The 144179-nt window shown below is 37.0% G+C and overlaps 7 protein-coding genes and 2 long non-coding RNA genes across 10 annotated transcripts; 4 read left to right on the forward strand and 5 right to left on the reverse strand.

Annotated features, from left to right (window-relative positions):
* Window positions 1–24388: 24388 nt before the first annotated feature.
* LOC130464112 (F-box/kelch-repeat protein At3g23880-like) lies at window positions 24389–25914 on the forward strand. The gene has a single exon (XM_056833518.1). It carries the CDS (start codon window positions 24498–24500, stop codon window positions 25707–25709), a length of 1212 nt encoding a protein of 403 aa, XP_056689496.1. The 5' UTR covers window positions 24389–24497; the 3' UTR covers window positions 25710–25914.
* A 184-nt stretch (window positions 25915–26098) lies between these two features.
* On the reverse strand, window positions 26099–29560 carry LOC130462614 (uncharacterized). The gene is made up of 3 exons (XM_056831288.1): window positions 29189–29560; window positions 27504–27702; window positions 26099–27197 (listed from the first exon to the last, which is right to left on the reverse strand). Exons 1-3 carry the CDS (start codon window positions 29451–29453, stop codon window positions 26153–26155), a joined length of 1509 nt encoding a protein of 502 aa, XP_056687266.1. The 5' UTR covers window positions 29454–29560; the 3' UTR covers window positions 26099–26152.
* Window positions 29561–54994: 25434 nt separating this feature from the next.
* Window positions 54995–61843, reverse strand: LOC130464332 (uncharacterized). 2 transcript variants are annotated; one of them, XR_008924707.1, is made up of 8 exons: window positions 61765–61814; window positions 61504–61679; window positions 59890–60088; window positions 59570–59794; window positions 58647–58837; window positions 58161–58412; window positions 58013–58072; window positions 54995–55245 (listed from the first exon to the last, which is right to left on the reverse strand). It is a non-coding gene; the product is annotated as an uncharacterized lncRNA (long non-coding RNA). The 2 variants fall into 2 exon arrangements; XR_008924706.1 differs by having other exon boundaries at window positions 61504–61843.
* A 10525-nt stretch (window positions 61844–72368) lies between these two features.
* Window positions 72369–73464, forward strand: LOC110799129 (uncharacterized). Its single transcript, XR_002536323.2, has 2 exons — window positions 72369–72770; window positions 73130–73464. It is a non-coding gene; the product is annotated as an uncharacterized lncRNA (long non-coding RNA).
* A 28904-nt stretch (window positions 73465–102368) lies between these two features.
* Window positions 102369–105101, forward strand: LOC110799126 (F-box/kelch-repeat protein At3g06240-like). Its single transcript, XM_022004328.2, has 2 exons — window positions 102369–102504; window positions 103506–105101. Exon 2 carries the CDS (start codon window positions 103510–103512, stop codon window positions 104800–104802), a length of 1293 nt encoding a protein of 430 aa, XP_021860020.2. The 5' UTR covers window positions 102369–102504; window positions 103506–103509; the 3' UTR covers window positions 104803–105101.
* A 112-nt stretch (window positions 105102–105213) lies between these two features.
* On the reverse strand, window positions 105214–110219 carry LOC110799125 (internal alternative NAD(P)H-ubiquinone oxidoreductase A1, mitochondrial-like). The gene is made up of 9 exons (XM_022004327.2): window positions 110004–110219; window positions 107452–108126; window positions 107139–107352; window positions 106582–106742; window positions 106420–106485; window positions 106159–106322; window positions 105939–106053; window positions 105658–105837; window positions 105214–105537 (listed from the first exon to the last, which is right to left on the reverse strand). Exons 2-9 carry the CDS (start codon window positions 108034–108036, stop codon window positions 105379–105381), a joined length of 1644 nt encoding a protein of 547 aa, XP_021860019.1. The 5' UTR covers window positions 108037–108126; window positions 110004–110219; the 3' UTR covers window positions 105214–105378.
* Window positions 110220–117023: 6804 nt separating this feature from the next.
* On the reverse strand, window positions 117024–120369 carry LOC110799124 (endonuclease 1). The gene is made up of 9 exons (XM_022004326.2): window positions 120235–120369; window positions 118788–118968; window positions 118593–118700; window positions 118457–118512; window positions 118264–118347; window positions 117883–117978; window positions 117688–117752; window positions 117532–117605; window positions 117024–117415 (listed from the first exon to the last, which is right to left on the reverse strand). The coding sequence occupies exons 1-9, from the start codon at window positions 120343–120345 to the stop codon at window positions 117291–117293; spliced, it is 900 nt and encodes a 299-aa protein (XP_021860018.1). The 5' UTR covers window positions 120346–120369; the 3' UTR covers window positions 117024–117290.
* Window positions 120370–120450: 81 nt separating this feature from the next.
* Window positions 120451–126534, reverse strand: LOC110799123 (endonuclease 4). The gene is made up of 10 exons (XM_022004325.2): window positions 126267–126534; window positions 126016–126143; window positions 125416–125596; window positions 125096–125206; window positions 124969–125024; window positions 123287–123370; window positions 122833–122925; window positions 122336–122403; window positions 122017–122090; window positions 120451–121063 (listed from the first exon to the last, which is right to left on the reverse strand). Exons 2-10 carry the CDS (start codon window positions 126130–126132, stop codon window positions 120915–120917), a joined length of 933 nt encoding a protein of 310 aa, XP_021860017.1. The 5' UTR covers window positions 126133–126143; window positions 126267–126534; the 3' UTR covers window positions 120451–120914.
* Window positions 126535–127598: 1064 nt separating this feature from the next.
* LOC110799127 (uncharacterized) lies at window positions 127599–129451 on the forward strand. The gene is made up of 2 exons (XM_056833100.1): window positions 127599–128746; window positions 129037–129451. The coding sequence occupies exons 1-2, from the start codon at window positions 127648–127650 to the stop codon at window positions 129069–129071; spliced, it is 1134 nt and encodes a 377-aa protein (XP_056689078.1). The 5' UTR covers window positions 127599–127647; the 3' UTR covers window positions 129072–129451.
* Window positions 129452–144179: the final 14728 nt, after the last annotated feature.

Consider the following 144179-nt stretch of genomic DNA (forward strand, 5'->3'; position numbering starts at 1 on the left):
AGTAGTAGATGTGTTAATTATATTCTTAGAAGTTACTACTAACAAGAAGGGACCCAAATCATGTTGGGTTCCCTTGACTAAGAAATTGGTACAGGAACAAGCAAAGGTGCACACTAATCTGTCAAAGACTTGACGTACCAGTTCTTTTCCTAGTTCCTGTGAGTTTAAGTTCAACATTGAGGAACTCTCTAGATCATTGATGACCCACGAGCTATACTTAGGAACTCACGAGGGTGCGACATTTTTTATGGCACGTTACATCAGCACTCTGCATAGGAACAAGGGTCAAAATCCGAAGAAGAACTTCCGGGTAAAGGAACACCTCAAGATTCTCAACTATATTTAAGGGAAAATTATGACTTTGATTTGAATATGAGGTATGTTTCTTTTCAGCAGTCTATTATTTATTTTAATATCAAACCTAAGCCAATTAATGTTCCTTTATTTAATAACTAGACTATATGAATGCTTAAGTGAGGGGGAACAATGCATGGCACTAGTTGTTCCTAGTGATTCATTAGCAATATATTTTATTCTCTCACTAAAAGGCTTATTAATAAAGTAGGGAAATCTTATATAAGTTTGAAATTCGTTGAATTTTCTTTGAATTTCCCTTAAGACTCATTGAATTGTGTATTATACATGTAGAGTTCATATGAATAGTCGTCCTTATAAAATTGGCACTACAATTTTTCTATGTCTTGTACGTAGTCATGAGCTGGAATTGAATTAAGGACTCACTGATGTCTTTGTAATATTACCCTTAGTTTCTAAACTGCTTACGCGTTAATAAAAAGGAAAAAGAAGCAAAAAGTGAAGTTCCATTTCCTTATGGAACAAAACAAGGTTTTTTCATTCGATCCATGTGCACTCTTAAGAATGTCCAAATCCTGTAATGTATGATAATTTCTTTCTTCCATGATATCCACCAATTAAACTCTTGTTCCTCACAAAAATGTTTCCTACACTTTTCCTACCGTATCTCTACAACATATTAGAGATCCAAAATCAATTAATATCACACATTGATTTACTTTTCTTTTCAAAAACATTCTCAAAAATTCATCACTGTATAAAAATCCTATACTAAATATTCCTCCTTTGTCACTTACATGATGTAGCAATTGTTGAGGGGGAACTAATGAGGAAGGTGATTAATAGAGATGTCATGTATAATTTTGAAAGGAAAAATTAAAGGAGATGAAAAAAAGGGAGGCAGAAGAAAAATGAAAAAAAAAAAAAAAAAAGAGGGGAACAAAAGGAGAGCTATGTGAAGGAAGAAATAGAAGGGATAAGAAGTTCCTACAAGCAGTTAAGTTTCCAAGTTGAAAAACAAATGAAGGTTTAAGTATCTCAAAGAATTATCTTTCAAAAATATGAAGTTCTTTAATGATTCACAAGGGAACTTAAACCATAAACGTAAGTTCCTACAAAAATAGAATCAAGGAACTATGAAAAAAATCTTCAAAGAAAATATACGAAGAAAATGAAACTGTTTACTGCTAAAGAAGAATAGAAGAAGAAAGAGAAGGAACAACGATGTATTTTATGAGGAGGAACTTCAGTTGAAATTTCGAGAAAAAAGGAGGCATGTTTGAGAAACAAGTGACAAAGGAATAAATCTATTCATCCCATTAGCCTGCCTATCTCTTCATAAATTTTTCCTCCAATTATCTATTTCTTTTGGAACTCATTGGACATTTGACTTATTTTTAATGTGTTTCACTTTGGTGAAAATGAGATTATACTTGTTGACAACTACACTTGAGCTTCTTTGACTAATTTATTGATGTATGCGCGAGGATGGATAATATTACTAGATTGACGTTTGTGAAGAAAATAATGCCCTTGGTCCAAGTATGCATTCTAAGATAAGTCTAATAAATGCGGTTCAGTATTAATTAACAAGTTAATAATTCAGTGAGATCAAGTGAGCTGAATGCCTAGCTAGAGGCCGCTTCAGTTCAAGTGGAATTAATGATATTAATCCACAGCTTACTCTTGACTGAACCCGTAGGGTCACACAAATAGTACGTAAACGGATCAAGTATTTAATGGCATTAAATACTCCATCTATGAATATTCGGAATCGACGGATCTTGGTTTCAGTGGGAGCTGAGATCGTCACAGGCAAGAAATGAATACTCCGGAAACGATGATATTGCCGGAAACGGAAATATGGATCGTATCGGAAATATAAATATTATCCAAGTCGTAGATGTTGCCGGAAACGGAAACATGGTACGTATCGGAAAATATTATCGGAAATGGAAATATTGCCAGAATCGGAAATATTGCCGGAAACGGAAATATTGTCAGAATCGGAAATATTATCGGAATCGGAAAATAATTCCGGAAACGGAAATATTAAATATTTGTTCGAAACGGAAATTAATTCCGGAATCGGAAATGTTAAATATTGTTCGTATCGGAAATGAATTCCGGAAACGGAAATTTAATCGGAAGCGTATCGTACGAATAAGCATCGGACGAGGCCTGCCGGACGAGGGCCCAGCACGAAGCCAGGCCATCGCCCAGCAAGCCAAGCGCGCCACACGAACAGCCAAGGCCACGCCAGGCCCAGCGCAAGGCCAGGCCCAGCATGCCGTGGCAGCGCGCACAGCGCGCGCAGCGCGCGCAGGTGCTTGCGTGGGCTTGTAGCTCGCGTAGGCCTCGCTGCGTGGGCTGCTGCTCGCACGCACGCGCATGGGCGGCCCATCGTGGCTATCGTGTGTGTGTGCGTAAGTGTTTGTGTTCATGCACGATTCCTAAAACGTGCAGAGTTCGGTTAATGATTAAATTCCTAATTCTATTTGATAAATTAATTAATTAGAGTTCTTGTAGGATTCTAAATTTAATTAATTCGTATCCTAATAGGATTCCAATTCTCTTTCCATACCCCTATAAATATGTGGCCTGGGCTCACAATTTATAACGAGTTTTCAAGTATTCAAAAGTGAGTTTTGAGAGAAAAATTCAGTCACACATCTTGCTCAAAAGTGCCGAAAATTCTAGTACCTTAAGGGCGATTCTAGTTGGTCAATCTTAAGGCGGATCCGGACGTGCTGTGGACTATCTACGGAGGGACGACACTTGGAGTCCTAAAGACTTGTTCTTGCTCGGTTCGGGCGCAGCTAGGGAGGGCACGCAACAAAGAGTATGCATCTAAATTATGCTATATGATTATGTGTAAATAATATGTATTCCTGGGTTAATGGTTGTTTCCTCATGATTTATGTAATATCATATGTATCATAACCTAATAGTTTGAGCAAATTAATTTTTTTTCTTTTGCCTTGTGTTTGACCATAAACTATAAGTTCTTGGTGGTGCGGTGTCATAATAAGTTTGGAAGATTGTTTATAAATCCTTGAAACGAAGTACACTTTTTGATAATGTCAAAGGGGGAAGAGAAAAGGCAAAGATACTTATTTCTTACTTTTATAAGATGATTATAATTTATTTACATTTTATTCTCTACTAAATAATGATCTTGCTACTAAGTTCCTGTTAGTTTTTATTATTACTTTGCCTTGGTTTGTCATCACCAAAAAGGGGGAAATTGTTGAGTCGATATGGTTTTGATGATGACAAACTAAAGTAATCAACTAACGTGGTTTTCAAGTTGTATATGTGCAAGGATCATTAATGTATAGTTGTGCCCAAGTCATCAATAATAAAGCTTACTGGAAGTTGATGATTGTGAGATGCTTATAACAAAGAAGCATAAAATCCAGAGCTGGAATTGCAAAGTAGTTCCTAAGGATGAACTCTAAAGAAGTTGTGAGTTATAAAGTTCATGCGGAAGAACTGAAACTCCAGATGAGCTAGAGGAATCCCGAAAGAGAAGCAGTTGTTCCTAAGGAGTACTTGTTCCTGAGGAGCACTTGTTCTTGAGGAGCAACCAACATGCGGAGCACTTGTTCTTGAGGAACAACCAACATGCGGAGCAGCATGAAATATGAAGACAAGAAACAAGAGTTTATTTTCTAGGATTCATGTGAGTATGTGGAAACGTGAAAGGTAATGGAACAAGGTATCAAAAGGAACTCGTGGAACTCATGTCAGTGGAACTCGTGTCTAGGAACTTGGTCTTCATCCTAAATATAACGTTAGTATGCATTAATCTAATTGTTAGTGAGTTTAGAATATAAACATGATTTAGGATAGTTTATTTAAGAGTTTTAATTTGATTAAAAGTCTTTAATAAATAGGTAATTGACTAAATCTAGGAATCTTAATAAGTTAAATATGTCATATATTTTGGAATTCATTAATTCACTTATTATAGTCCTATTAACTTGGGTATCTTGGAATTAATTAATTAATTAGAGTCCTATTAATTTGGGTATCCTAGGTAGTCAAATATTAATTTACGTTCATTAGTAGATTAATTAGGTAGGTTCCTATTAACTTGGGAATCCTATGAATCAGTTAATAAATCACGTTTAATATAACAGACATATTAGTTATTGATTTTAGGATCATGCCTAGAAATTAGGATGCATTACTTGGTATTGGCTTGTTCCCCAAGGATAATCACATTATACTCCACGTTCATATATCACGTTCAACAGTTAGTGGGTTAGTGGTTGTGCTTGTTTCCCAAGTAAAGAATCATGGAGTAGTGGCCAAGGCATTCTTGAGTGCTATAAAAATATGCATCATCATTCATTCTAAAGTGTCTGACTCTAGCAGTCTTTCCAGTATGCCTGGTTTAAGTGGAAAAATATTTTAAAAGAAATATGTTTTGTTTTCCACGTTCTTGAGTCAGTCTATTAGTTCCAAGTTCCTATGGGTTCCTTGTTCCTCATTGTTCTTTCATGTGATACATACTAGAGGGATACTAATCAATTATCAATCATTTATATATATTGATAGTTGGTCAAGGATTGAGTGAGCTCTTGTAAAGGGGCATTGGTCAAGGGTTTGAGTGAATTCTTGTATCAAGTTTTGGGCAGGAACTTGAGTGACTTCCTGATGTGTATGGGGTAGGAACTTGAGTGAGTTCCTGTTGTATTTGGGAAGGCTTTGAGTGAAGTCTATAAGAGAGAAACATGTAGGCTTTGAGTGGAGCAAAAGAGTCAAGAGAGACTTCTAGGGAAGTCAGTGAGAGCGTAGTTGTTTGAGGAACAACTATTGGGAACTTGAGTTCGTAGAGGAACTCAAGTAATGCTCTAGTTCCTTATAGGTTTGTAAATGAGTTGTTGCCCTATAGTGAAAAGAGTCTGAGTTGAAATCCCTAGTGGGTTGAGGTTTTCTTTCTAGTTGGGCCTAGAAAGTTTCCTCGTAAAACCTCTCTTGCATTGGTTTCTCTACTTGCTTTAAGTTCCTTTATAATTCCGCAAAAATTGGCTAGCAAGATCCACATTACAATTCACCCCCCCTCTTGTAGTGTTCCATCCGAATAACATCTATTACTATATACTAAAAGAGACACCAGGAATGACACGTGTCATTTCCTGGTACGATTTTTTCCCGCCAAAATGTTTTTTTAATTTTTTTTACTTTAAAATAAATAAATTACATTATGTTTTTTTAGGAACTAAGAGAAAAATATATTTAATTACCATAGATGTGTATTGCATAATATATTATTGGAGGAAAGCTAAATCAATATTATTTTTTCCTTTATGGTATAATTTTATTTATGTATTATTATAACTTTTTAATCTGATAAGAAATATAAAAAATATTGATAAATGAACTTATAATGTTAGTCTACTATTAATAATATAATACATGGTAACTGGTAAGTAAGAATGTTAATTAAAATAATAATACATGGTAAGTAGACTAACATATAAGTTTATTTATCAAGACTTTACTCAATTCAAAATATGTTGTATTTGGCTAACTCGGTTATGCTCGGGTCTTTTCGAAAATTAGTCTTGAGTCATTCGGGTTTGGTTAACGTTGTTAGATCGTTCTACATACAAGTAAACGACTATAATTTTTAACTTTGTATAGTAATATGCAAATTTAGTTCATTTGAATATATTTTTTACACAACTTTGAATTTATACTTTTTCATATATCCTTTTTATTTTCATGTTTTCCTAATATCACAAGTCTTTTAATTACTATTAAAATAATAAATTATTTTAGTAGTAGCCGTGCGTTGCACGGGCCCTAAACTAGTAAACAATATTAAGAAGTTTGCTTTACCATTAACCAAAACTATAAGGGTCAACATGAATAACACAACTACCTTCCAACTTCGTAACCCGATTAGAGGGTCTGGAATTAGGGTATAAACCACAACTCGCCATCAAAACTCCAAAACCTAACACAAAAATATTGGGCGGGAGTACCTTAAAATCTTCAATCGTCCCTGTGATTAGTTAATGACTTCTTGGTCCACAATTAAATAAAAGTAAAGATAAGTAAAGATGTAGTTAGTTATAAAAGAATTGGTAGTTAGGGATAAGCCAGATAGGTTCCATCGTTATTTGTTGGTCCGATGTTTTGATTAACTAACTTTTCGTGCTAACCACATACTAGATCATGGAGCACCAATCAACATATTTTCTTAATCTTATTTTAAATAGTTCGTTGGCATGCTTAATTAATTAATGATTCCCATATTAGTTTTCAGACTATAAATAATGTATGACAAAAATATGGTCGAATAAATCAAAGTTTAAGCTTGAAGCTAGAAAACTAGTAGATAAAGTTTTGATAGATAGCGTCCAACATCTATGGCCCCTTTCTTTCTTTCTTGCATTAAACCAATTTTCAAGTTTATGTTATTGGTTCAATGCAAGAAAGAGAGCATGGGGTTTCTTATAGAGTTTTTGGAAGCTATCTCTCAAGATTTAGCTACTAGTTTCACCAGCATGCCGTGGCAGCGCGCACAGCGCGCGCAGCGCGCGCAGGTGCTTGCGTGGGCTTGTAGCTCGCGTAGGCCTCGCTGCGTGGGCTGCTGCTCGCACGCACGCGCATGGGCGGCCATCGTGGCTGCCGTGTGTGTGTGCGTAAGTGTTTGTGTTCATGCACGATTCCTAAAACGTGCAGAGTTCGGTTAATGATTAAATTCCTAATTCTATTTGATAAATTAATTAATTAGAGTTCTTGTAGGATTCTAAATTTAATTAATTCGTATCCTAATAGGATTCCAATTCTCTTTCCATACCCCTATAAATATGTGGCCTGGGCTCACAATTTATAACGAGTTTTCAAGTATTCAAAAGTGAGTTTTGAGAGAAAAATTCAGTCACACATCTTGCTCAAAAGTGCCGAAAATTCTAGTACCTTAAGGGCGATTCTAGTTGGTCAATCTTAAGGCGGATCCGGACGTGCTGTGGACTATCTACGGAGGGACGACACTTGGAGTCCTAAAGACTTGTTCTTGCTCGGTTCGGGCGCAGCTAGGGAGGGCACGCAACAAAGAGTATGCATCTAAATTATGCTATATGATTATGTGTAAATAATATGTATTCCTGGGTTAATGGTTGTTTCCGCATGATTTATGTAATATCATATGTATCATAACCTAATAGTTTGAGCAAATTAATTTTTTTGGATTTTAATTTTGAATATTGTAATTATAATAAATGTTATTTATTCTAATTATTTTACTAAAATTAAAATCATGAATTAATTTAAATAATGACTGAAATTAAATTAAACTTTTTGGATTCAATTATAAATTTATATGAGCTTTAAATTTTAATTAAATTTGTATGTTTCCGGTTAGACTAGAAATACATTTTTATGTTTAAAATTAGTAAAGCATATGAATTTATTGGTTTAAGTGGGAGCGCTTTTTAGTCATAAACTCTTGATTAGGTCTACAAATCCTTAAGGTTAAAACAACTTGATTAGAATTAATAAGGACTGAATAATTGGTAGATTATTGGTGCCCTTGATTAATTGCTGCAAATATTTACGTGATGCATAATGTGTTTTACTAACCAGCTATGTGGGCCATTCATGATAATGAATGGGTGAATGGTATATATGTTGTATATGTACTGTTTTGCAGGTTATGAAGTGACTAGTATGGCCCAAATAGGATAGAAAATATGGTCTGCGTACCATTAATTTGAATGTAATTGGTCTAAAGTACCAAAGTTATTTTTCAATTCAAATATGGTCTGCGAACCATCAAATAGTTGTAATTAGTTATAGCTTATCCTATTTGAAGAAAATGGTGCCTCCCACGGAGATTTTCAAGACGGACTTTGAAGTCAAAGCTTCAAGATGAAGTCGGGCCATACTAGATCACATTTAATCTTATGCATGTTTTAAGTTATTTATTGCTTTTAAATATGTCTTAAAATGCATGAGATCAAAAGCTTGATTATGTTGCATGATTAAGGATTTTAGTTCACTTAAAATCTAACCAACATAGTAAGAGCCTTAAGTTCCAAACTTAAAAATTGAGTTAAAAGGTGCCATGCCAAAATATACACTTGCTTGGATATCCTTTACATCAATCTAGTAATAGTTTTCGCTCAGCGAGGTGTTACTTATTGGTCCTAAAGGGGCAAGGTACACAAACAATTGTGAGTACATGTTAGTTTTGGTGAAACTCAACGATATAAGTAAGGAGTCCTTTTATGTCGTGGCAAAATCGATAGGTTTACCTAATAAGTTCTTAGACGTACCTATCAACCAAGAATAGTTTCTAGACTATTAGCAAAAGGCTTTTGCTTACCTAAGATGTTCTAGGATTAAGTCGACAAACTGTGCTTAGTTCTTCAATGATTTTAGGATCTTGGAATCATTTTATTCACACCTGCCGGAACACATAACTTGAATAAAATGCTTAATAAACATTGAATTATGCATGTATGCTAGAATTTAAGTTTATTAAGAGAAACTGTGAATGGTTATTTATTTGTTTATTCTTTTCAATTGTAGTTTTTAATATGGCAAACAACAATTCATTCAACATTCGATCAATTCTCGAAAAGGAGAAGTTGAACGGGAAAAACTTCCTTGACTGGCAAAGGAACTTGCAAATAGTTCTTATGCAGGAAGAAAAGGAGTATGTCCTAGATGAGGCGATGCCCGAAGCTGCAGGCGACGGGGTCACTCAGGCAGCCCTCAATCGTTGGATTGATGCCAACAAGGATGTGAAATGTCTAATGCTCGCCACCATGAGTGCGGATCTGCAGAAAACGTTCATCAACTCAGATGCTTTCACAATCATCAGTGAGTTGAAGAATATGTTTCAAGATCTGGCTCGAGTCGAAAGATTCGAGACTCATAGGCAAATTCTTGAGACCAAGCTTAAGAAAGGCGAGCCCGTAAGTCCACATGTTCACAAAATGATTGGACTCATTGAGAATATGAGTCGGCTGGATCAGCAATTTTCTCAGGAAATGGCTATAGACACCATCCTCCATTATCTTCATAGCGGGTATGATCAGTTCAAACTGAACTACAGTATGAATAGTCTGGACAAAACGCTCACTGAGCTTCACGGTATGCTGAAGACCGCTGAAAAGACGCTCAAAAGTGATAAGCAGGATGTGCTTATGGTGCGTGGGGGCAAGTTCAAGAAATCTGGAAAGAAGAGGAATGCTAAGAAAGGTGGCAACAAGGCCAGCCCAACTAAGCAAACTGGCGCCAAATCTGTAAAGAAGAAGGTCAGTCAACCCACTTCTGAATCCGAATGCTTCTACTGCAAGAAGAAGGGGCATTGGAAGAAAGATTGCTTGAAGCTAAAGGAAGATCAGAAGAACGGAACAGTCGTTCCATCTTCAGGTATTTTCGTTATAGAATGTATACTTGCTAATTCAACTTCTTGGGTATTAGATACAGGTTGTGGCTCACACTTATGTTCCAATCCACAGGGACTAAGAAGAAGTAGAAAGTTAAGCAAGGGTGAAGTCGACCTACGAGTGGGAAATGGAGCACGGATTGCTGCATTAGCTGTAGGAACTTACTATTTGTCGTTGCCCTCCGGGCTAGTTTTGGAACTGGAAGAATGTTTCCATGTTCCAAGTCTTACTAAAAACATCATTTCAGTTTCTTGCTTAGATGCTAAGGGATTTTCCTTTTTAATAAAAGACAATAGTTGTTCGTTTTATTTTAAAGAGATGTTTTATGGATCTGCTAGATTAGTCAATGGACTTTATTTATTAGATCACGACAAACAAGTATATAACATAAATACCAAAAAGGCCAAAAAGGATGATTCAGATCTCACCTATCTGTGGCATTGTCGATTAGGCCATATAAACTTGAAACGCTTAGAAAGACTTCAAAAGGAAGGAATTCTAGAACCATTTGACTTAGAGGATTATGGTAAATGCGAATCATGTTTACTTGGCAAAATGACAAAGCAGCCTATCTCTAAAGTTGGAGAAAGAGCAAATGAACTATTGGGTTTAATCCATACAGATGTATGTGGACCAATGAGTACAAATGCTAGAGGTGGTTTCAGCTACTTTATCACTTTCACTGATGACTTCAGTAGGTATGGTTATGTCTACCTAATGAAGCATAAGTCTGAATCCTTTGACAAATTCAAGGAATTTCAGAGTGAAGTAGAGAATCAATTAGGCAAGAAGATTAAGGCACTGCGGTCTGATAGAGGCGGTGAATATCTGAGCTATGAATTTGATGACCATCTGAAAGAATGTGGAATTCTATCAGAATTGACTCCTCCTGGAACACCACAATGGAACGGTGTGTCGGAACGGAGGAACAGAACCTTGCTAGACATGGTCAGGTCAATGATGGGTCAGGCCGAACTTCCATTAGAATTTTGGGGACATGCACTAAATACAGCTGCACTCACTATAAATAGAGCTCCGTCTAAAGCTGTCGAAAAGACTCCATACGAATTATGGTTTGGAAAGCCTCCAAATGTGTCTTTTCTTAAGATTTGGGGATGTGAAGTATACGTCAAACGATTAATTTCAGACAAACTTCATCCAAAATCTGACAAATGTATCCTTGTGGGCTATCCAAAGGAAACAAAGGGGTATTACTTCTACAATACATCTGAGAACAAGGTGTTTGTTGCTCGAGATGGTGTCTTTTTGGAGAAAGATCACATTTCCAAAATGACAAGTGGGAGAAAAGTAGACCTCGAAGAAATTCGAGTCGAACAACAAACTCTAGAGAATGCTCAAGATGACATTCAGGATGAAACTCAGAGATCTTTAGAAGAATCTGGTGAGAATCATGGTAGATCTAGAAATGTTACCCCGCGTAGATCGCAAAGATATAGATCTCAACCGGAAAGGTACTTGGGTATTTTGACGAACGAGAGCTATGACGTTCTATTACTTGAAAGTGATGAACCTGCGACTTACAAACAAGCTATGACGAGCCCTAGCTCCAAGCAATGGCAAGAAGCCATGCAATCTGAATTGGACTCCATGTCTGAAAACCAAGTATGGGATTTGGTCGATTTGCCAGATGGCTATCAAGCCATTGGAAGCAAATGGGTTTTCAAACTGAAAAAGGACAAGGATGGGAAACTTGAAGTTTTCAAAGCTAGATTGGTTGCAAAAGGTTACAGGCAAGTCCACGGTGTGGATTACGATGAAACTTTTTCACCAGTTGCAATGCTAAAGTCTATTCGGATAATGTTAGCAATCGCTGCATATTACGATTACGAAATATGGCAGATGGATGTCAAAACTGCTTTCTTAAACGGCGTTTTAACAGAAACTGTGTTTATGACACGGCCTGAAGGTTTTGAGGATCCAAAGAATGCTAAAAAGGTATGCAAGCTAAAGAAATCAATCTACGGATTGAAGCAGGCATCCAGGAGCTGGAATATACGTTTTGATGAAGCAGTCAGTAACTTTGGTTTCATCAAGAACGCGGACGAATCTTGTGTATACAAGAAGGTCAGTGGGAGCAAAATTGCTTTCCTAGTATTATATGTCGACGACATATTACTTATCGGAAATGACATTCCTATGTTGAACTCTGTCAAGATTTGGCTTGGGAAATGTTTTTCGATGAAGGATCTAGGAGAAGCACAGTACATATTGGGCATCAAGATTTACAGAGATAGATCTAAAAGGATGATTGGACTTAGTCAAAGCACTTATATCAATAAGGTGCTTGATAGGTTCAAGATGGCGGACTCCAAGCGAGGCTACCTACCCATGTCTTATGGAATGACTCTAAGCAAGACTCAGTGCCCAAAAACACTTGATGAGCGTAGACGAATGAATGGGATTCCATATGCATCATTGATTGGTTCAATAATGTATGCTATGATATGTACACGCCCGGATGTTGCGTACGCACTCAGTGCTACGAGCAGATACCAGTCAGACCCAGGAGAGGCGCATTGGACTGCTGCCAAGAACATTCTGAAGTACCTGAAAAGGCACAAAGATGACTTCGTGGTCTATGGTGGAGATGATGAATTAATTGTTAAAGGCTATACGGACGCAAGTTTCCAAACCGACAAAGATGATTTCAGATCACAGTCTGGGTTTGTCTTCTGCCTCAACGGAGGAGCAGTAAGCTGGAAAAGTACTAAGCAAAGCACCATTGCGGATTCTACAACTGAAGCGGAGTACATTGTTGCACATGAAGCAGCAAAGGAAGCTCTATGGCTAAGGAAGTTCATAGGTGAACTTGGTGTAGTCCCCTCCATTAAAGGACCAATAGCCCTGTATTGTGACAATAACGGAGCTATTGCACAGGCAAAAGAGCCTAGACACCACCAGAGAGTCAAGCATGTACTTCGTAGATTTCACCTTCTACGAGAGTTCGTTGAAAGAAAAGAAGTCGAGATAAGCAAAATTGGAACTGATGACAACATATCAGATCCATTAACTAAACCTCTGCCGCAAGCGAAGCACAACTCGCACACTGCAGCTATATGGGAATCAAGCATATTGGAGAATGGCTTTGATGTCTCTGTTTAATGTTTTAAAGTTTTAGAGTTTAAATCTTTGTAAAACATTATTGGTTAATCATTCACAATAAATGAAAAGAATTCATTTTTCCATTTAATTTGTGGTTTATTAAATGATGAGTCCCTTCAACTTGACGATATATTCAAGATAGACTGTCAGGACCAGTCCTATGACTAAGAAATGTCTATCAAGTGAACTTGAATGTCAAAGGTTGAAAATGGTCCCTAATCGGAGTTTTCTATAAAAATTGGACGCATAGAAAACGTTAGACGATTAGAATGCAAGATGACTAGTAGTTCTGTTTCTTGAACTATGTGGACATGGCAATGTCATAATCATTTGCATAGATACTTACTTTGAGAAGATTAGTATCGGACAAGACCTATGAAACTTTACTGTAAGAGATGAAGATCTGTCATAAGTAAATTTCATTAAATTATTAGACACTAAATCCTCAATACCTGAGTGATTTGAGATTACTTGTTTGAGAACTGGTTACTTTGACGTTGACCAACCGTCGCACCGTAAAAGGAGGCTATAAAGGCAACGCTCAGGTAATCACCTATCAAACGAAGTCAAATCTCAAGATCGCAAGATTGGGATTGTCCTCCCATAAATCGGGATGAGATGCTTAAAAGTTGTACAAGGCCACTCGGAGAGCTAGAAACTGTGAAATGCATGGCCGTGCTCGGATGAATCATAGGCTATGATTATCTGTTTATTTGATCAGTTGAACTCTGAAACCGAGGAACACCTCTGGACATAATAAGGATGACAACTCTTACCTTATGTTCAAGAGCAAGCATCGAGCGACAAAGGAATTAGGAAATGCACACTTGTCCCTAAGGACAAGTGGGAGACTGAAGGAAATAATGCCCTTGGTCCAAGTATGCATTCTAAGATAAGTCTAATAAATGCGGTTCAGTATTAATTAACAAGTTAATAATTCAGTGAGATCAAGTGAGCTGAATGCCTAGCTAGAGGCCGCTTCAGTTCAAGTGGAATTAATGATATTAATCCACAGCTTACTCTTGACTGAACCCGTAGGGTCACACAAATAGTACGTAAAAGGATCAAGTATTTAATGGCATTAAATACTCCATCTATGAATATTCGGAATCGACGGATCTTGGTTTCTGTGGGACCTGAGATCGTCACAGGCAAGAAATGAATACTCCGGAAACGATGATATTGCCGGAAACGGAAATATGGATCGTATCGGAAATATAAATATTATCCAAGTCGTAGATGTTGCCGGAAACGGAAACATGGTACGTATCGAAAAATATTATCGGAAATGGAAATATTGCCAGAATCGGAAATATTGCCGGAAACGGAAATATTGTCAGAATCGGAAATATTATCGGAATCGGAAAATAATTCCGGAAACGGAAATATTAAATATTTGTTCGAAACGGAAATTAATTCCGGAATCGGAAATGTTAAATATTGTTCGTATCAGAAATGAATTCCGGAATCGGAAATTTAATCGGAAGCGTATCGTACGAATAAGCATCGGACGAGGCCTGCCGGACGAGGGCCCAGCACGAAGCCAGGCCATCGCCCAGCAAGCCAAGCGCGCCACACGAACAGCCAAGGCCATGCCAGGCCCAGCGCAAGGCCAGGCCCAGCATGCCGTGGCAGCGCGCACAGCGCGCGCAGCGCACGCAGGTGCTTGCGTGGGCTTGTAGCTCGCGTAGGCCTCGCTGCGTGGGCTGCTGCTCGCACGCACGCGCATGGGCGGCCCATCGTGGCTGCCGTGTGTGTGTGCGTAAGTGTTTGTGTTCATGCACGATTCCTAAAACGTGCAGAGTTCGGTTAATGATTAAATTCCTAATTCTATTTGATAAATTAATTAATTAGAGTTCTTGTAGGATTCTAAATTTAATTAATTCGTATCCTAATAGGATTCCAATTCTCTTTCCATACCCCTATAAATATGTGGCCTGGGCTCATAATTTATAACGAGTTTTCAAGTATTCAAAAGTGAGTTTTGAGAGAAAAATTCAGTCACACATCTTGCTCAAAAGTGCCGAAAATTCTAGTACCTTAAGGGCGATTCTAGTTGGTCAATCTTAAGGCGGATCCGGACGTGCTGTGGACTATCTACGGAGGGACGACACTTGGAGTCCTAAAGACTTGTTCTTGCTCGGTTCGGGCGCAGCTAGGGAGGGCACGCAACAAAGAGTATGCATCTAAATTATGCTATATGATTATGTGTAAATAATATGTATTCCTGGGTTAATGGTTGTTTCCGCATGATTTATGTAATATCATATGTATCATAACCTAATAGTTTGAGCAAATTAATTTTTTTTCTTTTGCCTTGTGTTTGACCATAAACTATAAGTTCTTGGTGGTGCGGTGTCATAATAAGTTTGGAAGATTGTTTATAAATCCTTGAAACGAAGTACACTTTTTGATAATGTCAAAGGGGGAAGAGAAAAGGCAAAGATACTTATTTCTTACTTTTATAAGATGATTATAATTTATTTACATTTTATTCTCTACTAAATAATGATCTTGCTACTAAGTTCCTGTTAGTTTTTATTGTTACTTTGCCTTGGTTTGTCATCACCAAAAAGGGGGAAATTGTTGAGTCGATATGGTTTTGATGATGACAAACTAAAGTAATCAACTAACGTGGTTTTCAAGTTGTATATGTGCAAGGATCATTAATGTATAGTTGTGCCCAAGTCATCAATAATAAAGCTTACTGGAAGTTGATGATTGTGAGATGCTTATAACAAAGAAGCATAAAATCCAGAGCTGGAATTGCAAAGTAGTTCCTAAGGATGAACTCTAAAGAAGTTGTGAGTTATAAAGTTCATGCGGAAGAACTGAAACTCCAGATGAGCTAGAGGAATCCCGAAAGAGAAGCAGTTGTTCCTAAGGAGTACTTGTTCCTGAGGAGCACTTGTTCTTGAGGAGCAACCAACATGCGGAGCACTTGTTCTTGAGGAACAACCAACATGCGGAGCAGCATGAAATATGAAGACAAGAAACAAGAGTTTATTTTCTAGGATTCATGTGAGTATGTGGAAACGTGAAAGGTAATGGAACAAGGTATCAAAAGGAACTCGTGGAACTCATGTCAGTGGAACTCGTGTCTAGGAACTTGGTCTTCATCCTAAATATAACGTTAGTATGCATTAATCTAATTGTTAGTGAGTTTAGAATATAAACATGATTTAGGATAGTTTATTTAAGAGTTTTAATTTGATTAAAAGTCTTTAATAAATAGGTAATTGACTAAATCTAGGAATCTTAATAAGTTAAATATGTCATATATTTTGGAATTCATTAATTCACTTATTATAGTCCTATTAACTTGGGTATCTTGGAATTAATTAATTAATTAGAGTCCTATTAATTTGGGTATCCTAGGTAGTCAAATATTAATTTACGTTCATTAGTAGATTAATTAGGTAGGTTCCTATTAACTTGGGAATCCTATGAATCAGTTAATAAATCACGTTTAATATAACAGACATATTAGTTATTGATTTTAGGATCATGCCTAGAAATTAGGATGCATTACTTGGTATTGGCTTGTTCCCCAAGGATAATCACATTATACTCCACGTTCATATATCACGTTCAACAGTTAGTGGGTTAGTGGTTGTGCTTGTTTCCCAAGTAAAGAATCATGGAGTAGTGGCCAAGGCATTCTTGAGTGCTATAAAAATATGCATCATCATTCATTCTAAAGTGTCTGACTCTAGCAGTCTTTCCAGTATGCCTGGTTTAAGTGGAAAAATATTTTAAAAGAAATATGTTTTGTTTTCCACGTTCTTGAGTCAGTCTATTAGTTCCAAGTTCCTATGGGTTCCTTGTTCCTCATTGTTCTTTCATGTGATACATACTAGAGGGATACTAATCAATTATCAATCATTTATATATATTGATAGTTGGTCAAGGGTTGAGTGAGCTCTTGTAAAGGGGCATTGGTCAAGGGTTTGAGTGAATTCTTGTATCAAGTTTTGGGCAGGAACTTGAATGACTTCCTGATGTGTATGGGGTAGGAACTTGAGTGAGTTCCTGTTGTATTTGGGAAGGCTTTGAGTGAAGTCTATAAGAGAGAAACATGTAGGCTTTGAGTGGAGCAAAAGAGTCAAGAGAGACTTCTAGGGAAGTCAGTGAGAGCGTAGTTGTTTGAGGAACAACTATTGGGAACTTGAGTTCGTAGAGGAACTCAAGTAATGCTCTAGTTCCTTATAGGTTTGTAAATGAGTTGTTGCCCTATAGTGAAAAGAGTCTGAGTTGAAATCCCTAGTGGGTTGAGGTTTTCTTTCTAGTTGGGCCTAGAAAGTTTCCTCGTAAAACCTCTCTTGCATTGGTTTCTCTACTTGCTTTAAGTTCCTTTATAATTCCGCAAAAATTGGCTAGCAAGATCCACATTACAATTCACCCCCCCCCCCCCCCCCCCCTCTTGTAGTGTTCCATCCGAATAACATCTATTACTATATACTAAAAGAGACACCAGGAATGACACGTGTCATTTCCTGGTACGATTTTTTCCCGCCAAAATGTTTTTTAATTTTTTTTACTTTAAAATAAATAAATTACATTATGTTTTTTTAGGAACTAAGAGAAAAATATATTTAATTACCATAGATGTGTATTGCATAATATATTATTGGAGGAAAGCTAAATCAATATTATTTTTTCCTTTATGGTATAATTTTATTTATGTATTATTATAACTTTTTAATCTGATAAGAAATATAAAAAATATTGATAAATGAACTTATAATGTTAGTCTACTATTAATAATATAATACATGGTAACTGGTAAGTAAGAATGTTAATTAAAATAATAATACATGGTAAGTAGACTAACATATAAGTTTATTTATCAAGACTTTACTCAATTCAAAATATGTTGTATTTGGCTAACTCGGTTATGCTCGGGTCTTTTCGAAAATTAGTCTTGAGTCATTCGGGTTTGGTTAACGTTGTTAGATCGTTCTACATACAAGTAAACGACTATAATTTTTAACTTTGTATAGTAATATGCAAATTTAGTTCATTTGAATATATTTTTTACACAACTTTGAATTTATACTTTTTCATATATCCTTTTTATTTTCATGTTTTCCTAATATCACAAGTCTTTTAATTACTATTAAAATAATAAATTATTTTAGTAGTAGCCGTGCGTTGCACGGGCCCTAAACTAGTAAACAATATTAAGAAGTTTGCTTTACCATTAACCAAAAGTATAAGGGTCAACATGAATAACACAACTACCTTCCAACTTCGTAACCCGATTAGAGGGTCTGGAATTAGGGTATAAACCACAACTCGCCATCAAAACTCCAAAACCTAACACAAAAATATTGGGCGGGAGTACCTTAAAATCTTCAATCGTCCCTGTGATTAGTTAATGACTTCTTGGTCCACAATTAAATAAAAGTAAAGATAAGTAAAGATGTAGTTAGTTATAAAAGAATTGGTAGTTAGGGATAAGCCAGATAGGTTCCATCGTTATTTGTTGGTCCGATGTTTTGATTAACTAACTTTTCGTGCTAACCACATACTAGATCATGGAGCACCAATCAACATATTTTCTTAATCTTATTTTAAATAGTTCGTTGGCATGCTTAATTAATTAATGATTCCCATATTAGTTTTCAGACTATAAATAATGTATGACAAAAATATGGTCGAATAAATCAAAGTTTAAGCTTGAAGCTAGAAAACTAGTAGATAAAGTTTTGATAGATAGCGTCCAACATCTATGGCCCCTTTCTTTCTTTCTTGCATTAAACCAATTTTCAAGTTTATGTTATTGGTTCAATGCAAGAAAGAGAGCATGGGGTTTCTTATAGAGTTTTTGGAAGCTATCTCTCAAGATTTAGCTACTAGTTTCACCGGCTCTTTTTGTCTCTAACAATTTCGTGTATAATTTTCATTTTTTGCGCAACTAGGTGAATTTATAATTGGTGATAGGTGAAGTAGACTACCAATGTTAGTCAGTAATCTTCCTCTTTGACCAAAGGTAAGGAAGTTAAGATGGATTTTCCGAATTTCCTTTATGACCTGTTTGGATCCTTGCATTTCATTTGAAATTCTGAAATTGGGCCAAATGACTTGTTTGGCTAATCCAAGAATTTGGATTTGCATTTGGCCCAATTCCAAGTCTTCCAAAAATAGACCTAAGGTCCAGAATTTGAAATGCAAAGTAAAAGCACGTCATTTCAATTTCACACTTTTGTTATCTCTCTCTTTTTGCCTTAATGTCTGGTTATTTTTCTCTCTACCCCTTTCTCTCTCCTCACTTCCATTGCTAACCACCTTAGCAACCTCTCTCCTCCTCTCAATCTCCTTCAATTATATCTCCTCTTCATCCCTCATTCTCTCTCCTTCTTTCCACGTTGTCGATCCCCTTCCCTCGCAGCCTCTTCGCCACCTTGTAGCCACTTTGTTGTTGCCCACAGCCGCCGCTGTCGACGACGACTGTCTATAGATATTCTTCGCGAAATTTCTGTCCACCTCAAGACGATTCACGGGGCACCTTGGCAAGATGACTATAAAGCAAGGAGATTCGAAGATTTCGGGTTTTGTTTTCCCAATTTGATTTTTTTAGGGTTTTATTTCAGTCAATTGTTGATTAATAAAATGATTCCATGAATTAGCCTATTTGATTTTTGTTAATAGATCAGAATTTGGAATTTTTTTTTTTAGGGTTTAATTTGCGCGGATGCAAATTTGGGGTTTTATAGATTTCTGAAATAAGTTGTGTTTTCAGATTCTTGTGTAGAGGTACTAATACAATTGTTTTATTTGTTAATTGTGTTGTGTACTAGAATATTGATTCTTTCCCTTGATTTCTTCAATATTTAATTTATGTATGCAAGTTTTTTGGTACATAATTTGAGTAAAAATGCCGACAATGATGATGATGGGGGTGGTGGCCGCCGTTGGTGTTGATGATGATGGTGGTGGTCGCCGTTGGTGTTGATGATGGTGGTGGTGTTGGCCGCCGCTAACCTGTTAACGACGACGATGGTGATGTTTGTAGTGGCGGACCTAGCTTTCGTTTATACCTTATTATTATAGTACTAGCTAGAACTGAAATTTGGAATTTGGAATTTCAATAATTACCAAACATCATACTAGAATTTGAAATTCTAGATTTGAAATTATCATCTTTACCAAACAAAGAATTTGAATTTGATTTTCATCATTTGAATTCCATAATTTAAATTCAGTTATTTGAAATGAATTACTTCTTCCAAACGCAACCTTAGAAACTAGAAGGTCTAGTTCTCAAAACAATGGTCGGCTGTGTATAGAGTAAAGGGCTTCATTGTTCAACTTTTACTTAATTCTTATGCTTGGTTGTTAATTTGTTTTCAATCTGATCTTAAAAACTAGCGTACTCTCTCCGTCCCTACAAGATTGCTCCATAGAACAAACTTCAATTTATTCATATTTGGGTGTAAAATGTGCACATGGTTTGATAAAGTGTACGCTTGAGGAGAGAAAGGGAGTAGGAAATGTTACTAAGGTGATGTTTGGTTACGTTGACATAAAAAACCATGAGAAATATGACTTCCTAGGAAGTGGAAGATTGTAGGATTATTTAGTTGACAAAAATATGGGAAGTCACACTTCCTAGGAAGTTTCACGTCCTACAAAATAGAGGAAGTTGCTTACTTAGGTTCCCCTAAGTAAGTAAAGAGACCCGGTCCTAACATTTTGAGGGCATTAGGCTAAACAAGAGACTATGACCCCTTTCAAAATGTACTTTTTATATTTTTAAAATGGTATATAAATTAAATAAATGCCTCGTTAAAGAAAAACAGTTGATGCATTAGTTAGATAATATTGTTTCACCAAATGAAAAACTATACATCAAAATTTTCTTCTACTCCACTATATTGTCAAGATCAAATCAACAACAACTTAATATATCTCCTCCTAAACTCCAAAAGCGAGTTCTAAATTAGCTCTTGCAATATATTAATAAAAGAACTCAATTTTATTTTATTTTACTAAGAAAATAATTCACTTCATTACTCATATAAGAAACTCTGTAATCCATAAGTGCATAAAGGTTTAATTATTATATAGTGGAGGGAGAAGTATTCGTTTGATAATCCATTAGTTTTATCTTCATTAGATGTTGGAAATTCAAAATTTTAGACTACACTACTCATACTCATACTCTTATAATTTCAAAATAATAAAACATAAACATGGAAACAACAAGCAATTATTAGTTTTACCAAAAATATGTATATACGACTACTAAAAGATTAACCATATTTCAAGTTAATAAACACTTAATAACAAGGAATAAAAATCTGGAAATAACAATTAAAAAAAATCAAGTAACAATTTTTAAAAAATCAGCCAAAAAGAAGGGAAGCAAGAACGGACTTGCGTTTCCGCTGCAAACATAGATTTCCCAATGGCTTCACTGCACCAAATTTGTTTCATGATATATCATGGCGCGCGCTATTTACTCTAGTACTATTGCAGTACTGCACACTTAGTTTGGGCCCCCTCCGTCCTGGGTCCCAGGTAGACCTGGTTATTGGACAGGGTAGTCCAATGGATATAGGGTTAGGGTCAAGTTAATAGGGATTTTATTGGGCAGGGCTCTTATTGGACAGGACCTTTATTGGACATGGTCATTATAGGGTCAAACTTATACTACAATTATTTTGAAAATTAAAATATTAATGATACAAAAAATTACGTGTATAGCTTCGTATTTACTTGTACTTGCACATGGCTCTTTTGTTTTTCATTTTTCAATGCTCGTTTATTGACCCGCCCACTAATGACCCGCTATTGACCCGCGACCCGCTTTTGACCCGCCCGTTATCGACCCGCTAAAAATGACCCTTTCAATACCCGACCCTCTTTTGACCCGCACCGACCCTGACCCGCCCCGCCCGATAACCAGGTCTAGTCCCAGGTGGTTGTACCTCCCGCCTATACTCAGGGTCGGGCTGCTAATGAAACTTCCCATGGAAATTTACTTCCTATGTTTAACCAAACAATATCACCCACTTCCTATGAAAAAAATTTACTATTCTTATAAGAAGTTCTACTTCCTACGATCCCAAAAAAGAAAACATGGGACTATTTCGTAGGGACATAGGGAGTAACATGCAACTAACGATGATAATACGTAGGATCTGTTCTAGCGAGACCCAGGCCCGGTTATTTTAAGGTAGATCCAAATCCATTGGGTATGGTGGGTCTAGGACTCTAGGATCCAAAATGGGTCAAAATTGGTTCTTAGCGTGTTTTCCAAATTACCGCACATTTTTCTTATACAATGATGTTGTTTTAATCAAACAATTTATTAGAAAATTTGTTACATTTGTTTAGAAAAAAACGTATTAGCTTTATATTACAATAGAAAATCAAAGTTTCTAGTAATATTACGTAAACGTCACGTTAAATAAATTTTAAATTGTTTACTATCATAAAAACACGTACAATAATGTTTAGCACACACGATTGAAGGATATTAGAATTTTAAAATTTATTAATATGAGTCGGATTTGGATCGGATATGTGCCTCATATTTTTAGACCCAAACCCGCCTCATTGAAGGTAGGTTTAGATCTGGCCCAAAGGCAAAACCACTAAGTCTGAATTTTGTAGACCTAGACCTTTAAAAATCGATTGAGTCTAACCGGATTCGTATTTGATCATATAAAGACTTTTTTTGTAAATAAAATTTCGTATAACTTTCTATTAACGAATTGATTTTTACCATGAAAAAAACGAATATGAATATGTAATAAAGAAAGATAAAATACTTAAAGGACGACATATAAGAATTGCTGAAAATAATTAACAAGAATGTCCCATGCTTCTTTGGTGGTGGTGGCTCGACGTATAAGAGGAACAACAGAGGGGTCAAGAGTACCAATTAAGGCACCAAATAGCAACTTGTCTTGACGAACCCATGTTTTGTAGGCCGTATTTGTAAGCCCGTTTTTAAATTCCGGGGGAGCTTGGTGGGACCCATCTACAAATTTGTAGAGATCATAGCCAATAAGAGTGGCCTCAAGTTGTAGTTTCCATGGAAGAATACTTGTTTTGTTGGAGTAACTAAGTTTGTGATTGCTTGCAAGGTTAACAATCACAAAAGGCTTGTGTGGTTCAAGATCATTAGGAAGGGTGCTATTACCAGCCATCTTTATTAATTAATTCTCGACAAGTGTTTATGTACGTAAAATATGATTCAACCTTTTTTTTTGTGCTTTTTCTAATTGATGGCAAACTATATATATACCGTACAGAAGAGAAGTAATTAAGGTAAACTACAATTATTAGGAAATTATTATCCTAAACAATGTCAACTTTACATAACGTAACTTTCCTTGTCGTAATAGGTTATGAAGGGTGCACAAATTCTTATTTACAAGGGTTGTACAATAAATATTGTACACCAGAGTAAAAGTTAACTCAACATGCTTAAAAGTTAAGCTTATATATGTAAAAGTTATCTATTTTTTAGTGATTTTTTTTTTCATTTTAATAAAATTTATTTCTTCAAAATCATTAATAATGTGTAAAATTAATCATTTAAATGTTTATCTTCAACATTCTTTTACTAATATAGAAGTTAATCAAACTAGGTTAAAGTTACAAAAAAATGAGTAAAAGTTATCTTGGTGTACAATAAATTTATTGTACACCTTATGCGCACAAGACCTTGTTTACGCATTAACAGAATGATTAAGATTAAACCTGCTCCTATACCATGTTTAGGATGTTGATTTATCCGTTTCTGAAAGTATATTGTAGAGAGATCTAGGAAATCAGTTAGGGCACAATAATATCCTAAAAAAAGATAGATATTATGTACACAAATAAAGATCGAGTTAAAATAATATCCTAAAAATAATAATATTATGTACACAAATAAACAGATATTTTTTTTTTTTTTTAAGGAACGATAAAAATTAATATGAGTAAAAGAGAATATGAACGAGATATTCATATTATTTTCGATGGTTATACTAATATGAAAGCTGAAGCAAAATTAGTCTGGGCATAAGTTACAGCAAATAAATCTATTACATTTATTCTAAAAAGATCATTTTGTATATAACGGAAGTAGTAGTAGTAAATATTTTAATTAGAGGATGCCGAAATTAGTATAAAATACAATGGAAAAAATATTATAAAACGGACTAAAATACAAAGTGTAAAATCATTTATAACGAAGGTAGTAGTAAATATTTTAGGGGATGAAGGCATGAAGCGACTGAAATAAGGAAACCGACTCACACTAAAAGTCTACAATCTTGTATGTATAAATCAAATAAATATAGAAAATAATTTTGAGTAAACTTGTACGTAGTAAGTATTTATGTTATACTTTGGGTAGAATTCTATCTTTTAGGAAGTTGAATTAGGTTAGCAACGTTGAGATAGCCAAGTTGGTCTAAGACTCTAAGGTGCTAAATTATCCCTGAACCGTTTTTGTTGTACCTCTTAAACGTATACACTGGTACTTTCAGTAATACTTGCTTGTATAAATATAATCTCAAATCTTTACCCTAATATTTACATAAACCTTTAATTACGTTACAATTCTTAAAACCCCAACAAAAAATATTTACATAAACCCTTACGTTACAATTCTTAAAACCCCAACAAAAAAATATGGTGGTCGTTGAGGAGAAGAGGGAAAGATCGAAGTTTGCAGAAAATTATGATCATATTGATGGGTGCTTACCCCGAGAGCTAACACTCGAAATCTTGTTTCGACTGCCAACAAAATCATTGGTAAGGTTTAAATTGGTATGCAAAATATGGAATTCTCTAATCTCAAACCCTAATTTCATCAAGTCCTACACACTAAACTCAAACAATCAGCCTGTAACCTTGCTCTATGATGATTATTTTAATCTGCGTAAGTCTTTATCTCTTGGTAAACGGGACAATTTAAACTTAAACAACAACCCTACGGTGTTAGAAATAAACCCTTCCTTCTTCCCCGACACTATAGCAAATCTATGTCACCTAATTGGATCATGCGATGGTCTTGTATGCACGTACTCTGAACACACAAAACTTATTTACCTTTGTAACCCCCTCACCAAAGAAACCAAGGAAATTTCACTCCCACATCTTAAAACCCAACCATATAACCGCAACGACATTAAAAGTATGTCATGGTTTGGCTCCGTTCCTTCTATCAATGACTATAAGATATTGTTAGTATATGGAAATTCAATGCCAAACCTAAGAATCCATGCATACTCGATGAGGGATGAAATGTGGAGAGAGTTAGATACTAGTGCTTTTAATCGTCTTGATATTACTACAATATACATAAATTGGGGAAAGAATATGGTTCTAATCAATGAGACATTGCATATTTGTTTGGACATTAATAGTCAAAACCAGTTTATGGCTAAATTTGATTTAGTCCAAGAAATTTTAGAGTTGATTCCGATTATTTTGAAAGATGATGATAATGATTATCTTGGTGGAGATTTCGTTGATATTTTTCAAGACGGAAGTATTTGCATTTGTGAATTTCGCTTTTGTTCACGGGAAGAGATGAATATTAATCTTTGTAAGTGGATGGATGTTTGGAAGTTAGAGCAATATGGTAAGTGGGATTCTTGGAACAAATTGTTTTCCTTCGACATGGGTGTATTTGATTTCCGTATAGGTATCACATCTTATGGAAAATTAATTTTGAAAAGAGGAACTTCTCGTAATCGTGTTGTTGAGTTTGAGCTTGTGTTAGTCGACATGACTCAAAATCCAACCAATCAAATACAACTCGGAGGAGTAGATGGTATCGTTTACGTTTTGGAATATGTGGAAACTCTAGTTTCTCCTTTTTCTTTGCCTACCGATTAAATCTCACAACTTCAATAATAAAGTGATTAGATTTGCACAAAATTGTTCAATGTTTTTTTCTTTTTTGTAAGTAAAGATTTTTAAATTCGATATTGTGATTTACACATTCGATCATCATAATGTATCATTTGTATAGTTTTCTGTGATGGATGGATGAATGTAGTCGTTTGATCAATATATGGTGGATCTAGCCTAAAATATCCTCCAAAATATACAGATTAGTCGTCGTTTGTTCAACGAATGAAGTTTCATTATCAATGTTTACTGTGTTATTATCAATGTATAGTTGTTCTTGTAAAATCATTATATCCTAAATTATGAAAAGTTGAGAGACCTATGTAATAAATTGATCGAAGGATGGTTCATCAACTAACAAAAAGGTAGCGGTATTAATTTCTCAGCACATCATATCTAAAAGATGCACCCGATGTATTGTGCACTCTCTAACGATATAAACTACGTCCCAAAAATTGCAGCTCGCGCGTAAGGGTATTAACATAAATAAAAGGATATAAATCTAACACTATATTTTGTCGAAAATATTCACATGCATGACTCAAAGATGTGATTTGCTCCATGTAAGATTGTACGAGACAATATGAAAATATATTCTTGATATTACCTCCATATTGATATTCTCTCCAATTATAGCAGAATTCGACATGATTTTGAATACGACCCAAAGCCATAGTAATCTCCTTGAGATCAGCAAACAACTCTCTAGGGTTTCCAAATTGTGATCCAATCCATGAAACAGCAAGATTGGAATCAGTTTCAACATCAAGTACCACATTATTTCTGTTGCAATACTCTGATCTCTCAAACATCAGTATTGCATATTTGACAGCAAGTAATGCAGCAACATTGACATCCAAATAAGGCATGTAATAAGACAATGGCCCACAAAACATAGCTCGAACTGAATGGTTTTCGTCTACTAAGACCCCTGCATATCCTGCTGCCCTCGGATGATGTCTAACTTCTGCTTTGACGATGAATTTTAGCCGGGGGTAGAGTCTTCCTGTAGACTTGTCAAAAATTGACCCGACCCCTGACCTGAAAATATTAGGTCTTGAACAAAATTTTGTGACCTGTAATCCAATTTTATCCGAATCCGACCCGACCGAACTGTTTGACAGGTCTATCTTCCTGCAACCTGGCTGGTTGGAATGGCTTGAGAAATGGTTGTTGAAGTACTCGTAGATTTTGAGTGGCGGCGCAAGAGTGAACTTGAATGTACAACTGTCTCTCCAATCGAAAGGTTCATCGATTGTTGAACCATGTCCTCTCTTGTTCTCATAGAAAGGGTAGTCCCTGATATTGAAAGGAACACTGTCCTTTAGGAGTAAGGAGTTTTTGAGTGCAAGTTCTTTGAGATTCCAACAAGAGTAGGGAGACTTGGTTTTATGAGTAACATGAATTTCGCCGTTTTGTCGGAGTAAACACCTAGCATTACTGAAGAAGTCATGGACAAGACCCTGATGCATACTGCAGACATGAAAGGTGCCATTAACGAATATTCATAAAACATAACTTCATCAGTTTAGTTTAGTTAATTTCAGTTCAGTTCAGTCCAGTTCAACTCTAAAAAACAGGGTCATTAGTTCCCCCTAAAAACATAGGTGCATTCCCCTAGTTAAGCGCGAACAACTCTCTTACAATTCATCAAGTAATCCAATCCATAACTTCAAAGTTGTAACATCCAATCCAATCAAATGACAACTAAATTTAAAAATATGAAAAAGGAAAGACAGAATTAGTTTAGGATAGAATAAAGAAAACAGGTGGTCATACTTGATCATAGCAGGATTGTCTTCAGTTCCATAGAAGCCAGCATGGGGAAAGTTATAGACAAAGAAATCGAACTGTCTCCATTTGAGTAAGGGATGATCTTTCATCTTTCGCGCATCCACTTCATGTACAACGGTAGCTCCCATTGCTCTTAACTGTGATAAATTTAATCCTGCTTTCTTATATGTAGTTATCAAAGAATCTGTTTCCAGTTTCAACAGTGTGTATTATAGCATTAGTAACAGCCTCGAATTTCAATACAATGTTCAATGTTGCATTGCCATTTTGTGAATAAGTAGCGCATTGCTCTTCGCTGTTTATGACTTTATTCTATTGGTTTCAAAAGACCATAAGGAATCCAGGCAAGGGATTACAAAATGTTGTTACAACTCCTCTAATCCAACTATTTGATTTGTCGTGCTTTTCTTAAAAATAGAATCTTTATTCTTTAACCATGATTATTGATGTTCAGTTGATTATTCTCCTGAAAATAGACCTAAAAGCCTAGGAAAATATTTTGAGTTATGTATTGTATCATTGATCATTGTATATACAACAAGTTTATTCACCAATAGACAACTTCGAAAAGGGCAAAAACTAAGAATATGTTTGGTATAAACTTAGGAAATGAAATAAATAAGAAGTGGAAAGGGTAGTGTTAACTATTACCATTATTATTGGTTTGGTATAACTTTGGAAAGTAATCACTTGTAATAAATTGGGGATTGAAAAGGGTGACCACTTGTTACCATAGGGTTGGGAGAAATAACAAATGGTAGTAATGGTAACCGTTAAAGAAATGGATTGTGTTATCACTTATCTCATACCAGCTAATGGAAATAGTTAATTGATTCCATTACCGTCACTTAAAAAACTATATACCAAACATATTCTAAAAAAATGGAAGATTTGTGCTCTACAACCTTAATCATTGTGGCAAATTGCATAGATGATCTACGAAGTATAATGGCTCTTCCGTGGCAGAATACCATTATTCTATTCATAAAAAACCAAAATGCTTAAACTTTGTAAAAGTTTGTAAAAATTCTACCTCAAACTTTTATTTCAAGATTGCTCCCTTTGTAAAATTGTTCCTTAAATTTTTTATTTTTATCTGTTCCATAAAGATCTTCCCATTTTCAGTTTTCATCAGTTCCACGAAATATTTCTTACTTATTGGGAGAATCCGTTTCATTACCCCTCAATTCCTCAAATCAACATCATATATCCACTCCCATTTTCACTCCCATCAAATTAAAAAAAAAAAAAAAAAAAACCTTCTTCAATTGAAATTGAAATTAAAATAAAACATGTCAATGACATAAATAGTTCAGATTTGTAGCACAATTTCCTCAATTAAAATACTTATTCTAGGCAATAATTTGAATTATACATTTCAACTGTCCAATTTTCCCTTAACTAAATAAATAAAAAATATATTGTACTACATGCAAAAGTTAGAAAGATCAAAACTTTGAACAAAAAATCCCATTTTATGAGCAAAATCAACACTTTCATAATTCACTAACCAAATAAAACTACACAAAATAATCTATTGCAGTAAAAAGTCAAAAGTTTTTTGGATCAAATTTTCCAGAAATTTAACAAAATTCAATAAATTTCCACAAATTTAACAAAATTCAAATGATTGAAAAAAAAAGAGAGAGAGAGAGAGTAAAGAGACTAACCATAAGAATCAATAGAAGTTGAAAAAAGATTAGAAGCAGAACCAAAAGCCATAGCCAAAGACAGTGAGAATGAGAAATTTCCGTCACCCACTATTAATATTTCATGACTAGATGAATAATGCTTCAACCACTTCTCTGTTTTTACCCTATTATATTCTTCCATTATAAAATTTCGATTTCCATAGTAATTTTGATTATTATTATTATTATTATTATTTGAATATAACATTGAAGGTTGAAGATGAAAAGACTCCATTTTTTTCATGAAATTATGGGGAAAAGAAAAGAAGGAGAGGGTTTCCAATTTTCAAATTTCGCTTGTAAAATTATTTTTGAAGAAAGAAAATTATTTACCCGTTTTATGTTTTTAATATTTTAGTCAGTAAGAGGTTTTCTGAATCTATACTAGGTATACCATTAAAATGGTATACTAAGGTCAAAATAGTAACTTCAGTCGGTATATTAAGGGCTAAATGGTAGAGTAAATAGATCTGCAGGTCCCTAAACTTTGCCAAAAGGAGCAGTTAGGTCCCTCAAGTTTCAAAAGGAGTATTTAGGTCCCTGCGTTTGGATGGAATCCGCTGCTTTTTGTTTTCCGTCACTAACGTCCGTTAAAATGCATTTAAATTAAAAGGAAACTAAATAAAAGGCACTAAACGACAAAAAAACAGTTACATTTACCATTTACCAATAATTAAATAAATGGAAATTCATTTCAGTTAGCTTTTTACAAAAATATAGCCGTTGAGGCTCTCAAAAAACAGAGTATTTAACATTCCATGGCAAATAAAACACTTAAAAATTTTGTAGAACGTGAATTATGAATTTTGTTACAATTTACAATTAGACGTTGCACTTACCGATATGTCCAATATTTCATGCTCCTGAATCTAATTTATTTATCAAGTTTAGATGTGTGTTCAAGCCCGTCTAATTAATTAAATAAATGAACATAAACGAGCTTGTTCACGAGCTTGTAACATGAACGAGCATGTTTGTGTTCAGATCATGTCCAAACTGATTTGTTTAATGAGCCTCATTTTGTGTTCTATCTCGTCTCAAAGCTAAGCTCGCTCATCAAAGTATTATTTAACGAAATTCAATTAATGGTCATACTCGTTAGATAAGAGGACGTAAAAGAGCTTCGTCCGAGTAAGGTAATGAACCTTAATACGGAGTATGTGCTCAAACTAGGCACATATACGGAGTATGTATCCACTGTTCTGGAAATTTAAACATTTGTATTAGATACAAGTTGCATTTCAGACGCACTATATTTAATTTGGTCTTCCTTGGTCTACTAACTACTCCTAAGTATTTAATGAGGAGCATTGGGATGTGAGAAACATCTTATCTTCCATTGGTCTTCCTTGACTATATAAACACAAGGGGGTTGGCTTAAAGCATTACAACAAGACTATATTTAATTTGGTCTTCCTTGGTCTACTAACTACTCCTAAGTATTTAATGAGGAGCATTGAGATGTGAGAAACAGCTTATCTTCCATTGGTCTTCCTTGACTATATAAACACAAGGGGGTTGGCTTAAAGCATTACAACAATATTCATCTCTTATATCTTGGTTTGTATTCAATACTCCATATATATTTCTTCTTCTACTCAACAACCCAGTTTTTTTTCCTTTCAATTCATCACAACACAATGAATATCTTCTTAACCATAGAAGATTTCGTATACAAATATCACCCCCCATATCAGAAAATAAAAATTAGTCATAAAAAAAACACGACCGTAGTTTCTCTGTCTAAGTAGCCTTCCAATGTCATGCTTCCATGACCCCTTGTTGAGTCATTCTCAAAGGGGTTGTGAATGTTGGAGAATCCTGAAAAGCAGATCATCGAATGGTGAGGAAATCATTTTTCGATGAAGTGAAGCTTGGGTTCGACAAAGGCGTGTTGTGAAGGGATCCACCTCGTGGGGCCTCACCTCGAGAGTTCTAGATCATGGCCATCAAACCAAGGCTTCAAGTGAAGGAAATAATGCCCTTGGTCCAAGTATGCATTCTATGTTAAGTCTAATAAATGCGGTTCAGTATTAATTAACAAGTTAATAATTCAGTGAGATCAAGTGAGCTGAATGCCTAGCTAGAGGCCGCTTCAGTTCAAGTGGAATTAATGATATTAATCCACAGCTTACTCTTGACTGAACCCGTAGGGTCACACAAATAGTACGTAAACGGATCAAGTATTTAATAGCATTAAATACTCCATCTATGAATATTCGGAACCGACGGATCTTGGTTTCAGTGGGAGCTAAGATCGTCACAGGCAAGGAATGAATACTCCGGAAACGATGATATTGCCGGAAACGGAAATATGGATCGTATCGGAAATATAAATATTATCCAAGTCGTAGATGTTGCCGGAAACGGAAACATGGTACGTGTCGGAAAATATTATCGGAAATGGAAATATTGCCAGAATCGGAAATATTGCCGGAAACGGAAATATTGTCAGAATCGGAAATATTACCGGAATCGGAAAATAATTCCGGAAACGGAAATATTAAATATTTGTTCGAAACGGAAATTAATTCCGGAATCGGAAATATTAAATATTGTTCGTATCGGAAATGAATTCCGGAATCGGAAAATTTAATCGGAAGCGCATCGTACGAATAAGCATCGGACGAGGCCTGCCGGACGAGGCCCAGCACGAAGCCAGGCCATCGCCCAGCAAGCCAAGCGCGCCGCACAAACAGCCACGCCAGGCCCAGCGCAAGGCCAGGCCCAGCAGGCTGCGCGCAGCGCGCAGCGCGCACAGCGCGCACAGCACGCGCAGCGCGCAGCGCGAGCGGGCGCTGAGTGGGCTGCTGCTCGCGCGCACGCATGAGACCCATCGTGGCTGCCGTGCGTATGTGTGCAAGTGTTTGTGTTCGTGCACGTTTCCTAAAACATGCAGAGTTCGGTTAATGATTAAATTCCTAATTCTATTTGATAAATTAATTAAATTAGAGTTCTTGTAGGATTCTAGGTTTGATTAATTTGTATCTGAATAGGATTTCGATTCCCTTTCCATACCGCTATAAATATGAGGCTAGGGCTCACAATTTATAACACAAGTTTAAAAGTATTCAAAGTGAGTTTTTGAGAGAAAAATCCAGTCACACATTTGCCTATAAAGTGCCGAAAATAATAGTACCTTAATGGCGATTCTAGTTGGTCAATCTTAAGGCGGATCCGGATGTGCTGTGGACTATCTACGGAGGGACGACACTTGGAGTCCTAAAGACTTGTTCTTGTTCGGTTCGGGCGCAGCTAGGGAAGGCACGCAACAAAGAGTATGCATCTAATCTATGCTAAATGATTATGTGTAAATAATATGTTTTCCTGGGTTTATGGTTTTTCCGCATGATTTATGAATTGTCATATGTATCATAACCTAACAGTGGTATCACGAGCCCCTTATTATTTTCATAATCTAAATTGCATGAACATGGTTAAATATTACAAATTTGCAAGAATTAAAAGGGGTGATTAATTTTCGTAATTGTTAATTAATTGCAAATTGCGTTTATTTAATTATACGTACGCAGTTTTTCGGCAGTTTCTTCGTTACTCATCCGAATTGAGTGATTTTTGTGACAATTCCGCATGTAAAAGGCATTCTAAAATTTTGACAAAAATAATATTTTTCTGCCGAACCCAGAATTCTCAAATTCGAAGCCTAACTATGACTTTTCGAAGGTTTTAGTTTTTCGAATGCAAAATTTCGTAAATTTAAGATGTTAAATTAAATATTTGCGATTCTTGTTGATAAATCTTGAATTTTTGATTGACCTACTGCATATGTTTAACAAGTTTAAATGCCTAGTCTTGTTAATTATGCAATCTAATTTGTAATTATGATTAATTTGTTGAAAATTAGAATAATTTAGAATTAATTTGATTTTCATAATTAATTGTAATTTAATTAGAAACCTATGATTAAAAACCACCATAAAAATTGTAAATTTACGATAAATTTTAAATTTTTATGACCTAGACTTGAATCCATAACAATCGGAAATCAATTGGATAATAAATTTTCGATTTTTTCGCCCTAAAATTATGAAATTAATATTATTTATTAATTTGTCATTAATTTTAAATATAAATTTTAAATTTTTATGCGATTCGTTCATATAACTTGCACGCACGAAGCAATGGACGCTTCGTGTTACCCTTAAGGGGTGTTGTATAATGCGGGCATGCGACGACGAGCAAGGGAGCTCGTCGCCCATGCGGCACGAATGCAATGAGCAAGGGCGTAGTGCACGAGCACAAGGCAGCAGCCCTGCCTTGTGTCGTGTGCCACGACCAATGGACGAATGGGCATGGGCGTAGGGCGAGCCAAGGCAGTCGCGTGTGGGCAGCAAGCGAGCTGCGCCACAACGCGCGCTGCCTCGCACAAGAGCGCGCAGCCTCGCGCGCAGCGAGCGCAAGCTCGCGTGCCACGAGCGCTGCGCCCAGCATTGCTCGCGCGCACAGCGAGCGATGTCGCCCGCCCAGCGAGCGATGTCGCGCGCCCAGCGAGCGATGGCTCGCGCGCCCAGCGAGCGATGTCGCGCGCCCAGCGAGCGATGTCGCGCGCCCAGCGAGCGATGTCGCGCGCGCACTGCGAGCGATAGCCCGCGTGCGATGAGCGCTGGCGCGCGCAGCGAGCACCAATGCGTGCGGAGGCTTGCGATAGGGATGCAGCAGCTATGCGACGAGCGCATGGGCTGCGCGCACATGGCCAGCAATGGCTGTGTGCGTGCGGCCCATGGGCGTGCAACGCGTAGGGTGTTTGCGTTACGATTAGATCGTTCTGAATGTTTAATTTGAAAATTTCAGTTCACGTAATTTTAATTAATTTTAAAATTAATAATTTAAATTATTTTCTTGGATTTTAATTTTGAATATTATAATTATAATAAATGTTATTTATTCTAATTATTTTACTAAAATTAAAATCATGAATTAATTTAAATGCGACTGAAATTAAATTAAACTTTTTGGATTCAATTATAAATTTATATGAGCTTTAAATTTTAATTAAATTTGTATGTTTCCGGTTAGACTAGAAATACATTTTTATGTTTAAAATTGGTAAAGCATATGAATTTATTGGTTTAAGTGGGAGCGCTTTTTAGTCATAAACTCTTGATTAGGTCTACAAATCCTTAAGGTTAAAACAACTTGATTAGAATTAATAAGGACTGAATAATTGGTAGATTATTGGTGCCCTTGATTAATTGCTGCAAATGTTTACGTGATGCATAATGTGTTTTACTAACCAGCTATGTGGGCCATTCATGATAATGAATGGGTGAATGGTATATATTGTATATGTACTGTTTTGCAGGTTATGAAGTGACTAGTATGGCCCAAATAGGATAGAAAATATGGTCTACGTACCATTAATTTGAATGTAATTGGTCTAAAGTACCAAAGTTATTTTTCAATTCAAATATGGTCTGCGAACCATCAAATAGTTGTAATTAGTTATAGCTTATCCTATTTGAAGAAAATGGTGCCTCCCACGGAGATTTTCAAGACGGACTTTGAAGTCAAAGCTTCAAGATGAAGTCGGGCCATACTAGATCACAAATATCTTATGCATGTTTTAAGTTATTTATTGCTTTTAAATATGTCTTAAAATGCATGAGATCAAAAGCTTGATTATGTTGCATGATTAAGGATTTTAGTTCACTTAAAATCTAACCAACATAGTAAGAGCCTTAAGTTCCAAACTTAAAAATTGAGTTAAAAGGTGCCATGCCAAAATATACACTTGCTTGGATATCCTTTACATCAATCTAGTAATAGTTTTCGCTCAGCGAGGTGTTACTTATTGGTCCTAAAGGGGCAAGGTACACAAATAATTGTGAGTACATGTTAGTTTTGGTGAAACTCAACGATATAAGTAAGGAGTCCTTTTATGTCGTGGCAAATTCGATAGGTTTACCTAATAAGTTCTTAGACGTACCTATCAACCAAGAATAGTTTCTAGACTATTAGCAAAAGGCTTTTGCTTACCTAAGATATTCTAGGATTAAGTCGACAAACTGTGCTTAGTTCTTCAATGATTTTAGGATCTTGGAATCATTTTATTCACACCTGCCGGAACACATAATTCGAATAAAATGCTAATGACTTGCTTAGATTGCATGATTGCTTTCATTTTCAAGTTATTACTCATGATAAATGTTTAGACTTTGCATGCTTCAATGAATGTTTTAATTATTGTTTATAATTAAATATCTTGCACTGCAATAAATCCTTTTAGAAAGGTAACAGTAAATTTCCTCGATTGGTAGTGAATCCAAGAACGATTCACGGAAATGAGAGAAAGTGAGCAATTTAAAGTGTACGTTTCTTATAGCGACTTTTATGGTTGTTTTCGAATATCAAAATCGAATGGCAAACCAATTGGTGCTTGTGAATTCAAAATACAATGTAGTTTTGAGATCGTAAAGCATTGAGTTTAAACGCTCAGCCTTACCAATGGTTAACAACCTAATATCGTTGTCCATTTAATTCTCGAATGAGTCTAGTCCCTAGACATTCGAATAGATCGATGCTTAGAGAACTTTAGAAGCTTCTGGTAAGATCATCTAGTTGAAACAAAATATTCAACATAAATTAAAATGGTAAAGAACCTTGTTGGTGACATTGGACATGTCTAACAAAGTATAAAAGTCAACACTAAAGAATTCAATTCTTAAGACTATAAGAAAGGGTACAAGAAATAGGAAAACGAGGAACAAATGAAAGGAATTTACGATTCCGTTTCTACCTATAAGTTTATGTTTAAAGAGAAGTGACCTAGCAATCAAACTTCCTTGGTATCATATACCGCTTGAGGTTCTTACTTCGGTAATAACTCAAACAATGGAAGCTAGGATACACTAATGACCTACAAGTGGGAAATGAAGCATGGCATTGCTACATTAATTGTAGGGTCATCTAGTTTGTTTTAAGTCCTTTCAAAGGCTGGAACTTAATGGCTACTTTGTTCCATAATCAGCATACCTAAATTTCTGTTTCAAACACAGAAAGACTCACATTCAGAAGAACAAAAACAATGTTTGTTTGTTTATTTGAATGAAATGGTCAATTACAGGTTGAGTCAATATGCTTGATTAAAACAAACAACTCTTTAAAGAACTTTACTAAGGTTCAAATCAAACCCTTGATTTGAGTTCCACTAATCTTTGGCATTGTTGCTTAGACCATATCAATAAGTTAAACTTCAAAAGCTCTATTTTGATGGACTTTTGAAAGTTCATTGATTTCTAGATCAATTTAAGACGACTAGTCTTACTTGTTGAAAGTAACAAAAGATATGAACTATTGTTAGAACGCCTAGACAATAGAGTTCAAAGCTAAAGAAAGATTTTATGACTTTATTATTTCACATGGATTTGAGTGAATATAGGTTTATTTACTCAAATGTGATATAAGTTGAATCTGTTTGGCTAGTTCAAAGATTCAGAAGTATAAAATCCACTTGGCAAGAAATCATAAAGATCTAGGTTAGATCATGTTGATGATTACTTCAGACCAAATATGATCATCAATGATTGTGTGTTGTAATTTCACAATCTAGGTCCATAAGATATGGCATATCTAAGTTGGAATGATCGAAGTCGATTAGTACTTGATTCGATCAATGATGAATCATAAAGACTTTTCCTATAATTTCTAAAACAAAATGCTCAACTACCACCAAACTAAACCAAATTCGTCAAAGCTTTTGAAAAGTAATTTCAGAATAACTTTTAATAAAATATCTAGAGAGTTGCAAAACTCAGTGGGAGCTTAGTGTTTGTCATTCGACAAACTAAGGCCCAAGTCTAGATATATGTTTCATTGTGATTTATTCTAATGAGACACAAGGGTATTGTTTCTACCACGAATTTTTGAGAACATAATGTTTGTTTGCTCGGAATAATGTCCTTTTAGAGATTCGTTTCCAAAATGACAAGTGGGAGAAAATAGACCTCGAAAGTCTTCGAGGCGAACAACAAACATAAACGGAAATTCCGGAGGCTTTTCGAAGTGCTTCAGAAAATCCGAACTTATTCTTTAAGGACTTTAGAAGTGGCTTTAAAAAATAGACATCTCTTAGAAGACTTTACAAGTGCTTCAAGGAGAACAGAATATTCAAAGGACTTTAAGTGGCTATTGATATTCTAATGTTTGATGTTCTATACCCAAGTAGGCATAGAGTTCAAGTCACTGGAACTATGAGATTCTTCTATTAGATAGTGAAGAAACATGGAGTTCAGGTCACTGAAACTATGCAATTCTTCTATTAGATAGTAAAGAAACCTACAACTTGCAGTCAAACTAAAAGAAGTGACTTGTAAGAAAGCTATGACGAAACCCAGATTCCCTAAAATGGTTAGAGGCCATATATAGACTATATGTTTAATTGGTTAAAGGCCATAAAACATACTCAATGTTTTGATGACAAAATTGAAATTTTGTTGATTTGCAAGAATAGGTTCACACCTATTGGTTGCAAGTTTGTTTTAAGGATAAAAACCATCAAACATGGAATTGTGTTCACACACAAAGCTAGATTAGTTGCTAAAGGTTACAAGCAAATTCATGGTGTGAATTGTGTTGAAACCTCATGCATAATCGTAATGCTCAAGTCTATAATTCAAGCAATGATTGCATATTGGTACATATAGCAATTGGATGACAAAACGTATTCCTCAATCAAATGTTGGAAGAAACTATGTACATGGTATGTCATAGGATTTGTGGATCCAAATAAATGCTTGAAAGAGAAAGCTAGTTTATAAAATCTAAGTACAGATTTAAAGCAAGCAATTGGGAATTAGAAATGTATTTTAGTGAAGCTAATAAGTATTTTAGTTTCATAAAATATACATGATTCTTATAGATATATAAGAAGTTTAGTGGGAGTACATAAAAACTTATTTGGTCCTATGTGTATCACACACATATCTCTCTATTGTGAAACAACATTCAAATGCTAATGACTTAGATTTGAAATTATTCATCAATGATGGACCATGGCGAAACTTAGTACATACTGGATATTAAGATCTATTTACAAAGATCTTATGATATTGTTTTGGATTAAGTAATGGCATTTACTAAATCAAACACGAAAGACTCCATTGGAGATATTCGACCCATATGAATAAATCTAAGTAAAGGATGTTGAACTATGTATAAGCATTTACTAAGTTAAACATCAAAGAATCTAAGTAAGATTCTTAAACCTATATTATATGTCAAAGAATTTAGCTGGATTTAGTATCTACTGAAACTAGATGAGCTAAAGTTACATGAATAGAATTCAATTGGGAATTATTCTGCAAAAGAACTTATCATGTATGATATAATATGAGGATCGCCAAAAACATATTGTATGACTTTAGCCATGACGAACATATACCAATCTCTATTGATCTAAGTAAAGATCAACTAGTTTGAGATCAAGAATACTTATGGTACTTGAAAAGGTACATAGGAATAGTTCTTGAATTCAAGGAAATAAAGATATGCTAAATATTGATGCTACACGCATAAACACTGGCAAAGGATCAAGCAAGACCCTTTGGAGTTAACCATTGATAAGGACGAGCTATAGAGCATCGTGTTTTGAAATGGCAACATGGATTGGAGACCATGAGTTGTTGCGTGGGAAATTAAAATAATAATTTCTATGTTCTAAGATATAGTTGGAGAGTCTTCCACATATCTATGAACTGCTTGGATAGGTAAAACCAAACAAAGCATCACTAGCAACCTATACAGTTGAAGTAAAAGTAATTATTGCCTAAGAAGCAATAAAACAGGGTTGTTTAAAGAGTTCTTCACTGAACTTGGGAAGATCACCTATCTGCTGGCTTGATGGTTCTTCATTGAAAAATGCGTAGAACCACTCTTGAAGCAAGAAAAAGGTCTGCTAACTTGATGGTTCTTCATTGAGAAATGCGTAGAACCACCATTGTAGCGAGAAAGACTAGATCACAAAATAAACATACTCAAAAGATCTTATCATCTATCTCGAAGAACATTCGATGAAAAGGATATTAAGATTGGCAAAGCATGATAACTAAACCTATGCAACAAGTGAGAAGCAACACTTACATTGTAGCACTGGAAATCAAGCATAGCTTTGAAATTCCATGAACTGTTTTAGAAGATGGGTTTGAGGCCCATGGTTGTAAAACATTGGGGTTGAACATTTATCATATATGAAATGTATTTTCATATTCCATTTAATCTTGGTTTAGTATTAAATGATGAGTCCCTTCAATTTGACGATATATTCAAGATAGACTGTCAGGACCAGTCCTGTGACTAAGAAATGTCTATCAAGTGAACTTGAATGTCAAAGGTTGAAAATGGTCCCTAGTCGGAGTTTTCTATAAAATCGGACGCATAGAAAACGTTAGACGACTAGAATGCAAGATGACTAGTAGTTCTGTTTCTTGAACTATGTGGACATGGCAATGTCATAATCATTTGCATAGATACTTACTTTGGGAAGACTAGTATCGGACAAGACCTATGAAACTTTACTGTAAGAGATGAAAATCTGTCATGAGTAAATTTCATTAAATTATTAGACACTAAATCCTCAATACCTGAGTGATTTGAGATTACTTGTTTGAGAACTGGTTGCTTTGACGTTGACCAACCGTCGCACCGTAAAAGGAGGCTATAAAGGCAACGCTCAGGTAATCACCTATCAAACGAACACTACAAGAAAAGAGTACATATTTAGACGGAATAATTGCGACAGTGTGACAAAGGGTCGCAGGAGCTTTGGGGCCGCGAATATTAATTTGCAAATTACGACGCTTTAGAGAGCCGAAATATATTACGACGGTCTAAAGCGTCGCTACTAGCAAAAAAAAAAAACACGTGGAACCCACATGTTTTTAAGCCCGCAAAACCAATTATACATTCAGGCAAAACAAAATCCCGCCTAATTCTCCTAAAATTTTCGATGAATCGCGCTTTACACTCACTCCATCTCCCACGTTTCCCTCAACCTCCTCATCGATCTACCTCCAAAACCTAACCTCCATCTATCAGATTTCCTGATGAATCCGTCTTCACTCCTCCTCACCTTCAGCACCATTAATGAATTCCAATCAAATCTCTCAATCCTCCCAGTTCATCCCACTTTTATCTCACTTCATTTTATATATTCATGGAAAATCCCAATTGAATCACAATTCGGCCAACAAATTCAAGTTAAATTCATTGTTTCCTCTGGTTTTTTTTTATTGGAGAGCATCCTCTGATTTTTTATTTGCTGCTTCCTTGGTGTATGGGATGCATTTTCTCTAGTAACTCGATCTTCCAGGTTAGGTTCTTTTGTAACTTTTGTTGCAGAAATTGTATGCTTTATTGTTAATTTGAGAGTTTCTTGATTGTTTAAATTATACTAGCTCCCTGATTAGATGAAGTTTATATTTCCCCATTGCTTGTTCTTTTCTACGCTTCTCTGCGGTAATTCTCTAGCTTCTCACTTCCTCGGCTAATTACCCCATCTAATTCAAGTATTGTGTTTCTATGTTAGGGTTTTAGATGAATTTGGAGTTCTTTTTCCTATTGATTTGCGAGTCAATTCGATTTTAGGGTTTAAAATAAATAATTATTTTGGAGTTCTAATTATTGTTTAAATATCATAGACCATTTTGAAATTTGTTAATTGAGTTGTATTTGTTGCAATTTGGGGAATTATGAAATTAGAGTTGTTTTCCAATTTTTTGTGAGGTTTGGAGAATTATGCTCGACATTTGTTTTGATAGTAGGGATGTATGTCTTTTTTTGGAGTTATTTTCTTTTAGTTTCTCCTTTTCTTTGCATCAGTTTTTTCTAGAATGAAATATCAATAATGTATCTCAGACTTTCAGTAGATGTCCTGAAGATATGCATATCATCCTTTTATCGTCCTTACAATTTATTTTTTATGTTATGGGTGCATACAAAGCTGAATTAGGTGAAATTTTATCTTACTATCTTGACGCGTGATTTGATAGGTATGGCTGAATTGTCATTTTGTAATTTCATTTTACCTGTTAATGTTGAAGGGTTTTCTTTGCACTCTTAGCAAAGGGAATGGAGCCTTTAGAAGTTAGAGGGAGGAATCTATACTCCATATCAATTGGGTTTTGGAGACTATTAAAGAGCATTTGACTATCTCAGAGTATGATATATTGATATGGAATAAATGGCTCTTTTGGAGCTTAGTATCCGCCATCATAGTCTTTATGTTAAGATTCTTAAGACATTAGGTATCTTTTGAGTACTTTGACCTTAATGGAGTTATAAATGCTGAACAAAACAATATGCTAGGGTACTGCACTTCTCTGTCAATTGGATTTATAAATGTATACGAGGGTACTGCACTTCTCCGTCAATTGGATTTAATGTTGGTATTTGATGTTAGGTTATGATACATATGACATTACATAGATCATGCGGAAACAACCATTAACCCAGGACAACATATTATTTACACATAATCATATAGCATAATTTAGATGCATACTCTTTGTTGCGTGCCCTCCCTAGCTGCGCCCGAACCGAACAAGAACAAGTCTTTTAGGACTCCAAGTGTCGTCCCTCCGTAGATAGTCCACAGCACGTCCGGATCCGCCTTAAGATTGACCAACTAGAATCGCCCTTAAGGTACTAGAAAATTTCGGCACTTTATGAGCAAGATGTGTTTTAATTTTCTCTCAAAAAACTCACTTTTGAATACTTTGAAACTTGTGTATAAATTATGACCCCTAGGCCTTTATTTATAGAGTTATGGAAAAGGAATCGTAATCCTAGTAGGATACGAATTAATTGAAATTAGAATCCTACATGAATTCTATTTAATTAATTTATCCAATTAGGAATAGAAATTTAATCATACACTGACTCTTGCAGATTCAGGAATCACGCATGAGCACAAACTCACACACACACGGCAGCCACAAGGGCTGCCCATGCGCGTGCGAGCAGCAGCCCACGCAGCACGGCCCACGCATCCGTGGCCCTTGGCGCGCGCTGGGCCTGCCTTGCGGTAGGCCTGGGCGCTGCCTTGGCTGGGCTTGTGGCGCGCATGCTTGCTGGGCGATGGCCCCAGCTTCGTGCTGGGCCTTCGTCCGGCAAGCCTCGTCCGATGCCAATTCGTACGATACGCTTCCGATTAAATTTCCATTTCCGGAATCTATTTCCGATTACGAACAATATTTAATATTTCCGATTCCGGAATTAATTTCCGTTTCGAACAAATATTTAATATTTCCGTTTCCGGAATTATTTTCCGATTCCGGTAATATTTCCGATTCTGACAATATTTCCGTTTCCGGCAATATTTCCGATTCTGGTAATATTTCCATTTCCAATAATATTTTCCGATACGTACCATGTTTCCGTTTCCGGCAACATCTACGACTTGGATAATATTCATATTTCCGATACGATCCATATTTCCGTTTCCGGCAATATCATCGTTTCCGGAGTATTCATTTCTTGCCTGTGACGATCTTAGCTCCCACTGAAACCAAGATCCGTCGGTTCCGAATATTCATAGATGGAGTATTTAATGCCATTAAATACTTGATCCGTTTACGTACTATTTGTGTGACCCTACGGGTTCAGTCAAGAGTAAGCTGTGGATTAATATCATTAATTCCACTTGAACTGAAGCGGCCTCTAGCTAGGCATTCAGCTCACTTGATCTCACTGAATTATTAACTTGTTAATTAATACTGAACCGCATTTATTAGACTTAACATAGAATGCATACTTGGACCAAGGGCATTATTTCCTTCAGTCTCCCACTTGTCCTTAGGGACAAGTGTGCATTTCCTAATTCCTTTGTCGCTCGATGCTTGCTCTTGAACATAAGGTAAGAGTTGTCATCCTTATTATGTCCAGAGGTGTTCCTCGGTTTCAGAGTTCAACTGATCAAATAAACAGATAATCATAGCCTATGATTCATCCGAGCACGGCCATGCATTTCACAGTTTCTAGCTCTCCGAGTGGCCTTGTACAACTTTTAAGCATCTCATCCCGATTTATGGGAGGACAATCCCAATCTTGCGATCTTGAGATTAGACTTCGTTTGATAGGTGATTACCTGAGCGTTGCCTTTATAGCCTCCTTTTACGGTGCGACGGTTGGTCAACGTCAAAGCAACCAGTTCTCAAACAAGTAATCTCAAATCACTGAGGTATTGAGGATTTAGTGTCTAATAATTTAATGAAATTTACTTATGACAGACTTTCATCTCTTACAGTAAAGTTTCATAGGTCTTGTCCGATACTAGTCTTCCCAAAGTAAGTATCTATGCAAATGATTATGACATTGCCATGTCCAAATAGTTCAAGAAACAGAACTACTAGTCATCTTGCATTCTAATCGTCTAACGTTTTCTATGCGTCCAATTTTATAGAAAACTCCGATTAGGGACCATTTTCAACCTTTGACATTCAAGTTCACTTGATAGACATTTCTTAGTCACAGGACTGGTCCTGACAGTCTATCTTGAATATATCGTCAAGTTGAAGGGACTCATCATTTAATAAACCACAAATTAAATGGAAAAAATGAATTCCTTTCATTTATTGTGAATGATTAACCAATAATGTTTTACAAAGATTTAAACTCTAAAACTTTAAAACATTAAACAGAGACATCAAAGCCATTCTCCAATATGCTTGATTCCCATAGCTGCAGTGTGCGAGTTGTGCTTCGCTTGCGGCAGAGGTTTAGTTAATGGATCTGATATGTTGTCATCAGTTCCAATTTTGCTTATCTCGACTTCTTTTCTTTCAACGAACTCTCGTAGAAGGTGAAATCTACGAAGTACATGCTTGACTCTCTGGTGGTGTCTAGGCTCTTTTGCCTGTGCAATAGCTCCGTTATTATCACAATACAGGGCTATTGGTCCTTTAATGGAGGGGACTACACCAAGTTCTCCTATGAACTTCCTTAGCCATATAGCTTCCTTTGCTGCTTCATGTGCAGCAATGTACTCCGCTTCAGTTGTAGAATCCGCAATGGTGCTTTGCTTAGCACTTTTCCAGCTTACTGCTCCTCCGTTGAGGCAGAAGACAAACCCAGACTGTGATCTGAAATCATCTTTGTCGGTTTGGAAACTTGCGTCCGTATAGCCTTTAACAATTAATTCATCATCTCCACCATAGACCAGGAAGTCATCTTTGTGCCTTTTCAGGTACTTCAGAATGTTCTTGGCAGCAGTCCAATGCGCCTCTCCTGGGTCTGACTGGTATCTGCTCGTAGCACTGAGTGCGTACGCAACATCCGGGCGTGTACATATCATAGCATACATTATTGAACCAATCAATGATGCATATGGAATCCCATTCATTCGTCTACGCTCATCAAGTGTTTTTGGGCACTGAGTCTTGCTTAGAGTCATTCCATGAGACATGGGTAGGTAGCCTCGCTTGGAGTCCGCCATCTTGAACCTATCAAGCACCTTATTGATATAAGTGCTTTGACTAAGTCCAATCATCTTTTTAGATCTATCTCTGTAAATCTTGATGCCCAATATGTACTGTGCTTCTCCTAGATCCTTCATCGAAAAACATTTCCCAAGCCAAATCTTGACAGAGTTCAACATAGGAATGTCATTTCCGATAAGCAATATGTCGTCGACATATAATACTAGGAAAGCAATTTTGCTCCCACTGACCTTCTTGTATACACAAGATTCGTCTGCGTTCTTGATGAAACCAAAGTCACTGACTGCTTCATCAAAACGTATATTCCAGCTCCTGGATGCCTGCTTCAATCCGTAGATTGACTTCTTTAGCTTGCATACCTTTTTAGCATTCTTTGGATCCTCAAAACCTTCAGGCTGTGTCATAAACACAGTTTCTGTTAAAACGCCGTTTAAGAAAGCAGTTTTGACATCCATCTGCCATATTTCGTAATCGTAATATGCAGCGATTGCTAACATTATTCGAATAGACTTTAGCATTGCAACTGGTGAAAAGGTTTCATCGTAATCCACACCGTGGACTTGCCTGTAACCTTTTGCAACCAATCTAGCTTTGAAAACTTCAAGTTTCCCATCCTTGTCCTTTTTCAGTTTGAAAACCCATTTGCTTCCAATGGCTTGGTAGCCATCTGGCAAATCGACCAAATCCCATACTTGGTTTTCAGACATGGAGTCTAATTCAGATTGCATGGCTTCTTGCCATTGCTTGGAGCTAGGGCTCGTCATAGCTTGCTTGTAAGTCGCAGGTTCATCACTTTCAAGTAATAGAACGTCATAGCTCTCGTTCGTCAAAATACCCAAGTACCTTTCCGGTTGAGATCTATATCTTTGCGATCTACGCGGGGTAACATTTCTAGATTGACCATGATTCTCACCAGATTCTTCTAAAGATCTCTGAGTTTCATCCTGAATGTCATCTTGAGCATTCTCTAGAGTTTGTTGTTCGACTCGAATTTCTTCGAGGTCTACTTTTCTCCCACTTGTCATTTTGGAAATATGATCCTTCTCCAAAAAGACACCATCTCGAGCAACAAACACTTTGTTCTCAGATGTATTGTAGAAGTAATACCCCTTTGTTTCCTTTGGATAGCCCACAAGGATACATTTGTCAGATTTTGGATGAAGTTTGTCTGAAATTAATCGTTTGACGTATACTTCACATCCCCAAATCTTAAGAAAAGACACATTTGGAGGCTTTCCAAACCATAATTCGTATGGAGTCTTTTCGACAGCTTTAGACGGAGCTCTATTTATAGTGAGTGCAGCTGTATTTAGTGCATGTCCCCAAAATTCTAATGGAAGTTCGGCCTGACCCATCATTGACCTGACCATGTCTAGCAAGGTTCTGTTCCTCCGTTCTGACACACCGTTCCATTGTGGTGTTCCAGGAGGAGTCAATTCTGATAGAATTCCACATTCTTTCAGATGGTCATCAAATTCATAGCTCAGATATTCACCGCCTCTATCAGACCGCAGTGCCTTAATCTTCTTGCCTAATTGATTCTCTACTTCACTCTGAAATTCCTTGAATTTGTCAAAGGATTCAGACTTATGCTTCATTAGGTAGACATAACCATACCTACTGAAGTCATCAGTGAAAGTGATAAAGTAGCTGAAACCACCTCTAGCATTTGTACTCATTGGTCCACATACATCTGTATGGATTAAACCCAATAGTTCATTTGCTCTTTCTCCAACTTTAGAGAAAGGTTGCTTTGTCATTTTGCCAAGTAAACATGATTCGCATTTACCATAATCCTCTAAGTCAAATGGTTCTAGAATTCCTTCCCTTTGAAGTCTTTCTAAGCGTTTCAAGTTTATATGGCCTAATCGACAATGCCACAGATAGGTGAGATCTGAATCATCCTTTTTGGCCTTTTTGGTATTTATGTTATATACTTGTTTGTCGTGATCTAATAAATAAAGTCCATTGACTAATCTAGCAGATCCATAAAACATCTCTTTAAAATAAAACGAACAACTATTGTCTTTTATTATAAAGGAAAATCCCTTAGCATCTAAGCAAGAAACTGAAATGATGTTTTTAGTAAGACTTGGAACATGGAAACATTCTTCCAGTTCCAAAACTAGCCCGGAGGGCAACGACAAATAGTAAGTTCCTACGGCTAATGCAGCAATCCGTGCTCCATTTCCCACTCGTAGGTCGACTTCACCCTTGCTTAACTTTCTACTTCTTCTTAGTCCCTGTGGATTGGAACATAAGTGTGAGCCACAACCTGTATCTAATACCCAAGAAGTTGAATTAGCAAGTATACAGTCTATAACGAAAATACCTGAAGATGGAACGACTGTTCCGTTCTTCTGATCTTCCTTTAGCTTCAAGCAATCTCTCTTCCAATGCCCCTTCTTCTTGCAGTAGAAGCATTCGGATTCAGAAGTGGGTTGACTGACCTTCCTCTTTGCAGATTTGGCGCCAGTTTGCTTAGTTGGGCTGGCCTTGTTGCCACCTTTCTTAGCATTCCTCTTCTTTCCAGATTTCTTGAACTTGCCCCCACGCACCATAAGCACATCCTGCTTATCACTTTTGAGCGTCTTTTCAGCGGTCTTCAGCATACCGTGAAGCTCAGTGAGCGTTTTGTCCAGACTATTCATACTGTAGTTCAGTTTGAACTGATCATACCCGCTATGAAGAGAATGGAGGATGGTGTCTATAGCCATTTCCTGAGAAAATTGCTGATCCAGCCGACTCATATTCTCAATGAGTCCAATCATTTTGAGAACATGTGGACTTACGGGCTCGCCTTTCTTAAGCTTGGTCTCAAGAATTTGCCTATGAGTCTCGAATCTTTCGACTCGAGCCAGATCTTGGAACATGTTCTTCAACTCACTGATGATTGTGAAAGCATCTGAGTTGATGAACGTTTTCTGCAGATCTGCACTCATGGTGGCGAGCATTAGACATTTCACATCCTTGTTGGCATCAATCCAACGATTGAGGGCAGCCTGAGTGACCCCGTCGCCAGGAGCTTCGGGCATCGCCTCATCTAGGACATACTCCTTTTCTTCCTGCATAAGAACTATTTGCAAGTTCCTTTGCCAGTCTAGGAAGTTTTTCCCGTTCAACTTCTCCTTTTCGAGAATTGATCGAATGTTGAATGAATTGTTGTTTGCCATATTAAAAACTACAATTGAAAAGAATAAACAAATAAATAACCATTCACAGTTTCTCTTAATAAACTTAAATTCTAGCATACATGCATAATTCAATGTTTATTAAGCATTTTATTCAAGTTATGTGTTCCGGCAGGTGTGAATAAAATGATTCCAAGATCCTAAAATCATTGAAGAACTAAGCACAGTTTGTCGACTTAATCCTAGAACATCTTAGGTAAGCAAAAGCCTTTTGCTAATAGTCTAGAAACTATTCTTGGTTGATAGGTACGTCTAAGAACTTATTAGGTAAACCTATCGAATTTGCCACGACATAAAAGGACTCCTTACTTATATCGTTGAGTTTCACCAAAACTAACATGTACTCACAATTATTTGTGTACCTTGCCCCTTTAGGACCAATAAGTAACACCTCGCTGAGCGAAAACTATTACTAGATTGATGTAAAGGATATCCAAGCAAGTGTATATTTTGGCATGGCACCTTTTAACTCAATTTTTAAGTTTGGAACTTAAGGCTCTTACTATGTTGGTTAGATTTTAAGTGAACTAAAATCCTTAATCATGCAACATAATCAAGCTTTTGATCTCATGCATTTTAAGACATATTTAAAGCAATAAATAACTTAAAACATGCATAAGATATTTGTGATCTAGTATGGCCCGACTTCATCTTGAAGCTTTGACTTCAAAGTCCGTCTTGAAAATCTCCGTGGGAGGCACCATTTTCTTCAAATAGGATAAGCTATAACTAATTACAACTATTTGATGGTACGCAGACCATATTTGAATTGAAAAATAACTTTGGTGCTTTAGACCAATTACATTCAAATTAATGGTACGCAGACCATATTTTCTATCCTATTTGGGCCATACTAGTCACTTCATAACCTGCAAAACAGTACATATACAATATATACCATTCACCCATTCATTATCATGAATGGCCCACATAGCTGGTTAGTAAAACACATTATGCATCACGTAAACATTTGCAGCAATTAATCAAGGGCACCAATAATCTACCAATTATTCAGTCCTTATTAATTCTAATCGAGTTGTTTTAACCTTAAGGATTTGTAGACCTAATCAAGAGTTTATGACTAAAAAGCGCTCCCACTTAAACCAATAAATTCATATGCTTTACCAATTTTAAACATAAAAATGTATTTCTAGTCTAACCGGAAACATACAAATTTAATTAAAATTTAAAGCTCATATAAATTTATAATTGAATCCAAAAATTTAATTTAATTTCAGTCGCATTTAAATTAATTCATGATTTTAATTTTAGTAAAATAATTAGAATAAATTCCATTTATTATAATTATAATATTCAAAATTAAAATCCAAGAAATTAATTCAAATTATTAATTTTAAAATTAATTAAAATTACGTGAACTGAAATTTTCAAATTAAACATTCAAAACGATCTAATCGTAACGCAAACACCCTACGCGTTGCACGCCCATGGGCCGTACGCACACAGCCATTGCTGGCCATGTGCGCGCAGCCCATGCGCTCGTCGCATAGCTGCTGCTGTCCTATCGCAAGCCTCCGCACAGCGCCCCATCGCACGCGAGCTATCGCTCGCAGTGCGCGCGCGCGAGATCGCTCGCAGTGCGCGCGCGCGAGATCGCTCGCTGGGCGCGCTGGCTCGCTCGCTGTGCGCGCGAGCCATCGCTCGCTGGGGCGCGACATCGCTCGCTGGGCGGGCGACATCGCGCGCTGTGCGCGCGAGCCATCGCTCGCTGGGGCGCGACATCGCTCGCTGGTCGAGCGACATCGCGCGCTGTGCGCGCGAGTAGTGCTGGGCGCAGCGCTCGTGGCACGCGAGCTTGCGCTCGCTGCGCGCGAGGCTGCGCGCACTTGTGCGATGCAGCGCGCGTTGTGGCGCAGCTCGCTTGCTGCCCACACGCGACTGCCTTGGCTCGCCCCTCGCCCATGCCCATTCGTTCATTGCTCGTGGCACACGACACAAGGCAGGGCTGCTGCCTTGTGCTCGTGCACTACGCCCTTGCTCATTGCATTCGTGCCGCACGGGCGACGAGCTCCCTTGCTCGTCGTCGCATGCCCGCATTATACAACACCCCTTAAGGGTAACACGAAGCGTCCATTGCTTCGTGCGTGCAAGTTATTTGAACGAATCGCATAAAAATTTAAAATTTATATTTAAAATTATTGACAAATTAATAAATAATATTAATTTCATAATTTTAGGGCGAAATATCGAAAATTTATTATCCAATTGATTTCCGATTGGTATGGATTCAAGTCTAGGTCATAAAAATTTAAAATTTATCGTAAATTTACAATTTTTATGGTGGTTTTTAATCATAGGTTTCTAATTAAATTACAATTAATTATGAAAATCAAATTAATTCTAAATTATTCTAATTTTCAACAAATTAATCATAATTACAAATTAGATTGCATAATTAACAAGACTAGGCATTCAAACTTGTTAAACATATGCAGTAGGTCAATCAAAAATTCAAGATTTATCAACAAGAATCGCAAATATTTAATTTAACATCTTAAATTTACGAAATTTTGCATTCGAAAAACTAAAACCTTCGAAAAGTCATAGTTAGGCTTCGAATTTGAGAATTCTGGGTTCGGCAGAAAAATATTATTTTTGTCAAAATTTTAGAATGCCTTTTACATGCGGAATTGACACAAAAATCACTCAATTCGGATGAGTAATGAAGAAACTGCCGAAAAACTGCGTACGTATAATTAAATAAACGCAATTTGCAATTAATTAACAATTACGAAAATTAATCACCCCTTTTAATTCTTGCAAATTTGTAATATTTAACCATGTTAATGCAATTTAGATTATGAAAATAATAAGGGGCTCGTGATACCACTGTTAGGTTATGATACATATGACATTACATAGATCATGCGGAAACAACCATTAACCCAGGACAACATATTATTTACACATAATCATATAGCATAATTTAGATGCATACTCTTTGTTGCGTGCCCTCCCTAGCTGCGCCCGAACCGAACAAGAACAAGTCTTTTAGGACTCCAAGTGTCGTCCCTCCGTAGATAGTCCACAGCACGTCCGGATCCGCCTTAAGATTGACCAACTAGAATCGCCCTTAAGGTACTAGAAAATTTCGGCACTTTATGAGCAAGATGTGTTTTAATTTTCTCTCAAAAAACTCACTTTTGAATACTTTGAAACTTGTGTATAAATTATGACCCCTAGGCCTTTATTTATAGAGTTATGGAAAAGGAATCGTAATCCTAGTAGGATACGAATTAATTGAAATTAGAATCCTACATGAATTCTATTTAATTAATTTATCCAATTAGGAATAGAAATTTAATCATACACTGATTCTTGCAGATTCAGGAATCACGCATGAGCACAAACTCACACACACACGGCAGCCACAAGGGCTGCCCATGCGCGTGCGAGCAGCAGCCCACGCAGCACGGCCCACGCATCCGTGGCCCTTGGCGCGCGCTGGGCCTGCCTTGCGGTAGGCCTGGGCGCTGCCTTGGCTGGGCTTGTGGCGCGCATGCTTGCTGGGCGATGGCCCCAGCTTCGTGCTGGGCCTTCGTCCGGCAAGCCTCGTCCGATGCCAATTCGTACGATACGCTTCCGATTAAATTTCCATTTCCGGAATCTATTTCCGATTACGAACAATATTTAATATTTCCGATTCCGGAATTAATTTCCGTTTCGAACAAATATTTAATATTTCCGTTTCCGGAATTATTTTCCGATTCCGGTAATATTTCCGATTCTAACAATATTTCCGTTTCCGGCAATATTTCCGATTCTGGTAATATTTCCATTTCCAATAATATTTTCCGATACGTACCATGTTTCCGTTTCCGGCAACATCTACGACTTGGATAATATTCATATTTCCGATACGATCCATATTTCCGTTTCCGGCAATATCATCGTTTCCGGAGTATTCATTTCTTGCCTGTGACGATCTTAGCTCCCACTGAAACCAAGATCCGTCGGTTCCGAATATTCATAGATGGAGTATTTAATGCCATTAAATACTTGATCCGTTTACGTACTATTTGTGTGACCCTACGGGTTCAGTCAAGAGTAAGCTGTGGATTAATATCATTAATTCCACTTGAACTGAAGCGGCCTCTAGCTAGGCATTCAGCTCACTTGATCTCACTGAATTATTAACTTGTTAATTAATACTGAACCGCATTTATTAGACTTAACATAGAATGCATACTTGGACCAAGGGCATTATTTCCTTCATTTGATCACTCTAACTAATGAGAATTATCTTAGAAACATCATCATAGGGTCAACAGTTGTAAGCTCGTCAATTTTTTCAGAAATCCAATTGTTGGTACTTCCAGGAGTTTTGGTATTAAAAAGAATTAAGATAAGTTTAAACAAAGTTATTATCACATCACCGAATGAACATATATTGTAAATTCTTGTACAAGACGGTTTGATCGTGAGTGTTCGAAATCTTGTATACCCCTCAGAATATTCATTAATGCAGGTGAGTTAGTTATGGTATTAGAAACATATTATTCAAAGTATGATTTACTGTTCTAGCATTTTGTCCTAATTCCTTTGAAAATCTGAAATTGATGACTAAATGGTTTCCAATTTCATAAATAAAGAGCAAAGGAGAGAGAGTAGAATATGACAATAATAATACGAAGTGTCTGATTTTTTCCAGTTTGATTGGGTCTTATTTTTTTCCAGTTTGATTGTGTCTGATATTTTCTAGTTTGATTGAGTATGATTTTTTCCCATGTTATGAAAAAAGAAAATATGAGAAATTGAAATGGTTGTTTCAGTGCAGTGGCTAACTTCCAGCTGCATTGGTGTTTCTCTCTTTTGCTTTATTGAATTTTCTTGGTTGAACACATTAATGGAAGGATGATACATACAGTGATATTAGGTAGCTTGTCCAGTGAAATTGTATGTGCATGTAGCAGTGTAGCACTATTGTGTTTTAGTTGATAATGGACTCACGTTCTATATATTTTTGTGCTACTAAGGATTCAGTATATGACATCTAGATTTGTGACCAATTTGTAGTAGTTTCCCTCATGGGAGGTAGAATGAATGGGTTCAATTGCCAAATAAGTAAATGGAAATAGCAGTCCTCCGAAGTCAGAATTTCCAATCAAAAAACAGTATAAATTAGAAGGAAGGAAAGGTGAATATAAATATATCCATTGGAAAATGTTTACAATCAAAGTGTTTGATAACTGATGTATAATTCTGTAGGTAGCTATTCAACCTACGAGGGCTACAACTATAACAGCTTGAAGGAACCTCCTAAAAAATGCACCATGTAACATTTTCTTCCTAAAAAGTAAACTTACATTCCCTAATAGTATATGCTACAAAAGAGAAACCGAAGTTACCAAGTAATACAAGGTAAAAAACTGTACAAGTACAAAATATAGTCTGCTTTCTAAAATTGGAACTCTATTCCTACATTATAGGTCTTTATCAACAACTCTTGGAAAAATAGAATATAAAAGAACTAAATGATATTGGATGAAGAGTAGGGCAAGATATATTCCTATATGAAAATCCGTTCTGACTGAGGTGTATATATCTGATTTCTCTGTCTAATTTTTCAACCTTCAAACAAAAAGCTTCAGATTAACAAAGGGGCCTAAAGAAAATAAATTTTATACACATAACAAACATATATTTTCATAGGTTGTCAAATGGACATGTGTATGTATGAAGTAGTAACAACTTATAAAGCATAAATCTGAAATACCTTATATTTCTTACAATAACAATCAATTAGAAACGCTAAACAAACCCCCTCCCGCCCTCAAAATAAAGTAAGAGGAAAGAAACATTATATCACATTAACGATGAAGCCGAATTGCTACTTCCAGTTGTTTGGTTATTGTTTACTGGATGAAGTTTTGGGGAGTGTGTGCCAGGTGGTGATTAGATTTTACTCAGTATCAAGTATCAACAGTTGTCTTTTCTGTTTCTTTTGGGAAATAATTGGAGCTTCACATATTTTTTTGGTTAAAATACTTCACCCTTGTGGGTCTTCTACTCTATGACTCTATGACTTGTATATTCTAGAATCTAGACCACTCATGAGCTAACTGCCAATTAGAGCCAGGATGAATTTCTTTTTCTCAACCAGATTTGTACTTTACTTCAATATATAATGAGTTTTCTGTCTGGTGAGATACTGGGATATATAGGACCAATTTATATAGAAAAGTTTTACTGCACCTGTTATAGTGTCTAGGATGTACTCGTACAATTAAGTTACTTCTTGAAGTATGGATTCTGGAACATGTTAAGAGCTTCTTGTAGACCTTTTTTTGTTAGCCAGAAGGCAGAAGCTAATGTAGTACTTTAACATGATGTAATTCATGGGTGCATTCTTTCATTAACTGTCATGTATGTTATTTAAAAATTACACTATCTTGCAATCAGAGTAGATAAGTGTGGAGTGGAGCAAAGCGACCAATGATTAGAGAATTTTAATACGGGTAAACAGTACTGATCAGAGCTGCATCGGCTATGCAATAGTGTATCATTACCTGAAAATGTGGCATATCTAATTTACATATTAAAATGCTTTTTTGTAGATTATTGATGATTCTTGTGGCAATGGTGAAAACCAGGCGAGACATGAGACTTTGACACTATTGCCAAAACCAAGGTAATTTCACATGGAGTTAACTACGTTTCATGCTTTATCACTAGTAGAAAAAACCCTTATTGCAGCGGGCTTTTAGACCCCTGTTGCAGCGTACATCGTATGCTGCAACTGGGGGGCCTGCAACAAGTCTGAACTTGTTGCAGCGTACAAGTTCGCTGCAAAAAGTGATTTGTTGCAGCGGGCTTTTAGATGTACGCTGCAACAAGTGCCAAAAAATTGGCAAAAATTTGGACTTGTTGCAACGTACATATATATGTACGCTGCAAAAGACTCAACTTTTTGCAGCGTACATTTATTTGTACGCTGCAACAAGTCTGAATTTTTGCGAAATTTTTTTCCCTTGTTGCAGCGTACAATATATATGTACGCTGCAACAAAGCACTTTTGGCGGGAAAATTCTAATTTTGTTTAGGGATACCTAGAGTGCCTTGCACCAAATATAGAAACCTGTCAAAACAATAATAGAATAACGCAACCTGTATAACAAATATAAAAACAACAACTGGAGTTTTGTATACTATATATCCCAAAACCAAATTAAGTGCACATATTACATTTAAATATATGTTCCAATTTCAACATAAACATACATTTTAATATAAAATTTATTCTATAACAACTAAACCAACTCGATCAAGCGCGCTAAAGCCAATAATAAATACTTGCTGGTAAAAAACTTGGCCCATTGCTCACGAACCACATCAAATTCCTCGCATAAGGCGCAATCCTCGGAGTGTAGACCTTTACAAAAACAGAAATTTAAATTAAACATTAGATTAAATACAAATTAAATATCACATTTTAACATTCAAGAAACTAATGACAATGTCCTAATAGTCTAAAATGAGTCCTTAGGTTCTTTAGTTCAAAGTTAGGAGCGAAAATGTCATTTTAGCCTAAATATGACCTATAATGACCCAATGAGCCTATAGGTGCATAAATAGATTGGAACGAGTCTTAGATCGTTAAAATTATGCATATTAAACATGTAATAAATTTTAAATGAGTCCTTAGGTTCTTTATTTTAAAGTTGGGAGCGAAAATGCCTTATTTTAGCCTAGATATGACCTATAACGATCAAACAAGCATTAAATGGGTATAAGTAGATTAGAATAAGTCCTAGAAACTCAAAACTAAGCTTATTAATCATATAATAATTTAAAAATGAGTCCTTAGGTTCTTAAGTTCAAAGTTGGGAGCGAAAATATCATTTTAGCCTAAATATGACCTAAAACGACACAATGAGCCTTAAATGGGCATAAATGGATTGGAATGAGTCCTAGAAAGTTAAAACTAGAATATAAAACATTTAGTAGGTTTAAAATGAGTCCTTAGGTTCTTTAGTTCATAGTTGGGAGCGAAAATGTCATTTTAGCCTAAATATGACCTACAACGACCTAATGAGCCTTAAAGGTGCATAAATAGATTGGAACGAGTCTTATAAAGTTAAAATTATGCATATTAAACATGTATTAAGTTTAAAATGAGTGCTTAGGTTCTTTATTTTAAAGTTAGGAGCGAAAATGCCTCATTTTAGCCTGAATATGACCTATAACTATCAAACAAGCATTAAATGTGCATAAATAGATTAGAATAAGTCTTAGAAACTTAAAACTAAGCATATTAATCATATAATAAGTTTAAAATGAGTCATTAGGTTCTTAAGTTCAAAGTTGGGAGCGAAAATGGCACTTTAGCCTAAATATGACCTACAACGACCTAATGAGCCTTAAAGGTGCATAAATAGATTGGAACGAGTCTTATAAAGTTAAAATTATGCATATTAAACATGTATTAAGTTTAAAATGAGTGCTTAGGTTCTTTATTTTAAAGTTGGGAGCGAAAATGCCTCATTTTAGCCTAAATATGACCTATAACGATAAAACAAACATTAAATGTGCATAAATAGATTAAAATAAGTCTTAGAAACTTAAAACTAAGCATATTTATCATATAATAAGTTTAAAATGAGTCATTAGGTTCTTAAGTTCAAAGTTGGGAGCGAAAATGTCATTTTAGCCTAAATATGATCTATAACGACACAATGAGCCTTAAATGTGCATAAATGGATTGGAATGAGTCCTAGAAAGTTAAAAATAAGCATATAAAACATTTAGTAAGTTTAAAATGAGTCCTTAGGTTCTTTGGTTCATAGTTGGGAGCGAAAATGTCATTTTAGCCTAAATATGTCCTATAACGACCAAACAAGCCTTAAATGTGTATAAGTAGTTAGAATAAGTCTTAGAAACTTAAAACTAAGCATATTAAACATGTAATAAGTTTAAAATAAGTCCTTAGGTTCTTTATTTTAAAGTTGGGAGCGAAAATACCTTATTTTATCCTAAATATGACCTACAACGATAAAACAAGCATTAAATGTGCATAAATAGATTATAATAAGTCTAAGAAACTTAAAACTAAGCATATTTATCATATAATAAGTTTAAAATGAGCTATTAGGTTCTTAAGTTCAAAGTTGGGAGCGAAAATGTCATTTTAGCCTGGGGTTGGATAATTTTAAACACATACTAATTCCAAAATATGCTAAACCAAATAGATTGGATTAAGTCTTGGAAAGTTGAAACTAATCATATGAATCATGTATTTAAGTTTGACATGAGTTTTTAGGTTCGTTAGTTCAAAGTTGGGAACGAAAGTGACATTTTAGCCTATATATGACCTATAACGGCAAAAGAAGTCTCGAATGTGCAGAGATAGATTGGAACGAGTGTTGGAAATTTAAAACTAATCATATTAATCATGTAATAAGTTTGAAATGAATCCTTAGGTTATCTAGTTATGAATTGGGAGCGAAAATGACTTATTTTAGCCTAACTATGACCTATAACGACCAAAGTCTCAAATGTGCATACATAGATTAGAATGAGTTTTATAAAGTTAATACTATGCATATTAATCATGTAATAAGAATAAAATGAGTCATTAGGTTCGTTAGTTCAAAGTTGGGAGCGAAAAATGTCATTTTAGCCTAATTATGACCTATAATGGCCAAACAAGTCTCAAATGTGCATAAATAGATTGGATTGAGTCTTGGAAAGTTAAAGCTAATCATATAAATCATATAGTAAGTTTGAAATGAGTTCTTAGGTTCATTAGTTCAAAGTTGGGAGCGAAAATGTCATTTTAGCCTAAATATGACCTATATAGCCAAACAAGTCTCAAATGTACATAAATAGATTGGATTGAGTCTTGGAAAGTTACAACTAATCATATGCCTATTTCCACCCAAATCCAAGAACAACCTATGCCTATTTCCAAAAAAGAAAAAGGGAGGGAAAGAAAAAGAAAGATAATACAAGAGCATGTTAAAGACCAAAAAATAAAAACAAGTAGAAACTTAGCCGATTTTCATATTAGCTTTATGACTTATTTTTTCCCCACATGGAATCCTTCTTCAGCTAATTCCATTAATTAATTAAATGAGAAAACAAATTAAATAATTAACCAACACCAAAGTACATGCAAGAAACAAAATTAGATGTCTTACTTTTTTCCTCAACCGGCTTTTCCTTGCTGCCTCACGGTTCTGAGCAAGCCTTCGTAGAGTCTATAATAATAAATCTTTAAAGATGTTACAAAAATGAAGCTACAAGATGTCAAATAGCATGAAAAGAGAAGAGTGAACAACTTCTAACCTTATGATCAGTCTACTTCGATCTCTCACTCGAATGATAATGACATTGCTTCTGCCCCCACCGTCTCTGAGCTTCCATCGTCACGAAATACAACCAGGCCTTTATTGAGTTTGTCGTCCCAAGATTCAAGTTCAGCCTCTCTCCAAATGCTAGCTCCATTCCCTGAAACTGCCAAAATGCTAGCTCCTACAAATGGCTGCCCCCAACTAGGTGACACATACTTCTTCAGGGAAGACAGGGACATTAGTGTTCCTGTAGCAGATAACAATACAATATTTAGGTAAGATAACAGCTGGAATTACCAAAATGGCCTGCAATATATATATATGGGGATTTTGAACTACATATTGGAAATCTACAAGTAAAGAATCTGGAAACAGATGCAGAGATTGTACTTTTATATCACAAAAGAAGATTAGTACGTAAACCTGGAAAATCTAGATTGGTCAAATAGACAAAACATAACTCCTGATGATAAGATTCTACCTTCAATTCAAGCTCTCTGTCCATCTCTCTGTGCCTACTCAAAGAACTAGAGCATTCATTGAACTATTTTAACATATCAGCCAATTTCATCGAAAAATCATCCTCGATGTCTGCACTTCTCCTACGCTGGTCCAGCAGACTGTCCTTTTATAGGCCTGTAGCTTGTCATTTGGTGAAGACCTTCCCATCACCTGTAACACATAGTTACTGCTGTCAGTCGATGTTACTTTTTAACTACATACAAACTAGCTCAACTACGAAAAACAGAGTTCGTGCACTTGCATCAGAATACGGGTCCATCATATTCAGCATCTTTCATAGTACATCATATTTTTTATCTTCTGCCTGAGCCTTTCCTGACCACCCTTCCAAGAACTAAACTATGCAATCAGATCATAATAATGGGTTATTCCATACTTGACAGGTAGCTAGTAATAGAAATTACAGATCATCATTAAGTAATCATCCACCAGAGTGCCGAACTTTAAGCACGAATGTGGACAAAGAACAAACATAGAACTTTGTAGCACCAATTCTCTACCAAGAACCGAATAATTGTCTGTAACGACAACATTCTACTAAAAGTTCATTCCCATATTAATCATAAATGACAAACAAAACGCAATATAATACAAGCATATTTATAAATAAACAGAAAAGCAACCTCTCTACTAGTCCAAACTCCAGAAAGACAAGAAAACACCCATCTATCTAGGCCTGACCGACAATGACATCTATATTGGGTATCTATAGTTCTTGACGAAGGAGAAAGAAGTCCAAACATGCATATCAATTGAAGAAACACAACAAAGTCTAACTCAACCACAAAGGATTCAGATTCTCAAATCAATTAAGAGTCTACTTAGCATAATAAAAATCAAACAAAGATCTCAGAAATAACAGCCAAATCAGAGAAACTCCACCTGCTCAACTGCAAGAACAATCAACAGAAGAAGAGTTGCAATGATACTCAACTGCAGGTCCCTCTTGTTCTACCAACTCTTCTGTGATCGACTCCGGAAATAGGCCTGAAGGCACTGCCGCTGTTGACACGTTGGCTCTTGGAACTAATAGTACAGAGGATTGCTTATGTTGTAACTGATAAAACTTTTCAATTAAAGAGTCTATTTGCTCTGCCTTGTCAACATCTGTATTTGGATCGGCATCATCATTAGGCTCATTCTGAGGAAAAGGGTGTTAGTTAATCAAACCCCAATGATCTATAAACTCCATAATTTCTTACCTTGCATCTATATCCCCAATAAACAGCTCCGACAGATCTTTCAGTTCAATGTTTGTGCTTGGATTGGCATGAAACCTCTTCATAATCCAAGTCCGTATCTCCTTGTAGACATCCGGAGTCCGATTTTCCACCTTCCCATTGAAAAAGGAACACAATGTTTGTTTCTCAATTGAATGAATATTTTCCCAGGAAAAACAACCTTGAAAGGAACAAACAATTATTGTATCAATAAATGGAATTCCTAATATATACATTTGGAGTCTATAAACAGAGAAGCTTCAGCTCAAAATCTTAACAGACCATTCCCATTTCCAAATCTAAGATTTCTTAAGAGGTTTCTACGTTAAGATAAAAACCATTGCCAAAACATTCCAAATATTTACCCAAATTTTCAAGGCACATAATACAAGGTACGAGATTCAAAAACAAGATGCTACCTGTTTTTTACGAGAAAAGTTATACTCTGATCCATAGATAAAACATTAGCCTATTTTGGAAATTTTACAAGATGCAATTAACAGAGAAAATGCAGACGAAAGAAACGTGGTGAAAGATAATAGAGGTAGAGGAAGAAGCTAAAGGTACTCCATAATAGTGATAACACTCCCCCCCCCCCCCCCCCCCAAGTCAATATCCTACTATCATGGTAGTACAATCCCTACAGCAGAGCTACGATGATAGTAGCCGCGGAATGCTACAATTGTATCAGATGCTGGCCACACTGTATATCACAGTATTTTCCAGGCCACGTTTTGATGCATGATGTAAAGGCGTCCCTCCACTACGAGAACTACGACCTAGATGCATTATCAGCAAAAAAGAAAAAAAAGAAAATCAGTTGAACATGCAGGCATTTTGTTAAACAAAATAGGCATGCAACTTCATATTGCAAAGATACTCGGTGTAGAACATTCAACCATTACAGAGGACCATTCTAAACAATTCAAATACAAGAATGAAACAGAGAAACAAACAGTTCACAATTCCATACTGTAAAATTCATGCACATCATTTCTCACTATAAAGCTTGATGAAGTACAAGAATTTAAAGCAACTAAGCAAGCATACACAGATGGCAATATACCTCAGTGGTTCGGTACCTCACCATTCTTCATATCACATAGTAGTACACACCAACATCTAACAGATATTTCACTACTTAGAGCACACTATTGGCCGGTGTCTCAGTTCCTATCCAAACAGTTCGAACTCAAGACGGTCTAATAACTCAATTAATTCTTACACACTAACAGGAAACTAACCAGCTATATATCGTGCCAGTAAGAATAGAAACAGATACATAAACAAAACACAAATAAAGCAGAACCATAGTAAAAGCATATACTAAATAGAAAATCATCAAAGTGATATAGTAATTCATAGGGTACCAAATATTATCCACTTTAGGGTTGACATTCAAAATCGGAAAAAAAATCGGAAAAAAATAAAACCCTAACAATCAAAATCGGAAAAAATGTATCAATTAACACAAAAAATAAGAATAATTTATATAATCAAACCCTAAAAATACGAAATTAGGGGAAAAATCAAGAATTGACTGAAAGCAAACCCTAAAAATACGAAATTAGGGGGAGATGAGGCGAGAACACAGACCCATCGGCGAAGACAGCGACGCAGGGCCGAGCAACGCCTGAGTTGCTGAGTTCGACGGCTGAGTTCGACGGCGGCTGAGTTCGAAGGCTGAGGTCGAAGGCCAGATGCTTGGAGAGAAGGAGTCGAGCAAATTTTCACAAAAACCAAGACGAATTGTCACCCAATTTCAACAATTACTTGCAAAAAACCCAAAAAAACCACGAATTAGAGAGAGAAAGAGAGCAGATGAAGAAGAAGAAGAATGAGGAGGTGAGAGAGTACGCAGGGAAAGCTGAGGGAAGAAGAGGGAGTACTGAGCGTGGAAATGGTCCTTAGGTTTGAGATGAAATGTTTTTCTTAATTAGCTTTGCAGCGAAATTTTTTTATTGCAGGGGGCTTTTATTTGTACGCTGCAAAATAAATGGGCTATTGCAGGGGGCTTTTACTTTGTACGCTGCAAAAAACTCTCTTGCTGCGGGCAATTAATTTGTACGCTGCAACAACCCTTTATAAAGTTTGACCCGCGTTGACCTACTGGTTGTTGAAGCGTATTATTACATGTACGCTGCAACAAGGGGGTTGCAACAGGGGTTTTTTCTACTAGTGTATAGATAAACTGATAGTTGAAATAGGCTTTATAATTGCCTATTATTTATGGATGATGGTGAGTTTAGAAGGTAGATGCTTAGATTTAGTATTATCATAATAAGGTATTATGCTGTTAGCCGAAACACTAGTTGGTGATAGGTCTAGGTTGTTAGCCTGTTTCAAAGTTTGTCAAGCAAGAAATGATGGGTTCCGGAACAACAAAATCCCTTGTGCAGAGATTTCCATATACAGTTCGTATACGTTGGTATGGCTGTCATTTACAACTACAATAATTTCATACACACTCACGGACTCACGGTATCCATCAACTTACTAACACTGGGAAATTTTAATATGGCGAGTTACTATTTTCAAACCAAATGAGAATTTCTAGCTTATGTGGACCCAACTTAGCTGCTTTGTATATAAAAACCAATCTCTCCCCTCCAGCACAATAATCGATCCTAGATTCTAGCTCAAAACTGGTCAGAACATAACTGATCTAAACAGATGTGGTCAGAACAGAACTAACTGATCAGAACAGAACTGATCTGATCAGTTTAGAACTGATCCAAACAGAACTGGTTAGAACAGAACTGATCTTATCCGAAATAATCATAACTGGTCAGATCAGTTCTGTTCTGATCAGTTCTTTTATATACTCCTGTAAAAAAGGAAGGAAAGATTTCATTCAAAATTAATATGTAGGAAAAAGCAAAATTTTATATCAGTTGGGCACAAGAAAGATGCTAAATGGCATAGAAACTAAAAGTTGTATGAGTTTTGATTAAAATCAATGTGTTATGAACTAATAAACCACTGTCCATTTTCATACTTGTGGAGGTATAACAAGTCTGCATTACACCACAAGAAAATGGTGTTTAATTTGCAGGTTTGATTTTCAACTTTGTTTTCTACAAATTTTTAATATTTTTCAATTCAATTGACTTTTTTTTATATTATTATTTAGGGCTAATTGTTAGTTTCCTTTGTTTTTTTTATTATAATTGATCTGGGATTTATTTGTATGTATTTTATGTCCTATGTTGATGTGAGAAATGCAGCCTTTTTTCTTCAATTAGGGACCTTACTCATCCTTCCTCTACCCCTTTTAGGATTATCATTCCATATGTTTTTTGGTACCATTCATAGTAGCCCTCTTTTGGCTTTTATTGTTCTCTGTGCTGTCAAATTGATTCTCGGTACCGCCAAGGTAATTTAGTGGTGGTGATGATTGATAGAGAAGAATGCACTTCTGTTTTTCAAAAGTGCTAGAAATTGGCATCAATATTGGTTGCTATCCTTGGATGGTGAAAAGGTTAGCTCAAGTTTGCTTAACTTATCAAAATTTGATTTACATGATTGTAGCTCCAACATTGGCAATTTTTTTTGGAATCAAATTGGTTGTGGGAGAAAATACATACTAATTGATGTTGTGGATGGATTTTCGTGGATGTGGATATTTTGGAGATAGTTAGGGTTGATATGCTAGATGGTTGTTGTCATTGTTGTTGAGATTTGATGTTATGAATACGGTTTTAGAACCATGTGCTCTCACCTCATTTCCACACTTTTGGACTTCAATCGTCTCAGTTAATTTGACAATTATTGCAGGCTCCACCAAGAGGATCGTCATTTATAGGAAGAGCTAGCTTTGCTGGACTAGAGAAGGTTGTTGATGTCTTGGATACACTTGGAAGTGGAATGATAAACTTGAGTCATAGTGGATTTCTGACAGGCAGGTTGGCCAAGGGAAACAAAATATCAATATTGGCATTTGAAGTAGCAAACACTATCACACGTAGGAGTGAATCTCATGCAATCTCTCTCCAAGGAAAATGTCAACTTCATAAAGGAGGAGGTTATTACCTCAGAAGGGGTTCAGTACTTGGTTTCTTCAGACACTAAGGTGTTGCTAAGTTTGGTTGCTTCAGACAAAAGGTTGTTATAGGGAACTATTTACAGGAAATTCACTTTTCAACGTCTTTGTTCGTTATTACAAATCTAACTTAGATTGTTTGATCTAGGGAGAAACTTGACGTCTTTTGCAAAGAAGTGATCAGATTTAGCGACCGTTGTAAAGACCCACAATGGCATAACTTGGATCGGTTTTTTCAAAAGTAAGGTAGATTCTTTTTATTTTGTATTTTACTGAACCTGTGTAGTTGTTTTCTAAATGAAATTTTATCCTCCTTGGAACTGGCTGTACTATTTCAGTTTGGATTCGGAAAATGCGGTATACAAACCTCTAAGAGAACAGGTAGAAGCCAAAATGCAAGATTTGACGACTTTAGCTCATAATACCTCTGTAAGTGGATATAATTTTGATCTTCTCTTTTTCTATCTTTAGAAGCCAAAATGTTTTTTTGGTACCATTCATAGTAGCCCTATTTTGGCTTTTATTGTTCTCTGTGCTATCAAGTCGATTCTCGGTAACGCCAAGGTAATTTAGTGGTGGTGATGATTGATAGAGAAGAATTTTTATTCAGTTTTGAGCCACAAGGTTTTATTTCAATGATTGTCAACCTTCATTTGATTTCATATGGTGCGTATACTTAATTGCTTTTCTTTTCATTGTGTTTCGTGCATGTTTAAGTTATATCTCCAACATTTTAGTTGATCACCAGTTTCTTCTAGCTTTGGCAAGACAGCTGGTTGATCCAGTTTTAGTGACCTCAAATTCTCTCCAGCCTTCTCTAAATCACCTTCACATGTCATTATTGCTCTTCCTACATCTTGCTTTGGGCATTTGAACTTTATTCCCAATCTGCATTCTGAGAAATCTCTTTAGATATATCAATCTTCAGATTGCTCCCCTTGTCAATATTTTTATCTTTGCTTGTCAGCATCTTCACCTCCTTTGAAGAGCCGTGCAACTGTTTCTTCCATTTGACCTTCATTTAGAATAAGATCCATAGTTATGATTTCCCTATTGATTTTTCTTTGACTCTAGGTAGATAAATTTTCAAATTTAGTTAATAAGCAGAGGGTCCCATCGTGCACTAATTTTTTTCTAAGATATTTTGATGTTAGTTAGTTACGTCATTGTGAAATTTATGGGATGCAAATGAAAAAATCGGATGAAAACGAAAATTAATCTATAGATGATCTTTGATTCAGCTTGAGAATTATGAGTGCTCCTGACTATCTAACTTAAACTTATCTAAATTACTAAAAAAAAGACATGCACAACTATGCCAAAAATTGACTACAGGAGACTAGGAGATACTGGAACAAACTCCAATAGCTTGTGATCTATTCTGGTTGCTAACTCAAGAAGGTAGATTTGGGTAAGAATTTCATCAAAGGGCTTGTTTACTGGCTCTTCTTAATCATGGCAGGGATATTTGTAAGAATTTCATCAAATGGATGTTGTTTATCTTTTCTCTGTCATCTTTCCTTATATATCTTTCGGCAACAAGGATGGTTTGGCTACAGTCGTGTTATCCTTTTGTTGACTTGTGATTTCTTTTTCGTAGATGTCCTATAACTGCTTGAAAGTTATACTGCACATTCCCCATTTTATCTCAGTTTTCTTAACAATGTAAGTTCTTTATTTCATTTAATAGTGAATTGAAGAACATGACTCCATTTATCCCTATTATCCAAGCAAAATTATTTTCAAGAAAGTGTTTTTTTGTATGCTTATAACCTTTCCAATTACCATGTTTCGGGTTGTTCCTTATACTTGCACAAAGTTGTTTATTGGAGGTATCTCCCCCCATGCTTCTTCGTCTTTTTTGTTTATTTTGATTCCCAGGCCACCTTTCTTTTCTGAAATTGTTTGCATGCAATTGTTTAACCAAATTTTTATTTAATAATCTTTAAATCCCAATCCTTGTTTAGCTTCATTTCGATCTTCTCAATAAAAAACGTGAATCGTACCATGCATACATTGCTTTTAGTTCCCTCTTCTTTTCATAATAGGATTGTTTGCTAACTAATCAGGTTTCAAACAATTTCTTTCTCTGTGCTAGGACTCTTATGATACAAATGAAATTGTATTACGAGCTTGTTGAAGACAAGAGTGTTCTTCTACTTGTTTTTTCTAATTGGTTAATTTGCATTGTCTAGTTATAGTTATCCATCACCATGTACTTGGAAAATCAAGAGGGTATGGAATTGTCTTGAAGTTTACATCCGAAGATGGTGTTGCATCATATCAAATAGATGGAAGGCCAGGTTAGTTTCAAGAGGCTCACATCCTTATCGCATCAACTTTTCATATATGGAAACTGATCATCATGAACCCGAAGCTATCACTTGAACATGTCTTTTATTCTAGAAAACATGTACTGGATGGGAGGAATAAACTCAAACTTGTCTTTTACTTACCGTGGGAATTATAAAGGCTATTGATTGGTGTTTATTTGGTGTAGTGTGAAGTCTATTAGTTCCATCTTGGTTTGGGTATCTTAGTTGATTTGGGTATCTTGTCCTTTACTTACTGTGGGAATTATAAAGTCAAGACTAAAAAACATCTGAAGGAAAATAAACATAATTTAATGAATACTATATCAAAGGAAAAAAGAAAGTTCCTAAGGTCTTAATCTAAATCTATAACCGACAAGAGGATATAAACTCGAAAGATTAAGAATCTACAGCTTTGATAACATGAGAAGTAGCTGAAAGCCCAAAACAGATACACACAAGAAGTCCAGAATCGAAAATGCAATCGTGTATTCTCCAATTCGATTAAGGAACTGAAGATTGCAGAAAAAGAATAGAAAATAAAAATGTGTTTAAACTGCTGGAAATTATGTTGAAATTGATTTCTAAAAATCCCATTATAATAGAAGCAGGGCAGCTGTCGCAGAAACTGCTGTGAGAGAAATAATTTCTAGCCATCTAGCTATCTACTTGTTGCTGTTCTAGGTGCCTAATTTTCATACCCTTGCCCACTGTACATCAGTGTTTTCCTCATATCCTTGCACACTAAAAAAGGTCAAACCAATGCAGATGCACACATAACATGGCCATTATCGTACGTGTGTAAAAACTATGCATCTAGGCTGTAGGTGATTAGGTGCAATAGTATTAAAATTTTCTTCCAATATCAATGGATCTCCAATGTTTGTCCAATTTTATGAATACCGTCAATCTAAATCAACCAAATGCACTAAAAAAAATTATGCCAGAACATGCAGGTGTAAACAAGATGGTTAAGCAAGACGCAGCAGAGGTTTAATGTATCACAAACTAAACAACAAAAATAAAACAATCCATTCGAAATGAACTTGATCAGAAAAGGCAGGGTGAGACAAGAATAATTAAGATGTCCAACAGATGGTAAACTCTACAGCCTACTGTCATATTTGCAAGTCTTAATTTAGGGTGCTTGTTTCCAATGATTAGAGAATTTTAATATGGGTCAACAGTACTGATCAAAGTTTCATCGGCTATGGAATAATGTATCATTACCTGAAATGTTGCATATCTAATTTACATATTAAAATGGACAAAGCATTTACTGGATGTAAGATCTTTAGAGAGTGTGCTGTTGAGAAAATGAAAATTGTCACTAGTGCAAAAGGGTCTAATTTTGTTGGTCGACATTCAAGTGCTTACTAAGAATTTAGCTCTATATGGTATAAAATGTCAGAAAATAATGATAAAAAGAAATATTTTGCAATATGAATAAAACTGTAAAATCGTTATTAATAATCCCAAGTTCCTCCCATTTCGTAGAGGAACCAGGGGAATATGGTGGTAGTGGACAGGGAAGAATGGGAGAGGAAGTGATGTAGATTCTAAAACTTTCTAAACTATGCCACACTTGCATCTTTTATGCTTTTTGATAGGTGTATCACATGATATAACTCCTACTTTTGTTTTGAATTTTTACTTCTGTACTTGTAGTATCACCAAAAACTTGTAGAAGTCAGAACAATACAGACTGGTGGCACTGTTCCATGTATCGTTAGCATCTGACACAAATGTTTTCCATCTTGGCTTGGTAATTAATTTTCTTGCTACTAGATAAGGATTACTGTCAATTTTCCCTTAATGGGGGACTATTTTGGGAAGGGGCAATTAATAGTTGGTATTATTTTAAGAAGACCACTTGTCGTTCGGATTACTGTTATTTTTCCCTTGATTTTAAAATATGTTCATCATGCTTTGTATATATATTTGACATATTAAATTTTCTTTGCAGATAATTGATGATTCAAGGTAATGGTAAAATGTAGATCAAGAGATCAACAAGTTATCTTGAAGCTAAGCTAGCATAAAGATAGGTTTACTTGGTAATTAGTTTGTTCGTAGCCAGGAAGTTGTTTTTATTTAGTTTTGGATTATCTTGAAGAAAACATGATAATGCTAGTTAGAAAGTTATTTTTGTTTTAAAATATCTCTTTTATTTTAGTTTGACTAGACTTTGCGAATTAATTTAATGTATAGATGATTTTTATCACTTTTTCTAAATGAACTACGTTATCGCTAAGTATATATGAATCATAGCATGACGTTTATATATATTGCTTTAAGATAATGTACGTAGTAAGTTAACACTTGTATTTGATTATGATTATCTATGGTCGATATATATTTTTATAAATAATTCATGATTTTAGATTAATTGATGTGTATATATATATATGAAAAAAATATGATGCAAATTGTGACACTCCAAAGTGTCCAAATTATTATGTATATATGAAAAATAATATGATGCAAATTGTGACGCTCCAAATGGTCTAAATTATTTTGGAGGGAATGAGGAGAATTCGCACGAAAGTAAACATATAGCGACTCTAATAAGAGTCTATATATTTCGAGTGTCTAAAGCGTCTCTATATGGTTTATAGTGGCGGAGAAATGTGTCTAAAAGCGTGCAAATAGTGACGCTTTTTACAGTCTAAATATTGCGACTATCTATAGAGTCCCTATATCCCAAATAGCGGCGGTGAAATACATCGATATTTTGCAAATTGTGACGCTCTAAAGCGTCGGTAAATAGCGGCAATGAAAATAGCGACCCTCTCCCAAAGCGTCGCTATGTGAAATAGCGACACTCTTTACCGTCGCAATTTGTCCCAAAAAGCGTCACAATGTGCCGCGTTTTTTTGTAGTGGAAGTCTAATCTCAAGATCGCAAGATTGGGATTGTCCTCCCATAAATCGGGATGAGATGCTTAAAAGTTGTACAAGGCCACTCGGAGAGCTAGAAACTGTGAAATGCATGGCCGTGCTCGGATGAATCATAGGCTATGATTATCTGTTTATTTGATCAGTTGAACTCTGAAACCGAGGAACACCTCTGGACATAATAAGGATGACAACTCTTACCTTATGTTCAAGAGCAAGCATCGAGCGACAAAGGAATTAGGAAATGCACACTTGTCCCTAAGGACAAGTGGGAGACTGAAGGAAATAATGCCCTTGGTCCAAGTATGCATTCTATGTTAAGTCTAATAAATGCGGTTCAGTATTAATTAACAAGTTAATAATTCAGTGAGATCAAGTGAGCTGAATGCCTAGCTAGAAGCCGCTTCAGTTCAAGTGGAATTAATGATATTAATCCACAGCTTACTCTTGACTGAACCCGTAGGGTCACACAAATAGTACGTAAACGGATCAAGTATTTAATAGCATTAAATACTCCATCTATGAATATTCGGAACCGACGGATCTTGGTTTCAGTGGGAGCTAAGATCGTCAAAGGCAAGGAATGAATACTCCGGAAACGATGATATTGCCGGAAACGGAAATATGGATCGTATCGGAAATATAAATATTATCCAAGTCGTAGATGTTGCCGGAAACGGAAACATGGTACGTGTCGGAAAATATTATCGGAAATGGAAATATTGCCAGAATCGGAAATATTGCCGGAAACGGAAATATTGTCAGAATCGGAAATATTACCGGAATCGGAAAATAATTCCGGAAACGGAAATATTAAATATTTGTTCGAAACGGAAATTAATTCCGGAATCGGAAATATTAAATATTGTTCGTATCGGAAATGAATTCCGGAATCGGAAAATTTAATCGGAAGCGCATCGTACGAATAAGCATCGGACGAGGCCTGCCGGACGAGGCCCAGCACGAAGCCAGGCCATCGCCCAGCAAGCCAAGCGCGCCGCACAAACAGCCACGCCAGGCCCAGCGCAAGGCCAGGCCCAGCAGGCTGCGCGCAGCGCGCAGCGCGCGCGGGCGCTGAGTGGGCTGCTGCTCGCGCGCACGCATGAGGCCCATCGTGGCTGCCGTGCGTATGTGTGCAAGTGTTTGTGTTCGTGCACGTTTCCTAAAACATGCAGAGTTCGGTTAATGATTAAATTCCTAATTCTATTTGATAAATTAATTAAATTAGAGTTCTTGTAGGATTCTAGGTTTGATTAATTTGTATCTGAATAGGATTTCGATTCCCTTTCCATACCGCTATAAATATGAGGCTAGGGCTCACAATTTATAACACAAGTTTAAAAGTATTCAAAGTGAGTTTTTGAGAGAAAAATTCAGTCACACATTTGCCTATAAAGTGCCGAAAATAATAGTACCTTAAGGGCGATTCTAGTTGGTCAATCTTAAGGCGGATCCGGACGTGCTGTGGACTATCTACGGAGGGACGACACTTGGAGTCCTAAAGACTTGTTCTTGTTCGGTTCGGGCGCAGCTAGGGAAGGCACGCAACAAAGAGTATGCATCTAATCTATGCTAAATGATTATGTGTAAATAATATGTTTTCCTGGGTTTATGGTTTTTCCGCATGATTTATGAATTGTCATATGTATCATAACCTAACATCAAGCAGTACATGAAACGAATGGATGGCATGTGAACAGAAGGTACGCGAGGCAGTTGGTCTGTATCCCAAAATGTCTGTATCCCGGGCCGAACAAACGTGAGTCGGATCAAATTGTGCATAAATGGTATCCGTTACTCGGTTGGTCTTATGTTATGGTTCAAGTGTATTACCCTTTTGAGGATTGGGTTGGCAACGGGTATTTACTAGCCTTGTACAGTGGGGAAGGACCATTGTCATGTAACTAGATTATCCTTTATTAATATATGTTGTGATTTTGTGTTTAATAAGTTAAGTGTAAGAACTATTTGTAATCACATCGACACTTGATTTTTAACTACTTAGATATCTCATAGGATTTTGCCTTGGGATATTTGATGTATACTAGACTTCTAGTCATATTAATGAATTAGGACTCGATCATATTGTAATCCCTATATCATTGTTCAATGGAATACACTGCCATCTTCCACCAAATGATCAATCTATTTGTTTGGGGGGATTAGATCTCAGTTTTTTCTTTCTCAGAATTAATCAAGATCAAATATTTTAGCATCTCTTTTAATATATTTTGTTAATTTTTATTGTAGATGTATAGGGTTAAATTGCTCTGTTATGATGAAATGTGTAGGGTGAAAAAGCAAATGAAAAGGCTAAGGAACTTGAAAAAGCTAAGTCAAAATCAAAAGAAGCTATTTTAAATCATTTATACACATGTAAATTAATTTCCCTTTATTTAAAATCAGTTTTATTATTATTTAATTGAACTTAACGGAAAATGTAACGGTGTTAATAAAAATAGCTTATTCCATCCATTTTGAGGGACCTAAATGCTCCTTTTGAAACTTGAGGGACTTAACTGCTCCTTTTGGCAAAGTTAAGGGACCTCCAGACCTATTTACTCCTAAATGGTAAGTTCAAGTAAAAAATTGAGTCTGGCCCACGAAAAATAACATTTATCTTTGACTTGTGAGTACCAAACTATGTTGTTTGGAACCAAATAAAACTGAAACCACGTTACCAAACTATGTTGTTTGGTATCGCATGAGAAAATACAACTACTTTTCTTGTATCAAATTATGTGGTTTGGTACTAAATAAAAATGCAGAATATTAGTATACCATTTCAATGATATACCCAGTATAGATTAAGAGTTCTCATGTCAGTTGGGCCAATAAGTGAAGTTTGTTACTTCGAAAGTTGGAATATTGATTTCGTGTCCAAAAGTTTCAGGTTTGTGTTGTCTTCTCAGTTATTAGTATTCAGCTTTTTATCTTGGTTACTTGACTCTGACTGATAGTTTTGGCTTCTTACGTTGTAGGCCCATTTACAACGCCACTCCCCATTACTTGTGAGTTGTGAGGCTGTCAATTGGGTCAACTGACCAATTTCGAATCTTTTATAAACGGTTTGAGTATTGGTCAATGTTTTTATTCGGGTTGCTTCTAGGGCTGTGCAAAAAATCCGGAAAATCGAAACCGAACCCGAAAATCGAAAAAACCGAATCGAAAAAGCGGGTAATCGAATCGAAATAATAGGGTCAGGGTCAGATATTTTGTCTTTAAAAAAAAGCCGAACCGAACATGCGGGTAACCGAACCGACCGAAATTATAAAATTTAATTTAAAAAAAATAAAAAATAAACTTTTATCCATTTATTCCAATCAATTTTTATTTACAGTATTGAAAATTTTAAATTTCCCCCTTAAATTTTCCCCCTCAATTTTCACATACTACTCCAGCCCAATAGGCCCAACCATCCAATACTCCAATAGGCAATAGCAAAGTAAAATTAGGGTTTTACTCTAGGCTTCCAACTTTCAGTTTCACTTTTCACCTTCAACATTTCAACTTCCTCAAAACATTGAAAGAGAAAGAGAGACCCTAAGCGAGTAAGCGCCGTTCTGAGCATTCTCCAATCTCCACCTCCGGCGACTTCATCCATCATGTTTGGTAAGTTATTTGATTGTTTGAATTTTGTTTCATTTTTACTTATATCTCAATTGTTTCATATTTATGAATTCCAAGATAGAAATCAATCGTGATGAATCACGAGCTAGTTTCTTCCAATTTTAGTCCCACCTCTAAGCTTTTAGTCCCTCGTAATCTTTAAAATCACTTCATCTTCAATACCGTAATCATCCAGTACTCTCATCAAACCAACTTCCTTTTTTTCTTTTTTTAATATTTAGCAATGTCTGATGTACTTGTAAAAACAAGGAAATTGCTTTCATTTGTTTTATTTATGTCGTTTTCATCTGCAAAAGTTCAATCCATTACTTTCTAAATTTAATTATGCACTCATGTCTCAGGTCATGGAGGAACGCATGTCGACCCCTTCCACTGGAAGCCCCTCGCCGAACTTTGAAGGATATTAATTAACAAGACTCCTAATGTTGGAAAATGGAGGTTACTCAGGCTGATGTATGGTTGTATGCACTATTGCACTCTTGCAGATTGTATGGAATTTTGTTTTAAATGTTAAATGTTGGATATTTTTATGTTATGAAATTTGTGAACCTGATAATGGCTGATAATGGTTGTATGCACTCTTGCAGATTGTATGGAATTTTATTTGGCGATTTGCTAAGCTGATGTATGGCAGATTCTATAAATACGCTGAATATTCATTGAATTTGTTATTTTATACTACGTAAATTAGATATTAATTTAAACTATTACCCGACCGAACCGACCGAAAAAAACCCGATACCCGAAAAAGCGGGTACCGATAGTTATGGATACGATTTAGGGTCGGCATTCTTATAACCCGAAATAAATTCATAACGGGTAACCGAACCCGGTTTTGCACACCCCTAGTTGCTTCATAACGGTTTTGATAATTTTGAATTCGGTTGGCGTCGGTACATATATTGTTTTGGGTTTGAGTTGGTTCCAGTTCAGGGTCAGTCTCGGGTTCGATTTGAACTAGTTCGGTTAAAACTGTTTTGTACCTGTTTGATTTAGATTGGGTTGAGTTTGATTTCGGGTGTATACCAGTTCAGTTGCAATTTTGATCGATTTACTGTGGGTACATGTCATGCCCAGATCTGGTTAGTTTCGAAATCGGGTCAAGTTTTGACATGTAAGTTTCGGGTTCAAGTCAACGTACCTTAGGTTCGGGTCAATTGTGGATTGAGTTTGCAATTCAAGTTTAGATCGAGTTAGGCTTGCATTCTTGAGTTTCAATGGATTGAGCGATTATTAAGTTCGCGATGAAATTCATACTCCCTTCCCCCCGTCTCTTAATACTCGCCTTGGTTTGACCGGCACAGAGTTTTAGGCAATTTAATTGACTTATTAATTTATTAGGTGATACTCCCTCCGTCTCTTTATGTTCTTTACGTTTTCCTTGTTGGGTGTTTCAAAATGTTCTTTACATTTCATTTTATATTAGCACATAAATGCCTTAATATTCTATCAAACTCTGTGTCCACTAATTATTTTAACCAATTAAATTCATTGAGTAATTTAATCTCTCACACTTTTCCATTGGGACATTAAATCTTTCTCATATTCCCAATATCAGAATTTTGATAAAAAGAAAACGTAATTTGTGTTGTTTAAATAAAAAAATAGAGGAATCTCAACACACATTAATTAAGCGTTAAAACGCGTGAAAAACATCAAACGTAAAGAACAAAAAGAAACGGAGGGAGTAGTTGATAGTGGAATATATTTTTTAATATAGTTAGTGGAAAATGCGTCAAATAAAGGGTGGTGAGAGGGTGGGGGTTGAATTTTTAATGTTGTTTTTAGAAAGTAGAAATATATGTGGTTCCATGGTTAAGAGATAAATGATATAATATTAGTAAATTGATGACATTTATAGAAACGCGTGCGAATATTAAAGGACGACTGTATAAGGAAAATTAGGCGAGTATTAAGGAATGGAGGGAGTATCATTTTATTATTCTAAGACTTCATACCAAATATAAAAAATTTAGACTTCTATTATTTTGTATCCAAATTATTTAATATACAACGAATATAGAATTACTCCTCATACATCGAATCAAATTTACATAATTAATAATTCAATTTGGTCTACTTAAGTTATATTAATAACAAGTAAATTGAATCAAGATCATGTTAAATCTGGGATGTTTTTATCTCAGATGGCTTTCGGTGTACGGTATTTTTGGATATCGGATATACATAACCGGGTCATATTGAAAACAACTGGATTGAATTTGAATACTGGGTGATGTCGGTCGAGTTTTATCGGGCCAGTTAGTTACGATTCTCCTAGGGTTGCTAGCGATTTTGGTTCTGATCTTGAATTCACGAGTTAAATCAGATTTTGTGTCAACATCAGATTGGTTAGGTCAATTTTGAGGTCTCTATAACTCGAATATATTTGGTCCCAAAGTCGGTTGGTTTCGAACCGTTTCTTGGATCGGGTCACTTTTTCACAACCCTACTTTAGATGGGATCAGAGCGAAGAGTTTTAAAAATTTCTGAACAAATATTAGATACGTAACCTAGAAGGGAGTAAGAACAAAAACAAAACGAATTTTCTCTCTCAATGAATTTTCTCTCTAAGAATAACCTAAGTTAGCAATTTCGTATTTAACTTGGTTCTCTTCCGATGGAAGGGGATCCACCTCCTACAAATGGTCACTCTGATGACATGATGGTGGATAATGAAAGACGTATCCTAGGATCTGAAGCTAATATGGAAACACACAGAAGACACCAAACTTTTAGGGATGCGGTTCAATCGTCATCTCAGTGGTTTGAGGAGGCAAGAAAAATAGTAGCTACTTCCATTGAATGGAATGACGAGGATCCAGTGGAATATAATGATGTTGCTGCTGTAAAATTTAGCAAAGAGACACTCACTAGATTGAGGACTCCATGGAATCTGACCCTTATGGGTAAGTGTTTAGGAATTAATGTTAGACTTTCTTTTATGACTCAAAGAGTTAGAGTTATGTGGAGGCCAAAAGGAACATTGGAAACTATAGATTTGGGACAGAATATATTTCTATTCAGATTTTCTCTTCAAGATGATTACGAGCGAGCTTTCTTTGGAGGTCCATGGTTCATTTTGGATCATTACTTGATGATCACGAAATGGAAGCCTAATTTCAGACCTTGAGTTAATCCGTTTGAAAAAATGACGGTATGGATACGATTTCCAGAATTACCTGTGGAGTACTACGATAAAGAAGCTCTTTTTGAGATAGCCAAGGTGGCCGGAAGTCCGGTGAGGGTGGATTATGTGACGGACCGGTTGACAAGGGCCCGCTATGTGTTTGCATTGAAATTGATCTTCGAAAACCTTTGGTGACAAGTGTAAGAGTTGGTGGTAATAGTCAAAAAATTATTTATGAAAATATAAAAACTTTATGCTTTACTTGTGGAAACGTTAGTCATAATAAAGACAAGTGTTGTAGGGGAATACAGTTAAACATAATAACATGTGCGGAAACAATCCCCAAAGCCAGAAAACATGTATAAAACACAGATTAAGCAAACTTACATTCGAAACGTAATTTCCCTAGTAATCTGTCAACGAACACGAACTTAGAACTCCACTTGTCGTTCCTCTACTTGGTTCACCGACACGTTTAGATCCGTCTTGATAATCGTAGCTTAGACAATCACTCAAGAGTTTGTGCTTTTGGGAAGAACACATCCATGGAGGCTGAGAGAGAATTAGGGTTTCTCTTTCTTCCTTAGGGTTTGATGTGTATAATCTGATTAGGGTGTGTTAGAAAAGTGTACTGCGGTTATTAGAATAACCTAGTAGTCATAATAAGCAAACCAACCAACTTGGTGGGCAAGCCAACCAAGTTGGCCGGCCAAGCCCACACGCAAAGGAAGCAGCAGGCGCGCACAGCTGGGCCGTGGGCCGCGTGCCGCTGCTGCCCTTACTCCTTTGGTCCGTGCGCGCTACACAGCCAAGGCCTTTGGGCCAGCGCTGCAATGCCATGCACGCTGCGCCCATGGGCCTTGCGCTTGTGCGCTCCGTCTCGTGGGTTGCTTTTGTATTGTGATTAAATTATCCTTCGACAATTTATTTATCGTTTCGTACTTGACGATCCAATATCGTACGATATGTTTATTCGTCTCGCCTAGCTTACGAATATACGCAATACGATATACGATTTCACGATCCAATGTTTAATCGTATAATTATGTTTTCCGAACTAATTTCCCGAAAAGCCATTAAATGAATTTCTAATTCATTTAATCCGGTGATTTGTTACATGCCAATGGTGTGACCTTGTAGGTTCAGTCAAGAGTAAGTTGTGAGCTTAATATAGATTAGAACTCACTGATCGGAAGCATTGCTCCAGCTAGTGTGAGGGGGTCGAAAAAGCGCGAGGCTAATGCGTGACCTGTCCCTCGTGGGTGTGACGATTCTTTTTATTCAATCAAGTGTAATTGGATTTCCTGTGAGTATACACCCAATTGACTAGTAATATAGGAGTCGCCATTCAGTTTTTAACAACAATGAGAAAAACTGACAAAACCCGGTTATCGTGGCATAAAGGGAGTGCAATTATGTTTGACCACGACGGCCGTAGGTTCCCTTGTGATCCCTGGTGTGGGGATCTCTCAATATACACCCGCAAGGTAGAGATTGAGGGTTCGGGGGACTGTAACTACCGAGAGGAGTAATTCGCTCGTCGGTAACTCCAGAGGCAGGATATCCTTACTAGCTCAGCATAAATAATTGAAGGGACATGCGTTAACTATTAAACTAATCTGAATTGATTTTAGCAATATGCAGCATATAATACTAATTCGATCGTGATTATCTGATTTAAATAGCATTAAGGGACCTAGCATGATAATCCGATTTCCCAAAAATATTATATTTATTAGGCGTGATAGAACAATCAGATTAGGTTAGTTTAACAGTTCATAAAAAGGGCGAGGAAAGCAGTTAAATCATCGAAAAGGGACACATTACGACGCACCCTTGAGAGGTGCGTCACGGTTCTCAGAAAACTAACCACTTTGACTTTGCTATTTCTCCTTTTTATTTAACGAATCTCGATTATGGGACAGGATACGTTCTGTTCGATTTATGGATCGATTGCGACAGAACGCGTGAACAGTTTCGCAGCGAGAGGCTTAGGCTAAGGGGTTTAGAGTCAATACTCAAAATATATTATGTGTTGTTGTGTGTTGTTTCACGTCGAAACTAGGGGCCTATTTATAGGGAAGAGTTCGTGGAAAGATAGAATTGCAGAGTTCTAATCCACAAAGAATTAGGAAAATAGACGTACCCAGGTATTTTCAGCGCCCAGGCCTGGGCGCCGAAGATTTCGGCGCCTAGAGCCGGGCGTTGAAAATAGGATCTGGGCAGTTTTTGTTTAGTCAGATTCGGATTCTAAAATCCGTAGAGTTTGAGATTAATTTGAGTCTTTTAGCGCGTATCAATTTGTGACGGAATGCGTCTGGGCCCGTTACGAACTCTAGGCTCGTTAGGATTTTAATTAATACGTAACTCTTATTTCCGAATCCTATTAGGAATAGGATTCTCGCAGTTTTCTATCTCATTTAGGATTTATGTTGGAATGCAACGCCTAATTCTGACAGGTTTCTATATTTTATGATTTGCCACTTTTAGAAGCTACCTTTTACGGCGGTTACTATTTTTAGCAGGTTTCCATAAATAGCAAGTTTCGGGTGAAATGAAATGGGGAATCGAGATTCGTTTATTTTATAGGAGATGCGTTGTCAAGTGGAGTTTTTATGCTTTCATCATCGAACCTTTCCCTTGCGGGAATGGGGACAAAAGTAGGTGTCTACAGCTAGCTGTTCCGATCACTTGATCTCACTGAATTAATTGTTCGCAATTAATCTGAACCTTGGTATTAGACTAAATGCACCTTGGTTGAAGGACATATTTCCTTCAAGTGTGATAGTCAACTTCTTTCTCAAAAGAATGGTGATAGTCATATAGAAAGTTCTATTTCGGAAGCTCAAGGTGTCAATAATATGGTTGTGGACACATGTAACCAAGGTATGCTCACTAACCCAAATAATGGATGTAACAATGTTTTGTCTAATGCAGGTATAAGTGAAATGGTTGCAAATAGAGATAATACTGAGACACGGAACAATAACAATATTGAAGGTAATATCTCAATAGACGGTAATTTTGAGACACGAAACAATAACAATATCGAAGGTATTATCTCAATAGACGATGATATTTATGGTCCATGGACTGTTGTTACTGATAAAAGATATTCTAAACCGAGGATGGATAATATAAAAAATAAGTTTAACAAACAACATAATACTAATGCTAATATTAATTCCTATAAGAGAGTTATTCACTCTACCCAGAATACCCCCCTAGTTCTAGCAGACTAATGGGAGATAGGAATAGCAAACATCAGTCTGATTTAAATTCTAATGACTTACGTACCCAGAGTTATAGTGTTTTAGTTAGTAATGAGTCCCAAGATGTCAATGATGATGGAAATATTTTGGAAGGGGATACAAGTAATGTCCGTTCTTCTTCCCCTCAACCCTCGAGCCACGTGTTGGCTTCTTCTCAAGAAGTGGCATTGGAAAATGTTGTTGCTCCCTCTTTGTCCAATGAGAGCCCGCATGCATCCTTTATTACCAAACCTCCCTCTCTTCCTTCTTCACTTTTCATTTGCAATTCTGAACTTTCTCTCTCCTCTTCTTCTCTTCCTTCTGCTCTAAATTCTTCCAATAAAGCAGAAGAAATCAACTCCTCTGGTGACAATTCAAGCTTCACTCCAGTTGTCTCCAACTCAATCAACACATGCAATCTCATCACAAGTCAACCCAACCCCTATCTCCACTTATCGGAGGCGTCTAAACCCGGCGGTACCTCCTTACCACCGCCGCTCTCCGACAAGGAAAGAGATGGGGACATAGTTATCGGCGCCAATGCCCAATACTCTGAATCTTTTCTCGATAGGCAGCTCCACTTTGCACTCCAAAGCCAACCAGGCCAGCATCACCGACGGAGCTGCAGGGAGTTCTTCTTCTCTTAGATTCTCTTCACCGGAGGGAGGAGGAAATCGTCCGTTGTTCACCCCAGATAAGGTTTCAGATAGATCAGAGGGTGTTCCAAACTCCCCTGGTTATCCCAAAAGTAATTCCGATGTTTCACTTGCTCTTAGAAAGCCACGAACTAGATATGGGTCGAGAGGATTGTCTTATGGTAATGTTCATCATGAGAAGTCTGGTAGTGGGCATGCAAGTTCAGGCGAGGTACAGTCAACTACCATTGAGACCGATGGAGGTCCACACTCTAGTCACTCCGATAAGACTAGAGGATATAGGGTCGATGGGGATGTTCGAGCAATGGAAGGATTGGGAGGAATTCTTCCTCCCTCAGGGCCCAAACCCTAATGCTGAAAGGTTGGTGAATAACCTTCGTCCTCTCCCGTGTTTAAATATGAAAATTGTCACGTGGAATGTCCGAGGCGCTGCTAGAGATGATTTTATTCCTTATGCTCGTCATATGGTTGATTCTAAGAAACCAATGGTTTTCATCTTTATGGAAACAAAGGCGGATGATTTGCGTGGTAGGTACGTCATGATTCAATTAGGGTTTAATGAGTTCAAGGTGGTTCGGCCTAATTCTCGTTGTGGGGGAATTTGGGTCTTCTGGAAATCCTCTGTAAGTCTGGTTACTTTCTCAACTGGGGAGTATTTCTTTCATGCTCTTTTTCATTTTAATTATATAGGCAAGAAACCTTTAGTAACTGGCATGCATGCCCTGAGCTCTGTTGCTCAAAGACACCAGATGTGGAGAGATATTCAGTCAGATCTTCCTCCTTCAACTACTCCTTGGTTGATTGGAGGTGATCTAAATGAAGTAACATCTCAATCTGAGAAAAGTGGTGGTAGGTCCTTCAGACCATCTCAATGTAATGATTTTAATAACTTTCGTATGCGGTGGCTTTAGTTGATCTAGGATTTTCAGGAAATCCCTATACTTGGGATAATATGAGGGAATGTATGGCTGCCATTAGAGAAAGATTTGATAGGGCTCTTGTTAATCCGCCCTGGATAAATGAATTCCCTCAAACTAAGGTACTCCACTTACCTAGGATCTTTTCTGATCATTCTCCAATTGTTATTTCTATTGATAATTCGTATATGCATGGCTTGTTTCCTTTTAGATGCAAAGAGGTGTGGTTGAACATCCTGATTTTGAGAATTTTTTTTTAGCAGTTGGAAACCCCCTAATGATGATTTTTTAGATGGTCGTGATAATTTCCTTAATAAGGTTTCTAATTGGAATCATAATGTGTTTGAGAATTTGAATAAACAAAAAAGAAGATTGATAGCTAGAATTGATGGTATTCAAATTGCTTTAGCCAGGAAACATTCAGCCTTTCTAATTCAATTAGAGAAAACTCTTCAATTGGAATTAAATGACATTTTTAGAAAAGAAAGAATTATTTGGGCTCAGAAAGCGGGAATTAATTGGAGACGCTTTAGTGACTATAATACTAAGTACTTCCATTTGATTGCTAAGGTTAAACGATCTAGAGGTAAAGTTTTAGCGTTAAAGGACGCTACTGATGATAGTTGGATTTTAGACCAAAATCAGCTTAAGAAGGTGGCCACCGAACACTTTTCCAAGATCTTTAGTACTACTCACGTGTCTAGCTCTAAAATTAATAGTTTTACTCCTGCCAATACTATTGATGATAGGGATAAAACGAATCTGATGAGAGATCCTGATATAATGGAAATTAAAAATAGCCTTTCCCAAATGGATTCTATGCAATGTCCGGTTCCGGATGGTATTCAAACAATCTTTTATAAGCGTTATTGGGAGAGTTTGAAGGATACTATCTGTAGCTTCGTGAAGAAGTGTTTTAAAAATTGCGAGATTCCCCAAAACATTAATAAGTCTTACATTTCCCTTATCCCTAAGACGGATGCCCCAACTTATATCTCGGACTTCAGACCTATAGGTCTTTGTAATTCGATTTATAAGTTGATTACAAAAATCATTGTTACTAGAATTACTCAAATCTTGGGCAATTTAATTATTCCTTTTCAGTCAAGTTTTGTGCCAAATAGGGGTATAGAGGAGAACATTATTATAGTTAAGGAAGTGGCACATTTCTTTCATAAAGCTAATAAAAAGAAGAACGTTATGGCTTTGAAGTTTGATTTAACGAAAGCTTTTGATAGTCTTGAGTGGAGTTTTATTAGAGAAACTTTAATAGGATTTAACTTCCTTGAAGATTTAATCAAATTAATCACGAGTTGTATTTCTGGCCCTTTAATCGACGTTCTTTGGAATGGGGAGTTAACTACTGATTTTCGACCTTCAAGAGGAATTCGTCAAGGTGACCCTTTATCGTCTTACATTTTTGTTCTCGGTCTTGAAAGACTTTCTTTAATGATTGAAAATCAGCTTGGGATTAAAAAGTGGGTCCCCTTGCGTCTTTCTAAAAACATCTCTTTGTCCCATATTTTCTACGCTGACGATGTTTTTTTATTTGGCCCTGCTACTAATGATAATTTACATGCCATTATGGATGTAGTTAATACTTTTGGTGATGCCTCTGGTCTGCGCATAAATCTTAGTAAGTCAATCCTTATCTTCCCCCTAAAATGAATCACTTATTAAGAACTGAGATTGCTGGTCTGTATAATCTCAGGTCCACTAATTCGTTTGGAAAATATTTGGGGGTTAATATTAGTGCAAATAGACTCAAACTTAGTAATTATTCCGATCTTTTGCAAAATACTATGGACAAGATTAAAGGATGGCAAGAAAAACTTTTAAATATGGCTGGTAGATGTACTATGATTAAATCGGTCCTTAATTCTTATCCAGTTTATGCCATGCAAACTAGCCTTATTCCAACTAGTGTTTTGGATTATCTGGAGAAAAGTTGTAGGAAGTTCCTCTGGAATAAGGTAGATAGAACAAGGTATGTTCCTAGAACTTCTTGGAACAATATCACTAAACCTATGAATGCAGGAGGCTTGGGTATTAGAAATTTTAAAAATTGGAATGTTGCTTTTCTGGCAAAGCTAGGGTGGACTATGCTTACCAATCCAGAGAAACTTTGGGTAAAAATTATGAATGATAAATACCTAAGGAATGCAGCTTTTTTTGACGTTGAGCCAAAACCCTACAATTCTCCTTTGTGGAAAGATACTCTAAAAGGTAGGGTTTTGCTTTTAAAAGGCCTTATATAGGGATAGGAATGGTCAATCAACCTCTTTATGGTACCATCATTGGGTTGGTGAGGGTCCAATTTATAAACTAATTAGTCATGAAGTTCCTAACTCTAAGGCTCATTGGTTCGTGAGTCATATTATTAAACATGGCAAGTGGTGCCTTGATGATATTGATCATATTATTACTCCTGATTTGAAGAGGCAGATTTAGCTACTCTAATCTCTCAATCCTCTGACATGGAGGATTTTATTAGGTGGACCCCATCTAAAGAAGGGTCCTTTACTAATAAATCTGCTTATCATCTTCTTTCTACCTCTTTAAATAATCCTTCTGCAATAGGCATAAATTTCAACAATGAGTTTCCTTGGAAAACGTTTTGGAAATTAAAATCACCATTCAAATATAAAATGCTTATGTGGAATTGTATCCATGAGATCTTACCTGTGGCTCAAAACTTAAATATTTGTGTTCCTCAAATTTCAGCTGTTTGTTGTAGGTGACAAGGGGATCAAGAATCTCACATCCATCTGTTTCGAGATTGCCCTGCCTCTGCAGTCCTTTGGAATTATATATATTCCAAAGGATGACCCTTCCTGTTAATTTTAATTATAATAATTTTCAAAACACAGATTGGAAAGGGTGGATTAATTATAATATGACTTTATCAAATGATTGGAAGTTGTTGTTTGTGATAGCCTCCTGGCATATTTGGAAACACAGGAATTGTTAGGTTATGATACATATGACAATTCATAAATCATGCGGAAAAACCATAAACCCAGGAATACATATTATTTACACATAATCATTTAGCATAGAATAGATGCATACTCTTTGTTGCGTGCCTTCCCTAGCTGCGCCCGAACCGAACAAGAACAAGTCTTTAGGACTCCAAGTGTCGTCCCTCCGTAGATAGTCCACAGCACGTCCGGATCCGCCTTAAGATTGACCAACTAGAATCGCCCTTAAGGTACTAGAAAATTTCGGCAATTTGAGCAAGATGTGTGTTTGAATTTTCTCTCAAAAACTCACTTTGAATATTTTGAAACTTGTGTTATAAATTGTGAGCCCTAGCCTCATATTTATAGCGGTATGGAAAGGGAATCGAAATCCTATTCAGATACAAATTAATCAAACCTAGAATCCTACAAGAACTCTAATTTTAATTAATTTATCAATTAGGTTAGGAATTTAATCATTAACCGAACTCTGCATGTTTTAGGAAACGTGCACGAACACAAACACTTGCACACACACGCACGACAACCACGATGGGCCTCATGCGTGCGCGCGAGCAGCGGCCCACTCAGCGCCCGCCCACTCAGCGCCCGCGCGCGCTGCGCGCTGCGCGCGCTGCGCGCGCTGTGCGCGCTGTGCGCTGCGCGTGCTGTGCGCGCTGCGCGCTGCGCGCAGCCTGCTGGGCCTGGCCTTGCTGTTTGTGCGGCGCGCTTGGCTTGCTGGGCGATGGCCTGGCTTCGTGCTGGGCCTCGTCCGGCAGGCCTCGTCCGATGCTTATTCGTACGATGCGCTTCCGATTAAATTTTCCGATTCCGGAATTTATTTCCGATACGAACAATATTTAATATTTCCGATTCCGGAATTAATTTCCGTTTCGAACAAATATTTAATATTTCCGTTTCCGGAATTATTTTCCGATTCCGGTAATATTTCCGATTCTGACAATATTTCCGTTTCCGGCAATATTTCCGATTCTGGCAATATTTCCATTTCCGATAATATTTTCCGATACGTACCATGTTTCCGTTTCCGGCAACATCTACGACTTGGATAATATTTATATTTCCGATACGATCCATATTTCCGTTTCCGGCAATATCATCGTTTCCGGAGTATTCATTTCTTGCCTGTGACGATCTTAGCTCCCACTGAAACCAAGATCCGTCGGTTCCGAATATTCATAGATAGAGTATCTAATGCCATTAGATACTTGATCCGTTTACGTACTATTTGTGTGACCCTACGGGTTCAGTCAAGAGTAAGCTGTGGATTAATATCATTAATTCCACTTGAACTGAAGCGGCCTCTAGCTAGGCATTCAGCTCACTTGATCTCACTGAATTATTAACTTGTCAATTAATACTGAACCGCATTTATTAGACTTAACATAGAATGCATACTTGGACCAAGGGCATTATTTCCTTCAGTCTCCCACTTGTCCTTAGGGACAAGTGTGTATTTCCTAATTCCTTTGTCGCTCGATGCTTGCTCTTGAACATAAGGTAAGAGTTGTCATCCTTATTATGTCCAGAGGTGTTCCTCGGTTTCAGAGTTCAACTGATCAAATAAACAGATAATCATAGCCTATGATTCATCCGAGCACGGCCATGCATTTCACAGTTTCTAGCTCTCCGAGTGGCCTTGTACAACTTTTAAGCATCTCATCCCGATTTATGGGAGGACAATCCCAATCTTGCGATCTTGAGATTAGACTTCGTTTGATAGGTGATTACCTGAGCGTTGCCTTTATAGCCTCCTTTTACGGTGCGACGGTTGGTCAACGTCAAAGCAACCAGTTCTCAAACAAGTAATCTCAAATCACTCAGGTATTGAGGATTTAGTGTCTAATAATTTAATGAAATTTACTTATGACAGACTTTCATCTCTTACAGTAAAGTTTCATAGGTCTTGTCCGATACTAGTCTTCCCAAAGTAAGTATCTACGCAAATGATTATGACATTGCCATGTCCACATAGTTCAAGAAACAGAACTACTAGTCATCTTGCATTCTAATCGTCTAACGTTTTCTATGCGTCCAATTTTATAGAAAACTCCGATTAGGGACCATTTTCAACCTTTGACTTTCAAGTTCACTTGATAGACATTTCTTAGTCACAGGACTGGTCCTGACAGTCTATCTTGAATATATCGTCAAGTTGAAGGGACTCATCATTTAATAAACCACAAATTAAATGGAAAAATGAATTCCTTTCATTTATTGTGAATGATTAACCAATAATGTTTTACAAAGATTTAAACTCTAAAACTTTAAAACATTAAACAGAGACATCAAAGCCATTCTCCAATATGCTTGATTCCCATAGCTGCAGTGTGCGAGTTGTGCTTCGCTTGCGGCAGAGGTTTAGTTAATGGATCTGATATGTTGTCATCAGTTCCAATTTTGCTTATCTCGACTTCTTTTCTTTCAACGAACTCTCGTAGAAGGTGAAATCTACGAAGTACATGCTTGACTCTCTGGTGGTGTCTAGGCTCTTTTGCCTGTGCAATAGCTCCGTTATTATCACAATACAGGGCTATTGGTCCTTTAATGGAGGGGACTACACCAAGTTCTCCTATGAACTTCCTTAGCCATATAGCTTCCTTTGCTGCTTCATGTGCAGCAATGTACTCCGCTTCAGTTGTAGAATCCGCAATGGTGCTTTGCTTAGCACTTTTCCAGCTTACTGCTCCTCCGTTGAGGCAGAAGACAAACCCAGACTGTGATCTGAAATCATCTTTGTCGGTTTGGAAACTTGCGTCCGTATAGCCTTTAACAATTAATTCATCATCTCCACCATAGACCAGGAAGTCATCTTTGTGCCTTTTCAGGTACTTCAGAATGTTCTTGGCAGCAGTCCAATGCGCCTCTCCTGGGTCTGACTGGTATCTGCTCGTAGCACTGAGTGCGTACGCAACATCCGGGCGTGTACATATCATAGCATACATTATTGAACCAATCAATGATGCATATGGAATCCCATTCATTCGTCTACGCTCATCAAGTGTTTTTGGGCACTGAGTCTTGCTTAGAGTCATTCCATGAGACATGGGTAGGTAGCCTCGCTTGGAGTCCGCCATCTTGAACCTATCAAGCACCTTATTGATATAAGTGCTTTGACTAAGTCCAATCATCCTTTTAGATCTATCTCTGTAAATCTTGATGCCCAATATGTACTGTGCTTCTCCTAGATCCTTCATCGAAAAACATTTCCCAAGCCAAATCTTGACAGAGTTCAACATAGGAATGTCATTTCCGATAAGCAATATGTCGTCGACATATAATACTAGGAAAGCAATTTTGCTCCCACTGACCTTCTTGTATACACAAGATTCGTCCGCGTTCTTGATGAAACCAAAGTCACTGACTGCTTCATCAAAACGTATATTCCAGCTCCTGGATGCCTGCTTCAATCCGTAGATTGATTTCTTTAGCTTGCATACCTTTTTAGCATTCTTTGGATCCTCAAAACCTTCAGGCTGTGTCATAAACACAGTTTCTGTTAAAAACGCCGTTTAAGAAAGCAGTTTTGACATCCATCTGCCATATTTCGTAATCGTAATATGCAGCGATTGCTAATATTATTCGAATAGACTTTAGCATTGCAACTGGTGAAAAGGTTTCATCGTAATCCACACCGTGGACTTGCCTGTAACCTTTTGCAACCAATCTAGCTTTGAAAACTTCAAGTTTCCCATCCTTGTCCTTTTTCAGTTTGAAAACCCATTTGCTTCCAATGGCTTGGTAGCCATCTGGCAAATCGACCAAATCCCATACTTGGTTTTCAGACATGGAGTCTAATTCAGATTGCATGGTTTCTTGCCATTGCTTGGAGCTAGGGCTCGTCATAGCTTGCTTGTAAGTCGCAGGTTCATCACTTTCAAGTAATAGAACGTCATAGCTCTCGTTCGTCAAAATACCCAAGTACCTTTCCGGTTGAGATCTATATCTTTGCGATCTACGCGGGGTAACATTTCTAGATTGACCATGATTCTCACCAGATTCTTCTAAAGATCTCTGAGTTTCATCTTGAATGTCATCTTGAGCATTCTCTAGAGTTTGTTGTTCGACTCGAATTTCTTCGAGGTCTACTTTTCTCCCACTTGTCATTTTGGAAATGTGATCCTTCTCCAAAAAGACACCATCTCGAGCAACAAACACTTTGTTCTCAGATGTATTGTAGAAGTAATACCCCTTTGTTTCCTTTGGATAGCCCACAAGGATACATTTGTCAGATTTTGGATGAAGTTTGTCTGAAATTAATCGTTTGACGTATACTTCACATCCCCAAATCTTAAGAAAAGACACATTTGGAGGCTTTCCAAACCATAATTCGTATGGAGTCTTTTCGACAGCTTTAGACGGAGCTCTATTTATAGTGAGTGCAGCTGTATTTAGTGCATGTCCCCAAAATTCTAATGGAAGTTCGGCCTGACCCATCATTGACCTGACCATGTCTAGCAAGGTTCTGTTCCTCCGTTCTGACACACCGTTCCATTGTGGTGTTCCAGGAGGAGTCAATTCTGATAGAATTCCACATTCTTTCAGATGGTCATCAAATTCATAGCTCAGATATTCACCGCCTCTATCAGACCGCAGTGCCTTGATCTTCTTGCCTAATTGATTCTCTACTTCACTCTGAAATTCCTTGAATTTGTCAAAGGATTCAGACTTATGCTTCATTAGGTAGACATAACCATACCTACTGAAGTCATCAGTGAAAGTGATAAAGTAGCTGAAACCACCTCTAGCATTTGTACTCATTGGTCCACATACATCTGTATGGATTAAACCCAATAGTTCATTTGCTCTTTCTCCAACTTTAGAGAAAGGTTGCTTTGTCATTTTGCCAAGTAAACATGATTCGCATTTACCATAATCCTCTAAGTCAAATGGTTCTAGAATTCCTTCCCTTTGAAGTCTTTCTAAGCGTTTCAAGTTTATATGGCCTAATCGACAATGCCACAGATAGGTGAGATCTGAATCATCCTTTTTGGCCTTTTTGGTATTTATGTTATATACTTGTTTGTCGTGATCTAATAAATAAAGTCCATTGACTAATCTAGCAGATCCATAAAACATCTCTTTAAAATAAAACGAACAACTATTGTCTTTTATTATAAAGGAAAATCCCTTAGCATCTAAGCAAGAAACTGAAATGATGTTTTTAGTAAGACTTGGAACATGGAAACATTCTTCCAGTTCCAAAACTAGCCCGGAGGGCAACGACAAATAGTAAGTTCCTACAGCTAATGCAGCAATCCGTGCTCCATTTCCCACTCGTAGGTCGACTTCACCCTTGCTTAACTTTCTACTTCTTCTTAGTCCCTGTGGATTGGAACATAAGTGTGAGCCACAACCTGTATCTAATACCCAAGAAGTTGAATTAGCAAGTATACAGTCTATAACGAAAATACCTGAAGATGGAACGACTGTTCCGTTCTTCTGATCTTCCTTTAGCTTCAAGCAATCTCTCTTCCAATGCCCCTTCTTCTTGCAGTAGAAGCATTCGGATTCAGAAGTGGGTTGACTGACCTTCCTCTTTGCAGATTTGGCGCCAGTTTGCTTAGTTGGGCTGGCCTTGTTGCCACCTTTCTTAGCATTCCTCTTCTTTCCAGATTTCTTGAACTTGCCCCCACGCACCATAAGTACATCCTGCTTATCACTTTTGAGCGTCTTTTCAGCGGTCTTCAGCATACCGTGAAGCTCAGTGAGCGTTTTGTCCAGACTATTCATACTGTAGTTCAGTTTGAACTGATCATACCCGCTATGAAGAGAATGGAGGATGGTGTCTATAGCCATTTCCTGAGAAAATTGCTGATCCAGCCGACTCATATTCTCAATGAGTCCAATCATTTTGAGAACATGTGGACTTACGGGCTCGCCTTTCTTAAGCTTGGTCTCAAGAATTTGCCTATGAGTCTCGAATCTTTCGACTCGAGCCAGATCTTGGAACATGTTCTTCAACTCACTGATGATTGTGAAAGCATCTGAGTTGATGAACGTTTTCTGCAGATCCACACTCATGGTGGCGAGCATTAGACATTTCACATCCTTGTTGGCATCAATCCAACGATTGAGGGCTGCCTGAGTGACCCCGTCGCCTGCAGCTTCGGGCATCGCCTCATCTAGGACATACTCCTTTTCTTCCTGCATAAGAACTATTTGCAAGTTCCTTTGCCAGTCAAGGAAGTTTTTCCCGTTCAACTTCTCCTTTTCGAGAATTGATCGAATGTTGAATGAATTGTTGTTTGCCATATTAAAAACTACAATTGAAAAGAATAAACAAATAAATAACCATTCACAGTTTCTCTTAATAAACTTAAATTCTAGCATACATGCATAATTCAATGTTTATTAAGCATTTTATTCAAATTATGTGTTCCGGCAGGTGTGAATAAAATGATTCCAAGATCCTAAAATCATTGAAGAACTAAGCACAGTTTGTCGACTTAATCCTAGAACATCTTAGGTAAGCAAAAGCCTTTTGCTAATAGTCTAGAAACTATTCTTGGTTGATAGGTACGTCTAAGAACTTATTAGGTAAACCTATCGAATTTGCCACGACATAAAAGGACTCCTTACTTATATCGTTGAGTTTCACCAAAACTAACATGTACTCACAATTATTTGTGTACCTTGCCCCTTTAGGACCAATAAGTAACACCTCGCTGAGCGAAAACTATTACTAGATTGATGTAAAGGATATCCAAGCAAGTGTATATTTTGGCATGGCACCTTTTAACTCAATTTTTAAGTTTGGAACTTAAGGCTCTTACTATGTTGGTTAGATTTTAAGTGAACTAAAATCCTTAATCATGCAACATAATCAAGCTTTTGATCTCATGCATTTTAAGACATATTTAAAACAATAAATAACTTAAAACATGCATAAGATATTTGTGATCTAGTATGGCCCGACTTCATCTTGAAGCTTTGACTTCAAAGTCCGTCTTGAAAATCTCCGTGGGAGGCACCATTTTCTTCAAATAGGATAAGCTATAACTAATTACAACTATTTGATGGTTCGCAGACCATATTTGAATTGAAAAATAACTTTGGTACTTTAGACCAATTACATTCAAATTAATGGTACGCAGACCATATTTTCTATCCTATTTGGGCCATACTAGTCACTTCATAACCTGCAAAACAGTACATATACAATATATACCATTCACCCATTCATTATCATGAATGGCCCACATAGCTGGTTAGTAAAACACATTATGCATCACGTAAACATTTGCAGCAATTAATCAAGGGCACCAATAATCTACCAATTATTCAGTCCTTATTAATTCTAATCAAGTTGTTTTAACCTTAAGGATTTGTAGACCTAATCAAGAGTTTATGACTAAAAAGCGCTCCCACTTAAACCAATAAATTCATATGCTTTACCAATTTTAAACATAAAAATGTATTTCTAGTCCAACCGGAAACATACAAATTTAATTAAAATTTAAAGCTCATATCAATTTATAATTGAATCCAAAAATTTAATTTAATTTCAGTCGTATTTAAATTAATTCATGATTTTAATTTTAGTAAAATAATTAGAATAAATAACATTTATTATAATTATAATATTCAAAATTAAAATCCAAGAAAACAATTCAAATTATTAATTTTAAAATTAATTAAAATTACGTGAACTGAAATTTTCAAATTAAACATTCAAAACGATCTAATCGTAACGCAAACACCCTACGCGTTGCACGCCCATGGGCCGTACGCACACAGCCATTGCTGGCCATGTGCGCGCAGCCCATGCGCTCGTCGCATAGCTGCTGCTTCCTTATCGCAAGCCTCCGCACGCATTGGTGCTCGCTGCGCGCGCCAGCGCTCATCGCACGCGAGCTATCGCTCGCAGTGCGCGCGCGCGACATCGCTCGCTGGGCGCGCGACATCGCTCGCTGGGCGCAGGACATCGCTCGCTGGGCGCGCGACATCGCTCGCTGTGCGCGCGAGCCATCGCTCGCTGGGGCGCGACATCGCTCGTTGTGCGCGCGAGTAATGCTGGGCGCAGCGCTCGTGGCACGCGAGCTTGCGCTCGCTGCGCGCGAGGCTGCGCGCTCTTGTGCGAGGCAGCGCGCGTTGTGGCGCAGCTCGCTTGCTGCCCACACGCGACTGCCTTGGCTCGCTCTTCGCCCATGCCCATTCGTTCATTGCTCGTGGCACACGACACAAGGCAGGGCTGCTGCCTTGTGCTCGTGCACTACGCCCTTGCTCATTGCATTCGTGCCGCACGGGCGACGAGCTCCCTTGCTCGTCGTCGCATGCCCGCATTATACAACACCCCTTAAGGGTAACACGAAGCGTCCATTGCTTTGTGCGTGCAAGTTATATGAACGAATCGCATAAAAATTTAAAATTTATATTTAAAATTAATGACAAATTAATAAATAATATTAATTTCATAATTTTAGGGCGAAAAATCGAAAATTTATTATCCAATTGATTTCCGATTGATATGGATTCAAGTCTAGGTCATAAAAATTTAAAATTTATCGTAAATTTATAATTTTTATGGTGGTTTTTAATCATAGGTTTCTAATTAAATTACAATTAATTATGAAAATCAAATTAATTCTAAATTATTCTAATTTTCAACAAATTAATCATAATTACAAATTAGATTGCATAATTAACAAGACTAGGCATTCAAACTTGTTAAACAAATGCAGTAGGTCAATCAAAAATTCAAGATTTATCAACAAGAATCGCAAATATTTAATTTAACATCTTAAATTTACGAAATTTTGCATTCGAAAAACTAAAACCTTCGAAAAGTCATAGTTAGGCTTCGAATTTGAGAATTCTGGGTTCGGCATTGACACAAAAATCTAGAATGCCTTTTACATGCGGAATTGACACAAAAATCACTCAATTCGGATGAGTAACGAAGAACCTGCCGAAAAACTGCGTACGTATAATTAAATAAACGCAATTTGCAATTAATTAACAATTACGAAAATTAATCACCCCTTTTAATTCTTGCAAATTTGTAATATTTAACCATGTTCATGCAATTTAGATTATGAAAATAATAAGGGGCTCGTGATACCACTGTTAGGTTATGATACATATGACAATTCATAAATCATGCGGAAAAACCATAAACCCAGGAATACATATTATTTACACATAATCATTTAGCATAGAATAGATGCATACTCTTTGTTGCGTGCCTTCCCTAGCTGCGCCCGAACCGAACAAGAACAAGTCTTTAGGACTCCAAGTGTCGTCCCTCCGTAGATAGTCCACAGCACGTCCGGATCCGCCTTAAGATTGACCAACTAGAATCGCCCTTAAGGTACTAGAAAATTTCGGCAATTTGAGCAAGATGTGTGTTTGAATTTTCTCTCAAAAACTCACTTTGAATATTTTGAAACTTGTGTTATAAATTGTGAGCCCTAGCCTCATATTTATAGCGGTATGGAAAGGGAATCGAAATCCTATTCAGATACAAATTAATCAAACCTAGAATCCTACAAGAACTCTAATTTTAATTAATTTATCAATTAGAATTAGGAATTTAATCATTAACCGAACTCTGCATGTTTTAGGAAACGTGCACGAACACAAACACTTGCACACACACGCACGACAGCCACGATGGGCCTCATGCGTGCGCGCGAGCAGCGGCCCACTCAGCGCCCGCGCGCGCTGCGCGCTGCGCGCGCTGTGCGCGCTGTGCGCTGCGCGTGCTGTGCGCGCTGTGCGCGCTGCGCGCTGCGCGCAGCCTGCTGGGCCTGGCCTTGCTGTTTGTGCGGCGCGCTTGGCTTGCTGGGCGATGGACTGGCTTCGTGCTGGGCCTCGTCCGGCAGGCCTCGTCCGATGCTTATTCGTACGATGCGCTTCCGATTAAATTTTCCGATTCCGGAATTTATTTCCGATACGAACAATATTTAATATTTCCGATTCCGGAATTAATTTCCGTTTCGAACAAATATTTAATATTTCCGTTTCCGGAATTATTTTCCGATTCCGGTAATATTTCCGATTCTGACAATATTTCCGTTTCCGGCAATATTTCCGATTCTGGCAATATTTCCATTTCCGATAATATTTTCCGATACGTACCATGTTTCCGTTTCCGGCAACATCTACGACTTGGATAATATTTATATTTCCGATACGATCCATATTTCCGTTTCCGGCAATATCATCGTTTCCGGAGTATTCATTTCTTGCCTGTGACGATCTTAGCTCCCACTGAAACCAAGATCCGTCGGTTCCGAATATTCATAGATAGAGTATCTAATGCCATTAGATACTTGATCCGTTTAAGTACTATTTGTGTGACCCTACGGGTTCAGTCAAGAGTAAGCTGTGGATTAATATCATTAATTCCACTTGAACTGAAGCGGCCTCTAGCTAGGCATTCAGCTCACTTGATCTCACTGAATTATTAACTTGTCAATTAATACTGAACCGCATTTATTAGACTTAACATAGAATGCATACTTGGACCAAGGGCATTATTTCCTTCAGGAATAAATCAGTTTTTGATTTGAAAATGATTAATGCTTTCTCCTTGTATAACAGTTTTTTTGTGGATTGGCAAACAACTTCTTTTGTTTTCCAGGGTAAAGGAAAAGAAAAAAATCCTATCCAATATGTGCCTACACCCGCTTGGATTGCCGCTGTTGCAGGGTTTATGAAGCTGAACACTGATGGGGCATGGAAAGGTATTGATCTGGCTGCAGGAGGGGGAGTCATTAGAAAGGATGATGGTGATTGGTATATGGGCTTTTCAAGCAAGTTCAATGCTAAGACTCCTTTGGCAGCAGAACTTTTGGCTCTGAGGGAGGGTTTATCCATGGTAAAAGCGTTTAAGATTAAAAAACTGGAGGTTGAGACAGATGCAGATTCTTTGATCTTCATGCTTGATACTTCGGGAGTGAATCCCTATCCTCATCATGAGCTAACTGCAGTCATTGGAGATGTGAAGAACCCTCTCAAAGGAGATTGGGAACTAGTGTTTAGGCACATTCCAAGGTTTAAAAATGTGGTGGCACATTGTTTGGTTGCAATTGCAATGGAGATGGCGGTTGGTCATGTGACTCACTTTGATCCTCCTCCACGAGTCAGGGTGGACTATGAGAAGGACAAGGCTTCAGTTGCAAGGCATGCTAGTGGTTCGACTTCATCGGCTCCAATCCAAGTGTAATTCCGTGGAATACAGTTCGTGCTTCATTTTCTTATTATGCCTAATTAGAGGTGGTATATATTTTGCTAGTAATATGATAGTAAGGTTGCTTCAGATATGTATTATAATAGGGTGTGCTATATTTTGGAACTTTGTTAGTTTTTGGTGGGCTAAGTTCCCTACTACTTCTGCTAGGTTGGTTTGAAAGTGGTTGTTTAATATAGCTGTATTTGGGTATGTAATAGACTTTAACTAATCAACTAGTGTGTAGCCCGGGCGATGCCCCAGTTGCTACATTCAATACTTAAAATTTTAGATTTTTCTTGAGCTCAATATTTGACCAAAATACATGTATTTTATAAAGTGAAAACATCCATGAAGTTCGTCAATTACAAAGACACACTACGTCATTTATCATGCTAAGTTAATTAGATTATTTTACCATTTGTATAATTTGTTTTCTAGTGAAACTAAGTACTTCAAATTATTAAACACCAAATTATATATATATATATATATATATATATATATATATATATATATATATATATATATATATATATATATATATATATATATATATATATATATATATATAGGTTTAGGCTCACGTGAGAAGTGTGCTTATCGTGAGAAGGGTGAGAAGTAATCGTATCCGTTGATTTAACTTAATGGATGGTCGGGATTATACCAGATTGTAAAAAAAAAAAATTCCCCACTTGATGTTTATTTTTTTCCTCTTCCCGCGTCATCCAAGTATCCAACCCAAAGTTCAACATATTCTTTTTCTCTCTCCTCCTTTCTTTCCCCTCCCATCATCCCTGTCAACTTGCTTCCATGGAGGAAAAAAATGGCGCCCCTCTCATCTTTCAGATTCTATATATCGTCATCTTCTAGTTGATTTTACCAGCAATCACTTCTCCAATCTATTTCGTAATTGGTCTACTTCATCAGTATCTAAAAGAAAACTTCGCACTGCAATAATCTTATTAAAAAAGTTGAGGAACGAGTAATCCAATCCCTCTTTCTTTTGTCAGTTAAGTTTCTTACTACTCCAATTCCCCAATTAAGTTTTTTTTTTTTTTTTTTGACATAGGCTTAAATTTGCATAAATGAAAAAGTTTACAAACTAAACAAAGTATTAGGGTCTTTATAGACCATTACACAAACTACAGAACAAACAAAATGCATAAACTTAAAAGCCAAGAGGGTAGTCGGCTCTTCTCGTGGCGTTCCTTGATTGTTGAAGTCTTGTTTACACCACCAACAAGGTGTTTTTGTGCCAAGACCAGTTGTGGTTGAGATTTCTTCGTAGGGCAGAGACAGAGACCAGCAGCTTAAACAGTTAACGCTAGGTGACTTCCTAATTAATATGTAGAACTTGGGAGACAAAGAAAGAAGTGGAAGAGAAGCAATGACACGGGCAATTTGGTGAAACCTTGTGAATATCACACAAGTATTTAGAGTCAATGAACATGACTTGGGAAGCATGCTATGAACCCCCAAAATTTGGGGAGCAGCGTTCAAATTTTGGATTTTGAAAGCGTCAACCATTAATGTTAACGCTAACCTAAAAGGAGGATTAACATAAGCTAACCTCCAACAACAAACCACTACCAAATTCCCGACACACTGACCCTCCCATAACCTAACTACTCCTTCCCTCATCCAAGCAATTACACCCCAACCTCTAAGCCACCCATGGGAGATGAAGTCTTCCTCCACTACCCACACTACTCCTCCAGCAGATGAACCCCCTGCTTCAGAGGAGAGGAGGACTTCAACATTTTTAACCTCCCAATACCAACAAACCAACCTTACAGCTACACCAGACTTCCAAAACAAACATCCCCACATCACCATAACATGAAACCACCATTTACTACCACCTTTTGCAACAATCTGGATTGAACTTTTACCAACAAAATCGAAATGAACATACCTCACAACTAACCCTATCAACTTATACAACCATACCCAAAACATAAAATCAACCAAACAAGCTAACATGATCAGACGCAACAAGGGCTACGGAACCTAGAGGAACGAAAATGGCTCAAACCCAAAACCTAAACCCTTAACTAACCTTTACCTTTACCGTCAAGATCGGGATGAATCCGACACTACAAGACGGCGTCGATTAGCAACCTTAACTAACCTTTACCTTCACCGTCAAGATCGGGGTGAATCCGACACTGCGAGACGGCGGCGATTAGCAAAACTTTGGAACTACAGAGCCAAAACCCCCTAATTATTGGAACACAACCAAAGCAACAAGTCTAACCCGAAACTGAAAACTTAACCCTAAACTTAACCTTTACCTTCGAATTAAAGGCGGCGTTGCTTTACCTTTACCGACAATTAATGGAGGCGGCGATTAGGGGAGAATTAGAATTGTCGAAGTTGCGAACCCGACCGACAACCTCCGAATACAAATGAACAAAATCTCGCTCTAGCTTGGTTGAACAGATTAAACTAAAGAACCCTTAAATCCGATTATTTCCGGTGGAAGAGCAGCGCACTAAGAGGAGGGTGAAGCTTACAACAATGAAAATCTTGGTTCCTTCTTCCTCTTACCTCCCGGAAAAGCTAATACTACTACAAAGAGTCTAAGATTAATACTACTTTTGGCTCAAACAGGCTCGCCGACAGCCGATTACTCAAGCTACCAGCGAGCCTGCGACTGCGGTTGATTGACGGCGATTAGGGTTTGGTATTTTTGGGGTTTCCTTTTGGGAGAGGAAAAGGGAAGGAGATAGTGATTTTGCTAAAGAACTATTACCGTACGGAGTTTGATTGAGTACTTGATGGTTTATGTTGAATTCCCCAAAATTCCCCAATTAAGTTCATTGATCTTGTGGCTATCTAATTGTAGACAACAATTATTAGTACTTTTGATGAATTTGTAGTTTTCTTTTGATGTATCTATTATTTAAGTTTGATGTATCTATAGTTTAATTTTGATGTATTTATTTTTTGATGTACCTACAACTTAACTTTGATGTATCTATAGCTTAATTTTAATGTATCTATAGCTTAACTTTAATGTATCTATACTCCTCTATTGTATTTAAAGCCTAATATTGAAAAGCTAACATTAACATTAAACGGAAGCTACTGCGGAGTATATATTACTTGTGGAGAGAGAAAGAGTAAAGGAAGATCAATTTTTAGAAGCCAGAAAATGAACTCGTAAATTCAAGCTTCACGGCAGCAGTAATGTCTTTGACAGGGAAGACAGAGGAAAGAGATGACAACACGTGGGGTCCCCATTTTTAAAAGAAAAATTAACAAACTACCATTACTAACACGGCAGTCAGGGTCCGTTAGATTTATTGGATCGTACGGCTAAAATTATTTCTCACGTTTCTCACCATAAGATCACTTCTCACCGGATCCCAACCCTATATATATATATATATATATATATATATATATATATATATATATATATATATATATATATATATATATATATATATATATAAAATTTACTTCAACATGTTTTTCTTGTTTTAATGCTATAACTAGTGTGTGGCCCGGGCGAGGCCCCGGTTGCTACATTGAATAACTAAAGTTTTAGATTTTTCTTGAGCTCAATATTTGACCAAAATACTTGTATTCTATAGAATGAAAAATATCTACTAAGTTCGTCAACTACACAGACACGCTAAGTCATTTATCATAGCAAGTAAGTTTTCAATCATATCATCTTACAATTTGTATAATTTGTTTTCTCGTGGAACTAAGTGCGTCAAATTAATAAACACCAAATTAGATATATATGCAGCCATGTAAGGCAATCCTATAGTTGATTCTTATGAAACTTATGACATCAGGATTCTCCATGGTTGTCATAATGCTTTAATTTTTTTTTTTTTTCAAAATAGTCCATAGAAATTAAAAATTCACATAAAAATTTATTTGTTTTAGACTTCATTGAACATTTATTTATAAATTAATGTGAAGAGATAAACCACACTTGGTGGTTGGTTAAGATGGTAATGACAATTGTCATCCATACTTGAGGTCTGGTGTTTGAACCTCATTGTATGAATTTTTACCTTTTAATATATTAATATAGATATTAATCCCCGTAGTTATTATTTTTAAAAAAAACTAGAAGGGAGTTACGTAGTCAAATTTTAGTCAAAGCTTGTTTGATAAGTAAACAAATGAGGTCAAACACTTTTGGGGTCGTTTAATATATAGACAATACTCCGTATTTATTTCATCGTTGCCTCGTCAAGCTCGGATTTTAAGTATTAAAGAAATTTGAGGCTATTTTTTTTTTACGCAAAGACGAAGATGTTATATTATATTAACCGTTAAAGCACAATCTAATCGTTACAAAAGCTACGGGCGAAACACCAACAATTTGTAGCCCGTAATCACAAAAACTAGTAAAATTACAAACTCTAATTTCTACCCAAAAAACAGCGCCCCCTTTCCTGACTATTTGCCCATTAACTGATTTCATCTAAAGAAGAAAGGAGGATCACTAAAACACCCAACTCATTCATTAACATTCGACGATTCTCCTTGCTGCACATCCGATTTCCTCTTGACATTGATCAACTGGGTTGTGACTTTGGTGGGGATTGTACCAAACATGATCTCTGTTAGTTATTGTTGTGGACGGCGCTGCCTCTGGTGGTGGTGGGATCTCCAAATCAATGAGCTGTGTATGGCGTTGAGGCTATTAATAATTCAAAAGGTTTCTTCATCAAAGACTAGTTTCTCTATAGAAGCATCAGCAAATGAAATTGTTACGGAGTATAACTTACAAAGTTACAAATTATATATCATGACTCATAAGCCAATTAATCTATACCTAGTCTATAAAAAGGAAATTACGTTTGATTAGATGACATGTGTTAACACATTTGATTAGATGACACGTATCATCTACTTTTTCTCCATCAATTTGCTTTTTTATTTTATTTTTCTTTGTTGTTTGATATATTATACAACTCCAATCGTCTCTTTTACTCCATCTTCCTCATACAACATCAATTCACCAATCTATTCATTCAATATTTTTCACTCCACCTTCCCGATTAACACTCAATATTAATACACTATTTAATTTATATATTCTTTCAACTTTTAAAATTTACCTCTATTTAAATCATATATTATCTCTAAAATTACAAACAAGATAAAATTAGAACTTAAAAAGATAGACTAAATAACCACTATACAACCACTCGTTCTTTCTAGGTATGATTTACTCGTTGTTTCTCCATTTTATTGTCCGAGTCTCGGAATTAGGCTGCTGATATTCTTGTCTCGACTCCGATCCTGAGCTTTTGATTTGATGACACGCGTATGCCAAATTATACTGCACTATCTAATTTAATTTATAAAATTAAATGCCGATTAAATCCAAAAAATAGGCCACATAGAAATCCCTTCCTTTTGCTCAATTTACTCGAGTATTTTAACACATGGTTTTCTATTTCTATGTACAATCATCAATAATGCACTGAAACAAGATTGTGTAGAATCAACATTATCGATGATATAATTATTGAAAAACTTGTTGACTGGCATTTTTCCGGAATTATTTGTCAAAGTCAATTTTGGAGATTATTGTTTGTTATATAAAGCCTTCGATTTCGGTTAAACTAGAAACCATCGTTTACTAGAATTATAATTATTTTCTAAGTCTAACTAATTCTAGATATTGCTACTTACTAAATAAAATATATCTAGATTCTTAATTATAATTCTAATTAAATTAGGAAACAACATATCAACCAAGCAAGACTTATTCACAGACCCAACTGTGTAATAATATATAACTTCCTAATTTCCTATCACATGCCTTTGTCATTGTGACGCAGTTGCCACTACAAGAATTTGTATTTTTAATGACAACCTAATTACGTCGTTAATCAACAATGATTGGCCTTTTACGACGGAATTTCCTGTCGTTAATAGTACAATTTCTTGTAGTGTGTTTTCTTTCGGTTGGGCTTGATTAAAAGCCTAACATGAATTAAGATTCCCAACATGCACATCACATACACGACTTTATTTTTTATGTGGTAAAAAATAATTTTTCGATTTTTGTAGGTGGTAAAAAATATTTTGTCCTAAAAGTACAAACAAAATATGCGTGTTTTCGGACAATTTCTGACAAAATAAGTTTTTTTCCATACAAAATAAAAGATGATTATCTTAGTGTTCATTAACATTCTATATATTTCTTTTTTGCTATAATTCCATCTCATGTCTTTGGTGTCACAACTAGGGGTGTGCCAAAATTGGTCCGGACCGAAAAATAGATCGGACCAGACCGACCCAGACCGGATCGGACCGGACCGAAGGCAATCGGTCCGGTCTTCGGGTCGAGAAATATCAATATTCGGTCTTCGGTCTGGTCCGGTAAGGTCCGGTCAAAAACTCGATTTTGGACCGGACCGATTTTTCCTTAATAAAATAAAATATATTCTATTTAAAAATGTAATTCTCCTTTAATATGTTATAAATATTACTATATTGTTATAAATTTTATTTTAGCTTCCGAAAAAGTCCTTAAACAATTGGCTTTTTATATATATTTTTCTTTTTTACTATAATTTTTAGAAAAAATAAAAAATATATAGAAATAGGTCTACAACCGGTCCAAACTGGTCCGGTCCGGGTTTTGGACCGATTTTTTCGGTCTGGTCCGGGTTCGATCCAAGCATAATTGGTCCGGTCTTTGGGTCTTGAATTATCAAAATTCGGACTTCGGTCCGGTCTGGGTCGGTCCGGCCCGGTCTGGGTTTGGACCGATGAACACCCCTAGTCACAACTCTTACGACTTTTTACCAACTAAGCTAGTGGACATCCACTTAAATTCGAAATCTTATCTATTACTTTACTATATACTAAAAGAGACACCAAGAATGACACGTGTCAATTCCTGGTGCGTTTTTTTCCCGCCAAAAACCCTTTTCTAAAAAAAATTACTTTATTCTATTTTTATTTTCTCTCCTTTTGTATAAATGTTTATAAATAGAAATAATTATAGGAATACGGATTATTAAATATGACATTATTAGACAATTTTGGTAATATTTAGTCAGATCGTCATATCAATAATAAAAAACATTCTTACTCAATATTTTGTTCATATTAAGCATATCTAATATTTAATTTAGTCAAATCAGCATATTAAACATATAAACTATATAATACGTAATAGAGAGAAAATTGTATATTATATGAAAAAATGAGTATGTTCGAGATTTATTAATTACGCAATAGATTTAAGGGAAAAATATTTCAGTTAAAAAAGATGGTCAATTAATAATTTTCAAATAACCGTGCGTGCACGGGACCTAATCTAGTTTGCTTAATAAAACGAAGTAGAAGTTGAAGTAGTGTAGAACCCTAAGCGGCTCTTCAAGGACTAAGTGATTAATTACAACATTAACCCTAAATAAACAATTTGAGCCTCTTTAAAAGTCTTATCTATTCATTTGAGTGAGAATAAAATTACTCCTTAATTGCAATATTTATTTTACTTTTAAACTTGGGAGATAATTAATTGAATCGAATTGCAATATTTATTTAATTTTGGATGGAATTGCGCTGATCTTTGAAGGCAGTCAATAATTACTTTGAGTATTTGAGGTATGTGTTTCAATTAACCGTATGGTTAAGTCGTAATTTGCTCTTCACTTATCGTCTTAATTTTTATTTTCTCAAATTTCTAATACAAATTTTTATTTTCGCAATAATTAACCATATGATTAGAAAGATATACTTTTATTGGCAAATGATGATGCGCTATTATGATTTTGTATATACGGAGTAATAGTTATAGGTTTCACGTTAACCAATACGTACGAACTGTATATAATTTGTGTTTATAGTTATGGTCCTAGGAGCTAGTATAAGAGGATTTTTTTACAAAACTTATTCAATTTCTAATACAATATTGGTATTTTGAATTAGGTGGTAGAGAATTACTTGAAATGCTAATCTGTTTTTTTTTCTTTCGATTATTAATATTCTTTTTTTTGCTCAATGTCACATTCCTGGGGAGAACATAGAACAAAAACATAGAATTGAGACGAGATCCTGTTCTTTTCTTTTGTTTTTCTTCTAGAAACTGATTCACTTAAGAGTATTTTTATGCCTACTAATTATCTCTATCACCTAGTTTAGTTGGTAAAGTCTTGAGGGGTGGTACCCAAGACCTGGGATTGAATCTCGTTTATACCAGTTGTTCTTGCACTTTGTGCCCTCTTTCTACACTAAAAAAAATTATCTCATATTTTCGAGAATTGTGTGCATATTTTTTGGTGCAAATGAGCCATAATGGCGGCGATGAAAATCGATCCCAGAATCAGCTCTTACCAACTGAGCTATCCCCCACTCACTCTCTGTGTGCATGTGTTCATGCGTATAGCAACCAAAGTGTTAGTACTAGAGATTATATAAAACATATATGATGCACCCGACTCCCTCCCATTTTTCTATTTTTGAGTGTACCTAATAATTCAGAGATTATGGCTGAATGAAGGTGTAGTAATCAATGTAATTAAATATTTGTAATCTATAAAAATGTAAATTTGTTGTTACTAATTTGTTTGTGTGTTGTTCAATTCTGTAATATTTTTCTATGACAGAGAGATGACTCACTGCTCAACATGGATACAAGTCTTACAACATCTGTGGAGAAAACTCACATATGCGAATCAACAGGGTAGTGAGTCTAGTGACACTTGTTCTCCCATCTTAAGCCTTCCTGATGAAATAATCACAGACATCCTCCGCAGACTTCCTGCGCCTGATGTTTTATCATGCAGAAGAGTGCATTCAAATTGGCTTCACTTATCTTCCACACCCTGGTTTGCTGAAATCCATTTCAGAAGTACTAGTGCCACTTCCATACTTCTTGGACAAGACAGATCATATTACAATTTCAATACTGGGAGAAATGGCAACGGTGTTTTATTATACATAGTGGAAAATCATGACAGTGAAAATCCGAGGTTGAAGAAAGTACACATGAAGGGTTTGGGACAAATGAAGGAGTATTTTTCAGGGGGTCAGTACTATAAACTGTATGCTTCTTGCAATGGAGTTCTCTTGCTTCGACTGTCTTGTACTGATAGATACCTGATTTACAATCCGATCAAACGAGAAAAGAAACATTTTTTAAGAAAGGATCATAAGATTTGTGGGTTTTTCTTTGATCAATTAGAAAGGGAATACAAGCTGGTTCTTTTCAGTACTAATCCAGTTCAAAAATTAACTAACTACTACATACATGGTACGAGCATGAAACATAAGGAAACATACGACGATGATATAGGATGTTCTGTTTATTGTCCTCTGAATGGTCATGAACATGAGCTTGGAGTTGAAGTATCTGGAGCTATGTTTTGGTTGGTTAGACGACACTCTGGTCAAGTCGAATGTTGTAGATCGATAATGATACTTGATTTAAAGACGAAGATTTTTCAAGTGTTGCCACATCCTGGACCAAGTTGTGCATATAGCTTTTATCGATTTGATTACTATGAAGAGAAGCGTTTACATGATCAAATACGGCTTCTAGAGATGGATAGGAGATTGTCGTTGGTTAATGTGCTTCAGGATATAGTTGAAATGTGGGTTTTGGAGGATGTTGGTAAATGGATGTGGGTAAAGAAGTATGTAGTAAACCTTGATCAGAGATTTAACTATAATGCGTTTGGTGGTCATCCTGTTGTGGGTGTTGAAAGTGGTAACCTTCTGATAAATTGGCCTGATAGGGGTCTGTTCTGGTGTAATTTGTGGTTGAACCGTTTTCAGATTTTCGAGAACAAGGGTGGTGGATCTAATATAACGGTGAGAGGATGTCATTTTTATGCTACCAGATACACCCCTAACTTTGCAGCTAACATATTTTCCGACGTTTTAGGCCCTAGCCAAAGCTAATGAAACGGAGATGTTCAATTATAATCTTTTGTGTTTCTTGATTAAAATACGTTATACCTTTCTCATGATTAATGATGGTTGTGGGTTGGGCCGGGCTTCAAGCCGAGCTCATGGCTCCTGAATGGGCCCGACACACGCAAAGCCCACTCTGTATCAGGACGGGCCGTATCAGGCCATTGTGTTTAAGCCTAATTTTACTAAATTTAGCGTGATTTGTCATGTCGGGTTGGACCAAATCATGTCGTGATTGTCCAGGCCCGGCCCAAAACCATCTTTACTCTTGTTATATACTTCCTCTGATTTTTAATGGATGCCTCGTTGAGATTTGAGATACGTATTTAACTCGTGTTAGTTGTGTATGTTCCACTGTATATATCTGATTCATTTCCTTGTCGAAAACAAAATGTAAAATAATGTAAACACATAGTATACTAGTATTAAGTTTCGCAAATTGCTGTTAACATCCAAAATTTTACCATACGTTATAAGTTTTCCCTCCTATAAGTAACAGGATATGATCATTGCAACATAACAGCTACAAAAGATGAGTCCGAATTTGCAGCTGATAATCTATCTTCAGCTTCCTATTTTAGAAATATCCCTGCCAAAAACTAGAGTGGTTGCCCAGTTTACAGCAACATAAAATCTGTTCCTCCAGCTAAGAACGCGAGTTAGGTATGCTGACCGCCAAATCAGAAAACTGAGGAACCCGGCAATGGATACACCCTTTGCATCCTAATGATCAAACACAAAATCAAAAGTCCATCAAAAAATAGTTTTAAAAAAGAATTAAAAAATCACCAAAAAACTTATGATTTTCGTTGTTCATAATATAATCTTCAGGAATGGGAATACCTTTGACTCTCGGAGATCAACTAGAGCCTTGTAACTACCTACTGAAGCCATGCTGCCAGCATGCTTGTAAACGAAAGGTTCTCCTAGAAGAACATCTTTAGCTGAACAAGCCTTTCCTGCATTCTGCTTCGCCAGGTTGTCGAATAGCTCAACTAAATACTTGCCTTCTCTTTCAGCCACCTGTTTGATTCATTCAGTTTATAATTTAATACAGCTATGTTATTCCTAAAAAATATTATGCTTGACCAACAATGCAAAAAGGTATATGAATGAATTATCACCTGAGCTAAAGCAGGGAGAACCTTCCTCCCAGTTTTTTCCAGAAATCCAGCACAATCACCAAGAGCAAACACATCTTCTACTGAAGGAACTCGCAACCACTGATCGATCCCAACCCTGAAAACAGTCATCATTGTTAGAGTTTTGCACTCAGTCAATTGTTATCAACATTCAAACTTAATGACAAGAAATAAAACCAAAAGTTTGAGGCAGGTATAGCACCTTCCACCAGGGCACTTTGGAAGGTTAAGAGAGTTTATAAACTGAGAAGGACCAACGCCCGTAGACCACACCAAAATTCCATAGGGTACTTCTGTTCCATCAGTAAGAAGAATCTTTTCCTTCTCAACTTCTTTCACAATTCCACGCATAAGACACACACCCGACTGATGCAAGAAAATTTAATCTTTAGACAAAATGGACTTGTAAATCATTAGATAAACATTACATTTAAGAGTTTGATGACAGAAATATCAGAGTAACCTTTGTCAAGTGACTTGCTGCATATTCCCTCAATCCCACATCAAATGATGACAAAATTTCATTGGCCTGTTTCATTGCATGTAATTAGGGGGGATAATGAAAATTTAAGCTAATAATAAATGTGTAAAGAGAAATATAAGACATTAATTAAGGCGAGTATACCTCAATAAGAGTGACCTTGATGCGGTCTTTCACGTGAGAATACCTCTGGCTAACATCGCCTTTTATGAAATCACTCAGTTCGCCACTGAATTCTACACCAGTTGGACCACCTCCAACGATAACACAATGTAACAATCGCTTCTTTTCCTCATCAGATATGCCTATGATCAAAAAGAAAAAAAGAGTTTATGCAAAAACAGTTGATGTCATAAGCTGCTATATGATAATAGAGTAACAAACCTTACAATCTTACATCAACTTAAAGAAAATTCTTTCATCCTGTACATTAGAGCTTATTCGTTCTTTTCACCTGAAAACTCCTTATCTGAAGTTCTGAACTTATGTAAACTTGTTTTTAGTTGTGAATCGAACTTGGTAGTCCATGTTGGAACTTATTGGCCCTTATATGAACTTATTCACCTGAAAATCAATCTTTTCAAGGTGAAAGGAACAGGGCCCCAAGTATTAAACTGATATCCAGAAACTCAAACCAAATAAACATGATGACTTTTTAACATTGAACAAAAGATCTAATGAAAATATAATTAATGAATAACCTGGACTCTGAGAAAGCATAAGATTTGAAAGAAGTTTCCTTCTTATCTCCTGTGCATGATTAACTTCTCGAAGAAAAACTGCATGTTCCTGCACCCCTTTGATGTTAAATGTCAGGGGATCAGATCCTACAGCAATAACAAGCTTGTCATATGCCACCCTAAATCGATGTCGCTCATTTGATTTCCCCAAATTCTCCACAGTTTCACAGTACACCTGTGATTTACAGGAAAGCAATTGTACTTTAGTCATATAACTGTTCCTTGAAATAAGCATAAAAGCAGAAATTTACTATATAAAAAAAAGTGGCATTACTTCATGTTTAGAGGTGTCAATGGAAGTGCAAGAAGCCAAATAGAAATAGCAGTTTGGGTCCTTTGAAAGAGCAGACTGTATGTGACCCACAGGCTCAGCTACAGATCGAAATTCCAAAGTCCCAACACAAGTTGAGGCAAGCAAAGGAGTGAAAACCATGTGGTTCCTTGGTGATATACACACAATATCATACATTTTGGTATCGAGTCCCTTCATGAAGCGGCATGCTGCCCAACCGGTTCCAAGTACCACAACCCTTGGCTTTTCACCTGTCCTAGTTGCTTCTAGCCCTGGGTATCTCATGCTTTCCGGCTCTGAAACTGACTGCTGATACACAATCCTCTCTGTAGCAGGTAATTGAGAAGAGAGAGTGGCTTGGTATCCCCTACTTTGGTAACTGGCGATATCCATCTTCCCAATGTTGAAGATGTATGAATTATTGCACTTGATCATTGCATTTTCCAGTGAAGGTGTGTACTTGGAAAAGGAAATACCCTCAGATATTGCATCTTTGTCGGTTGTATAACCGCCTCTAGCACCTCCTGACCTTCTCAAGCCTGTCCTGGCAATCCTTGCCAATGCCATTCTAGAACTTCAGGTAGCACGATTCCAAGATCTAATGCTGCAGAATTTCCTAGCAAGCTAAACTTATATGTCTATAAAGTTGGAATTTCCCTGCAAAGAACAGTTACATTATTATCAGGTATATAAGATCAATCATGGCATACTTGAGATGCGCAAAAGGGTGAAAACTTTAGCTTCAATATGAAATTTTGAGATGTGAGAAACAGAACATGACTTTCCAAAGTACTGACTAAAAGCTAAAAATTGAAATATGATCTGATCAAGAAAAGAATATATCAGGATAGTAATAATAACAATTAACAAACAATGTCCTTCTACGCTTCTGCTACCCAAAAAATTGTATATGGGATGCAAAGAGTTGCCAACTGATAGATTATATTCTGAAAAAATGAGATAACAGAACGCCAAAAGATCATTTTGAAGGAATGCACTGTCAACAATCTATAACATCAGCCAAACTGATTAGACTAGTACAGTAAAACTAATGCTCATTGTGATGCCAATAGAAGCGACCTATCATTAAAGGTTGCTTCTTCATTAAAACAGTAAAACCCTACTATTTGGAGTCTGGCTAATGTATAATGTATGTATGCTAGGCAAAGCAAAGAGGATTTTATCAGAAAACTACGGCTTCCTGTCGATTTAGAAGGATCATCAAAAATCTCCATGGAAACAGTTTTTACTCAAGTAATCAGAGCTAGGACAATATTGGCAGTAAATTGATACTGCTTGAAAAGAGTGCTTAACCAATGAACTCAGTGTAGAAATTCAACATGATTCTCTTTAGCCTTTCAAGATAATATGAAGGGAATTAGGGGAAGATAATAAATATGAGCTTAGAGCAATCAAAAGAAGATGAAAACCATTACCCATTTGTGTTTAGGTGTAAATGTTTCCATCATTACGAAAAGAGTTCTAAGGCAGGAAATCTGACAGGAAAGGTATCGAGGATACGTAAGATCTACAATGGGAATGAAAAACATCGGCATTTCCTTGCCTAATTTCTAAAAGTGATGAATTACTTACTTAAAAGCATATCATAGACTAGCATAGAAACAATTTGACATGCTGGAATTATCTGATCAAACTTAATCTCATAACCCAAAATTACAGATATTATAGCTAGCTTTCCAACAAGATAAATATATGTAGCATTGTCTCCTAGATAAACTGAGTTTACATTGGAAAACATTGAAGAATGCTTAATGTTTTGCACATAAATACATAGCTAATATCACTCGATCAGGATTTCTAACCAGAACATATTACATATAAATGATGCTAAAAGGGTCCTTGAACTTAATTACTTAAATTGGCCCCATAGAGTTGCAAAATCAAGAAAGTCAAGACACGGATCGAATAAGCAGAAGCCAAAAAGTCCTACACAAGAAAGAACTGTTCAAATATAGGCATATCATGCAACAATGGCATATACCAAATTAACCTACAATACAACATCAACTCAGTGCATCTCCTTCCAATAATAACCTAAAGGGCAGGTTTAGATGTACGCAATCTTAGTTCCATCTCGAGCTACGTATACTTGAAATGCTAGGGTTTGCAACCATTACTACTTCCTTCGTTTCAAAAAGATTGTTGGCTTTGTAGATAACTATTACGATTCACAATGTTACATCGTACATAGAATAACTACCAAACTTGTCATCTTGGTAAACTTAATTGCACATCACAACATTTTCAACCCTACGTTCAAGGTTCAACAACTTTGATAATATATGAATTACGCCTCGAATTATATAACAAGGTTGCAATAGGCTTGTTTCTTAACAAATTTAAACATACCCAATTACCTCAAAGATAATTGAAATCACAAGACAAGTTTAGAAAGTAAATGAAAAGAAGTACAAAAACAGTATACAAATACAAAAATTGTTAGAACAATTTATAGCGGGTGGGGAAGAACAAAATGAAATTTGAAAATATGAAAGAGAGTTGAAGAACTTTACGTATGGCGGCTGGTGAATGGTGAGGACTGAGGAGAGCATGAAAACTTACAGCTTCTTCAAAATAATGGGAAAAAACCACAGCCCTTTTTATAGGGCACTAAATATAGAATGTATTAATTAAATTAATAAAATGTTGTGTTGCCTAAATTGTAATTTTAAAATGGTATTATCAATTTATGATGGAGTTAAAATAATACAGAAATTATGGGAGGAGATCTGGAATAAGGAGGCTTGGGCAACACGAAATTTTCCGATTTATGTTTTTTACTTTTTTCACACTATTCCGATTTTTTTGGGTGTCAAGACTCGACACTTTTCGGGAGTAAACTGTTAACTTAGCGACGTCGTATGGTGCGTTTGAAAAGTGAGCGACACTCTTTGACATTATGCCATATTATTAGTTTATTTATTACTCCGTTAGTCTATGTTAATGTTAATGTTAATGTTAATGTTAATGTTACTGTTTTTTATGTTTTTTTTTTTATAGAAGATGTAAATGTTAATGTTTTTTTTTATAGAAGGTGTTAATGTTTTTGTTAATGTAATTCTCTCTAATATAGTGTACTAGATTTAAAGCCCGTGCGATGCACGGGTTAAATTCATTTTTTTATGAGATTTTTTTTTCACCTTTAAATGATAGTTAGAAAATTGATTTTTTTTTTTTTTTTTTTTTTATAATCAATTAGTATGACAGTTTTAACGGGTCTTTGTTTATCTATTAAAAATTTTCAAAATTTATCTCTTATTATCTTTTATCAAGTCTTATTTTCTCTTTTTATTTTTCTTGAAACACGTACTTTTATTTTTCAATCGTTTCTGCTTGAATTAATGGCTCGAATCAACGAAATATTTCTGAAACTTAATCAAAATTTATCTCTTATTATCTTTTATCAAGTCTTTAATTATCTCTTTTTATTTTTCTTGAAACACGTACTTTTATTTTTCAATCGTTTCTGCTTGAATTAATGGCTCGAATCAACGAAATATTTCTGAAACATAAACGTACGGAGTAATCAAATCATAATAACTATGGGTGAAAGGAAAAACAAATATAATATAGCACTTATTTATAAAAGAGGAGCATAGTTTTATAATACTCTCGTATATTTATAACCAGAAAAAATATAGGTTTAATGCAAGTAGAATTTTATTATGATATGAATTAATCCAAATATCATAGGTTTAAAGAAAATAAAACTCTATTATAAACCGAAAAATATTTCTTTATCTAAAATTCTATAACGTGGTATTCATTGCTAATACTCTTCAAAATCTTCAAACTACGATAGTGATCATTACTTTAAAATAGCTAGTCTTGTGAATTACTTTGTTTTTCTTTACTTTCTTTTTTCCTATTTTTGGTACGGAGTAAGGTTTTTTAGACTTTATTTCAATTTCAAGTAGTACATTAAGTTTAGTTTAATTCAACCAAATAAAATGTGGGCTTGCAACCCCGATTGTGTTAACGTTTATCGTTTATATTCTATGTTAGGTTTAATTTTGACATCTAAATTGTAGTTCGTTGTGCCGTATAAAAAGCATAAATTATGCCCGAGATAACACTTAATTTATTTTATTAATCACTATTTAGCTCTAAATTAAACTGTGTTGATGAGGTATGATTTGGAATACAAAGATATATATATATATATATATACACAAAGATAAAAAAAGTTTGTGAAATTTATCTTTATCGTATTAAGTAGTCAATCATGGTAAGACTCCCATATTATTTATTAATCTATCTTTATCGTATTAAGTAATCAATCATGGCAAGACTCTCATATTATTTATTTAATTAGTTAATAATTTAATAATATGTGATGACGTGGCAATCCTATGTGGACGCTCTCATTACTCTTGAAAAAACTCCCCTTTATATATATATATTAGATTATTTAAATGTTACTAATTAAATTAGCCGTTCATCTTAAATTTCAACATATAATACTCGATTGACTAAGTAATGGTATGAGTCAAGTGAGTACGTGGACATATTAGGATAACGTAAGACCATGTCACAAGGGTGTGCATTAGAGTATTAGACATCCGGACATCCACGAGTGTACATTATTATAATTGCGCTCTCATATCATGCGTATCAACCTATCATCTAAACTTACATCTGTATACATGACACGAAGCTTCTAGCGTAATCGTCGATTACGGTCGACTACGATAACAAAATAAGATCTTGACCATTAAATGTTACATAATTCATCTTAGCCACCCAAAACAATTAAAATTAAAAAACTCATTAAAGGACTGTTTGGTTGATTTTTAGATTTTATAATGCGTAACAATAATAATTCTTTTAACACCAAACTTTATTTTGTTTATTTTTAACAATCTTTTTAACCAAAAATTACAAGTACCGGCTCACCGCTTATGGAGTTCATCTTCAACCTTAATTAACCCCCATTTTCAAACTTCATCTTCATCTTCAACTAAACCCCACCCCCACCCCACCCCCACACCCACCCCCCCCCAAACCTTAAATTGTCAAAATTTTGAAGAAATTAGCAAAATACAATCAATATTGATCATCCATTTGTTTCATACTTTAATAAATTAATTCGGTATTTTTTCATGGAAAGGTACTACTAGTTCATCTTAATTATATATTTCATTAAACACTAATTTATATGTGTTTTTAGACATTTTCGTTGCAAGATTCGTGAATAAAAACGTCAAATTTAGTGGTTGAAATATACCGCTTGTTGTCCACCATTGGTGGTCTTTGAAGGACTCAAAGACTCATATCCAAAAGACAACCATATCCCTTGTGTTTTTCTGGAAACCTCCTACTGTCCTTAAATAAAACTCCCAAATATTACTAATAAGATTTAAAAAAAACTAATTCCTAAAAACTAATACAGATTCATTCAGTACATCACACGGATCTAGTAATATTTAGGCTCTAATTTGTTCGTCTTATTTCAAACCAAATAAGTTCAGGAAAAAAAAGTGTTTTTTTAGACACTTTCACACACAAATGTTGTACCTGAACTAAACTAAACTTATTAAACCTGTACTGAACTGAATTTGTTGGACCTGAACTGAACTGAATTGAACTTATTGCACCTGAACTGAATTTATTTGGACCTAAACTGAACTAACTTATTGGAACTAAACTTAACCCGACAAAAATTTAATTTAACGTAACTGAAATAATATGAATCATAATAACTATAAATTATAAATAATAATTATAATAATAATAACAACAATAATAACTATAATATTATTCGAAATAATATTTCAATAATAGAAAAATGTGAAAATTAATTAAAGTAGCTGGAAAAAATATAAAAAATACTAAGTGGTAGATTCGGATAGATATGATCCCGATTTTTGTCATCGAATATTAATGAATAATTTAGGTACGAAAAATCATTTATTGGGATATATAATAAATAATAGTAAGTAATAATTTATAGTTCCTCCACCACCGCGAACCTCGGTTAGATTCAGGTAAGAATAATAATAATAATAATAATAATAATAATAATAATAATAATAATAATAAGTGTAATTGAATTAAACAGTATCGAATTGAACTGAACTGAACTGAAAAATAAGTCGTGAGGCTGAAATTAAGTCAATAAGAACAAGGTGTAAGTCGAAAAGAATGGACCAAAAAAACCGTTTTCATGGCAAATAGTTTCCCGCTCGAGCTAATTATAAGTCACTAATTGCACCCCCTTTATTAACTTGCTCTCCTTTTAAGTTTCTTTATTCTGTATTTACATTTGGAGAGGATATTAACCACACGGGAATAAGAATTGTTATCCTCTACGTGGTGTTTTGCTTTTTATTTATTCTTTTTCATTCTACCCTAATTCAATAGGTATACACAACTATGATTTGGTACCGCATAATATTGCTTTAAGTATGCCCAACTATGATTTGGTACCTCGTAATATTGCTTTAGGTATGCCCAACTATGATTTGGTACCGCATAAAATTGCTTGTTCTTCTTCGTTAATAAAAAAAATATACAAATTACATTTCGTGTTAGTCATAACCTCATAAGTCATTACGGAGTATGTGTCAATAATACATTCGTATACGGAGTACTCCGTAAGTAATACGAAGTACTAAATACAAGTATATAAAACCATCCATTCTCATCCTTGTAGTATTTACTAAAGTGTAACACGTTATAAATGGAAATCAACTCCTTTTTTATATAATACTCCGTAGAATGAAACTATAACAATTAACAACCTACCAATCTACCTTAACAAGTTAATAGGATGAATTGCACACTAATCATTTGGGAATAGCCAAATACTTCTTAGAGGGTTTAAAAAAAATTCAAACAATGTCTTTCACATGTAGGAGGAGAGAGATAGAGATATCACATGTAGGAGGAGTGAGATAGAGATATGTAAGATCTAAAATTATTAAATACGATTAAGGCTCTGTTCTATTTGACTTATTTTAGACAAAGTAAGTTCAGAAAAAAAATAAGTTTTTTTCAGATAAAATAAGTCTTGATTAGTTCAATTCATATAAGTTCAGAAGAAATAAGTCTTTTTAACACATATTCACACACAAATAAGTTTATTTAAGACAATATAAGGTTTTTGCAGATAAAATAAGTTCAATTAAGTTCACATAAGTTCAGATAATATATTTTAATTAAGACAAAATAAATGAATAAGAAGTCGATATGAATGCATGGAATGAAGTAGATGAGTAGAGCTTAGGATAACACCTCAAAACAAAGAATGGGTAGAATTTAAGAAATCGGAATATATTTTAGCATACCCCATTATATTCTGGGAACTCCTATAATATGATAAATTATTAATATTACAATTTAAACATGAAAATCAATGATTTTGAAAAATATTAGGTTCCTCGTAACGTAAAATAAAATAATAACCTGGAAAAAAAATTATATAATCTTATTTTTAAGATTTATTTTGAAATAGTTAGTCATTATATTTATGTTATTCAAATTTTCATTCTAAGGATATGCAACCTGATTTTTTATTTTTTCTAGTTTTCTTTATTTATTTATATTTATGCAAACTTTTATACAAGGCGGTCTTACACAAAAGACCACATTGATGTCATATAAGTTAAGCAATGAAATCAATTAGTTAACACACTTGAACTAATTAGTTAAGGACTGCAACCAATTTTTTAAACAATGAAAATAATTAGTTAAGCACTAGAACTAATTAGTTAACCAATAAAACCAATTAGTTAAACAGTCAAAGTGGTCTTTCCGGTAAGACGGTCTTACACAAAAGTTACCGTTATAACTATATACCATTCATTTAATACAAAATTTGGTATTTCCTTTTTTTTGAATGGTTATTTTTCCTTTTATTGCTAGGTTGAATTCTCGTTTTTTTTCCCTTACTTGATTAGTGTTTGATTGAAGTTGTGAATTGATTAGTTGTCTTTTGAGTGGGTATGATGTGGCATAGGTGAGAAGAGAGTATTGGGGGTTTGCTCACCTCACATTAACCATCACTTTGCTTTAATTATATAGATGAGAATCAAAATAAAATTATTTTAACACAATTTAGAAATAAATATGATAAAATCATGTCCATTATAAACTCCACAATTGTAGAACCGTATAATCGGTAAATTAAAACATGCCCAATGATTTTTGTAACATATTAAATATTAAAATGTCAAGGTCAATGTAGTCATTATGATAATGTTTGAAGGCTCCAAGCCTTCAAATGAAGCCTTCAAACAACAACAATGGCGGACCAAAATTTTGCTCCATCTCTAACATAAAAATTATTGACTAATCCGTATAAGCATAAATCTTTAGCCAAAAACTGAATTATTTGAGAAATACATACAATCAAATCATGTAAGCTGTCAATTAAAAAATCATGTAAGTAACATTTTCAAAAGCCTGGATGGTAATTAAAAATCATAAAAACTATTATATAGGTTGTAGGTTGTAATTATTTTGCCTTTTTCATTGGTATATGCCTATATATACGGTTGTTGAAGGTTATCCATTCATGGTAATTAAGATTAAAGATTGAATATTATTTTCTATTGATGGTTGAAGATGATGGACTTTGCAGTTTGCACATGAAGGTTAAGGATGATGGACCTTTTGATTTCGAATGGACTTTTTCCCTAAAATTTGAAAAGTTTTTGTTTTATTACGGCCTTACGGGTACTTGAAATTAATTTACAAAAATTAAGGGGTGTACAATAAAAAGTAATGTGACTTATTTTACCCTAAAAATAGAGTTACCAAACATATCATTTTTAGTTGAATGGTTAAGATTTATCAAGTCTAATCAACGGTTAAGATTATTTTGTATTATGGTAGTCGGCGGTAGTCGACAACTACGCTAGAATTTTTAATACACGAGAATAACTGAATGAGATGCATTCCTTGTCATACAGAATACTCCGTACATCCGAGACTAATTGTTAAATACGTAGTACTCTTTATGAGATGTATTCATTGCCGTAACTGTAAGCACGTACCACCACAAAATGGGTGTCACACAATACAGGATACATCCTCATAAGTTTAAAGAAAGTCTAATGAATGTGGAAAAGAAAATCAAGACACAAGAAATGTAACAGAATTTTGGTCTAAGCATATTTGACGTAGTCAATGAACGACGTTTAAATTCGTCTAGAGGATCCATGCACGTTTTTTAGATTTTGAATTTGGCCGTTAATCTAATCGAAATACATTACGATATTCGTTGGCAGAAGTTAAAACTTAAGGCTTTGTTTTTGTTCACCTTATTTTCACTTATTTCAGGAAAAATAAGTTCAGCAAAAATAAGGGTTGACCAAATAAAATCTATAACTAAAATAAGTTTTGATAAGTTCTAATAAGTTTAGTTAAATTCAAATAAGTTCAGATAAGATAAGTTTAGGAAAATAAGTGAAAATCAGTTGAATAAAACGCACCCTAAAATGGGCAGGTGGATTCCATTTATCATACGAAGTACTATTCAAAGTATTCATATATGGGCTTAAAACATAAGCCACATGGTAAAACCATAATGCAAAAGAAAGAAGTTTGTACTTGTACTTGTTAACTTGTACTAGTACATATGAATAGTCAAATTGCTAATATCTCATTAGCAAAGAATTAAATTACAATTGCAACAAATTATAGTACAAATTAAATTGTTCAACACTACATATTGCTAAAATAATAAGGTTTATTTACTTTTGATGAATGGATTATCCTAGAGTCCTAAACATTGGAAGCCAAGGATGTAATTATAACCTCCTCCTTTTGTTGAGTATGAGTATGACATGATTTTCTTATGTGGCGACTACCATTGCTTCATGGCCATGGTTGAACACCTTGTTTAAAATCATGGCTAATCTAACCCCTCCTTGCGCTATACGTTTCATCACGAAAGGCAGCCTCGAATTAAAGTAGTTATCTATAAACACATGATAAGAATTTTCGAACGTGTTATATATACACCTTTAATTTGCTATACGAGGAATTTAAATTGTTTCAATATATTTTGAAGATGCAAACTACACAAATTCTTACCTCCAAGTGTTACACCAGGGTCGGCGTCTTTGTAACCCCATTTACAAGCTATGTTAATGCTCTCTGTGGCATACCTATGGCAAGGAAAAACCAAAAACGTCTTATGACAAGTACGATTATTTTTTACGTAAAATTTTAAAAGGAAAATAGTCGTACTTGGTTACGCAAGTATGAAGACTGTCGCAATCTGTCCAATGCGAGACATCGTCAAACCAAATTCCCTGTATTAATATAATAAGGTACAACGTTATATATAAGCACATTATCGATCGTTGATAATCATGATTTGAAGGGCTTAATTAGTTATTATGACGAGTTGCAAAAGACGAATTACTCATGTTTAAGTCTTACATCAGTGAAGTTTCCTACAATGTCTTGTTGTAAGAGATCCACGTCATTGTCATAGTAATCCTTCATGGCTGTAAGAATTATCTCTCTGTCCCATACCTAAACCATACCATAGCAACCGGAAGTTTAACACGGAGTATTAAAAAACAACTACGGAGTACTTTGTACTTTTGTAGTAAGTATAAAAATCAGGGCCGGGCCGGGCCGGGACAAACTTTGAGTCTGACTTTTCTTCCTAAAACCCGCTATTCCGGCCAAAATAGTTGTGGTGGTATCTCATACAGTTATGGTATTTATCACGTTTGTGGCGGTATAAAAGGTTCAAGTGCCAATCTTTTGAGCAAAACAAATTGGAAAAAATGTGTTAATTAATAGAAAACATACATGATGGAGATTAGATTTATGCCTAAACCATCGTAAATCAATAGAATTTCCTCCTCTATCGCTGGTATGCGCGCAATGCATTGGCTGTAATTAAGAATGATTAACATACAGTTAAATAACATAATGTTGAGTTAAATCCAGAATTAATTTAGATAGATAAGAGTGAGAATTATGATATCATCTGGAATAAAACCTGATGAATATCACCCATGAAGTGTGACAGAAATAGCAATGCCTCTGTCAAATTATCTGCATTTTTAAGCAAAAGTCAAAATTACCATATAGCATGCAAATTACTGGAATCAGAGTCAAAATTAAACAGATCTTACAGCGCCGATCAGCTGTTCCTTGACGGTAATGCTGAAGTTGAGAAGTGAAATTCTGGATAGCACCAGCAACACACATGTCTTCAACACCATGTTCATCATGACAATCCCCTAAACCAATCCAATCATTAATTAGGTAACTAATGACATAGGTAAAGATTAATCGCGGTAGCTTAATTATTTAAATAGCTTACGTACGTTTATAATCAAAAGAGCAAGAATCATCAGGAGTATCAATGAAGTGAAGAGGGCTAGTCCAGCGGTATTTGTACCAGTGTCTTACTTGGTCTGGCCACACACATAAAGCTGATAAGTTGCCATTTAAATCTTCTGGTAATAACTTCTTCACTGCATCTGCTGCCTCTGGTTCCAACAGATCCTGTTTCATACACAAATTTAATCACTTATTAAGTTAGAAATATTGGAAAGTAATCCATATTGATAATTTGGAGCACCATATACAATATTTATTATAATCCATATATGTACAATAAGAGTGGATGCCGACTGGGTTAGTTATCGGTTAACACATGATTAATTACTCATTAAGTTAGAAATATTGGAAAGTAATCCATATAGGTTAAAATAAGAGGCTAATTGTGGATGTCGACTAGGTTAGCTATTGGTTAAAGTATTGTCGGGATTCCAAGACCGGGTCAAATCTCATCGGGGGGACCTATGTGGGTCGGGTCTCTCTACATCGAAAATAATTGGAGGCTATATTCAAAGACCCCAGATTTTATTAAAAGGTAGGTTGGAAAGAAAGGAAATTGTTTTCCCTAGTGAGATGTTTGCTTACACTTCATTCTTATTAGACCAATAAAATAATAAATACATTTCTTAATCCTTACATAATCGTGTAACGTTTAGAGTCTGCTTAACTCAAGACTCTTTCAAGTACGTACAAGGCAAGCAAGTTTTATGTATTACGGCAATATCTCATAATGTATAAACAATTTTGAGAAACAGAAAAGTTGAGATAACAACATGCCATACATTGCTACAAGTCATCAAAAGTTTACTGATAATAAGATATAAGTCATGCTAAGAGTGTTTACGCCAGGGTTGGCTAAAGGGAGGTCTATGCGGACCTACAGCACCGGGCCACAAAATTTTAGGGGTGCAAAAAGAAATTATATTGGTTAAACCCTAAGAACAAATATTATATATTTAACAACTGCTTCGTTATGCATTATGTAATCTTTGTCTCAGTTGGTAAGGACTAATAAGTGTGATAGCAGACACCAGGGTTTGATTAATCACTACCCCTTTTCTTATTTAATTTTTACATTTCCATCAAACCTTTACATCAATTTTCTCAAACCATCACACATAAAACGTTAAACCATATTATTAATTTGACTTTATATTTTATATAAATAAAATAATATTAATACAATAATTATGGGTTTTACATTAACAGGAATAAGTTTCGTAGGTAAAAAGAAAGACTCTATTTAACCCAACACCTATCTCGGGTTAGGCAGTCCAGTTACGCATGAAACGTTTGAGTCACTCCTAAACATATTGTAACAGATTATCTAAAAATCGAGTTACACGAAGCCAATAGTTCAAGAGTCGGAATGAATAAAAAGAACTTAAAGAGGTACACAGCCACAAAAGAAAAGAGTACGTAGTAGTTAACCTGCGCAATTTTGCAGGTGATCATGTGACCCTCTTTGCTCCATGCTTGAACTCCAGCAATCAAGATCAAGCAATAAACCAGACAAGAAACAAAACAAGTAGAACGCGACATTGAAAAACCTCGAATTATATCAAACACCCGTAAAATTAACAAAATAGACACTCTTAATTATGTATACGCAAGTAAACTTATGTGTTATGGTTAGGCAGACTACCATTATTTATAAACTTGCCAAACAGACATTAACATTGAGTACAAGTCTCATTTACACAACTATTTTGAGTAATCAACAAGTTGTCACTTTGCACAAGCGACTTCACACTTCGGCATATTCTATCTGTTACAACAGCATCTACGAAATACGAATCTGTTCGACTCAATAAACAAAGAAAACTCGAGAATATAACAGGATAACACCTGATAATATGCCTAAACAATTTTACAATAAGCATTGAATAAACTCGCTGAATTTATCTAAAAGAAGATGGAATACACTATATACACATTTCTATTTACAAAATAAATGATCGATCCAATCACTTATTCTTCTTCTTTTAGTTTTGATAAATTACCTCAAGTCTTCAATATGAATAACCATGAAGAATTATGGTATGGTTTTCCATTTTATTGCTAACAGCATGTGATCCTTTGAAGAAAAAACTAAATTGAATGATGTATTCTCATGCCAACCTTGCTCCTTGCACTTCTCTTCCTGCGTTGGAGATCAGCCCGCATGATTTGAAAATACGGTTGAGAGTAGCTGCTAAGCGGACCCCGCCTTGAGCCAGTCTCCTTTCCACTATGGGTAGCCGGGAGAGGAAGTAGTCATCTATGGCACAAAATGAAGAAAGCAGAAATCTGATTAGACAGAGAAAAACAAAACGCTAGATTCAACCTGATAATGTAACCATGTAATTTGACCTCCAGTCCACCCTGTGTATAAAAAAGCGAAAAGCGCACTAAAGCGATATGAGTCATAGAGCTTAAGGGCAAGGCGCGCGCTTCATCGAAGTGAAGTGCACTTTTTAAGACTTAAAGATTCTTTTTAAATATTATGCATATACTATATTTTACTAAAATAACCAAAAAGTATATAAACATCAGATTTACTTCCAAAAATATATTACTCTTTGTTTTAACAAAAATAAAGCATATAACATAGTAATTATCAAGAACTCAGGGGGGTCGTTGTGAGTGTTGTCTTTTTCTTTTCTTCTTTTTCCTTTTCTTTTGGACTCTTGGCCCACTTTCTATTGTTAAGGATTAATAGGTGTGGTCCAAAACACAATAACAACATATAAAAAAAGCTTTCAACGTAAAGTAATAATAATAATAAAAAAAGATTTTCAATGAAGCGCCAAAAAGCGCGCCGAAATCACAAATGCTTCGCTCAAACCTAATTAAGCGCTTTGCCCTAGAGCTTCGCGCTTCCGCGCGCTTTTTTAAACACTGCTCAGACCTTGATCAACGATCAACCAACATTCAAGCTGTCTATACTCCTTATACGAGCAGCAGTTAATTAACGATAAACAGGGTGAAATTGGAATTTGGCACATCTATAGCTCTCTCTCTCTTTTCATACTGGTGTTGTACTTATTCAAAACAGACCCATCATAGACTTAAAGGTCAAGGAAAATTGGGCTACTAGGAGAAGCAGGGGGAAGGGACGATTGGAGGTCGGACTATATAGGAGAAGTAGACAGTACCTTGTAAAAAAAAAAAAAAAAGAAGTAAATTTACAGTAAAGACACCATGAAGCACAGGCAATTTTGTAAGTCTTACCTCCTAATACACTTCCTGGTGTGGCATTTCTGTACGCGTACTTGCAAGCCAGGCTAACACTCTCAGATGCATACCTGCAAAAGCACACTTCTGTTGTAAATCTTTCAAACTCGAAGAAAATATTGCTGTTTTCAATTGCTAGGTTATTTCTGAGTTTGATAGTTCTTGTCCCCTTCCACTTTTATGAGAGCCAATTGTTTTGATCTTTGCAGAACAAGCATTAAAATATTTGACATAAATTACACAGAAATCTCATCTTATTTTGAGCTTGGCTTTCAGAGGCTAGCTTATCCCATAGAACAAACAAGAGCAGACTTACGGATTAGGACATACTGTGCGGTTTGAATCACATTCTTCCCATGACTCAACGTAATTGGACCAGTTTTCCTAAAGAAACAAAATGGATAGGAATGCAAATGTTAGAAATCAATATAAGTTAATAAAACTGCAGATATGAGAAATGAGATTTAAATAGCAGCAGTTTTCTGTTTTTGCAATCCCAGGGAGATCTTTTCAAGATAGACCATTTCTTGAAGAGTACAATAATTGCTTGATTGACTAGTGAAAGTTTACTCTCAAACATGCAAAAGAAAAAGAGTTGAAGGTGGGTACACAAACATGTGAACATCTTTTCTTGTTTAACCCCTCTTGCTGAATCCTATCTATTCCGTAATAATTTTTTGTCACATATCAAGCAGAGGAATCTTGAACTGAAACTTGAATATTCGCAGCAGATGGAATCCATGTTTTGACTTTGACAACTTATGAAATTTTATCTTCTCAGCTAGACCACATTTACGGGATAGGACAATTTACCGTGATATTTCTCTGCAAGGCTTCTATCATGTTGTTGAGATCTGAACCATAGAAATTCTTCACGGCAGTATCAATGATTTCCGTATCCCACACCTAACACAAACACAGGCAGTTTAAAGGCAAGAGAAACCCAAAACACGAAAAAAATATACCAGATATTAATATTCTACTTCCATTAACCTCAGTTATCATACAATCAAAAAGGCAATTATTTCTGGATGTAGGGATTTCAAGGTATTGACATTACATACTTTTTTATCTACATTCATCACAGAGTACTTTCTTCTGTCATTAGCTCTTGTAGAGTCATAGATTTCATCCAAGTGAAAGGAAATTACATGTCCGGAACAATAATATTTGATAGAATTGAGTGGCTTCCAGTCTTCCACCCTAAATACATTCACTTTTCATGAAGGAGAAAAGATGGGAGTCATGGGGACACACAAAAACATACATGGTGCAAATTAGCCTTCCTCCGATACCAATGAAGTTGAATTCTATTCCCTCCCAGATCGCCTAGAAAACCACAATGTAGAGGCTGCAGATAGGAGAAGCCAAAATTAGCGACAACTATTAAGCTAAAAGGACGAAAAGAAGAGAGACAAACTATGTAAAGAATAATTCATTTCCAGTAGGGAAAAAAAATTATGAATTCTTTCCCTGGTATCAATTTATCATTGGGTGAAATAAAAAAACTAAATTAAGTTTATACTCCTACTTAGATAATACTTATTACTTGTACGTTTTTCTGGTGATCTGATCCTTTACGGGTATCCCCGTTTTTAAAGTATATGCATTTATGGCATATCCCACACCAACTCATAGATTTGCTCATCAGACAAACAAAATCCAGTCCGTAGTTTAGTATATCATGATAGCTTTTCTCCCAGATTGACGGAACAAAAAACACCCTTTTCATTAACAAGGGGGAGGAGATCCCCTTACTCAAGTGACTAGACAAACTCAGCAACATGAAGTATGGTATATAGCTGAAAAAATAAAAGACGGTCCTACTGAGACACACCAATAAGAAGGAAACTGTTACCTACATAAAATCAGGTGAATGTCTCATTCGGCAACAAATGGTTATGTAAATTCTTTTCTTTGAACTGATTAATAAGAAATAGATCATACCAAGAGCTTAAAATTTTGGGGTGTTCACTGTCACACTGTCACCCCAAACTCTAGTGTGTTCTTTTCGATTCCCCTCCTTAGATCGTTATTTATAGCCTATAGGCACCTCTGAAGAATAATCAGCAAAATGGATGGGAAGGGAAGACACAATTTCAAAGATAATTAAGAATGTAAGGGGAAATATAAAGTGGAGGAATTGAAGTTCCTCGAAGCTTTCGTCTATGATCCATTCAAAAAGCTATATTTCGTACTATTTTTTTTCCCTTCTGATCTCACCCTTTCTTCTCCTTCTCCCTTTCCTACTTCCCTCCTGCAGTTATTCCCAAAAAGCTCTAACCGCCTACAAACAATGCAGAAGGTAATATTCTGATGGAAGATGGAAAATTGTGTGAGAACTGAGAAGTGAGAGCTCCAGTCTCACATCTTTGAAACCTCTCGTCTCCCCAAATTGCGTTTTAACTGCGCATGGAGATGCTTTCAAATTTCAATCACGTACTATGGTGTTGTTATTAATTTTACAGTGACTCCATGATATGTAAAGTAAAGCTATATGACCACTTATGAATACTGCTATCCATATGAATATACGATGGACTCCTTTCTTCCCATCTTATACAGCTTGCAAGAGCAAATAGAAGATTTTGTTGATATACTGTTAGAACTTAGAATCAGGAAAAGCTGTGAACCTGTAATACTGGCTTCAGTATCACTGCCCACTTTCAGTCAAAAAAAAGACATACATACATTTTACATAGCTTGACAATATGCATCGCATAGTTCGAAGTACTTCAGTACAAGTCATTTTACATTTACATGCCATAAGGATACTGAACTGTAGTTTGGCTATCTGAAGCACAAACTATAGTCCAACAGCTGACTTGACTCCAACAGAAAGGAATATTGTATGATATATATGCAACTAAGGACATGAATTTTTGGGAATTGTCTCAAGACTCCCAACATCCTCACTGAGAGTCACACTGTCTCAGAAAAGGCACTAACCTGGTGAACATCACCAACAAAATGTGACAGGAACATGAGAGCCTCAGTCAAGTTATCTGTATTAAGTAAATCATCAGTTCCCGGCATCAAAGATATAGCAATAACAAGAAGAAATTGGCACTCATACATCTAAATTCAGAAGCTGGGTTATGGCATGCTGACATTAGCTGCTGCGTGTAATTATAGATTGCCCCCGTCACACATCTACTCTTGCGTCCAACAGAATCATGACAGTCTCCTGCATTAGTTATTTGAACATTGTAAGCGAAAACAGATAAAGGAATTACAAATATTAGAACCGATCTTGATCATGAACTATAAGAAACATAATTCTAAATTCAAAGGGCTCAACCGATTTGCATCTTTTAGCTACGTTGATTTTATCATCTTTGTCACGAAAGTTTTAGCATAGTGCTGACAGAAAGCGGTATACATAAATCAACTTACTGGAGTAGTCATAATTACACCTGAAATCAGGTGTATCAACATAATGCAAGGCACGGCTCCAGTAATAGTGGGAACGAACTTGAAATAAATCAGCCCAAGAGCAGACAGCGGCTAGCTCCCCTTCCGCGGACTCTGGAAGCAGCTCTTTCACAACAGCCATAGCATTTTCAGAAAGATATCCCTAAAACACAGGGGGAAAAGGTCCTTTTAGAAAAACTGTTGAAAGAAGGTGTACTAAACGAAATAGTCAATAGTACAACTAACTTACTCTATAGAATTTCCCCAAAACATATAAAAATTACTGTTATTGTAAATGATCTAAAGCAACTGCAGATAAAAATTAATTCATCAGTAATAAATCAATTCCAGAAAAAACTCAATAAACCACATTCACACAATTTATCAACAATCATACTGATGAAAAAAGCAACAATCATGAATATTTGTAAAGAAAGGAATTGCAAAATCAACATTAATTCAGCACTTAGCAGTCATTAATCAATTACTTTTGGAAAATAAAAAGGAAATCAAAATTCACATAAATTCTCTTCAAGTTATGGAAATAATTAAGCAGAAAGCATGAATCTTTGATTATCTTACCTCTGCAATTTTACAAATAGCATAGTGACCATGTTGTCCCCAACCAAAACCCGCGGTAATGAGTTGAAAAAACACAATTGCTACTCCACAAACCCGTAATAACTCCGAAAACCCCATTTTCCAATTTCCTACACAAAAAAATCAACAAAATTTGTTCTTGATAAAAATTAAAACCCACAAAAGAAAAAGATAAGGAAAAGGAAAAGGGTGGAAAGAAATTTTACTAAAATAATGAATGAAACAATTTTCACCTGTTCTTCAAGTGCTATTATTCAGAACCCATAAAAGTCAACGCTGTGAACTGGTGAAGAACAAAGAGCATCAAAAGTCAACCGGAAAAGTAATTCATAATTCTAAGTGTTCATGTCATTGGAAAATGGGAATAATTCTCAGAGAAAGAAGATCCGAATATCTTTTTGGGGGTTATACCGAAGTAGGGTTGTGCAAAATATTAAAAAAAACGAAAAATCGAATCAAAAATGCGGATAACCGAACACAAATATTAAAGTCATGGTCGGATTTTTTAATATTTAAAAAACCAATTAGAAATTGGTAATCGAACTGACCAAATATCATCCCCTCAAAAAAAAAAAAACTGACCAAATATCATAAGTTATAGGATGAAATTGCTACCCACTTCTTGTAGAGTTGTAGAAAGATTGAACCGAGCAGATATCACCTATACATTAACTTTATTTTGAATTATAACTTTTTTTACGCGTCTTAAATTGCAAATTCATTGTCTTACGACTCTTACCAATTGTCTGTTGGTTCATTGGTGATTGAGGCTGAAATTGGTAGGGAAAACTCGTGTTTGATCCCCGCAACAACCATTGGGAGGGGACTGGAACCTATTCACCCAGAATTCGCCCCAAATCCGGATTAGCCCTAAAGATAAACCGGATGCTAAAAAAAATTGTCTTTCGGCTCTTTACCTCCAATTTATTTCTGTATGCTCGTTGTTTTAGACAGTTGTACAAATTAGTTATTTGATCTAAAAAGTTATACGAAGTAGATAAAAAGCACTTTGTTAGGGTTAGAACAAAGGAGAGGTTGTGACTTGGAGTGAGCATAAAACTAATACCGGAGTACAAGGAAATAAGACACACATCGTTGGAGTGAATAAGAAATGTATGCTTAGAAACAGAATTACACCAAAATTTGGCGGAAACTGTATCTCTATCACAAATTGATCTTTGTCTCTTTAATTTGGTCATTCAATCTTCATGGATCGTGTAGCGTTCCCATTTCTTTGCTGGATCATATATCTGCAGATGATAAATGACAGAGGAATCCATAAACAGAGACCAGAAAATCGAAGAGTATCTGTTAAAGCTTTATAATGTAATTGGTAATGGGCTTAAGTATCTGTTAAAGCTTCATATATCTGCAGATGATAAATGACAGAGGAATCCATAAACAGAGACCAGAAAATCGAAGAGTATCTGTTAAAGCGCGCTTTATAATGTAATTGGTAATGGGCTTAATGTTTAGGCCTAATAGCTACATTTAGGTTGTATATAAATACATACTTCCACAGTAATACAAGGCAAGGAAAATCAATTCCTAACATGGTATCGGAGCAATCAAACCCTAAAAACCCTAAACTCTATTTTTTCCAGAGCGTCTATAATGGATGAAGGTAAAATTGACCCATCTTCTCCGTATTACCTGGGCGCTGGTGATCAACCCGGTAATTGGATTACTCACGTAGTCTTGAAGGGTGAGAAAAACTATCTCGCGTGCTCTAGGGAAATCACTTTGTCCTTAGGATCTCATAGGAAATTTGTGTTTGTCGATGGCACCATCACCAAACCAACTGAGAAGAAGAAGCACCTGGATTCGGTGACTGTAAACTCCATGTTAGTTGCATGGATTATGCGTACTACATATGAAAAAGTCGCATCGACGGTTCCGTATTTTGATGAAGCCAAGAAACTGTGGGATTATCTGTCAAAGAGGTATCGCAAGGCCAATGGCCCTCGCCTCCAGCAACTACGGGCTGTGATCACGGCTTGCAAACAGACCAAGGGCATGTCACTCGAAGAATATTATGCGACATTGATGGGTCTGTTCGATGACCTAAACCAACTAAAGCCGCCTCACGGCTGCGAATGCGGGCAATGCACTTGTGATATCGCCGGGAAATATGGGTTGGATAAGGAGGAGGAACGCCTGCATCAATTTTTAATTGGTATGGATGATGATCTCTATGCTGTCATGAGGTCTAACCTTCTCTCACAGCAGCCTCTTTCCGGCTTGGAGCACGTCTATGAGACGCTGCTGCAGGAGGAGAATTCTCGTGGTATTGCTCGGAGTACAATCGAGTCTACATACGACACTGCTCATATGTTTGCGGTGCACGCTGATCGTGAAAAGGCCTTGGATCGTCGCGACAAAACCAAGCTACACTGCTCTCACTTCCAGAAGAACGGGCATGACAATAGCTCTTGTTTCAAGCTACATGGGTACCCGGATTGGTGGCCGGATAAGTCCCATGTTGGTAAACCTCCTAGCTCGCGAGCAGCAGTCCCTACTGAGCGCACGAGGTCTCTGGTGCGCGCCAATGCTGTTGGTACGGGGTCTGGGCAGGTGGGCAGTACTGCCACGTCAAGCAGCAGTCCAGACGTTGGCACTGGCACGGTGCAAGTCTCGTCGGCTGACCTCAAGCCAGAGCACATTCAAGCACTCCTTAATATGGTAAACCATTCTCCACAGGATAAGATGATTGGTGAGTATTTTTCTTCGTCTTGGATTCTCGACACAGGTGCCTCTAATCATGTTACTGGTGATGCCTCACATTTGGTGGATGTCTGTTCTATTTCACCTTGCCCAGTTGGGCTTCCTGATGGCGAACAAGCTTTTGCTACAAAAGAAGGCCGTGTTATTTTAACCGATAGCTTAATTCTTGAACATGTTTTATTCGTTCCTACATTGCGTTGCAATTTAATATCGGTGTCTCAAATGATTGATGATTCCCAGTGTTATGTACGATTCACTAATTCTTTATGTGCTATACAGGACCAACGTTCGGGGAGCCTGATTGGAGCCGGTGAACGCGTGGATGGACTCTACTATTTCCGGAGGCTTCCTACAGTATGTGCGGTGACTGTCTCGGGTGTTTTTGAATTCGAACTATGGCATAGAAGACTGGGGCATCCGTCGGAAAAAGTAGTCAAGTTAATTCCTGTTGTTAGTGCTAGTAGTGGTCGTAAAACTTTGAATAAAGCATGTGATGTTTGTCCTCAGGCTAAATAATCTCGTATTTATTTCCCTAATAGTGATAGTCGAGCTAGTCGGAGTTTTGAGATGATACATTGTGATTTATGGGGCCATATCGTACTCCCTCTAGTTGTGGTGCACATTATTTTTTAACATTGGTTGATGATTATTCAAGAGGTGTTTGGGTTTATTTGTTGAATGATAAAACCGAAGTTTATTCCGCATTTTGTTCTTTTCTTTCGATGATTGAACGTCAGTTTGAGGTTCCTGTTAAAATTATGTGTAGCGACAATGGCACGGAATTTAAATGCATGCTTCCCTATTTCACCAAAAATGGCATTCTCTTTGAAACTTCTTGGGTTGGTACTCCCCAACAGAATGGTCGTGTGGAACGGAAACACCAACATATTTTAAATGTTGGACGTGCTTTGATGTTTCAACGTAACCTCCATGTCAGTTTTTGCGGTGAATGTGTTTTGGGTGTTATTTATTTAATCAATCGGACTCCATCTCATTTATTGCAAAACAAAACCCCATATGAAGTGTTATTTGGAAAAGAGCCCGATTTCAATGCTTTAAAGGTCTTTGGGTGTCTCTGTTACGCTCACAGTAAAAAAACTAAGGGGGATAAGTTTGCCCCTAGGAGTCGGAAGTGCGTTTTTGTGGGCTATCCTCATGGAAAAAAGGGGTGGAAAGTTTATGATGTTGCAACGGGTGAAATTTTTGTGTCACGTGATGTTATTTTTCATGAGAATGAATTTCCATACAATGTTGCCCGTGTCTCCGATAATAATGATGGTGCTGCAAATGAGGTTCGTAATCATAATGTGGGAGTTGATGATGAATTTTTGAGTGATATGGAGTATATTTTGGAAGATGGCGGGGACGCTGGGGCTGCTGCACTTGACTCTCCTGCACCGCCCAACCCTCCGTGTGCGGCCACAAGGTGCACAGGGGCGTTGTCCAGCCCTTCAGACGCGGGTTCGGTCCTTGGCTCGGTGCCCGCTGAGGTTACTCCTCGCAATGATGAGGCACCGCCGCCCCCACCCCGTCCATCGAGCACATATCAGACTCCTCGCTTCCGATTGGTTTTAGGACGCGGGTGGAGAGACCGACGCACTCCCGGTTGGCATCGAGACTATGTCGCACATACAATACAACATTCGGGTCCATCTACTAGTTCATCGTCTGCTTCCCGCTCCTCAGGTACTCCCTTCCCTATAGCACATTTTGTGAATTGTGATAAATTTTCTTTGCGACACCGTATATTTCTGGCAGCTCTTATTGTAGGATGTGAACCTCAAAATTTCAAAGAGGCAGTGAAGGATGAGGGTTGGCGGATAGCCATGCAGAAAGAAATTAATGCCTTGGAGGAAAATGAGACCTGGGTGATGGAAATACTACCTCCGGGGAAGAAAGCACTTGGTTGCAAATAGGTCTATAAAATAAAATTTCATGTCGATGGTAAGATAGAGCGTCTCAAGGCTCGCATAGTTATTTTTGGGAATCATCAGGTTGAGGGGGTCGATTACGATGAAACTTCCGCTCCCGTTGCCAAAATGGTTACTGTTCGTGCTTTCTTGGTCGTGGCTGCTGCAAAGAACTGGGAACTTCATCAGATGGATGTTCATAACGCATTCTTACACATCGATCTAGATGAGGAGGTTTATATGAAACCTCCCCCTGGCTTTCATGGTAGTAAACCTGGTATGGTATGTCGCTTGAAGAAATCTTTATATGGGCTTCCTCAGGCGCCGCGTTGTTGGTTCGCTAAGTTGGCGGGCTCTCTTAAAAGGTATGGGTTTTCCCAATCGTATTCCGACTATTCTCTATTCACTCTGTCTCAGGGTCGCATTCATCTCAGTGTGTTGGTCTATGTTGATGACTTAATTATTTCGGGTAATGATTCTGCTGCTATTACTGCATTTAAGAATTATTTGGGCGAATGTTTCCACATGAAAGATCTGGGGGTGCTCAAGTATTTTCTTGGTATTGAGGTTGCTAGAAGTCCTGAAGGCAATTTTCTGTGCCAACGGAAATACACACTCGACATAATTGCCGAAGCAGGTTTGTTGGGAGCTCGTCCGGCTGGGTTTCCTATCGAGCAGAATCATACTTTGGCTCTTGCCAATGGCGCCCTCCTCGATGATCCGGAACAGTATCGACGTCTTGTTGGCCGGTTGATTTATCTGTCTTTCACACGCCCAGAGTTGGCCTACACTGTGCATATCCTGGCACAATTTATGCAGACTCCTCGTTAGGAGCATTGGGATGCTTCCCTTCGTACCGTGCGTTACTTGAAGGGTTGTCCGGGTCAGGGTATATTGCTACGGGCAGACTGCGATCTCCATTTGACGGGATGGTGCGATTCAGATTGGGCTAGTTGCCCGTTGACGAGACGATCGCTCACATGTTGGTTAGTTTTCCTTGGCTCTTCTCCAATCTCCTGGAAAACCAAGAAACAACATATTGTTTCTCATTCCTCTGCAGAGGCAGGGTACAGATCCATGGTTGCGCTCACTTCGGAATTGAAATGGCTAAAGGCTTTGCTGGCCAGTTTAGGACTTTAGGGGTGGCACACCCACGTGCCATGTCTCTCTTTTGTGATAGTAAGTCCGCTCTCCACATTGCTCAGAATCCGGTTTTTCACGAACGCACTAAACACATCGAGATTGATTGTCACTACGTGCGTGATGCGATTCAGGAGGGAACCATTCATACTTGTCATGTACGGACCGACGAGCAACTAGCGGATATATTAACCAAAGCCTTGGGGAAGAGACAATTCTTGTATTTACTAGACAAGTTGGGAATTTGTGATTTGCATGCTCCAACTTGAGGGGGGTGTTAAAGCCTTATAATGTAATTAGTAATGGGCTTAATGTTTAGGCCTAATAGCTACATTTAGGTTGTATATAAATACACACTTCCACAGTAATACAAGGCAAGGAAAATCAATTCCTAACAGTATCCTAGTTTGTCATGCAACAAAAGATTTTTCTGTTTGTGTACAGACCAACATTCACTTTCTTTAATTGGAACAGAAATTTCACTTTCTGAAAATACCTACTTTTCCAATTTTCTTTAAAGGGGTGAATGCTGAAAACAAATTTCCAAAAGCTGAAATGTGATTAAACTTTAATCAAATATGACTACATCGATGTTTATGCGCTCATATATTACGTTCATGACATGGAAATGGCATGCTTATGTGTGACGAACGTAATTGAAAACTAAAATATTTAACTTATATAACCTATTATACATGATAAAAAAACTGTAGGAAAATCTTAATATTCTAATTTATTATAATTATAAATAAATATTTGTTTTCTTCTTTGTATCAACTACCTTATTATCAATAAGAATGTCAATTTTAATGAGAGGCCTATAAATCCTCATCTAACATTCTCATTCACTCCCTCCAAAAATCCATTAACACCTCTAGATTTCAATTTTAAAACACTCCAAAAATCAGTTTTATTATAATTTATCATTGAACTACTCCACATAACACGATCAATTTCTATGAAAGAAACAAAACAAAAAACAGTTTTCTCTTACTCTATTGGAAAATCAACTTCTCTGTCATACCCAAAAACTTTGAATTCCATGAGCCCATGACATGCATTCATTTCCGACCACCACCTTAGTCTTATCACTTGAAATAGCCAATCACTTTCATTCAAGCACAACCCCAACATTGCATTTTTGTCTATTGTTTTACGTTTGTCTAATTTTGTTAGCTTTGAACCTTTGATGTTAACATAAGTTATTTGCTTAATAAGTTATACTTGTTGGTTTTGTTTCAAGGTTTGGTTGTATTTAGTTTATGGTTGCTTTCCATCTTCCATACAAGCGCCCAAGTGGTTATACTCTTCTCTCAAATCCTTCTTTAAAATATATTCCCTCCATCTCTTTTTGTTCTTTACGTTTGGTATTTTGCACGTACGTGTTTTAACGACTAATTAGTGTGCATTGAGATTTCTCTATTTATTTATTTAAACAAGGAAAATTACGTTTATTTATAGTGTTTTCACTTTTTATCAGAATTTTGATATTGGGAAAATGAGAAAAATTTAATGTTCCAATGGAAAAGAGTGAGAGATTAGATGACCCAATGAATTTAATTGGTTAAAATAATCATTGGACACAAATTTTAATAGAATATTAAAGCATTTATGTGATAATATAAAAGGAAATGTAAAAAACATTTTGAGACACCCAAAAAGAAAAACGTAAAGAACAAAAAGAGACGAAGAGAGTATATATTTCTTTTAAACATTTTGTATTAGCTCTAATGGAGTAGGGTGGAACGTCTGAGTTATTTCCAGTTTGCACGCAAACAACGCCCTCTAAAGCCTAAACTAATATACCACTTCTTTGGGCTCCCAATTGGATACCAATTGGGCCACTAAGTCCAAAGGCCAATGGCTCAATACAGCAACATCAAAATCCCTTTCTAACCTAAATGGCAGGCAGCCACCAATAAAGGCCCAAGGCCCAACAACAATAAATGACCTATGGGCATTTATTATACAAATAATATAAATAAGCCGCCAAGGCTCACACCTCAAGGTACGTCCAATTTATCGCCTTAAGACTACTCTCTAGAGAACTTCTCTCTAGAATCCGCATCGTTCTTACTTAGGCATCGGAGGGGCTTTCCTTGGAAACACCCCCGAGGCTAGTAACTCTGTTATTGTGCAGGTGAATTCGGACATGACTCATTCAAGCTAGCAAGATCTTCAACACAACTCGAAAAGGGCCTTCATATGAAGCCCATTGTTTCAACACCGGAACAATTTGGCGCCGTCTGTGGGGAAGAACACTTCAAAGCCTTGAAAAACTAGCGAATTTTAATTCAAAAATGGAAAACCACCCTAACAACGTCGTTCATGATGATGTCATTGTTCACACAGACTCAGAGTCCAAAGCGGAGGCGCAGCTGCAGTAAGAGGCGAGATCACGGCCGACAAGGGCCACCGCCGCAACAACTGGCAGACCTCCAATCCCTTCTCGAAAAGAGCTCACCGCAGCCATGACCATCATGCAGAACTTCCTCTTCAACGAGAAAGAGCAAGCCAGGGCGAAAGACCGCCGAGAGGAGACAAGGGCCAGGAGACAGCTGAACATGCCCCCCTCTAACGAGGGAACTGCAAGATCCGAACGTACTCTCCCCACGATGTCAAGAACACATCTCACATCAGGCTGGAGAGAGAGTACGTGGGACACGCAAAAGAGAGCGCAGCAGCATCCAGCATGGTTTGAAACGCCATCGCCTACCCCACAAGCTCTCCAAAGCGGAGCAAGTGAGCGCACTCGGATTCGAAGTTCGGTACATGGCAGGTTGAGACCTTCGGTCCACGATAGGCTAGGCAGTGCCAGCGGGTCAAGTGAGCGGCCTGAGGCCAACGGCCGATCGAGGAGGGGAAGGAGGAGTGATCGAACCCCTAGCCCCCTACGCACCCCCGAGCGATCCAACAGAGGAACCTCAGCGAGTGGAGGTATCAGGGCGAGGCTAGGAAAGAGGATCATGACCCCAACGTCCTCCCCATTTACAGAAGAATTGATCATTGAAGAGATCCCAAAAGTTAGGCTATAAGCGCACCTAACATACAACGGAACCACGGATCCGAGGGATCATGTCATCTCCTACGAGCAGCAAATGTTCCTAAGCCCCTACTCCGAAGCTTGTTGGTGCAAATACTTCCCAACCACGTTAACCGGAGTGGCTGGAGAATGGTTCAGATCGCTGCCAAAGGGATCGATCAAAAGTTGGAAGAAATTAAAGAAGAGATTATGCATACAGTTCGTGAGCAATAATCGCCCCGAACGAACTTTCGCAGAGTTGACCTACATCCAACAAGAAAGAGACGAGAGTCTACGAGACTTCATGGCCAGGTTCATGAAGGAATCAACCAACATCCCGAATCTGCAGCAGGACGTAGCAATCTTCGCTTTGAAGCACGCGCTCTGGGAGGGGAAGTTCCGTGATAAACTGACAATGAAGAACCCCTCCAAAATAGCTGACGTTCTCCAAATGGCAGATGCATTCATCAGAACCGAAGAGTTCAATAAAGCGACAGCAAGGGTGAAAGGTCCCTCGGACACGAGGGATACGAAAAGGAATCAGAGCAAGCCCGAGGGCAGCTCGAGAAAGGGGAAAGAGAAAGTGGGTGCAAGAGATGTGAGCCCAAAGAAAGATGGGAGAAGGGGTGAACTTCAACCCAGATACAGTAACTACACTCCACTCACTCTACCCCGAAAATAAATTTTCAGCCTCCACAAGAACGACGAGAAGTGGAAACTGCTAGAGAAGCTCAGATCAAACCCCCTTCGCAGAAACAAGAACAAATGGTGCGAGTTCCACGATGACTTCGGCCATACCACCAAAGAGTGTAATCAGCTGAAGGATAACATCGAGGACCTCGTCCGCCGAGGCTACCTTAAGCAATACTTGCTGGACCGAAGGGAAGAAAAAGAGAAAGCCACGAGTGGCAAACCAAAAGAACATACCCAGAAAAGAGTCCATGAGGCCATTGGATAAAAGAAGAACGACAACTCAGTGGTGTTCGAAGGACAGAGGTCCGGCCACGCCAGCAAGAAACACTTGAGAGCCCTCTCTCACCGAGTCAACTTTAGCACTGTAGGGGAGAGTCAACCTACCCCCCCGAATATGACGTTCACCGCTGAAGATTGCCTCGGAACCCAATACAAACATGACGACCCACTGGTGATTGAAATGGATCTCAATAACCATAATGTCCACAGAGTACTGGTCGATGGAGGAAGCGCCGTCAATATCATCTTCAGAAACTGTTTCGAGCAACTCATCCTCGAGGAAGGAGAAGAGTCGCTGACTAAGGTCAGCTATGTGAGGTTATGATACATATGACAAAACATAAATCATGCGGAAAACCTTAATGCCAGGAAACATATTATTTACACATAATCATTTAGCATAATTCAGATGCATACACTTTGTAGCGTGCCCTCCCTAGCTGCGCTCGAACCGAACAAGAACAAGTCTTTAGGGCTCCAAGTGTCGTCCCTCCGTAGATAGTCCACAGCACGTCCGGATTCGCCTTAAGCTTGACCAACTAGAATCTCCCTTAAGGTTCCAAGGATTTTCGGCTAAATAGGTTGCAAGTGTTTGGATGATTTTGTTCCAAAATCTTACCTTTTAATACTTCAATTGTGTGTCTAAAATATGTGACCCTAGGCACCTATTTATAGAGTTATGGAAAAGGAATTATAATTCTATTAGAATACAAATTTATTTAATTATAATCCTACTAGGACTCTAATTAAATAAACTTTATCTATTAGGATTAGATTTAATCATATGACGAATCCCGGTAGGCTTAGGATTTCGAGTAACACACACGAGTGGCACACAAGCACCGCACGCAGGCCTTAGGGCCCACGCACAGCGCAAGGCCCAACTCGTTGCTGCCTTTGATCCGCGCGCGCCCAAGGCCTTGGCTGGGCCTGGCCTTTGCGCTGGGCCTGGTCGAGGCTTGGCGTGTGTTTGCGCTTTGGCTTGCTGGGCGATGGCCCGGCTTCGTGCTGGGCCTTCGTCTGGAAGGCCTCGTCCGATGCTAATTCGTAAGATACGCTTCCGATTAAATTCTCGATTTCGGAATTCATTTCCGATACGAACAATATTTAATATTTCCGATTCCGGAATAAATTTCCGTTTCGAACAAATATTTAATATTTCTGTTTCCGGAATTATTTTCCGATTTATATAATATTTCCGATTCTGACAATATTTCTGTTTCCGGCAATATTTCTGATTCCGGCAATATTTCCATTTCCAATAATATTTTCCGATACGTACCATGTTTCCGTTTCCGGCAACATCTACGACTTCGATAATATTTATATTTCCGATACGATCCATATTTCCGTTTCCGGCAATATCATCGTTTCCGGAGTATTCATTTGCTTGCCTTTACGATCTCAGCTCCCGCTGAAACCAAGATCCGTCGATTCCGAATATCCATAGATGGAGTATTTAATTCCATTAAATACTTGATCTGTTTACGTACTATTTGTGTGACCCTACGGGTTCAGTCAAGAGTAAGTTGTGGATTAATGTCATTAATTCCACTTGAACTGAAGCGGCCTCTAGCTAGGCATTCAGCTCACTTGATCTCACTGAATTATTAACTTGTTAATTAATACCGAACCGCATTTATTAAACTTATCATTAAATGCATACTTGGACCAAGGGCATTATTTCCTTCAAGCTATCCACTGATCGGATTCAACGGATCTGCAGCAGTCCCCCGAGGAAAGATCACCCTGCCCGTCACGATTGGCCAAGGCCTAGCAGCAAGGAACATCCGAGAGGAGTTCTTGGTGATGGATTGCGATTCAGTGTACAACGTCACCATGGGACGGACCATGATTCACAAAATGCAAGCAGTCCCATCCACGTACCATCAGATGATGATATATGTCTCGGATGCAAGTTTTGCAGAGCGGATAAAAGGTGATCAGGAGGTTGCAAGATGAACTTGCCACACCGCCATCCGAAAGCCAAGGCTAGGAGACGATTCTGAAGATGAAGATGAGAAGAAAGACCCCTCAAGAGAGGAAAATGAGGCGAAGAGGAGAAAAGCCGGACCGAGCAGTCTGGTGAAACCCGCAGAGGTTGATGCTCGGCCCGAAACCTCTTCCCCCGAACCAGACCAAGACGCAGAGGACATCCTTCTGGAGGATGACTCAGACAGGAGTGTCCTAATAGGCAGAGGCCTAAGCTCGGGACTCCGAATCGAACTATTAAGGGATCACAAAGACATTTTTGCGTGGTCGGCAGCCGATATGCTAGGGATAGATCTGAAGATGACCTGCCACAAGCTGGATGTCAATGTTGAGGCTCGACCAATCAAGCAGAAAAAGAGGAATTACTCCTCGGAGAAAAACAAAGCCATCTCCGAAGAGGTAAAGAAGCTACAAGAAGCAGGATTCATCGAACCATCTATGTACCCCAAGTGGTTGGCCAATGTGGTGATGGTCAAGAAAGAAAATGGCTCATGGCGCATGTGCGTAGACTTCACAGACCTGAATCGATCCTGCCCTAAAGATTGTTACCCTCTCCTGAGGATAGATCAGCTGGTAGACTCTACAAGTGGCCATGCCTTGTTAAGCTTCATGGATGCCTTTTCAGGGTACCATCAAGTATTCATGCACCCCGATGATAGAGCAAAGACTGCATTCATCATAAGTGCAGGAGTGTTCAACTATAGAATGATTCCCTTCGGCCTGAAAAATACTGGAGCAACCTACCAAAGGCTAGTTGATCACGTCTTCGCTGATCAGAAGGGAAGGAATGTCGAGGTTTATGTGGAGGATTCCATAGTGAAAAGCATCAGGGAAGAGGATCACATCAAAGACTTGGCCGAGACCTTCGCCAACTTGAGGAAGTATAAAATGAAGCTGAACCCGAAGAAGTGCGTCTTCGGGGTAAAATCAGGAAAATTCCTCGGATTCATGGTGAGCGAGAGGGGAATCGATGCAAATCCGGACAAAGTCCAGGCAGCATTGGATCTGCCCGAACCGAAGACAGAGAGAGACGTGTAGAGGCTAACCGGGAGGTTGGCCGCACTGTCAAGATTCATATCAAAAGCTTCGGACAAAGGGGCACCCTTCTTCAAAGCTCTCAAACCAAAAACCCTTCCCGAAGGAGAAGCAGAACCAATAAAAAAGAAAGGCGTCCCGAGGAAAGTGGACCCCGAGCTGACATGGGAACAAAAGCAGAAGGATGCATTCCAACAGCTCAGGGCTCGCCTGGCCCAACTGCCGACGCTAGCCAGACCAAAGGAAGGGGAAACCTTATACCTATACGTCGCGGTCAGTCCCGGGACAGTGAGCGCGGTACTCCTTCGAGAAGAAGAGAAAAAACAGCAGCCAATCTACTTCACCGGCCGAACCCTAACGGATGCCGAGACTCGGTACCCACTTATCGAGAAAGTAGCATATGCAGTGGTGGTAGCTGCCCGAAAACTGAGACCCTATTTTGACTCTCATCAAATAGTGGTGCCGACCGACCAACCGTTGGAAAAAGTGCTCGACAAAATAGAAAGGTCAGGAAGATTGACTGCGTGGGCCTTTAAATTATCTGAATTCGGCATCAAGTATCAGCCGAGGACAACCATTAAGGCGCAAGAACTCGCTGACTTCTTGGCCGAATGCTCATATCAGGAAATGTTGGATGACACCAAAAGAACATGGGAGGTCTACACTGATGGATCTTCCACAGTGAACGACTCGGTAGCCAGAGTGGTGTTGATACCTCCAACAGGGAAAAGCATTGAATATGCCCTGAAGTTGGGCTTCAAGGCAACCAACAATGAGGCCGAATATGAAGCCGCAATCGCAGGGATAGAGATCTGTCTATTTCTGGAAGCCGAACATGTTTGCCTCAAAACTGATTCCTAGATTGTAGCCAACCAAATCCGAGGGGAGTATGAGGCCAAGTGGCCAAGTATGACAGCTTATCTAGCGAAAATTAAATCCTTGACGTCAAAGTTAAGATCCTTCGAAGTCATCCTCATCCCCGGAGGTCAGAACACACAAGCCGATGCACTGTCAAAGCTTGAAGCTCAACGCTCATCGACCTAAACAGGTCGGTCCATGTGGAAGTATACCAAGAAAGAAGCATTGATATGCCACCCCCCACAGTCTGCAACCTGCGTTTCGAACCGAGCTGGATGGACGCAGTCATCGCATACAAGGAGAGGGAAGAACTTCCCGAAGACAAACTGCAAGCAAGAAAGTTGAAAAGATTCAACAAATAGTTCATCATTGACGCTAATGGAGAGCTCATGAGAAAATCATTCTCAGCCCCACTGCTGAAGCGTGTTGGCCCAACTGACGCCGACTACATCCTAAGGGAAATCCACCTCGACATATGTGGAAATCACGTTGGAGGTAGGGCTTTGGCACACAAGGCACTAAGGGCCGGATTTTGGTGGCCCACCATGGTTTCCGAAGCAAAGGCGATGACGAGGAAGTGCGAGAAATGCCAAAAGTTCGCGCCAGCAATCCACCAACCAGCTCAGACCCTGCAATGAACACTCTACCCCTTACCATTTGCACAATGGGGTCTGGACATCATCGGTCCATTCCCCTAGGATGTGAACCAGAAGAAGTGGTTGATTGTAGGAGTTGATTATTTCAGCAAGTGGATTGAAGCTGAAGCAGTCTCATCCATCACTGAGCCACAAGTCCGCAAGTTCATCTGGCAAAACATCATCACAAGGTTCGGAATACCGAGGCTGATGGTCTTTGACCATGGAAAGCAATTCGATAACACACCACTGCAAAAGTGGTGCAAACAATTCGGTATCCACCTAACCTACTCAGCAGTGTGCCATCCTCAGAGAAACGGCCAAGCCAAAGCCGCGAACAAGCTTATCCTCAACGCACTCAAGAAGAGAGTCGAGGACGAAAAGAGAAAATGGCTAGAGGAACTCCCTGGAACACTTTGGTCCCTTCGGACCACTGAAAAAGAGGCTACTGGGTAAACACCCTTCCATTTGGTTTACGGTTCCGAGGCTGTCATCCCTGTAGAAATCGGAACAGAAAGCTTGAGGATCCAATCATACAACAAGTACGATGGGATCCATGGAGAAATCAACGATCAACTTCTGTCCGAGGCCCTATACCTACTAGATGAAGCTCGGGACGAAGCCAGAACTCTCAACGCAGCCTATCAACAAAGGGTTAACAAGCACTACAATCGAAGAGTCAATGCCAGACCTTTGAAGGTCGGCGACCTAGTGCTCAGAAACGCTGCGGCAGTTCAAAAGGGGAGGATCCATGGAAAGCTCTCGGCAACATGGGAAGGACCATACATCATCCACTCTGAAGAGAGGACTGGCACCTTTATGCTTAAACAGTTAGATGGAACAATCTTGAAGAACCATTGGAATGCCGATGTTCTCAAGAAATATTTTGTATGTTCTCACCCTCTTTGTAATCCAAGTAAGTTGTTTAATGAGAAGAGGAAAGACATTGGCACCATGTGTTTCATTAAACGTATCTCCCTGTCTTGTTTTATCACTATTTCATTTACATGCATGCAACTTCGGAAATGGTCCTTGGATCACCGAAGGTAAAAACAACCCGAGTTAACCATTCCTTGGAATCTAATCCAAGAAACGATTAACTCAAAAATCGACCCGCAAGGCATCGTCTAGAATCCTTGGATTCACGACACCTAGGGAAATTACGTTCGCAATAACGTCACTCGAATCAAGTTATAAAGATTTCGGCTCAGATCCACGGATCGTCGAAATCATAACTAAGAGAGACTAGCGATTTCTTGCCCAGGTTCCCGAACCACAAGAAATCGGAAGAACAGAATAAAAATAGCCTCTTAGCAGATCCACATAACTGAAGAGCTCAAAAGTAGCCTCTTAGCGGATCTACGGATCTGAAGAGCTTAAAAGCAGCCTCTTAGCAGATCTACGGATTCGAAGAGCCCAAACATTACCAGACCTCTTAGAAGATCTACGGATCTAAAGAATTCGAAGGTAAAATGAGCTTCTTAGCAGATCTACGGATTTGAAAAACTCAGAAGCAAAACAAGGCTCTTAACAGATCTATGGACCTGAAAGGCTCAAAAATAAGGCAAGTCCCCAGCAAATCTACGGATACGAAGGACTAAAGTTGAAATAAAGCGATCAAATAACAAAGCGAGGCCATTTTTCATTCAATATTTGGGGGAACAAGTACGATTACATCAACTAAACTCGGCACAGCCCAAGAAATCCTCAAAAATTGAAAGCAAAATAACCCTAAAGCTGAAATCGGCAGCCATCAACAGATAATTTCGGCCTACTGAAGTACAAGGAAAGCAAAAAGAAATTATTAAAGTACAACGCAGCGCCGAGGCAAAAGGGGAGAAAGTCAAGCACAAGTTCGGAGGTCCTCAACTGGAACCGACCGACTCTGAAGAAGACGACTGCCCGAGTTCCTAAGGGACGTCACCAGCGAGCCCCTGTGGAGCAGCTTGTGAAGAAGTGCCCACAGTAGTGTCGCCTTCCGAGGCAACCTTCCGAGCTTGCTGTTCCCTGGCAGCTTCTTCACGCTCCGCAGCAGCATCGTCCCGGTCAGCTTGACACTCCAAAATGTTGTCCTCGACGTCGAGCCACTTGGGCACGTTCTCGGCCCACTTGAAATCAGGCATGTTTTTAACATGCGACGAGCGCCGAGGATCCCCTCCCAGTACTGCTCAGCAGTATACATATGAGCCTTCTCCTGCTCGAGCCTACGTACTTCGGCCTTGAGCTCGTCAACATCAAGCTCCAGCACGTGAATCAGCTCAAGGGCCTCTTCGAACTTCTTGGCACTCTCCCGAAGGCTCAAGATAGTAGAATCCCTATCCCTCAACGCGGTTTTAAAAGCAGCCTTCTCCTTGGCCCTCTCCTTCTGGAAAGCCTCGTGCTGCTGGGAGTCAGCTGCCATCTTCGAGGTCAGGTCAACAATTCCCTTGCCAAGTATCACAAGCATAACCGTCCGCTCCCGAGTAAACTCGGCAACCGACCTCCTCGCCTCCGCAAGCTCGGTCAGAATGGTGTCCTCTTTCTCATTCGAAAGGGGGACATCACGATCGTAACGCTCGTCATACCTAGCTAGCCGCACCTTGTCATGATATTGACACTCGACGGCGAAGGCGGTCCAGAAGTGGGCCTACACAGGAGAAAAAGGGAAAATGAGATAAAATTAAAGCAAATAAACAAGTTGAAAAAGAGAAGAGATATTCATCTTACCTCGTTCATATGAAACTGAGCCATCTGAGTAGGGTGATTAGCCTCTTCCCCAGGAATGCGCCAGTCAGGGATTGATGAGCGACATTTATGTCGCTCTTAGCCTAGGATTTCATTTCATTTTATTAGGATTTTATTATTAATTTTACTTAGTTTTATCATTTTTAGTTCGTTTATCGCGTTTTTGCATTAATCGTAACATTATCTCGTTTTGCGTATATTTTAGTCGTTTTTGCTCTAAACGTGCCTTTTATGCTCATTTTGGCAAGCGTAGGGTCCTTTGGAGTATTAACGTGCTAATGAATAATGTGAATTTAAGCTTAGACGATGATTGAAATTATTTACGATTTGCTAAAATGTGATACGAATTAATAATGTGCTGTTCGAATTAATAACGTGCTATCCGAATTGTCGATGTTCTATACGATTTTATGATGTGCTACGATTTTTGTAACTTTTCTATACGATGCTTTGTTGTGTGCAGCGACGGAATTGAAATATGCAACGACAAGCCATGGTCGTGCTAGACGATGGGCAGCGACAAAGCAATGTGCAACGGCGACTTCACGATGTGCAGCGACGAAGCATCACACCAAGCCACGAGCACACAAGCAGTAGCAGCCTTGCTAGCTCACTGCGCCCACAAGCTATGGCAGCCTTAGCAGCTCGGTGCGCCCACACTCACAACGTCGCGCCCGCAGCAGCAGCGCAAGGGCTGTGCGCCCACACCAAAAGCCACCGCGCCGCAGCCTCACCAAACTTGTACTCGAAAAGTTCCTGCCTTGGAGACAGAATATGGAGTTCCCGTGTGCCGCGCCCGCACCTCCGGCCGCCACGCCCGCACTGGATGTCGCATATAAGCAGCAGCTGCGATTTAGGTTTTGGGCAGTTTTAGTTTTTAGTTTTTTTCGATTTAGGTTTTTTAGAGCTGCGATTATAGAGCAGCGATTAGGGATAGATAGCGCAGCAGTTAGGATTAGAATCGGGAATCGAATTCATTTGTTATATTAGAACTATTTTCGTTTTATTTTTCTCAGATTTTGATTTTGTTCTTCGCATTTTCGTTCCAGTTTCTGCGGTTTGGTTTCTTATTTGATTCGAACAATAGAACAGCAGGAGCAGCAACAATAGCTCAGCATAGATTAGAGCAACTTA

Source organism: Spinacia oleracea, chromosome 6, assembly GCF_020520425.1.
Source record: "Spinacia oleracea cultivar Varoflay chromosome 6, BTI_SOV_V1, whole genome shotgun sequence".
Lineage (NCBI taxonomy): Eukaryota > Viridiplantae > Streptophyta > Magnoliopsida > Caryophyllales > Amaranthaceae > Spinacia > Spinacia oleracea.

Excerpts from the sequence above, each read along its gene's own strand:
- LOC130464112 (XM_056833518.1), top strand. The coding sequence starts at position 24,498 with ATGGTGGTCGTTGAGGAGAAGAGGGAAAGATCGAAGTTTGCAGAAAAT.
- LOC130462614 (XM_056831288.1), bottom strand. The coding sequence starts at position 29,453 with ATGAAAAAAATGGAGTCTTTTCATCTTCAACCTTCAATGTTATATTCA. Across the intron at positions 27,703-29,188 it reads AACTTCTATTGATTCTTATG|ATTCTTTGATAACTACATAT; the intron begins GTTAGTCTCTTT and ends AACTGGAAACAG. Across the intron at positions 27,198-27,503 it reads GACAATCCTGCTATGATCAA|TATGCATCAGGGTCTTGTCC; the intron begins GTATGACCACCT and ends TCATGTCTGCAG.
- LOC110799126 (XM_022004328.2), top strand. The coding sequence starts at position 103,510 with ATGACTCACTGCTCAACATGGATACAAGTCTTACAACATCTGTGGAGA.
- LOC110799125 (XM_022004327.2), bottom strand. The coding sequence starts at position 108,036 with ATGGCATTGGCAAGGATTGCCAGGACAGGCTTGAGAAGGTCAGGAGGT. Across the intron at positions 106,323-106,419 it reads CAGCAAGTCACTTGACAAAG|TCGGGTGTGTGTCTTATGCG; the intron begins GTTACTCTGATA and ends TTCTTGCATCAG. Across the intron at positions 105,838-105,938 it reads TTCTCCCTGCTTTAGCTCAG|GTGGCTGAAAGAGAAGGCAA; the intron begins GTGATAATTCAT and ends TGAATCAAACAG.
- LOC110799124 (XM_022004326.2), bottom strand. The coding sequence starts at position 120,345 with ATGTCGCGTTCTACTTGTTTTGTTTCTTGTCTGGTTTATTGCTTGATC. Across the intron at positions 118,969-120,234 it reads TCACCTGCAAAATTGCGCAG|GATCTGTTGGAACCAGAGGC; the intron begins GTTAACTACTAC and ends TGTATGAAACAG. Across the intron at positions 118,513-118,592 it reads AGGAACAGCTGATCGGCGCT|ATAATTTGACAGAGGCATTG; the intron begins GTAAGATCTGTT and ends TTAAAAATGCAG.
- LOC110799123 (XM_022004325.2), bottom strand. The coding sequence starts at position 126,132 with ATGGGGTTTTCGGAGTTATTACGGGTTTGTGGAGTAGCAATTGTGTTT. Across the intron at positions 125,207-125,415 it reads GTGTAATTATGACTACTCCA|GAGACTGTCATGATTCTGTT; the intron begins GTAAGTTGATTT and ends TAACTAATGCAG. Across the intron at positions 122,404-122,832 it reads CCTTGCAGAGAAATATCACG|GAAAACTGGTCCAATTACGT; the intron begins GTAAATTGTCCT and ends TTGTTTCTTTAG.
- LOC110799127 (XM_056833100.1), top strand. The coding sequence starts at position 127,648 with ATGGATGAAGGTAAAATTGACCCATCTTCTCCGTATTACCTGGGCGCT. Across the intron at positions 128,747-129,036 it reads TCCACAGGATAAGATGATTG|GACCAACGTTCGGGGAGCCT; the intron begins GTGAGTATTTTT and ends TGTGCTATACAG.